This window comes from Mesoplodon mirus, assembly GCF_964341445.2.
Source record: "Mesoplodon mirus genome assembly, chromosome: 2".
NCBI classification, from domain to species: Eukaryota; Metazoa; Chordata; class Mammalia; order Artiodactyla; family Ziphiidae; genus Mesoplodon; species Mesoplodon mirus.
In genome coordinates this window covers 161,439,447-161,583,625 of record NC_138977.1, presented here as the reverse complement: position 1 = coordinate 161,583,625, position 144,179 = coordinate 161,439,447, and the positions used below count along the sequence as shown (strand labels likewise).

Here is a 144,179-nt window from a genome sequence, read left to right as displayed (position 1 = left end):
CCACTCCAAATATGCAAAAAGATAGGACCCTTTCTAGAAATGTAGGAACAAGAATATCAGGCAGATAAAGTTAAAGACCAAGATTGTGTCTATCAAGGGCTCAGATGGTGGGCATTACCCCACCCACCCCAAAAGACCTGTATACAGAAGTCAAAACAACATGGTTTGCAAAAGACTCTTTAGAGCATCAGAGCACACACCCTGGGTTAGATTTTGTCAGTAAGAGGTGGTAGAAAAAAAAAAACTCATCTCTTTTGTCTTAACCATGGGAGTTTCAAGTGAAAGAGAGAATGGCCTCATTAAAAATAATGGGAGGTGAAGGAGAAAGTGGAAGTTTAGAGGACAGATTCCAATCTTTCCTTTCCAAATAGCACACATGGTTGCAGTGCCACTTAATTCCAGCAAGAAAACAAGGCGATGAACCTCCACTCGCTGCCTGGGCAGCAGGAAGCCCCTCCTAGATGGGGCTGTTTCTCTTCCTAACACTGTGATGCCTTCAATTCCAGCTTGCAAATGATGTCTGAAAACCAGCATCTTGGGGTACAGGGTAATGAGTGGGTGCTGTGGAGGCACCAACACAAACTATAGTATGTTCCCCTGATTTGGAGGTGATAACACCCTAACTCCACCTCTAGGACCATCTTCTCCCATCAAACGTAGCTCAGGGTCATGTATAGGAAGCAGCTCTTTGCTGGGACGGACTAGCCCAGTGGACACCTTTTAGAAAATGCTCCAGCAAGAATGTGCAAGGGACACTCTTCTGCTTTAGCTCTGCCAACCCTAGAAGGGTTCAATCTTAGCCTCAGTCAATAACAAGGATAATGGAGGACAAGGTGATTTCACATCCACTAAAGAGCATGACCTGAAGGTCAGTCATCACTTCCACTTACATCCAAGGTCCAGTACATAGCTAAGTGACAACAGCTAACTAAAATGAGACATGGAAATCATCTTTGTTCAGACTGAGTCACGAGGAACTCAGGTGGGCCTGTCAGATAAGCTACAGGCAGAATACAAGCTCCTTCTCTATGGCCCCTCCTCAGGACAGTGACCTGTAAGGTCTGCTCTTGGATCAGGCAGCACAGGTCAGGTTACCTCCCAAGTACAAACCCAACTGGCAACAAAGCACCCAATGGCCCGCCCTCCCATCTTCCAGTCATGGCCAATTTTTAAAGGTTTCATTCAAAAGATACTCTAAGATTTAGGGAGAGGGGTGTAAGCCCCACACCCTCCTCAATGGGGGAGAGGAGCGCTTGAGGGAAGAAGAGAACAGGTGTCCTCACCAGTCCTACTTCTCCCCAAAAGCCAGTTTCCTTCTTCTAAACTATGACATTTTCATGCAAGTTAGTTTGGGGGCAGGCAAGATAGCTATGGACAAGGGAGAATTACAGGAACAACTTTCAGCAAGTATCTAAACAGCACACCATTCCTCAAATTCTATTCCGTGGAAGCTCCTAAGACAGAAGAAATATCACCATGGTCCCTGTACACAACCAAAAAAGGCAACCCTACAAACACCCGATTTTATCCAGGTAACATCTATTTCAGACTTCTGATCTCCAGAACTGTTAAATAGAACTGGTTTTGATTTAAGCCAAAATTTGGTCATTTGTTACAGGAGCAATTAGAAATTAATATAGTACTGTTCGAAATTCTTACTTCAGTTTTTGTATTCAGGGAAATGCAGTGCTAACTCACTGGGATTTACTTTATATTTCAAATAATAGGACTTATAACTATTCTTTCCTTGGCAGCACTGATCAACCGACAATAGTTATAAAAATAGCAATTTATCCCTCCTTTGGTACTGAAAAGATTATGAACAATGTTCATTTAATTTAAACTCCTAATGTAGAAGCAGAAATGCCTTTGAAGACTTTGATTATTAAAGCTTATCCAAGAAAAAGTAAATATGGAATATCCAGATCTCCTATGAAAAAATTAAGTATACATTTAAAACCTTCCCACAAGTATTCTCTGGGCCCAGATAACTCCCTTCCTGTATTCTCCATGAGATCAGACAGAAATATACCAATCACATGAAAATTACACCAGGTAAAAGAAAGAAGTCAATCTCTCCAAACAGCTCTTTTCCCTGACAAGCAAGTGGGTTGATGCATATGCTGGTCCCCTTCTCAACTTCTCTAGCAAGTTGTTTCTGAAAACCAGCTTTGTACCTTCTCTACCTTCCCTTTGGAGAGTCATCCTAAGGCCCCCTGGTTATCTCAGAGAAACATCACCATACAAAACCTATGTGGACTGAAATGAAGAAAAAAAAAACCTCTCCCTTCACAGGGGCCTCCACATGCAGGGTGGAAGTATATATTTTCAGGCTTTTGGGTTCAGGGTTTCCTCCATGGTCTTGACATGTGATTTGAAAACCTATGAACCTACATTCTCTGTCAGAGTCACTACAACCAATGGAAAAGAAATGCACAGATGGAAGAGTCTATCATCTGAGGGTTCCACCACTTTAAGATGCTGAACTTAGAGCACTAGTCTTCATTGCACTGCCGTGGGGTCCTCCTTCCAACGTTTATCATCTTGGTACTAACAGTCCAGGTACGTCAGCCTTGGGGGCAAGACTGGATAAGCCCAGCCTCCCGGTACATACTGCCAATGTAATTAGCATGGACTTGTCCAGGAAGAAATTAAAACTAAACTCTCTTTTTCAACATCCAGAAAGTAAGACCCTCGCCTGGTCAATCTCAAGTACTCTGGAAGGGAAGAACCCTATTTCCGAGAAGTACAGAAGAAGAGAATCAGGCAGAAAAGTTGAAGATGTCCTAGGCTGTGACATGGGAGGATTGGCAGGATGAGGGTCAAACAAAACCTTCATAGACACCTGTGGGAAAGTCAAAGCCTTAGCAGCCTTCACCTTGGTCCATCAGCACAGTGTCTAAACCACTGTGACACTGGGTTAGACACTGTAGAGAAGGCAGCAGGACAAGAGTTTCAAACACACCTCACTCCTGTTTCTGATTCAATCCTGGAGTTTCAAAAGAAAAGGCAGCACTTCTCAGGCCAGGCTTGATTAGAATTCATGGTACTAAATATAATTCCCAGAGTTGGAGTTTAAGTACTTCCCTCCACCAAAAAAAAGTAAAAAAAGAAATTCTACCAATAAAATTTATGCTATTAAAAAAACCCAAATGGATCATATTTAAGAGAGAAGTAGACATTTCTTAGAAGCTCAAGTTCTGAAAAGGGTCATTTACCAAACTTAAGGGTAATAGAACAGTTAGATAGTACTGTCCCCTAAGTGATAGGAATATAACAAATTGTGTACCATTAGAAATGCAGTAATTGACATATTAAAATATTCATACAGGAATGGAAACCTAAAATCTCAGTATCCACTTCACTATGATACAGGAAAGAGATATTGTAGATGTTTGTCATGGAATGTTTCTTAGAAAATTCATTATATCCAAGCCAGATTGAATTTTAGATAAAACAAGAACACAGTGTTATGTCATGGATGGAAAAGAATATTTATAAAGACAAACAAAACCACTTACAGGATCCAATGAAAGTAAATGAATCTCCAGTAATCACAATTCTGAGGTATTTGATTCCGGCAGACATCACTGAGAGGCGATGTTGGGACAAAGCATAAATGAGATTAGAGGTCTATAAAGAATATCTTCTCAGGAGAGGGAAAAAGACACCATAATAAGAGTATGAATGTCAGAGACATGAGCTATGGAATCGGAATAGCCTTGCTTCATGTGGACTGAGGTTTGGCGTTCTTCTTGAGTGGTAAGCGTGGCAGAGACTGGTGACATCCTCTAGACCCTTTCTTTGAGCACGACACAGCAGTGAGATGATATTTTAGATGCAAGGAGACATTATATTTTGGAGATACACAAACAAAAATCTCTCTTACCTTTCCTGGCAAGCTGGGAGCTCTTTCTCCTGAATGTGGCTCTTCTTAGACCACCTTTGAGCCACCATTTATTCCACGTGTGTGACCAGTGGCTGAAAGACAATATATCCTGGGTCACATGAGAAAAAGTGCTCTGTGGGGACCATGCACACAATAATAGGTCCCTGATCTGGGTGTTAAGGACATCATCTTCAACCTCTGTCATCCTCTTCCCCGTTCAAATGCAGCTCAGGGCTATGAATGGGAGAATAGATCTTTGCTGGGATGTCTTAGTCAAATGGACATCTCTTAGAAAACCCATCAGTGAGAATAGTCACAGCACATTCCTATGCTTCTGCCATTCCTAGACAGAGTCACTTCTAGCCTAGTCAGTAAGGAGGACACCAGAAGGAGGAGAAAATACAACGTTCTTTTAAAAGAATCTTGAAGATCAGAGAAGTTTGCTCAATCCCATGACCAGACACTCTTTACATGACCCCAGCTAACTGAGTACAACAGGGACTTAAACTTCATACAAGGTGACTCATGAGGAATGTACATGATGACCCTCTAAGTTATAGAAGTAGTCCTGCTTTACTGTGACACTCTATCTAGGACAGCTTGATGTACAGCTGTCTTCTCAATTAGGTAGCATAGGGAAGTTTAGAAAAAAGAGGCTCAACACAAATCCGCTGAGGATAAACCACCACTCCACTGTCATCTTTCCACTGAAACATACCTTTTTAAAAAGTTTCATTCTGGGACTTCCTTGGTGGTGCAGTGGTTAAGAATCCGCCTGCCAATGCAGGGGACACGGATTCGATCCCTGGTCCAGAAAGATCCCACATGCTGTGGAACAACTAAGCCCATGCACCACAACTACTGAGCCTACGCTCTAGACCCCACGAGCCATAACTACTGAGCCCGCATGTCACAACTACTGAAGCCCATGCACCTAGAGCCCGTGCTCCACAGCAGGAGAAGCCACCGCAATGAGGAGCCTGCTCACTGCAACAAAGAGTAGCCCCAGCTCGCTGCAACTAGAGAAAGCCCACGCCCAGCAACAAAGACCCAACGCAGCCAAAAATAAAATAAATAAATTTATTAAAAAAACCCAATATGTACTATGTGAATACAATTTTAAAAAATAAATAAAAAGTTTCATTCTAAGCTAGTCTGCTAGGATTTGGGGGTAAGGAATATATCTCTATATTCCAGTTTGGTGAAGATTGCTCTGGATACATAAAATAGGAAGTACTTCTCTTCGATACTGTCTTCTAAAGTTACAACTTATTCTCCAACTCAACATTACTTTCACTCAAATTTGGACATGGTGGGGGTGGGTGGTGATCATCATAAGGTATCTTATTCAGGAAAGAATCCTAGAAAGAATTCAGCTCTTCATGGTAAACAACCTAGACTACACACATAAAATTCTCCATATTTTATTTATGGGGATCCTTGTGGGACAGAGGGAACAATGCCAGGGTCATACCTATAATAGAACAGCCACATCAAAATGGAAGAGAAAATGTATGGTTTAGCATTGGTGCTAAACTCTTGCTTTATGAACGGTTGAAGTCAGCATGATGTCCTCCTTATTCTAGATGATGGGAAGAAATGGAAAAAACTCAAGTCCCATTGGAGAATAATGTTCTGAAATGGTTGTAATGGAAATTAACCACATCATGAGTAATTTTTCAAAATAGTGGATCTCCTGTAACTGATGACATATCCCAAAAAAAGAACAGGGTCTAAGTTCTGGAATTCCACATGTGAGCCCATGAGACTATCCAGCATGAGTTGATGTCATCTTGTTTATCTAAGCCAAGGGGAAATTAACTTTCTATAGTGTTTCAAAATATAAAGTTGATCAGTCTTCTGTCTCAACCAGTAGAAATAAGGACCAAGGTCTTAAAGGCCAGAAGTCATTATACTACATCAAAGTAAACAGAATGTAGTTATGGACTCAGCTGCCTGAGAGACAGCAGGAAAATTAGATTTTTTCAGGTTGACTCTGGGAACTCATGGGCCCCTTCAAGACAAGTCATGGGAACACAGGATCCTCTCTGCAACCCCCTCCTCACATCAACTACCTACATATCCTTCATCTGGATCAGGCAGTACAGAGCAGGTTAGTTAAAAAGGACGCCTGAGCAGAAGTCCACCCAGGGAACAAAGAACCCACATAGTGGCCATCAGATGTACGGGGAAGGATATAGCCCCATTTTTCACTGTGTGGTTATTACACTCATCTAGAGCAGGAATTGCAGAAGATGGTATTTGTAAGGAGCCCAGAGAGATATTTACCTTTCTCTTCGTCTACCTTATATTCATGCAAGATAGGAGGTGGGATGAAGTGAGAGAGTGGCATTGACATACATACACTACCAAATGTAAAACAGATAGCTAGTGGGAAGCAGCTGCATAGCACAGGGAGATCAGCTTGGTGCTTTGTGACCACCTAGAGGGGTGGGATAGGGAGGGTGGGAGGGAGACGCAAGAGGGAGGGGATATGGAGATATATGTATATGTATAGCTGATTCACTTTGTTATACAGCAGAAATTAATCCACCATTGTAAAGCAATTATACTCCAATAAAGATGTTAAAAAAAAAAAGATAGGAGGTAGAGTAGTCATCATAAGCTCTTTGACAAAGGAATTCTAAGACCAACCAACCAACCAGGAACTAAAAGCAACAAAATTCTCCATATAATTTATGGAGGACCCTAATGAAACAATGTTGATGTCGCCAAAATACATTCAACATTAAAGAGTGAAGGCAGATGAGGAGGAGCAGCTATATCCACATGAGGAGGAAAAATCACTAGTACTAACTTGTCATTATATGAGGGGTTGAATCCCAGTGAAGGGCTCCTTGTGCCATTATAATCGCAAACACGAAGGCAGCGCCACCCAGCTCACTCTGCACATCAACAGCTCTGGGCTCCTGGGGTAGGTTAAACAGAGCAAGGTTTTAGGGAAGGGTGCTAGGTTCTGTTGTTCTATAGCAAAGTACCACCTACTTAGTGGCTAAAACCAACACTCATTCATTATATCACTGTTTCTGGAGCTCAGACACCTGGGCACAGCTTAACTGGGATTTCCTCAGGGTCTCACAAGAGGCAAACAAAGTTCATAGCTGGACTGCATTCCCATATGGAAGATTGATTAGGCAAGAGTCCACTTCCAGATCCTTCAGTTATTGGTAGAATTATTTCCTTGTGACTGTCACATTGATCAAAGCCACAAGGGGGAGAGTCTGCTCATACTGGAACCTCTTCCCTCAGGGAAGACTTAGGATCTCTTTAAAGAACTTAATTAGGTCAGGCCCACTAAGTATAATCTCCCTTTTGACAGCAAATACAATACTACTGATCTTAGACCCCAGTTACATTCGCAAAATTCCATCAAACATGCCATACAAGATAATCTAATTATGGTCATTTTCCCTGCTAAGAAGATCTTTACTTAGCCCGTGACAGTGGTGAAAATCACATTTTCTGCTACCCAAGGGGAAAAAAAAAAAAGGCACAGGATATGTGATGTAAGAATGTTGTGACTCAGTCCACAGGACAGAAAATTGAGGCAGACAGAAACTTAGAAGTGACCCAGCTGAATTAACTATTGCACTCCCAAAGGAATCACGTCGGCAAAGTCAAAGTGTGCCCATCTGGGCTATACAGTCTTTATAGCTGAAGGGTGTTGAAAGCTATGTTCAACAAGCCCACACACCCAGATAGTTTACCTGAAGAAACTGCTTCAATTTAACCTTGATGAGCAAGAGTTCAAACACTGTGGCATCAAATGGAAAAAGCAACAGCACAAAATTCAGCAATGGCTGTCATCAGAAGCAGACTATTTCAGTGGGGGAGGAAAGATTGCCTTGCCCAAAAGGCCACCAACATTTGCCCCATGTGTTCTTGAATTCCCGATGCCTTAGGACCCCAATATACCTGAGTATACTGGTACCTAAAGGGAACAGTGCCTCTATTTGGAATTTGTCATGGGATAGCCAGTGGACATGTCTGGGGCTCTCTGTACCTTGATGGGTCTCCATTTCCTGAGACATAGGGTTGCACAAGTCAACTTACACCTTCCCCAGGGAAGATGATCCCAGCATCCTAGGTAGTCTCTCTCCCCCAGTGTCCCACCTGATAGGTGGTACCAATCTTCAGTTTAGCTTCTGATCTAGCTATGTGCATCCTGACAAAGAACTGTGCTCAACAGAATGACACTTACAAACATCTTAAATGGGTAGACTTGAGACAAAGCAGACCAGAGCTCAAGGATTACACTTTTGCCATAAGAAAAAAAAGTTTCCCTCACCCCTCCTCCTCAGACTGACCTCGGTATAGAAGTCAAAGCAATAACAGCTACAAGAACTCCCCGTAGCATGTAAGCACAGGGTCTAGTGAGGCCAGGTCCCAAATCATGGTCTCCCTTCTGACTGAACCATAGGGGCTTCAAATGGGAAGATCATAAAGCCTCATTAGACATAATGGGAGCCACCAGAGAAGGTGGAATGTCATAGGACAAGTTACATTCTTTCAAACTAGCATAAGTTGTTCAGATACCATTTACTTAGTGTCAGCAAGACAACAAGGCAGGGGCTTCCCTTGTGGCACAGTGGTTAAGAATCCGCGTGCCAATACAGGTGACACGGGTTTGAGCCCTGGTCTGGGAAGATCCCACATGCCATGGAGCAACTAAGCCCGTGAGCCACAACTACAGAGCCTGCGCTCTAGAACCCATGAGCCACAACTACTGAGCCCATGAACCACAACTACTGAAGCCCGTGTGCCTAGAGCCCATGCTCCGCAACAAGAGAAGCCACTGCAATGAGAAGTCCGCGCACTGCAACGAAGAGTAACCCCCACTCGCCGCAACTAGAGAAAGCCCGCCCACAGCAACGAAGACCCAACGCAGCCAAAAATAAATAAATTAAATAAATTAACTTTAAAAAAAAAAAGAAAACAAGGCAATGCCAACTCCATTTCCTGTGTGGGCAGACAAAATTCTTTCTCCCAGAGGTGGCTATTTTGCAATTAATGCTGAGTCACCTTCAATATTAACTTGCTGCTGGTGCCAGAAAACCATGTATCTCAGGAAACAAAGTCAGTGGGTGTTTGGAGGGATGACCATGGACACTGTATGTTTGCCTGATCTGCATATGACAAGCACCCTACTCCACCTGAGAAACACCTTCCATCAAATGTAGGTTAGGGCCATGATAAGAAGCAGCTCTTTGCTGGGACTTTCTAACCCAGTACACATCACTTAGAAAAATGCACCAGGAAGAGAAGTCAGGGGACACTCCACTGCCTTTGCTTTGCTATTCCTAGAGGATTCACTCTTGGCCTCAGTCAGTAGCAAGGCTAATGGAGCAGAGGAAGCCATACCCTTTTAAAGGGCATGATCCCAAAGGTCAGACATCACTTCCCCTCTCACCCAATGGTCAGTATGTAGTTATGTGACTCTAGCTAATTGAAATAAACCAGGTAAATCATCTTATTTGACTATGAAGGAACACATGTGCCTGTGTAAGGTAAGCTACAGGAATATAAGCTCTTTCCCAGTGGCCCCTCTCCTGGACAGCTACTTGTAAAGTCTTCTCCTGGATCAGGCAGCACAAAACAGATTAGATAAAGAGGCTTCCAAGATAGAACTCCAACTGATAACAAAGCACACTCTGCCCATCCCACCTTCCAGACACACCCCATTTTTAAAGGTTTCACTCAAAAGTAGTCTCCTATAACTGGGGGGAAAGAGAGTAAGCCCCACTCCCTCTTCAGTGGAGGAGAATAGTGCTTGAGAGAGGAGGAAAGCAGGTCTCTTCACCGATGCTGCCCCTCCCCCAAAGCCAGTTTCTTCTTCCTAAGTTAATGTATTTTCATGAAAGTTAGTCGGTGGGATGAGGGTGGGATGTCAAAAAATATATGACCAAGGGAAAATTCTGAACGACTTTCAGCAAACAGTGAAAATCTCAAGGCTTAAAATTTCCAGATCCTATTCAGCGAAGCTTCCTATCAAGGACAGGAGGAACATCAAAGTCCCTTCCTTAATAAAGAGCAGGAAGGATGCAAAAATAAAGAGCAAGTGAGGAGGGCACTAAATCAAAACAAGGATAATGTGGTTGAGCACTAGTGAAAACTGCTCCTTGTATGAGCAATTAAGGTGGAGATGAGACTTCCTGGAAGAGGAAATTATTACTCCCTGAAAGATACTGTTTGAGATGTTGGTACAGAGGACACAAGGACATCCTTGTCATTCTACGGGAGAGAATGTGCCTCCACCTGACGGCACATCCCAAGAAGGGTAAATGGCTAAAATCCTGGGTGGGCCCAGGGGTTCCTCCAGCACAAGTGGTGTCATCTTACTGCTCCCACAGACCCACTCCTCCTGGCCACGGGGTCCCCAGATGCTCAGTGTCTGGAAAAACAAAGACAGTGCTGTCATCCCAACAGTTAACAGGAAGAGGATCTCCCATGCTGAATTCCTGATTGTGCTGATTAAGAGATGAGGATTGTGTGTTTGAGAGATGCCTCAGAACTCTTTTAAAGATTTTTTCATCTTTAAATGATGTAGTCATTTTTTCTATTTTTCTGGGTGTTTCCCACAGTAATTGACAGTCTTGTTGCAGGTAAGAGCCTCAGTCACCCAGCATAAGCATTTCAGGAGGCCACTCCTAGGGATGTGGGTTCATGATGACTTGAGGGATTGGAAATGAGCCCCCTGCTCCCTTACCTTCCTGCTCTAGACACTGCCCCAACACCACGGACAGCTTTGCATGGAGGAACAGAACTCCTGTCTTCTACCAGCATTCTTCAGGAATGGTGGGTGTGTATCAGGACAGGGTGCTCTGTGACCTTGTTTTCAGCACACCTGTGGAGGACAGCACCACACGGGTGCCCAGAGTCTACCAGATGACCCTGTTGTGCTATGTGTCAGGTTCTGTCCTAAAGCTTTCCCCAAAGTCTTCTGAGAGAGCTCAGCTCAAAGCACAAAGTCCTTGACAAATGTGCAGGGATGGAATTACCTCAACCAATGGGGTGGATGGAGTTGGTGGGTGAATCCTTGGACTCCTGTCCTTCCAGGGAGGACATCCTGTGATGCATTTTATGTGGTTCTGCAGAGGGGCCCCATTGCAAATGTGACACAGGAAGAGGTAATAGCTCAATGCCATTCCCATTAGTGGCTGATCTCCCCATCCAGTCTCACATTCACTTCTCCGACCTGTGGGCTACCTGGGAAAACATCCAAATAAAGTATCTGACTGAAGTCTATGTCTATTCAGTATTAAGAGATCCAAACTAAGACATTCAGTTCTCCCTTTCTATTTCAAAAATGAGAACTGTTCCCTATTCTTTCATCGACATGAGTGATGGGGATAGAGAGTCAGGAGGAAGAGAAATGATAGAAATAAAGTTCAAGGCAAGTGATGAAAGAAGACATCACATGAACTTGGAATCACAGGAAAGAGCAAAACTAACTTTAACTTCCCCTACCTGTCTGAAACTACCTGGAACCATCTCTCAACCAGACCTGACATTATCACTCTAACTCTGAGCCACTTTCCACTCCATCTGTGTGACTGGTGTTGAAGCCTATAGAACTTGGAGCAAATGGGAATTGCATGCACTGGAGGGACCAACAGACATACCCACTGTCTGGCCTTTGATCTGGAGGTTTCAGTCATTGACTTCCAGGAAACTCTTCCCCCTTCAAATGCAGCTTAGGACCACAAATGCAAAATTAGTCTTTTTGGGGACGTCTCAGCACACTGATACCTCTTAGAAAATACAGCAGCAAGAACACTCCAGGCACACCCCTCTCATTTCTCTCTGCTAATTCTATTGGTGGTCACTCTGGCCTCAGTACTGAAGACATTCAAGAGGGAGGCAGGACCACCATCTTTTAAAAGGTAGGATGTTGAAGGTCAGGCATAAGTCCTGGTCATGTAGTATGGATTAATTACCTGATCCCAGCTAAGGAGGTACAGCAGGGAAAGCATGGTCACTCTGGTTGACCCCAGAGGAACAAACATTATACTGCAAGATGAGTTATGGGGATATGGACTCTTCTAAGATCCCCTCTTCAGACCAGTTCTCTCCAGTCTTCTCCTAGATCAGGCAACATAGGACAGATTAATAAAGGTGGCCAAAGCAGAAATTCGACTGATAAAAGACTCCATGTATCTGTCAGATTTAGGGAAGGAACATACCCTCATTTCCACATCAGAGGAAGATGTGTCCTTTATAAAAGAGGAATTTGGTTACCTCAGAGAAACAGCCTTTTATAAAGAGACAATTCATTCTCAGCTCACTTACATCATACTCGTGCAAGTGCAGGGGAAGGACAGTGGTGTTTATATCTCTGATCAAGGAAGAATTCTAAGAAGAAACATCCTCATGGCACTATAAGACCTTAACACCAAACACTTCCTCATGGACATTATCAGACCTAAATTTTTCATATTCTATTAGTGCAGGATCATAATGAGAAAGGAGAAAAGTCACAAAGATACCTCAAATAAAAATAACAGAAAAAGTAAAGCAGCTACATCAAAAGGACAAGAAAAAATGTATAGGGACTTCCCTGGTGTCCAGTGGTTAAGGTTCCGTGCTTACACTCCATGGGGCTGGGTTCAATCCCTGGTCAGGGAACTAAGATCCCGCATGCCATGAGGCCAAAAGAAAAAAAAAAAATGTATGTTATCACTGGTGCTAACTTTGGTGGTTGAGATCCCAGTGAGGACCTCCCTTCAACAATCTGTGAGGATTTAGGAAAAAGAAACTAAGTCACATGACAGATTAATGCTTTGTGATGTGCTGGGAAATAATCACACCTGGGGTGATTCATCAAAGGGCTTGATAATCAACATCCAATGGCAGGTGCCAGAAAGTGTGCAGTGTACATATTGAGGTCCCAACTTTGGTCCCATGGGATTATCTAGGAAAGCAGCTATCATCTCACTGCTCCAAATACACCCATATATACTGAGCACGTCAATCTCTAGATACTCAGTCTGATTATACCACGGTAATGTCACATATCTGTGAGCATTTTCTAAACCTGTATTTTTGCCACTATAATTGACAGACTATCTTTCTTCAGCAAAAGAAGATTTTGCTGAAAAGTCAGTCAGCTGTGTATGAGTGTTTCCAGAGACCCTCCTAGGGATGTGAGTTAGTGATGAAATATAGGAACTGGGAATGAGATTTCTGCTCCCTCATCTTCCTGATGAAAGACCAACAGTCTTTCACCTCAGCTTTGGACAGAGACTCAGGAGCTCTTATCTTCCACTGACACATGTTTCAGAGTGCAAGTATGGGTGTTAAAACTTCCAGTCCATTTTGACTCTAAGGCTATCTTCACCTTACACAAGAGAGAATTAACTTTCCATCCCGTATGTGACACAACATCAAGGTGACCAGTCACCAGCAGTAGGATCCAGGAACACTAGACAAATGATGACAAAGATAAAGTAGAACGTGTGATGCTACAGTGAAAGTCTCAGCATGCCCCATCCATATCAAGTAATGATAAGCTGACAGCAAAGGCCAGTACAACAGAATTGAAGCATCTTACTAGGAACCAGTCTGATGTTCACTGAACAGAGCTATCACATGCCCAGACTATGCCACAAGGCCCAGCATTGAAGAATTCTCAAACAGGCTTATAACTCTGTCATCTAAGACATGAGGAAAATTTCAGGATACACACCAAGAGTATATTACAAACTCAAATCTGTTCCCATGAAATCATTAACTAGAACTCCCATCCAGCTAAACTTCTAGGCTGAACTGATCTGGCCCCTTCTGTAACGGGAGTCGTGACACAGCACTTTAGACTCACAGTGGTCTCATCCCTGAGGATCAAGTAGACTCTCAGTTCACTGGTTTGTTTCTCAGCAGCTTTAGTGCCAGAGGAACTAAGATGCAGGATTCTTTGTATTTCAGGGGGCCAGTGAGGTTGTTGCATCATACAGGCTTGTTGGTGAACAGAGCTACCAGGAGAGGCAAACCCTTCACCCTACCTATTGACAGACAGCATGTTCTTTATGAAAAACAGTCTCAGCATTGTTCATTTTCCTTTTATCATAGTTGTTCCTTAGGAACTCAGAAAAGCATCACCAAGATAAACCAGAAAGGGGCAAATGCCCAAAAGTTATGACAAAAAGCTGCTTCTCCCACCCAAAAAAATGTCTCTGGCTTATGGTTTAGGGATAAAGGTTAGTTATTCCCAGCAGTGTGAGACTGTGGGACTGTGATGGTTTCAGCATCCTGACCATGTCTCCCAGACGAGCCTTAGTTGCACACAAAAGAAGGTACAGTGTTGTCCTTGATGAGCACTGTCTCCCATCTCCCTGGGACATTCTTATTACTGTTGGTGCCAAAGCCTTTCAGAAAAAAAAGTTAGAGGGCATCTAACTCCAACCTGCTAGCATTTAGGTTTTTGCTTCCTCTGGGGAAATTTCAAGGAGCAGCACCTGAGACATCTCAGCTTCAGAGGACAACCAGGTACAGTACAAAATATCAGTCAACCCAGGTGGACATATGTAAGTCAGAAAACAAGTGCTCAGGAAGAAGAGTCATCACAAGAACTCAAAGATCCAAGAAAGTACCTAAAGGACACTGTATTCTAAAGAATACTGAACCTATATTCTATTAAAAGATTAATAGATTTAAAAATTGATGTATAGAGTCAATATCCTCAAAGACACAGGGATGGATATTAGCCAAAAAGTATATAAACAAAATACAGATGGAAATATTCAGCATAAATATAGTACTGTGTAAAGATATGGGATCAATAGTAGAATATATATGGTTGATGATCAAATGAAGGAACTTGGAAAAGGCATCAGGAAAAACAGCTGAAGTGTGGAAGACAAAGGGACAAAACGTTTTCATATCACTCGCTCAAACACCCTCTCTCCAGGGGCTGCCAGACTGCAATGGGACAGAACGTTCATGCGTTTGTGTTCAGGATCCCATCCATGGCCATAAACTGTGGTTTAATGCACCTAGGTCTCCTGAGCACCTGTTGTGCTCAGACAGCTCATCTGACCAAGTCATAGCAAACTTCCTTAGGAACAGCAGGAGGTAATGGACAGTTCTCTATATCATATATTTAGAAAATATAGTTCTATCATTAGAAAATGTCATCCTTATTAATGGGAATGCATATTTAGATCTAGATTCTAATGAGAAGTCAGGACAAAGTGTGGAATGAAACCATGCTTAAATATTAGCATTTCTAAAAACTAAAAAGGAGACTTTGAATATCCAGGGTTGAATTCATGATGGAGTCCATCTTGGAGCATGGAGGATCACACAGACTATTACGGAAACCCGAGAATAGCTCTTTTCTTCTAAAGTCATTAATGCAGAAGAGCCACGGGACTGGGTTTACAGATGGAACCCATCCATTTTTAGGGAAGGAGGTAAAAGGGAAACACACCCAATCTCAACAATGAGGAGGGTCCTATGGTTCCTGATGAAGGAAGGTACCTGCCAAATGATGTGTCTGAAGGCCAGCAAGCCACAGACATTGTCCCTGCATCAGAGGAAAGCATCAGGCAAGGAGTTTTCCTAACTGGTCAAGTCCATCAATTCACCTGAACCAACTCAGCCCCCCACCAACAGGGAAAGTCAGGGATGGTTCCATTAAGAGGACATACCTGTGTCCTGGGAACCAGGGGTAAAAAGTGAGGAACATGAAAACTCAACACCAAGGAAAAAAATACTTCAAATTTGTATTGCTGGAAAATACCAATAAAATAGTTAATCCTAAAATGATTTTCCTAAAGTGATTTTTTTAAAAGACCACATGAAACATACTTTCAATCTTCACTCAGATGGTATAGAGAGAAAGAATGCTAGGACCATACAAGGAAGACTCTAAGGCCATATCCTCCTAAAATTGTAACCACTGAGATTTTGACCCTCTAAAGAATAGGCTGAGCATTTAAAGAATATGTCCACGGAGGTGTCAGCAATGGTGAATTATAGTTCACACAAGGAAGCTGGAAAATGGACTTTTGAAATGCTTTCTCCCATCAAGGATTGTTGAGTCAGATCTGAAATCCTACAAGTGTTGTAGCATCAAGAGGATAGGGAATCTTTGAAGCTGAAATTTTTGGAAGCAGCACCTTCATCACCGCTTGGGTTGTCACTGCCCTAAATGAAGAAATGCAGAGATAATTCTGTCTTGAGACAGAATGTCTTCATTTTCACTCACCTCCCCTTTCTCCAAAGAGGCCCTCATAATGCAAATTAGAGGGTGGTTCAGTTCCTTAGAAATTTGTGTCCTGGGTCCCCCTCCAGGGCACCAGGCACGTGATACAAGCACCTATGGTCCTTGCTACTCTTGGGCAGCTCACTTGCACTTTCTGAGGTTGTGACAGACTACATAAGTGTAGCCAGATGCTACTGAAAAGTTCCAACTATATGTTATGCTGTAGGAAATACACTGTCTGAATGCTTATCATCTTTCTCAATTGAATTGCAGATGCTGATCTATATATGACTGAGAAATCAGGGCTGATTTATCAAATGATGTAGAACCAAAATATATGATCAGATTAATGGCTATAGTGAGGACTAAAGAAAAGCAGGAATATCCAGTGTTAGGTTTACTGATTGAGTCACTCCTGAAACACAGCTGACTCTGGGGAGGATTAGGAAACCCTAAAACATCTCACTTTCTCATCTAAGATAAGGCATTACTCAAAGAAAACTATAGGGTAAAGTTCTGGGGTAGAATTATCAAAACACAGCTATACTTCTTCCAGAGAAGGCAGCACAGGAGGAACTGTCCAATCACAAAAGGTGAGAATTGGTATGAGATTGTTGTCTGGAGGCCAGGAGAACTGTTTGAGTATCAAAGAATACCACCAAACAAAAATTTTGCTAGTTTTACACTCAACCCATGTGGACCATCCTTCAACAGGATGGCAGTCGGGTACACATTCTAGGTGATCTCGTTCCTCTAAATGTTTTCAGTCACAGTAACAAAACCAATGCAGAAATGAAACTCACAGACCAAGGAAGGTTGTCACATAAACGTACTACTACATTAGGATACTAGTCCTATACCAAGGAAGAGAGCGCACTGCCAGGGCATCAACTTTCAATTACTGAAAAGCCAATTCTTAGAGCTCAGGGGTTATGAACCTTGGGGACAGACTTGTGTGATCCAGACCCATGATAAATACTACCCTGTAATCAACAACCAGTGACCATGTCTAGAAATATATTGGAGCTAAACTCTCTTCCAGGGCATCAAAAAAGTGAAAAACCTCACCTGGACTTTCACAAATACTCTTGGATGGAAAGGAGCTCTTCTGAAACAACAAGAACAAGAGGTTCAAGCAGACAAGTGTTAAAGGATGGCCAAGACTGTGTCCAGCAGGGCTGGCAGGATGACAACCACACCCCAAAATAAAACCTGGGTGAGCAGTCAAAGCAAAATAGTTATGGGAGGCTTCATCTTGGTCAGTCAGCACAGTCATCAGTCCAAGTCTGCCCGCAGGTGAGACAATGCAGGCAGTGCAGCAGCAGAAGGGTTTCAAACCCATCTCACACGTCCTTCTGATTCAGTCCTAGGAGGTTAAATGGAAAGCAGCAACTCCTAGTACAGTCTTCACTAGAATGCTTGGAGCTGCAGGAGGAAGTGCAATGTCACAGTGTGGAATAGACTCTTCCCTCCACAGACGAGTAATATTTGCCCATATTCAAGTGACTGACATTTCTTAGAAGCTCAAGGAGTGCGGACAAGATTCACTAACAAAAAGGATATCATTGATCATAAACAAATACTCCTAAGTGAATAGGAATATAATGAAGTGTATTCCTGGAAGGAGAAGAGGGTGTCCATAGAGCTAAGTGTACACCATTAGAAATGTAGTCACTGATATATGAAAAGACAACCCACAGAATGGGAGAAAATATTTGCAAATGAAACAACTGAAAAAGGATTGATCTCCAAAATGTACAAGCAGCTCATGCAGCTCAATATCAAAAAAAAACAAAAAACCCAATCCAAAAATGGGCAGAAGACCTAAATAGACATTTCTCCAAAGAAGATATAGAGCTTGCCAACAAATACATGAAAGAATGCTCAACATCATTAATCATTAGAGAAATGCAAATCAAAACTACAATGAGATATCATCTCACACCGGTCAGAATGGCCATCATCAAAAAATCTACAAACAAAATTGCTGGAGAGGGTGTGGAGAAAAGGGAACCCTCTTGCACTGTTGTTGGGAATGTAAATTGATACAGCCACTATGGAGAACAGTATGGAGGTAACTTAAAAAACTAAAAATAGAACTACCATATGACCCAGGAACCCACTACTGGGCATACACCCTGAGAAAACCATAATTCAAAAAGAGTCATGTACCACAATGTTCATTGCAGCTCTATTTACAATAGCCAGGACATGGAAGCAACCTAAATGTCCATCGACAGATGAATGGATAAAGAAGATGTGGCACATATATATAATGGAATATTACTCAGCCATAAAAAGAAACAAAATTGAGATATTTGTAGTGAGGTGGATGGACCTAGAGTCTGTCATACAGAGTGAAGTAAGTCAGAAAGAGAAAAACAAATACTGTATGCTAACACATATCTATGGAATCTAAAAAAAAAAAGAGGTTCTGAAGAACCTAGGGGCAGGACAGGAATAAAGACGCAGCCGTAGATAATGCACTTGAGGACATGGGGAGGGGGAAGGGTAAACTGGGACGAAGTGAAAGAGTGGCATGGACATATATACACTACCAAATGTAAAACAGATAGCTAGTGGGAAGCAGCCGCATAGCAGAGGGATATCAGTTCCGTGCTTTGTTACCACCTAGGGAGGTGGGATAGGGAGGGTGGGAGGGAGACGCAAGAGGGAGGAGGTATGGGGGTATATGTATACGTATAGTTGATTCACTTTGTTATAAAGCAGAAGCTAACACACCATTGTAAAGCAACTATACTCCAATAAAGATGTTTTAAAAAAAGAATGTATATACATATGTATAACTGAATCACTTTGCTGTAGAGCAGAAATTAACACAACATTGTAAATCAACTATACTTCATAAAAAACTTTAAAAAATAAATAAAAATTATTTTGTTTACTAAATAAAAAAATAAGAATGTAATGAATTTTATACTATTAGAAAAGTAGTAACTGACATTAAAATATTCACACATGAATGGAAACCTTAAACTTCAGCAATCAATCCACTGAAATGTAGAAAGGAAATCTATGGAAGAAATCTACAGTATCAATTTTTAGAAAACATTACATTCAAGTCAGATTGAATTTTAGATAACAGTGATACATTCTTGGAGGGAAAAGAAATATATTTGGAAAGAAAAGAAAATTACCCATAGAAGTAGAATGAAAGCAAATGAATCACCAGTAATCAGAATTCTAAGGTATTTGATTCTGGCAGACAACTGAGAGGCAAGATGGGGACAATTCTGAATGAGAAGAGGAATCTATAAGGAATCTCTTCTCAGTAGATGAAAAAGACACCATCACAAGAAGGTGAATGTCAGATATAAGCAATGGAACTGGAATAGACTTGCTGTACTAGGACTAGTCTGTACTTTTCCTGCTTAGTGGAAACATTTCCATTCTTCTGGAATAGGTGGATATGTCTGCAGAGGCTGGTGTACTGTGACATCCTATAGAATTTTTGTTTAACACAGTACAGCAGTGAGATATTTTACTTTAAAGGAGACATTACGTCTAAAATTTAAGATTTACAGGAAAGAAGCAAGGCAAATCTCCCTACCTTTCTCGGCACACCTAGAGCCTTCTCTCCTGCTGTGGCTATTCTCAGGCTAACTCAGAGCCACTATCCACTCCACCTTGTGGCCAGTGGCTGACGACGATCCATCCTGGGTCCTATGAGAATGAGTGTTCCGTAGGGACAGACAGATACATTCAATGACAGGTCCCTGATCTGCTATTAAGGACAATCTTCTACCTCTGGAACTGTCTTCTCCCTTCGAATGTAATTTATGGGAGAGTAGATCTTTGCTGGGATGTCTTAGTCAAATGGACATCTCTCAGAAAACCCACCAGCAGGAATGTTCAAGACACACTCCTCTACTTTTGCTCCACCATTGCTATAAGGGATCACACATATTGCCTGGTCAGTAAGGAGGACATTGGATGAGAGAGGTGAGACCATTAAAGGAATAAAATCTTCATAATGGAGGTCAACAATTAGATGAAGAAAATTCAAATGTTAAGAAAGAAACAGAGAAAATTAAAAGAAATATTTCAAGAATACTCTGAAAAATAAAGGGCATGAGTATTCAACACCAAGGGAAAAAAATACTTCCAATTTGTGTTGCTATGAAATTTTAGAATACCAAGAATAAGAGAAAAGTTAATGCCAAAATAAGGGAAAAGACCACATGAAACATACTTTCAATCTTCAGACAATAGTACAGAAAGATGGCTAGGACCATGCCAAAAAGACTCTAAGGCTATATCCTCCTAAAAAAATAACCCCCTGAGATTTTTACCCTCTAAAGAACATTGTTGAGCATGTAAAAAACATATCCACTGAGATGCTGGCAATGGTAAATGATTCTTTACTCAAAGCAGTAACAAGGAAAATTGACTTTTGAAATGCTTTTCTCCACCAAGGTTTCCTGAGACAGATCTGAAGTTCTGCAGGTAACTGAGCATCAAGAGAGGGAAGTCTTGGGCTTCCCTGGTGGCTCAGTGGTTGAGAGTCCGCCTGCCGATGCAGGGGACACGGGTTCGTGCCCTGGTCCGGGAAGATCCCACATGCCGCGGAGCGGCTGGGCCCGTGAGCCATGGCTACTGAGCCTGCGCGTCCGGAGCCTGTGCTCCTCAATGGGAGAAGCCACAGCAGTGAGAGGCCCGCGTACTGCAAAAAAAATAAAATAAAATAATAATAATAATAATAATCAGCTGTTGTGAGAGCTGAAAAGGAATATATCCAGTGTTGCATTCCTCATCTAGTCAATCTTGATTCACACTGGACCACTCAGAATCACAAAAACCTGAAAACTATTTTCTCTTCTGAAACATTAGTCAAGAAGAACCACAGGACTGGGCTTATTGGTGGAACAATTTCTGATGGAAAACACCCATTCTTGAGAAGGCAGTACAAGGGGAAATTGCCCCATCAAGAAAAATAAGCAGGGCGTCCCTGGTGGCGCAGTGGTTGAGAATCTGCCTGCCAATGAACGGCACACGGGTTCCAGCCTTGGTCTGGGAAGATCCCACATGCCGCGGAGCAATTAGGCCCGTGAGCCACAATTACTGAGCCTGCTCATCTGGAGCCTGTGCTCCGCAACAAGAGAGGCCGCGATAGTGAGAGGTCCGCTCACCGTGATGAAGAGTGGCCCCCCCTTGCTGCAACTAGAGAAAGCCCTTGCACAGAAACGAAGACCCAACACAGCCAAAAATAAATAAAAAATAAAGGAATTCCCTTAAAAAAAAAAAAAGAAAAAGAAGCAGTGTCTGTGGGCCCTGGGGAAGGCAGGCATCTGCCACATGACTTGTCTGGGGGCCATGAGGCTGCATTGTTCCTGCCTCACAGGAAAGGGTCAGGCAAGCATTTTCCCTAAGTGGATAAATCCTTCAATTCATCTTCAGTCAATTCACCCTGATAAGAAATGTCAGGGCTGGTTCCATTAAGAGGACACAGGTGTGTCACAACTGCCTGGCAACCTAAGATGACCAGGGCAGAGGGGGAAATGCTATCTTTCCAGAGGTATGATCTACCAGGGGCTTAGCCCTGCACACAGTGTGGACATTGCCGACCCCTGAGCCTCAACCCTTCACCACCCTGCAGAGAGCCCATGGCACAGAGTAAGACCGAGATCTGGACTCACACGTGTGGTACAGGGAGGTCACCTGAGTGACCCAGGCTCACAGTAAATCCTGCCCTGGTCATCAGTATCCCTGTGGGCAAAATGGACTGCTCTCTCCCCCAGAACAGACAGGTGGTAAGAAACCCCACCTGGACCATCTGAACCATCTAAATACTCTGGCTTGGAGATGACTCTCGTATAGGCACCAAAGACTAGGAGTTTCTGGAAGACATGGGTCAATGAAGGACCTAGGCTTTGACCCCCATCATTCCAGCCCCTGCTGGGCAAACACCACATAGCTGAGGGAGAAGCCAGAGCCCAGCACACTTGGCCGAAGCTTCCTCTAGAAGCAGCACAGGGTCTGGTCCATCCAGGCCTAGGCCTGCCAGGGACTGCCAGCAGGAGAAGGAGTTCAACACATCTCCTTTTTCCTTCTCATGCAATCTTAGGAGTTTTAAGTGGGGGAGTGTGGGAAGGCAACGTGACCAGACTAGGTTCACTAGAATTAATGGGAGCTGAGGAAGGTAGACTGTCAGGAGAGAAGAAATTCTTCTCATTAAAAAAGCATCAATTGTTCCAATTCAAATGAGATGTAGACATTTCTTAGAATCTCAAAACTGAAAATACTTAAGAAAACTAAATATTAATGAAATAAAGATTTTAGATCACATTCCCCCCTGAACGGTAGAGGTATATAGCAATGAAATGCAAGAGTTGATGTATAAAAGTATTTACATGAATGTGGAAATCTAGACCTGCTGATCTCCATCACATGCCAACAAGGAAATCAGTTCTCGAATATTTACAATATGTATCTTAGAATGATTCATAATTTGTAAGGGAGATCTGCAATGAGGTAGATTTAGTTGTACATCCTTAGTATACTCTCATCTGTTTGTGGAAGAGAATGAGTCACCCTTGAATACAATGAAATTTTGTAAATTTGGGGCATCCTAAGATATTAAATACAGGCAGACATTGTGGGAGGCTGAGATGGGAACAAAGCTAAATGGGATCTAAGGAGGTATAAAAAGGATTTCCCAGGGCTTCCCTGGTGGCGCAGTGGTTGACAGTCCGCCTGCCGATGCAGGGGACACGGGTTCATGCCCCGGTCCAGGAAAATCCCACATGCCGCGGAGCGGCTTGGCCCGTGAGCCATGGCCACTGAGCCTGCGCATCCGGAGCCTGTGCTCCGCAACGGGAGAGGCCACAGCGGTGAGAGGCCCGCGTACCGCAAAAAAAAAAAAAAAAAAAAAAAGATTTCCCAGAAGAGGGAAAAGTCTCCATCGCAGGAAGATAAAACAGGGAGCACCTTGCTGTAAGCAGCCCTGAACTAGTCCCTCTTCTGCTAAAAGGGAAATCCAGGAGGTTGGCATCCCCTGGAAGGATTGGGCTGCCCAGTGCCACACCCTGACCCTCTCTGTCCCCTTGTTTTCATACAGAATCACATCTCAGAAGCGCAGGGGAACAGATGGCTCGGGGAAGGGAGTAACTGCAAAGAACACGGCAGATAGTGGGTAAATGGCCAGACTCTTGACCCCAGGAGGCACAATTATGAGAAGCATTCCACATGGCACCTCGCGGGTTCCAAGTGGGGTTGAGTACCAGTCACCTGTATAGGTGACCAACTTAATAACAACCCCTTCAGAGCCTACTACCTTCAGCTGGTCTCAGGTTTCCCCCTCCTCTGGGATTCCTGGGGATCACTTCCAAATAAACTACCATAAAGTTGATAACAGCACGCCCCAAGGTTGTTAACATCCTAATCCTGGGAACCTGGAAACACATTATGTTACATGGCAAGAGGGAGTTAGTCAGAAGAGGAAATTAATTTTGCTAATCAGCTGACCTTAAACCAAGGAAATTATCCTGGATTATGCACCATGGGCCCAATGTATTCACAAGAGTGAAATAAGGTGAGTGAGAGTCAGATTTCAATATTCACTGCCAACTCTGAAGTTGAAAGAGGGTCAAGAATCTGAAGATGAAAGAAGAGGCCGCAAGCCAGCAACTTCTGGGGGCCTCTAGAAAGCGGATAAGGCAGGGAAACAAACTGTCCCCTGCCACCACCAAAAAAGATGCAAACCTGCCAATACCTTGACTTTACCCAAGAGAGGCCCGTGTCAAACTCTTGATCTTCAGAATTCTAAGATAAAATTTGTCTTCACTTAGGCCCCTAACCCAGTGGTCATTTAGTTACACAAGCAATAGGAAGTTAATACAGTGCCTGTCCAACATTGGTATTTCAGGTTCTATGTTCAAAGGAATCCGTACTAGCTCACTAAAGTTTATTTCAAATATTTGAAAGCCTCATAGCAACATATCTTCCTAGCATCCCAACCTACAAATGAAGGTATGAAGAGTGTTCAATTTGAGTCTTTCAAGGCATTTATACCTATGCATTTGACATTTAAATTATTAAAACTTATATACAATAAATATCAAATATTCAGTATTTCTATGAAAGGAACTAAATACACAATTGAAACCCTCCCCAAAAGAATTATGTGGGCCCAGATAACTTCCTTGTAGGATTCTACTACCAGTTCATCTAGAAACACACCACTCATGTAACAAATTATTCACAAGAATAGAAAAAGACAAATTCCTCTAAAGGGCTCTCTTCCCTGACAACTAAGTACATTGTCTAATACTTCTGGTCTATTTCTCTACTTCCCCCACAAAGAGAATGAGAGAGGACTTGCCTTTCAGAGTGAACCACAAGGTACCTGCTTCACAGGAGCTATGAATCATCAGAGCTTCCAGAAGAGGTGATAAGTTTCTTACTGTGCCCTGAAAAACAGCCCTGAGTCTTCGCTGTCCTCTCCTAGGGCAGCCGTGGTCCAGGCTCCCTAACTACCTCCTCAAAGACACCTTGAAATCACAACCAAAAAGTGGAAGCCCCGGAAAGCAAAACTGGCAGCTGTTTGCCCATCATGGAAGGTACCACCAGCTCACACTTAGAATCCTGGGCTGTCTGGCTGTGGGGCAAACACTGGGGTGATAGGATCAACTCCGAAACCTGCTCCTTGGAACACTGAAGCCTTCCTGCCCAGAGAAGGTGCTAGTGGTAACCAAGATCAGTACTGTCCCAGACTTTTTGGGACACATTTCAGTTGGTACCAAAGACATCAAAGAAAGGCAGAAGTTTCCACTCTGTGCTTCCTGTATTCAGACCTTCACTTCCTCTGGGTGAATTCCCCAAATGCAGCACCCACGTGACCACTCTCAGAAAATGCCAGAGCTGATTTAAGTCTGTCACCTCCAAGAATGACCTCTGCCCCTCACAAGGTGAGCTGTGCCTAGGAGAGTCCATGATCTGCTCCACAATCCAGGGGTCACATAAGGATGGGGGTCATGGACCACCCTGCTAAAACTGACAAGACAGCTGTTCCTTGTCCAAACATAGAAGAGTTTGGCTCCAGGACTGTCCACATGCAGTTGCTTCCCCAGACCAGAGAGAATAAAGGTCAGAGGTGGGTTGGGGGCAGGATGACAGTGCAGGCAGCCTGTGACAAGTGGACTTCATATTTCAGTCTCTGGAACTAGGCTGCTGAGTAGTTTGCAAGGTCCAGGTTAAGCAATGATCCTGCACAAGTGTGGCACCTTGATGAAAATACTAAAGTGAAACTTGAAGTGCCTCTCACTGCAGAGCTGCTCACTGGGCTGGGCAGTGACTTTCAGGATTCCAAAGGATGCTCCCGTCACGTGACTCCAAGCATCCACCCACCCCTTGGGAGGTTCTAGCATGTGTTGCCATGGCTTAGTGAATGAGGGCATTCTTCAGATCCACAGGACTGTCATGACTTATATGTAGTATGGTATTGGAGCTGTAATATCTCAACTCTTCTGAAGGGAGATGCTTGCTTTTAAGTATTTTAAGTGACTGCTGACCACTGGGGCCTCCAAAGAACCGTCTGGAAATGATTAATGTCCAAGCTAGAAAAACTCTCAGAGGAGAATGTTCTTAGATGATGATGGGACAGATTTACACCTCTCACCTGGAGTTGCTGCCTCTTTCACCAGATAAAGCAGGACTCAGGAATCTTCTTTGACAGCATCTGGTTACCATGCAATTCCTCCCTGGGTAGCAGCTTATGCTCTGGAGCTGGGTTCTCTGAGGGCTATTGTTGAGGCAGCTGCAGTGCTCTTGGTGGTGCTGACCAGCTGCTGCTGACCCATCATTTCCCTGCATAGAGCCCACACTGCAGGACCGTCTGCAAATAGAACCCCGAATATACAACTCAGCATCCTCCATGCAAGTCAGGCGGAAACTCAATAGTTCTCTTGACTATATGCAAGAGAAGGGCATTTGATTGGACTTAAGGTGAAGTGCACAGTGAAAGATGCTCAAGGCCCCCTACTTTGGCAAAGCCTAGTTCTGTATAAAATTCTTATACATTGGATGAGATTGGTAATTCTTGTGGCCATAAAAGCAGCATTTGAGCCCCATCAGGAAAGATATCAAGACTGGACACTAAGCTGGGAATATCAGGTCAGATTTAGCGCTCAGCCCAGGAATCAGAGCCCCATGTGCCATGCCCATAAGAAGGTCCTCCTCAGTGTACCAAGGTATGCAATTCCGAGAGCCACACACAGGGGTTGCACTCGTGTTCTGGGTCAGGAGAGTCCAGGGGACCAAGCTCAATGAGCTCAACTACATTGTGCAGATAAGGGCTGAGAGGCAATTACCCCAGAGGACCCATCAGTCAGACCCGAAAGTCTCACACATTTCTGAGCATCAAGAGAGGAAAGACTTGAGTCTGGATTTGAGGGAAACAGCATTTTAATAATCCCTTGGGTTGTCGCTGTCCTGAATGATTATATAAGGAAAGCAGAAACAAGTTAATATGACAGTGCTTTCGTTTTGAACCCTCACATGTCCCTGCCAAGATTTAAGATAAATGCTCAAGAGCTTCTCACATTTGAGTTGTAGGGTCCCCTCCATGGCACTGGGCAGGGGGCCTGCTGTGCATTGGGCAGCTCATCTGATCCTCTGGGTTAGAGAGAACTTTGTGAGAGTTGCAGGTGGTCAGTTGCTTGGAAAGTAATTTATAACTATCAGCATAAAGTATCATCCTTATTAGTTTGCAGATTTTGATCCAAATTCACTTGTAAATCACGGTTGCTTTATCCTCACTGGACCTAGGAATACATGTCAGGTTCTTGGCTACTGTGAGAACAAAAAATGGGAAAGAAATGAAATATCTTTCATTTCTGTGTTTCTGATCTAGTCACTCCTGAAACATACCAGATGCCTCCAGGATCAGAAAACCTTTAACAAAAAAATCTCTCCTGAAATAATGCAAGCTGCTACTACTCAAGAGAGGTACAACTGATTTTCAGATGGAGGCACTTTAATGAGGAACCCATCTGCTCATCTAGAAAACACTACAAGACAAAAATGCCTGCTCATTAAGTTGCGTGGGCACCTAGCACCATCACATGGCACATAACTTCTGGTGGCCAATAGGCTACAGAATCTGTTTCTGCACAAGAACATCAAGCAATGAGCATTCCTAGCTTGACATTCACTCAGCAGTCCCTCAACCCACTCACTGCATTAAAGAATGTCAGAGCCAGGGTTCCATAGGGGGCACATACCTGTACCAAGTCCTCCAGGCGATTGGATTGCAGCTTCACCTGAGATTAGCTGAGGGGCTGGAGAACAGCCTGATCCATTGGGAGAAAACTCAGACTCAAATCAATGGGTTCCTGACTTCAGGCCTTCACCACAAAGGGAAGAAAACCAAACACCCTGAGTCTGAGAGCCAGAGGTGTGGGAGTTAACACTGATGACACAACCACACACCCAGGTTAGGTTCTGCCAAGGACTGCAAGCAAGAGAAGGGACTTAAGAACATGTTTTTCTCTTCCCTGATTCAGCCATGAGTGTTTTCAGAGGCTAATCACAAACTTGAAAGACTGGAAGGAGATATTCATAGGGTACTTTGAAAAGCTCCAGAATATTTCTGGGACTTCAGAAGGCCACACACAGGTACATGGCTGTGCACATACCCAGGAAAGACCTAATAAAGCCCTAATCTCCTACTTCTTGCCAACCTTGAGACTCTCACAGTAGAGAGTAAAGGTTAAGGTAGAGTTACAACTGCCAGATAATTAAAGGTGTGTCTCACATACACAGCACTTCATCCACAACTGGAAGACTTATTGGTCCAAAACGTTTAAGGAACTAGCTGTTTTAATTGTTAAGTGATTAAGGTAACTGAGCAGAGAGTTCAGTGGCTTACCAATTAAGCCACTGAATTATGACCTTGCAGAATTACTCAGAAAAGTCACTAAACAATCAGCAACAACAAAGCCTGGATTAGAGGAATCTAATCTCCAGAGTTGCCAGTAATGTCCATAGTTGCCCATTTTAAATATCCAATTTAACAACAAATTGAGGCATGCCAAAAAACAAAACAAACAGGCCCATACACCGGGAAAAATTCAAATCAGTAGACACTGTCCCTGAGGAAACTTAGATGTTCTACTTACTGTAAAAGAAACTTAAATCACCTATTTTAAATACATTCAAAAAGTAAAGGAAATCATATGTAAAACTGAAGTATGAGAACAATGTCTCATCAAGTAGAAAATATCAATAGAAGTTTTTAAAGAATCATATGGAAATTCTGGAGTTGAAAGATGCAAAAACAAGTTCACTTGAAAAGCTCAATTGCAGATTCATTCTTCCACCAGCCCATATCTACTAACTTGGAGATGAGTTGATTGAGATTAGTCTGAACAGAAAGAAACTAACAGAGCCTCAGACATCTGTGAATATCAGCATCAAGCATACCAACATGAACATAATGGTAGTCCAAGAAGGAGAGGATAGAGAGAAAAGAGCAGAAAAAATATTCGAAGAAATGGCTGTAAACCTCCCAAACTGATCAAACCTTTGACACATCCAAGAAGCTCAATGAACTCCAAAGTAGGATAAACTCACAACTAGACACATCACAGGCCAACTGCTGAAAGAACATTGAAAGTATCAAGAGAAAAGCAGCTCATCACATACAAAGGAGCCTCAATAAGATTAATGGCTGATTTCTCAGACACCATGGAGACCAGAAGGCATTAGAAGCTCATTGAAAATGTTGAAGGAAAATGACTTTCATGAATTCCTTACCCAATGACACTATCCTTCAAACATAAATTAATACACTTCCAGATGAACAAAAGCTGAAGTGACAATCCCTTCTCTTGTCCCACTTTCCCATCCTTGACTAGACCAGTTGTGTTACAAAACAGGGTAATTCTAGAGCCCACATTTTCCCAATAATGGCTTCTTTTCAGACTCACAGCATGGGATAACTTAGCTCTCAAATTGATCATCCCCTCAATCTCTAGTTTATTCTTTCACAGAAAGGAATGCCAGAGAAACTGAGAGGAATGAACATGAACTCAAGCAGGCTGGACTGTCTCTGCTGACCATTCCTGCAGGAGAGGAGGCATAGTTATTCTCCTCTCAAGAGAGGTGCTAGTTGTGGTAGACAACGTGGTGTGGAAAACTGTTTCATTTGCACGCCCCTTCCTTATGATCCTTTCAAGTAAGAGAGAGACACTTAAGCACTTTGGCACTTGCTCTAAGTAGTCAGACATCTGAGTCAATACACAAGAAGAGATTCGGTTTTAGTTGACTCTATTTAGAGTGCCTGCACTTGGTCCTGATGCAATCGAAGTGAAAAAAAAAGGGACGTTTTTCTGTCCAGGCAAATTGAAAAAACAGGATTACAGTGAGCAAGACTGAGGGTCATTTGTAGAAAAGCTTCATAACTAAAAAGTTCTTTTGGATGTGGCTCCTCTCTTGTATGGGACCATCAAGTTCCTCCTTGCTCAAAGTCTGACTGCTTCGTGTAGTTGGACTGCTCACTCCCATAGAGCAGATGAAGAAATAACAGGGCAAACCCAACAAAGCACCTCCCTGTTTGGAAATCCTCAGTGGAATTTGGTCATTAAACATATTTGAGTCTCAGAGGAGTGCACACGCACAGAGCTGCTTCCACTGACCCCCAGACCTGTGAGGACTAGAACAAAGAGTTCCCGTTGTAGACCCCTGAGGTTTGGGTGCTGGCTGACAAGATTCTCTCACAGACAGCTTTTGAGTCATTCAGCACTGCTGCATGGAGTTGTGGTTCATCTTCAAGTACTAGTTTCTCCCTGGAAGGATGGGTTTAAAGGAAGTCAGGTGGGCACCCAAAACAAACAACTCCTGGACAAGACAGCCTGGCACAGAAGCCCTCTGGACTTTACTGCCAAACTTCATATTCTCTAGAAACCAGGTGGGAGCCTACAGCATTCTTTCACCTATGTATCCAGGATGGAATTGGCAGCTAAACAGACAAGTTTTACACAGAAATGGATTCTTCTGAAAAACATGACCATTTTAGTTTTTCATTTTGTACATCCACTTAAAGTATTTATTCTGGGAATAAACGAGGATTATTGGTCATATAACACTGACTATCAAGCTTTGTTTTTCATGTAAATAGTTACCTGTTGTTTTAGTTACTTAGAAGACTGGTGGATTTCCCAAGATGACATCCAGGATGGTAAGGTTTTTCCTCAATAAAGTAGGAGGCTTTCACTTGAAAATGCTACTCTGAGGATCTACTATTGGATAAGTGATAGGTTCCACTAGGCATTTTCGCTGGTTTTCTTTCTATGAGAGAAAAAAAGAAATAAACTTGCTGAAAAATGCATCACTTTGTAGAAACAAAGGATTACACTTGAATACAAGTGAGCTGTCTAACTTGACCCTCCCCAGGGACTCTACAGCCAGGGTTGAATTCATGAGCACGGTCCTGGAATACAAAGGCAGATGAGATAACTCTTCTCTCCCCACCAACATACACAACCTGGAGCAGTGATAGGCTGAGAAGTGTCTGTAGATGTACCCTCAAGTTTTGAGATTCTACCAGAAGATTATGACCAGCTGCAACTTCCCATGAGAGGCAGGAGGAGATAGCAAAACTCTCAGCATAAGGTAATAAAATTTCCATAGTAAATAGTGCAGTGCAGCTGATTCTGTTAATTTTGTTAATACCACACAACATTTGGTTGTGAACTTAGTTTTACCTTTGGGCAAGACAAGAGAGTAAGACACATTCCAGAGTAGAACAAAGAACACCTGGGATGCAGTAACTAGGCCACACTCCAGTGTCAGCCAAATGATTGAGAAAGGTGGAGTTGACCATATCTGACTTCAAGAGAAAACTCTCCTTCTGGTAAATGTCTTTCCCTATTGTTCCTAGAAGATTCCTGTATGTATTATGGGTCACCCTACCCTTGAAGGGCCCCACCCTGTTATCAAGGTTTTCCCTCCTTTCCTCCCAAGTATTTGGTATAATTAACATGCAATATTATTTTCAGATGTACAGCATAATAATTCAATATTCGTATGTATTGTGAAATGATCACAGTAAGTCTAGTTAACACCGGTCACTATATATAGTTACAGAATTTTTTTCTTGTGATAACTTTACAGTTTACTCTTAGCAACTTTCAAATATGTAATAAAGTATGAAGTATAGTTGCCATGCTGTACATTACATCCTCACATCTTATTTGATAACTGGAAGTTTGTACCTTTTGTCTTTCTTCAGCCATTCTGCCTATACCATACCTCGCCTTTAGCAAAACACCCATCTGTTTTTTTAAGATTTCAGATATAAGTGAGATCATATGGTATTTTTGTTGCCCAAATTGTAGTTCCCAGGGCTCCAAATAAAACTCTCTGTTTTTTGCAGACTTGAATCTGATTGTTAGAAGCAGGAACCAAAGTGACTCACTTCTACCTCCAGAGCAGCCCCAAATGGGAATAATTCCCCTATAAGAGTCCCTTGGACTCTGTCATTTCTTTGTGATTTGGGTCATGACTTACTCATGGTCCCAGACTCCCATTTTGGCAGAGGTACTAAATGCCTTTACTTGGGTATCCTCTGTTGCAGGCTTTATCTGGAAAGGGAATCCTTCATTGTGGTAAGTACTCCCTTATGGGGAGTTTGGTTTCTAAGGGCACTGCCAAAGGGCAACTGCTGTGCAGAAGTCACTCATCTTAGGTTTAAAACCTACAGGCCCTCCTCTTGTAAATTTGTTGCTTTGGATTTAAATCACCTATGACAACTTGAAACTGTTTGCCCACTTTCGGCTCATTTGAGACTTTTAAATGAGTTTATTTGCATGTTCAATTGGAGAAAAGGTTTAGAACAGGACAAAAAGAATGCAAATCATATTTCAACTGGTATTTTCAGGCCTCCAAACATAATAGTGAATCCACTATTGCTTCTCTCAGAGAAACCAACTCGCAATGATCTCAAAGGATTTCCAAATTGGAAAAATCCTCTGAGGCTTCTGAGAGCTCTCTCTCCTTGGCTTCCTCTGCTTCTTCCTTTTCCTCTCAGTGTCCATCACAAGGCTCTCCTCCTTGCTGTCCATCTGTCTCTGAACTTTTTATAACACTGAGATTGACCCCCCCCTACAGAAGGCTAGTCATATTGCCCTCCTGTAATGACAGCCCCTTTTAAAGCCAGGTCCAGTGAGGATGGCCCCAAAACAATCACATACACCCCTTGGACTAAGGCAGAATTATATGCTAAGGACTTCCCAATGTTGAAGAGGATTCCATTGAGTTTGCCAGACAATTTGGCCTCCTCCCTGAAACATATCAGCCTGGCTATTCAGATTTATATCATTAGACAGAACCTCACACACAAGCAGATATATTAAAGAACGGATGGAATATGTTGATTGGAAAGATCTTACTGGTGATATTTCTAGAGTAGGCACAGGGGGACAAGCAGATGTTCAAACGTTGGCTAATAATCTCCACAAATTCCCATTCTATTTCTTAGTCATAATGACTGGCATGTTATTCAAAAATGCATCAACAGCCTGATGAAAGAGTCTATGATCATTACAGCGATTTTGAAAAAATTTTCAAATTTCTGACACTAAGGACCTGACAGATAATGCTGCCAGTTTATTTAACACTGTCAATTTATTTAACTCTAACATTACAGCAGGATTACAAGATGAATTCCTATCTTGATTTCCACTCAGTTTTCCCTCAAACCACTGACCACACTAAGGAATGTCAGAGTCCAGGTTCCATAAAGAGGACAAGCCGTGACAAGTTCTCCAGGCAACCTGGTTTGCAGCTCCAGGTTCAGCTGAGAGTCTGGAGAACAGCCTGACACATTGGGAGAAAACTCAGACTCACATCAATGTGTTCCTGACTTCAGCCCTTCAGCACACCAAAGGGAAGAAACCCAAACACCCTGAGTCTGAGAGCCAGAGGTGTGGGAGGTGACCCTGATGAGCCAGGCCAAAATAAACATTGTGCATGTAATCAACATCCATTGGGTCTTGCCTGGGGTAAGAGATACAAAAACACTCTTCCATAGAAGCAAGAAGGTCAAAAACCTCACCTGGATGATCTCAAGTACTCTGGGAAGAGAAGGAACTTTGAGATCAAAGGATCAGGATTGTCAGGATGATAAGAATGAAAGGAGGACCTAGGCTTACCCAGTAGGGGCTTGGATGATGAGGGTCCCAACCTGCCCCTCCCTCACCCATATGCATACATCCCTGTAGGCAAAAGTCCAATTAAAATTATTTGAAACATTACCGTTAGAGAGTCAGGAGAGAATCAGGTTCAACCACACTCCTGGATTAGATTCTGCCAAGGACCGCAAGCAGAAGAGGGTTTTAAGAACATGTTGCTCTTTTCTCACTGATTCAACCCTGTTTTCAGTGGGAAGAAAGCACACAAGAAACCAGGTATCACTACAGAGGATGAGAGTTGAAAGAGTTGGAAGAATGTTAGAAGAATTACACTCTTCCCACCAAAAAAAGCAGAAAATGCTCAAATCAAATAAATACTGTTCTAGAACCCAGAGAGAAGGATATTGTTCAAATAATAAATTTAAAAAGTTAAATTCTCAGATTATATTTCTCCCCATGAACTAAGAAAGTGAGGTGTGTACCACCAGTTGACATTAAACTAATCATGCAGGTCTAGAAACCTAATACATGAGCAGCCATTTTATCCCAATGAAAAAAAAATGAGTTGTAGATTTCTTTCAACATATGACTTACAAAATCTCATCATCTAAGGCAGATCTAATTAGAGATCATTAAACAATGCACATGCATCTTATAGCAGATTTAAAACACATGAGACTTAAGTAAAACAATACTTAGAGTCCAGTGAAAGTAAAATATTATCCCATTATCAGAGTTCTGAGACATTTTTTGTCAGGTACTACTGGGAAGTAGAAATGGAGGCAGTACTTAATCTGAAGAATCTATTTGTAGGAGAGGAAAAGCCACCGTCATAAAAAGATGGATGTTGGGACTTCAGCTATGGAATCATCATAGCCTTACTCCATAGGTACAGAGCCCATCCCTCTTTCTCTGAAAGGAAAGCCTAAGAGGTTTGACATTCTTCTGGGATGAATGAGTGGCAGAGGCTAGGCATGATCCATGCCACATTCTTTGTGCCCACTTGTTTTGGGCACAGCCTGGAGGACAGCAACATGCCTGCTGCCTGCAACCCACTGCGAGCTCCTGATTCAATCTGTTTTTCAGCCCTTTCAAAGTCTCAGAGTGATGCTCAGCGTCAGGCATACTGCACATTCCCCATTTCAAGCAGCCCTGATGGGTGCTCCGTTGATAGGAGCTGCAAAAAGTCATCATTGAGACAGCTCCCAACTGAGTAAGACTCGTTTTGCAGCTCTGATTTCTGAGGAAGAATGGAATTCAGAATCAAAATGAGGAGCCACTTTCAACCTCAGACATCTCATCTCATGGTGCTGAAGAGCAACTTCAACCCCTTGTGATGCCAACTGTCCAAGCTCTGATCTGCCTCCCTCTGTGGGTTAGCCAGAGCACAGAGCACCTCAGAAGCACAGCGATCTTATCACTGAGGACCAAGAGCAAGTACTATGTCCACTGGTTACATTCTCAGTGGAAGCATTTCTGGCTCATAATTGTGCCTCACTTAAGTTAAGCTCAGCACATGGTACTATGGTGGCAGGAATAGTTTCAGAGCTGTCTGCTCCGTAGATCTTGGATTGGTCCCCCACCTTCTCAGAGAAGGTGTTGATGTCCACAATCTGAGGCACTGTCCCCAGCCTGTCTGGAACAACCTTACTTCTGCCAAAAGCATCCATTTAAAGAATTGCAGAGGATACCTAGTTACAAACTTTCTGCATTCAGTCCTTTGCTTCCTCCATGTGAATGTACGATGCTACCCCTTGAGACATCACAGCCTCCTCAGAGCAGAGAGCCAAGTGTTTCAGAACCCTGAGGAGAAGACAGTGCCCTGAGGCAACAGTCAATATTCCCCATGTAATCTAGTTCCAGTGATAATTGTCTGGGGCAAGTTGAAGAGCTAACTTTTCCAGGTGGCAACTGTATAATGAGAAACATCACCTTGAGCATCCCAAGTACTCTAGGACGGAAAAGAACCCCTTATTGAGACAAAGGAATAGAGATGTCAAGTAGGCAAGAGCAAAACATCCACAAGGCTCTATCCAGTATGGTCTCATGATGTGCAACACACAATCCCTACACACAGAGACCTGCGATCAGAAGTCAAAGCAAAATAGTTTTGTAAGAATTTTCCCCAATAATGTGAGCACAGTGGAATAAGCACTTCCAGAATGGTAGAGTAAGGATCTCTAAAGATCTTCCTACATAAAAGCAGTGAGCAAAATGACAAAACTGTCAGTTAATTTTTCCAGTATTCTGGAAGTTAACCAGATGCTTGCAACAATCCAAAGTGTTTATTCCAGAAAAAAATGTACCTAATAATTACTAAGAACAGTGAGCTTTTTGGCATTCTAACTTGTCTTTTTCCAGTCTTCTCTCCAATTCCACAGTAGACTTGAAAACCAACAGCCTCACAACCATTGTAACTGCAAAAAATGTCAGCCTATCAGCCTTTGTAGGGGCAAATTGAGTCTGGATCTTCATAATAATCCCTTGCCCTGAAATTAGGACAATTTGACCTGTCTAGCACTACCCAGTAAAAGCCCTATTCTGAGATTGGCTTTAGTTGACCTTACTTAGAGGTGGATCACTGAAAAGAGTACTATTCCCAATGTTCTTATCAAAAAAAAATTTTTGACCCATCTGGTAATGCTACATCTGTGTTAAGAGATAAGAGGATGATAGGGGAAAAAAAGAAAAAAAAACTTGGAAAGAAAGGAAGGAGATGTTCATATGGGCTTTGAAAAAAGCTCCAGCATTATTTCTGGGACTTCAGAAAGCCACATATAGGTGCATAGCTGTGCACACACCAAAAAAAGATCCAAGAAATCCCTAATCTCTTACTTCTTGCTGACCTTGAGGCTCTCACAGTGGAGAGTAAAGGCTAAGGCAGAGTTACAACTGCCAGATAATTAAAGTTGTGCCCCACATACACAGCATTTCATCCACGACTGGAAGACTTGTTGGTCCAAAGCATTTAAGGAAACAGCTGTCAATCGTTAGATGATTAAGATAACAGTTAAATGGCTGAACATGCAGAATTAAGATCTTGCATAATCAGTCAGAAAAGCCAGGAAAACAAACCCTGGGGGTAAAGGAATCTGATCTCCAGATCTGTCCATCATTTAAAATATCCAATTTAACAAAATTGAGGCATACAAATAAATATTCTCATACACAGGGGAAAATTTAGTCAGTAGACACTGTCCTGAGGAAATCCAGGTTTGTAATTACCATAAAAAAAAACTTAAGTGAGTTATTTTAAATACTTTCAAAGAGGTAAAAGAAATCATATGTAAAGGAACATGAGAACAAATGTCATATCAATTAGAGAAAGTCAATAGAAATGATTTTTAATGAACTATATAAATTCTGGTGTTGAAAAGTATAACAAATTCACTTTTGGGACACAATAGCAGGCATGAGCTGGTAGAAGAATGAATCAGCAAACTTGAAGATAGGTTGATCGAGGTTATAGTCTGGGAAAATAAGAAATTAACAGAGCCTCAGACACTTATGAATATAAGCATCGAGTATTCCAGCATATACATAATGGTAGTCCAAGAAGGAGAGAAGAATATTTGAAGAAATGGCTGTAAACTTCCCAAGATGACCAAACATTTGACACAACCAAGAAGTTCAATCACCTCCAAAACTGGATAAACTTGATCTACAGGTAGACTCATCATAGTCCACCTGTTTAAAGACAGAACCTTGAAAAGAGCAAGAGGAGAGCAGTGCTTCTCCTACAAGGGAGCCTCTATAAGATTAATAACCTATATCTCAGAGATCATAACCTTGAAAAGAGCAAGAGAAGAGCAGTGCTTCTCCTACAAGGGAGCCTCTATAAGATTAACAACCTATTTCTCAGAGATCATAGATACAAGAGGGCACTAGAACCACATGTCCAAAATGCTGAAAAAGATTTTCAAACAAAAATTCTTTACACAATGAAACTATCCTTCAGAAATGGATTATCACTTCCAGATAAACAAAAACAGATAACTGAGGTGAAATCTCTTCTCTTATCCCACTTTCCATCCTTGACTAGACCAGTTGTGGTACAAAACCAGACAGAACCCACATTTTCCCTATAATGGCTTCTTTTCAGACTCACAGCCTGGGATAACTTGGCCCTTGAATTGATGGTCCCCTCAATCAATCTCTAGTTTATTCCTTCACAGAAAGAACGTCAGAGAAACTGAAAGGAATAAATATGAACTCGAGCAGGCTGGAACGGCTCAGCTGACCATTCCTGCAGGAAGGGAGGCATAGTTATTCTCCCAAGGTAGGAGCAACCTGTGGTAGATGAGGGGGTGTGGAAACTGTGTCACTGGCAAGCCCCTTCCTTATGATCCCTTAAGTAAGAGGGAACCACTTAAACACATTGGCACTTGCTTTAAGTTGCCAGGCATCTGTCCCTGGGTTAATATACAAGAAGAGATTGGATTTCAGTTCACTCTAAATAGAGTACCTGACCTGGTCCTGATGCAACCGAAAGTGGAAAAGAGGGAATGTTTTCCTGTCCAGGCAAATTGCAAAAACAACATTGCAGTGAGCAAGATCGAGGGTTATTTCTAGAAAAGGTTCATAACTACATAGTTCTTTTGGATGTGGCTCCTCTCTTGTATGGTGCCATCAAGTTCCTCCTTGCTCAAATCTGACTGCTTTGTGTAGTTGGACTGCTCACTCCCATAGAGCAGATGAAGAAATAACAGGGCAAACCCAACAAAGCACCTCCCTGTTTGGAAATCCTCAGTGGAACTTGACCATTAAACATACTTGGGTCTCAGAGGAGCGCACATGCACAGAACTGCTCCCACCAACCTCCAGACCTGTGAGGATGAGAACGGACAGTCTGTTGTAGAGCCCTGAGGTTTGGGTATTGTTTGCTAACTGGCTCAGAAGCTGTCCATGAGAGAATCTTGTCATCCAGCACTGCCTCGTGGAGTTGTGGTTCCTCCTGAAGTACTAGTTTCTCCCAGGAAAGACTGGTTTAATTTCCACAGTAAATAGTGCAGTGTGGACCATTGCGTGTTAACACCACTCAACGTTAGGTTGTGAACTTCGCTTTTACCTTCAGGCAAGACAAGAGTGGGAGACATTCCAGAGTAGAACAAAAACCACCCTGGGATGCAGTAATTAGGCCACCCTCCAAGTGTCAGCCAAATGATTGAGAAAGGTAGAGTGGACCATTTCTGACTTCAAGAGAAAACCCTCCTTCTGGTAAATGTGTTTCTCTATTGTCCCTAGAAGGTTCCTGTGTGTATCATCAGTCACCCCATCCTTGAAAAGCTCCCCCTGTGGTCAAGGTTTAACCTTTCTTCCTGTCTTTCCTTCCTGTGTACTGTGGTATTAATAATGTACAATGTTATAGTTTCAGATGTACAGCATAATGATTCAATATGAGTGTTGTGAAATAATCATTATAATTCATCTAGTCACTATACATAGTTACAAAATTTTCTTGTGATGGTGACTAAGGTTTACTCTTTTAGTAACTTTCAAGTATGCAATACAGTATTAAGTACAGTTGTCATGCTGTACATTGCATCCTCATGACTTATAACTCCAAGTTTGTACCTCGACTTTCTTCAGCTGTTTTGCCTACACTTACCCCTGACCCTCACTGCTGGCAAAACACCCATCTGTTCTCTATGAACTTTTTTTTTCTTTTTAAGATTCCACATATAATGAGATCATCTGGTATTTGTGTCTCCTGTAGTTCCTAAGGCTCCAAAAAATCTTTGTTCTTTGAAGACTTGATCCTGCTTATCAAGGCACATTTTGATGAGTGCCTCGATTCTGACTGTTTGGCTCCCGCTTCTGACACCACCAAGTCTAAGTGACTCACCTCTACCTCCAAGGGCTGCCCCAGACACAAGTGAGGTACCTACAACAGTCCCTTTTGCTCCATCATTTCCTTGGTGGCTTTGGGTCATAGGGGTAGGTCATCTTGGTCCAAGCCTCCCATTTTGGTTAAGGTTCTAAGCCTTCATTTGGGTGACCTCTGTTGCTGAGTTTATCTGGAAAGGGAATCCTTCATCTTCGAGAGTACTCAGTTACAGGGAGTTTGGTTTCTAAGGGCACTGCTTATGGGCAGCTGCCGTCCAGGACTCTGGCTCATCTTATGTTTACAACTTACAGGCCCTCCTCTTCTCAATTTGTTGCTTTGGACTAAGATCACCCATGACAACTTGAAACTGTTGGCCCACTTGCTGCTCATTTGAGATTCCTAAGAGAGTTTATTTGCACGCTCATTTGGGAAAAAAAGCTACAGAACACCACAAGAAGAATGCAAGGTATATTTCAGCAGGAATTTTGAGGGCTCCAAACAAAATAGTGAATCTACTATTGCTTCCCTCAGAGAAACTAACTCAATTATCTCAAAGGATTTGCAAATTAGAAAAATCCTCTAAGGCTTCTGAGAGCCCTCCCTCCCTGCCTCCCTCTGCTCCTTGCTGTTCCTCTCAGTCTCCACCACAAGGCTCTCCTTGTTATCCGTCTTCCTGAACTTCCTTTGATAACACCGAAATTGATCCCACACAGAAGGCTAGCCACATCGCCCTCCAGTAATGACTGCCCCATTTAAAGCCAGGTCCAGTGAGGATGGCACCAAAACAATCATATACCCCTTGGACTAAGGCAGAATTACTTGTATTGCTAAGGACTTCCCAATATTAAGAGGATTCCATTGACTGTCCAAGACAATCTGATCTCCTCACTGAAACATATCAGCCTGCCTACTCGGATTTATATCAACTAATACATCTGCTTGTGGGAGAGCTTATGTCTAAAGTAGGGATGGAAGCTATTGACTGGAAAGATCCTACTGATGATTTTTTTAGAGTGGGCACAAGGGGACAAGCAGATGTTTAAAAGTTGGCTAAAGATCTCCACAAATTCTCAACTATTTCCTAAGTCTGTTGACTGGTGTGTTATTCAACAATGCATGAGCCTGATGAAAGTGTCTGGTTACGGCTATTTTGAAAAATCCAAAACTCTGGCGGTTCCATCTGTCAGGTCCTTAATGTCAGTCTATTTAACTCTACCTTTACAAGAGGGTTAAAAGATACTTTAAGTACCTTAGTTAAACAACATTCCTTAACATGAGTTATTCTGAGACCTCGTGAATGTGCTACTCTAGTTGCACAGCTTTCTCAGGCTGTTGCCCAAAAATCTAAAGAGAAAGCTACCAGAGCCATGGATTCTCAGATCCAAGTGGCTCAACTCAAACTTTCAGCTGAAATAATTGTCCACCAAACCAAAATTTGAAGGCTTTCTTGGTACTCCTAAGGATGTATGCCATTATTGCAAGAAACCAGGATACTTTAAGACAGCTTTCATTTGATAGAAGAATTAGCATGGCGGGGGGGACTTCAAGATGGGGGAAGAATAAGACATGGACATCACCTTCCTCTCCACAAATATATCAAAATTACACCTACATGTGGAACAACTCCTACAGAACACCTACTGAATGCTGGCAGAAGACCTCAGATGTCCCAAAAGGCAAGAAAATCCCCACATACCTGGGTAGGGCAAAAGAAAAAAGAAAAAACAGAGACAAAAGAATAGGGACAGGACTTACACCTCTGGAAGAGAGCTGTGAAGGAGAAAAAGTTTCCACACACTAGGAAGCCCCTTCACTGGCAGAGATGGGGGTTGGTGAGGAGGAAGCTTCAGAGCCACGGAGGAGAGCACAGCAACAGGGGTGCAGAGGGCAAAGCAGAGAGATTCTCGCACAGAGGATCAGTGCCAACCAGCATTCACAAGCCCGAGAGGCTTGTCTGCTCACCCGCCAGGATGGGTGAGGGCTGGGAGCTGAGGCTCGGTCTTCGGAGGTCAGATCCCAGGGAGAGGACTGGGGTTGGCTAAGTGAACAAAAGCTGAAGGGGGCTAGTACACAACAGCTAGCTGGGAGGGAGTCCAGTAAAAGCTCTGGACCTACCTAAGAGGCAAGAGACCATTGTTTCAGGGTGCAAAAGGAGAGGGGATTCCTTCCCTGTCTACCCACAGAGGGCAGAACACTGCCTAAATGTGTTCCAGAGATGGGCGTGAGCCATGGCTATCAGCTCAGACACCAGAGATGGGCATGAAACCCTAATGCTGCTGCTGCAGCCCCCAAGAATCCTGTGTGCAAACACAGGTCGTTACCCATACCCACCCCGGGAGCCTGTGCAGCCCACCACTGCCAGGGTCCCGTGATCCAGGGACAAATTCCCCGGGAAAACACATGGCACACTTCAGGCTCTTGCAACGTTACTCCAGCCTCTGCTGCCACAGGCTCGCCCTGCATTCCAATTATAACTACCATAACCCTCCCTCCCCATGGCATGAGTGAGCCTGAGCCCCCAAATCAACCACTGCTTTAAACCCATCCTGTCTGGGTGGGAACAGAAGCTTGAGGGCAACCTACATGCAGAGGTCGGGCCAAAACCAAAGCTGAACCCCAGGAGCTGTGTGAACAAAGAAGAGAAAGGGAAGTTTCTCTGTGCAGCCCCAGGAGCAGCAGATTAAATCCCCACAATGAACTTGATGTACCCTGAATCTGTGGAATACCTGAATACACAGTGAATCAACCCAAAATTGAGGCGGTGGACTTTGGCACCAACTTTAGACTTGGGGTTTGCTGTCTGTGACTGATTTGTTTCTGATTTTTGTTTATATTAGTATAGTTTTTGGCGTTTGTTATCACTGGTGGATTTGTTAATTGGTTTGGGTGCCCTTTTTTTTTTTACTACTTTTTTATTTTAATTATTTTATTATTTTTTATTTTAATTCTCTTCTTTTTCTTTTCTTTATATTTATCTATTTTTTATTTTTTTTATTTCTTTCTTTTTTTCTCCCTTTTCTTCTGAGCCACATGGCTGACAGGGTCTTGGCACTCCAGCCTGGTGTCAGGCCTGAGCCTCTGAGGTGGGAGAGCTGAGTTCAGGACACTGGACCACCAGAGACCTCCCAGGCCCATGAAATACCAGTCGGTGAGAGCTCTCCAAGAGATCTCCATCTCAACACTAAGACCCAGCTCCACCCAACAACCAGCAAGCTCCAGTGCTAGAAGCCCCGTGCCAAACAGCTAGCAAGACAGGAACACAACCCCACCCATTAGCAGAGAGGCTGCCTAAAATCATACTCAGTTCACAGACACCCCAAAACACACCACCAGACGCACCCCTGCCCACCAGAAAGACAAGATCCAGCCCCACCCACCAGAACACAGACACCAGTACCCTCCACAACCCACTGAACCAACCTTACCCAATGGGGGCAGACACCAAAAACAACAGGGACTACAAAACTGAAGCCTGTGAAAAGGAGACCCCAAACACAGTAAGTTAAGCAAAATGAGAAGACAGAAATATGCAGCAGATGAAGGAGAAAGGTAAAAACCCACCAGACCAAACAAATGAAGAGGAAACAGGCAGTCTACCTGAAAGAAAATTCAGAGTAATGATAGTAAAGATGATCCAAAATCTTGGAAATAGAATGGAGAAAATAAAAGAAACATTTAACAAGGACCTAGAAAAACTAAAGAGCAAACAACAATGAACAACACAATAAATGAAATTAAAAATTCCCTACAAGGAATCAAGAGCAGAATAACTGAGGTAGAAGAATGGATAGGTGACCTGGAAGATGAAAGAGTGGAAATAACTACTGCAGAGCAGAATAAAGAAAAAAGAATGAAGGACAGTCTCAGAGACCTCTGAGACAACATTAAATGCACCAACATTTGAATTATAGGGGTCCCAGAAGAAGAAAAGAAAAAAAAAAGGGTCTGAGAAAATATTTGAAGATATTATAGTTGAAAACTTCCCTAACATGAAAAAAGAAATAGCCAATCAAGTCCAGGAAGTGCAGAGAGTCCCACAAAGGATAAATCCAAGGAGAAACATGCCAAGACATATATTAATCAAACTATCAAAAATTAAATACAAAGAAAAAATATTAAAAGCAGCAAGGGAAAAGCAACAAATAACATACAAGGGAATCCCCATAAGGTTAACAGCTGATCTTTCAGCAGAAACTTTGCAAGCCAGAAGGGACTGGCAGGACATATTTAAATGGATGAAAGGGGAAAACCTAAAACCAAGATTACTCTACCAGCAAGGATCTCATTCAGACTTGATGGAGAAATTAAAACGTTTACAGACAAGCAAAAGTTAAGAGAATTCAGCACCACCAAACCAGCTTTACAACAAATGCTAAAGGAACCTCTCTAGGCAGGAAATACAAGAGAAGGAAAAGACCTACAAAGGCAAACCCAAAACAATTAAGAAAATGGTAATAGGAAATACATATCAATAATTACCTTAAATGTAAATGGATTAAATGCTCCAACCAAAAGACATAGACTGGCTTAATGGACAGAAAAACAAGACCTGTATATATGCTGTCTACAAGAGACCCACTTCACACCTAGGGACATATACAGACTGAAAGTGAGGGGATGGAAAAAGCTATGCCATGCAAATGGAAATCAAAAGAAAGCTGGAGTAGCAATTCTCATAACAGACAAAATTGACTTTAAAATAAAGACTATTACAAGAGACACAGAAGGACACTACATAATGATCAAGGGATCGATCCAAGAAGATATAACAATTGTAAATATTTATGCGCTCAACATAGGAGCACCTCAGTACATAAGACAAATGCTAACAGCCATAAAAGGGGAAATCTACAGTAACACAATCATAGTAGGGGACTTTAACACCCCACTTTCACCAATGGACAGATCATCCAAAATGAAAATAAAGAAACACAAGTGTTAAATGATACATTAAACATGATGGACTTAATTGATATGTATAGGACATTCCATCCAAAAATAACAGAATACACTTTCTTCTCAAGTGCTCATGGAACATTCTCCAGGATAGATCATATCTTGGGTCACAAATCAAGCCTTGGTAAATTAAAGAAAATTGAAATCGTATCAAGTATCTTTTCTGACCACAACACTATGAAACTAGATATCAATTACAGGGGAAAAAAACTGTAAAAAATACAAACATATGGAGGTGAAACAATATGCTACTAAATAACCAAGAGAACGCTGAAGAAGTCAAAATCAAAAAATACCTAGAAACAAATGACAATGAAAACACAATGATCCAAAACCTATAGGATGCAGCAAAAGCAGTTCTAAGAGGGAAATTTACAGCAATACAATCCTACCTCAAGAAACAAGAAACATCTCAAATAAACAACCTAACCTTATACCTAAAGCAATTAAAGACAGAAAAACAAAAACAAAAACAAAAACCCAGGTTAGCATAAGGAAAGAAATCATAAAAATCAGATCAGAAATGAATGAAACAGAAATGAAGGAAACAATAGCAAAGATCAATAAAACTAAAAGCGGGTTCTTTGAGAAGATAAACAAAATTGATAAACCATTAGCCAGACTCATCAAGAAAAAATGGGAGAAGACTCAGGTCAACAGAATTAGAGATGAAAAAGCAGAAGTAACAACTGACAGTGCAGAAATACAAAGACTCATGAGAAATTACTACAAGCAACTATATGCCAATAAAATGGACAACCTGGAAGATATGGACAAATTCTTAGAAAAGTACAACCTTCCAAGACTGTTTTCTATTCCTGGTACAAACAGACCAATCACAAGCACTGAAACTGAGACTGTGATTAAAAATCTTCCAACAAACAAAAGCTCAGGACCAGATGGCTTCACAGGTGAATTCTATCAAACATTTAGAGAAGAGCTAACACCTATCTTTCTCAAACTCTTCCAAAATATAGCAGAGGGAAGAAGACTCCCAAACTCATTCTATGAGGCCACCATCACCTTGATACCAAAACCAGACAAAGGTGTCACAGAAAAAGAAAACTACAGACCAATATCACTGATGAACATAGATGCAAAAATCCTCAACAAAATACTAGCAAGCAGAATCCAACAGCACATTAAAAGGATCATACACCATGATCAAGTGGGGTTTATCCCAGGAATGCAAGGATTCTTCAATATATGCAAATCAATGTGATACACCATATTAACAAACTGAAGGATAAAAACCATAAGATCATCTCAATACACGCAGAAAAAGCTTTCAAGAAAATTCAACACCAATTTATGATAAAAACTCTCCAGAAAGCAGGCATAGAGGGAAATTACCTCAACATAATAAAGGTCATATATGACAAACCCACAGCCAACATCATTCTCAATGGTGAGAAACTGAAACCATTTTCTCTAAAATCAGGAAGAAGACAAGGATGCCCACTCTCACCACTATTATTCAACATAGTTTTGTAAGTTTTAGCCACAGCAATCAGAAGAAAAAGAAACAAAAGGAATCCAAATTGGAAAAGAAGTAAAGCTGTCACTGTTTGCAGATGACATGACACTATACATAAAGAATCCTAAAGATGCTACCAGAAAACTACTAGAGCTAATCAATTCATTTGGTTAAGTAGCAGGATACAAAATTAATGCACAGAAATCTCGTGCATTCCTATACATTAATGATGAAAAATCTGAAAGAGAAATTAAGGAAACACTCCCATTCACCACTGCAACAGAAAGAAGAAAATATGTCGGAATAAAGTTTCCTAAGAAGACAGAAGACCTGTATGCAGAAAACTAAGAAACTGATCAAAGAAATTAAAAATGATACAAACAGATGGAGAGATATACCATGTTCTTGGATTGGAAGAATCAACATTGTGAAAATGACTCTACTACCCAAAGCAATCTACAGATTCAATGCAATCCCAATCAAAATACCAATGGCACTTTTCACAGAAGTAAAACAAAAAATTTCACAATTTGTATGGAAACACAAAAGACCCTGAATAGCCAAAGCTATCTTGAGAAAGAAAAATGCAGCTGGAGGAATCAGGGTCCCAGACTTCAGACCATACTACAAAGCTACCGTAATCAAGACAGTATGGTACTGGCAGAAAAACAGAAATATAGGTCAATGGAACAGGATAAAAAGCCCAGAGATAAACCCACACACATATGATCACCTTATCTTTTATAAAGGAGGCAAGAATATACAATGGAGGAAAGAGAGCCTCTTCCATAAGTGGTGCTGGGAAAACTGGACAGCTACATGTAAAAGAATGAAATTAGAACACTTCCTAACACCATACACAAAAATAAAGTCAAAATGGATTAAGGACCTTAATGTAAGGGCAAACACTATGAAAACTCTTAGAAGAAAACATAGAAAAAATAGTCTTTGGCATAAATCACAGCAAGATCCTTTTTGACCCACCTCCTAGAGAAATGGAAATAAAAGCAAAAATATACAAATGGGACCTAAGGAAACTTAAAAGCTTTTGCACAGCAAAGGAAAACATAAACAAGACAAAAAGATAACCCTCAGAATGGGAGAAAATATTTGCAAATGAAGCAAATCACAAAGGATTAATCTCCAAAATATACAAGCATTTCATGCAGCTCAATATCAAAAAATAAAAAACAACCCAATACAAAAATGGGCAGAAGACCTAAAAAAAGTTTCCCAAAGAAGATATACAGATTGCCAACAAACACATGAAAGGATGCTCAACGTCACTAATCATTAGAGAAATGCAAATCAAAACTACAGTGAGGTACCACCTCACACCGGTCAGAATGGCCATCATCGAAAAATCTATAAACAGTAAATGCTGGAAAGGGTGTGGAGAAAAGGGAACCTTCTTGCACTGTTGGTGGGAATGTAAACTGATGCAGTCACTATGGAGAATAATATTGAGGTTCCTTAAAAAACTAAAAATAGAACATCCATACGACCCAGCAATTCCACTACTGGGCATATACCCTGAGAAAACCATACTTCAAAAAGAGTCATGGATTGCACTGGACTTCCGGGTAAGATGGCGGAAGAGTAAGACGCAGAGATCACCTTCCTCCCCACGGATACACCAGAAATACAGCTACACGTGGAACAACTCCTACAGAACACCTACTGAATGCTGGCAGAAGACCCCAGACCTCCCAAAAGGCAAGAAACTCCCCACATACCTGGGTAGGGCAAAGCGGAGAGATTCCCGCACAGAGGATCGGTGCCGAGCGGCACTCACCAGCCCGAGAGGCTTTGTCTGCTCGCCCGCCAGGGTGGGTGGCGCTGGAAGCTGAGGCTCGGGCTTCGGTCAGAGAGCAGGGAGAGGACTGGGGCTGGCGGCGAGAACTCAGCCTGAAGGGGGCTAATGTGCCACAGCTAGCCGGCAGGGAGTCCGGGAAAACTCTGGAGCTGCCGAAGAGGCAAGAGACTTTTTCTTCCCTCTTGGTTTCCTGGTGCGCGAGGAGAGGGGATTAAGAGCGCTGCTTAAAGGGGCTCCACAGACGGGCGCAAGTCACGACTGAAAGCGCGGAGCTCAGTGACGGGCGCGGGACGCTGGGGCTGCTGCTGCCGCCGCCAAGAAGCCTGTGTGCGAGCGCAGGTCACTGTCCACACCGCCCTTCCGGGAGCCTGTGCAGCCCGCCACTGCCGGGGTCCCGGGATCCAGGGGCGGCTTCCCTGGGAGAACGCACGGCGCTCCTCGGGCTGGTGCAACGTCACGCCGAACTCTGCCGCTGCAGGCTCGCCCCGCACTCCGTGCCCCTCCCTCCTGCCCGGCCTGAGTGAGCCAGAGTCCCCGAAGAGGCTGCTCCTTTAACCCTGTCCTGTCTGAGCGAAGAACAGACGCCCTCCGGCGACCTACACGCAGAGGCGGGGCCAAATCCAAAGCTGAGACCCAGGAGCTGTGAGAACAAAGAAGAGAAAGGGAAACCTCTCCCAGCAGCCTCAGAAGCAGCGGATTAAAGCTCCACAATCAACTTGATGTACCCTGCATCTGTGGAATACATGAATAGACAACACATCATCCCAACTTGAGGAGCCAGGAGTCAGTGCTGTGCCTCTGAGGTGGGAGAGCCAACTTCAGGACACTGGTCCACAAGAGACCTCCCAGCTCCACATAATATCAAACGGCAAAAATCTTCCAGAGATCTCCATCTCAACACCAGCACCCAGCTTCACTCAACGACCAGCAAGCTACAGTGCTGGACACCCTATGCCAAACAACTAGCAAGACAGGAACACAACGCCACCCATTAGCAGAGAGGTGGCCTAAAATCATAAAAAGTCCGCAGACACCCCAAAACACACCACCAGACGTGGACCTGCCCACCAGAAAGACAAGATCCAGCCTCATCCACCAGAGCACAGGCACTAGTACCCTCCACCAGGAAGCCTACACAACCCACTAAACCAACCTTAGCCACTGGGGACAGACACCAAAAACAACGGGAACTACGAACCTGCAGCCTGCAAAAAGGAGACCCCAAACACAGTAACATAAGCAAAATGAGAAGACAGAAAAACACACAGCAGGAGAAGGAGCAAGATAAAAACCCACCAGACCTAACAAATGAAGAGGTAATAGGCAGTCTACCTGAAAAAGAATTCAGAATAATGATGGTAAAGATGATCCAAGATTCTATTTCCCAGATCCAAAATCTTGGAAATAGAATAGACAAAATGCAAGAAACAGTTAACAAGGACCTAGAAGAACTAAAGATGAATCAAGCATCGATTAAAAACACAATAAATGAAATGAAAAATACTCTAGATGGGATCAATAGCAGAATAACTGAGGCAGAAGAACAGATAAGTGAGGTGGAAGATAAAATAGTGGAAATAACTGCTGCAGAGCAAAATAAAGAAAAAAGAATGAAAAGAACAGAGGAGAGTCTCAGAGACCTCTGGGACAACATTAAACGCACCAACATTCGAATTATAGGGGTTCCAGAAGAAGAAGAGAAAAAGAAAGGGACTGAGAAAATATTTGAAGAGATTATAGTTGAAAACTTCCCTAATATGGGAAAGGAAATAGTTAATCAAGTCCAGGAGGCACAGAGAGTCCCATACAGAATAAATCCAAGGAGAAATACGCCAAGACACATATTAATCAAACTGTCAAAAATTAAACACAAAGAAATCATATTAAAAGCAGCAAGGCAAAAACAACAAATAACACACAAGGGAATCCCCATTAGGATAACAGCTGATCTCTCAGCAGAAACTCTACAAGCCAGAAGGGAGTGGCAGGACATAATTAAAGTGATGAAGGAGAAAAACCTGCAACCAAGATTACTCTACCCAGCAAGGATCTCATTCAGATTTGATGGAGAAATTAAAACGTTTACAGACAAGCAAAAGCTGAGAGAGTTCAGCACCACCAAACCAGCTTTACAACAAATGCTAAAGGAACTTCTCTAGGCAAGAAACACAACAGAAGGAAAAGACCTACAATAACGAACCCAAAACAATTAAGAAAATGGGAACAGGAACATACATATCAATAATTACCTTAAATGTAAATGGACTAAATGCTCCCACCAAAAGACACAGATTGGCTGAATGGATACAAAAACAAGACCCATATATATGCTGTCTACAAGAGACCCACTTCAGACCTAGAGACACATACAGACTGAAAGTAAGGGGATGGAAAAAGATATTCCATGCAAATGGAAACCAAAAGAAAGCTGGAGTAGCAATTCTCATATCAGACAAAATAGACTTTAAAGTAAAGACTACTAGAAGAGACAAAGAAGGACACTACATAATGATCAAGGGATCGATCCAAGAAGAAGATATAACAATTGTAAATATTTATGCACCAAACATAGGAGCACCTCAATACATAAGGCAAATACTAACAGCCATAAAAGGAGAAATCGACAGTAACACACTCATAGTAGGGGACTTTAACACCCCACTTTCACCAATGGACAGATCATCCAAAATGAAAATAAATAAGGAAACACAAGCTTTAAATGATACATTAAACAAGATGGACTTAATTGATATTTATAGGACATTCCATCCAAAAACAACAGAATACACATTTTTCTCAAGTGCTCATGGAACATTCTCCAGGATAGATCATATCTTGGGTCACAAATCAAGCCTTGGTAAATTTAAGAAAATTGAAATTGTATCAAGTATCTTTTCCGACCACAATGCTATGAGACTAGATATCAATTACAGGAAAAGAGCTGTAAAAAATACAAACACATGGAGGCTAAACAATACACTACTTAATAACGAAGTAATAACTGAAGAAATCAAAGAGGAAATTAAAAAATACCTAGAAACAAATGACAATGGAGACACGACGACCCAAAACCTATGGGATGCAGCAAAAGCAGTTCTAAGAGGGAAGTTTATAGCAATACAATCCCACCTTAAGAAACAGGAAACATCTCGAATAAACAACCTAACCTTGCACCTAAAGCAATTAGAGAAAGAAGAACAAAAACATCCCAAAGTTAGCAGAAGGAAAGAAATCATAAAAATCAGATCAGAAATAAATGAAAAAGAAATGAAGGAAATGATAGCAAAGATCAATCAAACTAAAAGCTGGTTCTTTGAGAAGATAAACAAAATTGATAAACCATTAGCCAGACTCATCAAGAAAAAAAGGGAGAAGACTCAAATCAATAGAATTCGAAATGAAAAAGGAGAAGTAACAACTGACACTGCAGAAATACAAAAGATCATGAGAGATTACTATAAGCAACTCTATGCCAATAAAATGGACAACCTGGAAGAAATGGACAAATTCTTAGAAATGCACAACCTGCCAAGACTGAATCAGGAAGAAATAGAAAATATGAACAGACCAATCACAAGCACTGAAATTGAGACTGTGATAAAAAATCTTCCAACAAACAAAAGCCCAGGACCAGATGGCTTCACAGGCGAATTCTATCAAGCATTTAGAGAAGAGCTAACACCTATCCTTCTGAAACTCTTCCAAAATACAGCAGAGGGAGGAACACTCCCAAACTCATTCTACGAGGCCACCATCACCTTGATACCAAAACCAGGCAAAGATGTCACAAAGAAAGAAAACTACAGGCCAATATCACTGATGAACATAGATGCAAAAATCCTCAACAAAATACTAGCAAACAGAATCCAACAGCACATTAAAAGGATCATACACCATGATCAAGTGGGGTTTATTCCAGGAATGCAAGGATTCTTCAATATACGCAAATCAATCAACGTGATACACCATATTAACAAATTGAAGGAGAAAAACCATATGATCATCTCAATAGATGCAGAGAAAGCTTTCGACAAAATTCAACACCCATTTATGATAAAAACCCTGCAGAAAGTAGGCATAGAGGGAACTTTCCTCAACATAATAAAGGCCATATATGACAAACCCACAGCCAACATCGTCCTCAATGGTGAAAAACTGAAACCATTTCCACTAAGATCAGGAACAAGACAAGGCTGCCCACTCTCACCACTCTTATTCAACCTAGTTTTGGAAGTTTTAGCCACAGCAATCAGAGAAGAAAAGGAAATAAAAGGAATCCAAATCGGAAAAGAAGAAGTAAAGCTGTCACTGTTTGCAGATGACATGATACTATACATAGAGAATCCTAAAGATGCTACCAGAAAACTACTAGAGTTAATCAATGAATTTGGTCAAGTTGCAGGATACAAAATTAATGCACAGAAATCTCTGGCATTCCTGTATACTAATGATGAAAAACCTGAAAGTGAAATCAAGGAAACACTCCCATTTACCATTGCAACAAAAAGAATAAAATATCTAGGAATAAACCTACCTAAGGAGACAAAAGACCTGTATGCAGAAAATTATAAGACACTGATGAAAGAAATTAAAGATGATACAAATAGATGGAGAGATGTACCATGTTCTTGGATTGGAAGAATCAACATTGTGAAAATGACTCTACTACCCAAAGCAATCTACAGATTCAATGCAATCCCTATCAAACTACCACTGGCATTTTTCACAGAACTAGAACAAAAAATTTCACAATTTGTATGGAAACACAAAAGACCCCGAATAGCCAAAGCAATCTTGAGAACGAAAAATGGAGCTGGAGGAATCAGGCTCCCTGACTTCAGACTATACTACAAAGCTACAGTAATCAAGACAGTATGGTACTGGCACAAAAACAGAAAGATAGATCAATGGAACAGGATAGAAAGCCCAGAGTTAAACCCACGGACATATGGTCACCTTATCTTTGATAAAGGAGGCAGGAATGTACAGTGGAGAAAGGACAGTCTCTTCAATAAGTGGTGCTGGGAAAACTGGATAGGGACATGTAAAAGTATGAGATTAGATCACTCCCTAACACCATACACAAAAATAAGCTCAAAATGGATTAAAGACCTAAATGTAAGGCCAGACACTATCAAACTCTTAGAGGAACACATAGGCAGAACACTCTATGACATAAATCACAGCAAGATCCTTTTGGACCCACATCCTAGAGAAATGGAAATAAAGACAAAAATAAACACATGGGACCTAATGAAACTTAAAAGCTTTTGCACAGCAAAGGAAACCATAAACAAGACCAAAAGACAACCCTCAGAATGGGAGAAAATAGTTGCAAATGAAGCAACTGACAAAGGATTAATCTCCAAAATTTATAAGCAGCTCATGCAGCTCAATAACAAAAAAACAAACAACCCAATCCACAAATGGGCAGAAGACCTAAATAGACATTTCTCCACAGAAGATATACAGACTGCCAACAAACACATGAAAGGATGCTCAACATCTTTACTCATTAGAGAAATGCAAATCAAAACTACAATGAGATATCATCTCACACCAGTCAGAATGGCCATCATCAAAAAATCTAGAAACAATAAATGCTGGAGAGGGTGTGGAAAAAAGGGAACACTCTTGCACTGCTGGTGGGAATGTGAATTGGTACAGCCACTATGGAGAACGGTATGGAGGTTCCTTAAAAAACTACAAATAGAACTACCATATGACCCAGCAATCCCACTACTGGGCATATACCCTGAGAAAACCATAATTCAAAAAGAGACATGTACCAAAATGTTCATAGCAGCCCTATTTACAATAGCCTGGAGATGGAAACAACCTAAGTGTCCATCATCGGATGAATGGATAAAGAAGATGTGGCACATATATACAATGGAATATTACTCAGCCATAAAAAGAAATGAAATTGAGCTATTTGTAATGAGGTGGATGGACCTAGAGTCTGTCATACAGAGTGAAGTAAGTCAGAAAGAGAAAGACAAATACTGTATGCTGACACATATATATGGAATTTAAGAAAAAAAATGTCATGAAGAACCTAGGGGTAAGACAGGAATAAAGACACAGACCTACTAGAGAATGGACTTGAGGATATGGGGAGGGGGAAGGGTAAGCTGTGACAAAGTGAAAGAGTGGCATGGACATATATACACTACCAAACGTAAGGTAGATAGCTAGTGGGAAGCAGCCGCATAGCACAGGGAGATCAGCTTGGTGCCTTGTGACCGCCTGGAGGGGTGGGATAGGGAGGCTGGGAGGGAGACGCAAAAGGGAGGGGATATGGAAACATATGTATATGTATAACTGATTAAATTTGTTATAAGGCAAAAAATTAAAAAAAAGAAAAAAAAAGAAACTAACACACCATTGTAAAGCAATTATACTCCAATAAAGATGTTAAAAATAAATAAATAAATAAAATAAAAAAAAATACTATACAGAGTTCTGAGGTTAGAAGGTAGAATGATTAATTGCTTTTTGCAAGCAGGAGGGCATAGGAGGAGAGGCAGATAGGGATGGAAGCTCCGCCTGTGTTATGAAACAAAGGGTTAAGGGGAAAGAGAATGGAGCAACTGATTCTGCTTGACAGAGATTTTATGGAAGGCTAAAGACTCACCAATGATTAAGATTTCACCAAGATACAAAGAAAATTCATCCCGGGAAGAAGAAACAGCACGAGTAAATAGTTCTGAGACTTGAATAAAATACACTATACACTTGTAAGATGTCAACAAAAAAAGTTCAGTCTGAAAGGAATACAATTGTTTTTTCTAATTTCTCCCCTTAAGTAATCAAAGTCTTTGTGCTAGTGCCTTCTTGCTGGATCAATGTAATAAGCAACCCTGGAAACAATTTCCCATGCTGAATGCCACTTTTGACTATCCCTTTACTTCTAAGAAACCATTCTGTGTGGTTGAACCAGAGTAAGTTTTCATTCAAATATAGCCAAGCCACTCCTTCCTTGTCTCCCCTCTCATTATACTTCATCACATTATTAGCTCAGTGAGTGAGCCTGACTAGTCTAAAGAGAGTCACATTCCCTTTGCCAACTATGAGCTTAGAAATCTGAATATGATGCAATTCTAGCCAATGATAAATGAGGAGGTGGTTGCTAGAGACTTCTAAAAAGGTTCCTCTTCAGTCTTTACAGCAAGTGATAGCCATTCTCTTCTTCGCCATCTGAGTGTTAATGAGGAATCAAGTAGTTATACCAAATGGCACCTGGAATCCATCTTACAATTATTTGGGGAGCTAGCTGGAGGATAAAGCAGATATTTTGAGTGATAGAGCAAAGAGAAACAAACTCTGCCTATTGTGGTTTCCTTGATAACATTGTTAGGTTACTGAATCAACCAACCGTAAAGCCTGCCCTATCTCTGGACTAGATCAATTGGGTTAACACATCTAATAATTATAATAATAAATATATCATTTTAACTTCAAAAAAAAAAAAAAAAAAGCAGCAAGGCAAAAACAACAAATAACACACAAGGGAATCCCCATCAGGATAACAGCTGATCTCTCAGCAGAAACTCTACAAGCCAGAAGGGAGTGGCAGGACATAATTAAAGTGATGAAAGAGAAAAACCTGCAACCAAGATTACTCTACCCAGCAAGGATCTCATTCAGATTTGATGGAGAAATTAAAACGTTTACAGACAAGCAAAAGCTGAGAGAGTTCAGCACCACCAAACCAGCTTTACAACAAATGCTAAAGGAACTTCTCTAGGCAAGAAACACAACAGAAGGAAAAGACCTATAATAACGAACCCAAAACAATTAAGAAAATGGGAATAGGAACATACATATCGATAATTACCTTAAATGTAAATGGACTAAATGCTCCCACCAAAAGACACAGATTGGCTGAATGGATACAAAAACAAGACCCAGATATATGCTGTCTACAAGAGACCCACTTCAGAGCTAGAGACACATACAGACTGAAAGTAAGGGGATGGAAAAAGATATTCCATGCAAATGGAAACCAAAAGAAAGCTGGAGTAGCAATTCTCATATCAGACAAAATAGACTTTAAAATAAAGACTACTAGAAGAGACAAAGAAGGACACTACATAATGATCAAGGGATCGATCCAAGAAGAAGATATAACAATTGTAAATATTTATGCACCAAACATAGGAGCACCTCAATACATAAGGCAAATACTAACAGCCATAAAAGGAGAAATCGACAGTAACACAATCATAGTAGGGGACTTTAACACCCCACTTTCACCAATGGACAGATCTTCCAAAATGAAAATAAATAAGGAAACACAAGCTTTAAATGATACAATAAACAAGATGGACTTAATTGATATTTATAGGACATTCCATCCAAAAACAACAGAATACACATTTTTCTCAAGTGCTCATGGAACATTCTCCAGGATAGATCATATCTTGGGTCACAAATCAAGCCTTGGTAAATTTAAGAAAATTGAAATTGTATCAAGTATCTTTTCCGACCACAATGCTATGAGACTAGATATCAATTACAGGAAAAGAGCTGTAAAAAATACAAACACATGGAGGCTAAACAATACACTACTTAATAACGAAGTGATAACTGAAGAAATCAAAGAGGAAATTAAAAAATACCTAGAAACAAATGACAATGGAGACACGACGACCCAAAACCTATGGGATGCAGCAAAAGCAGTTCTAAGAGGGAAGTTTATAGCAATACAATCCCACCTTAAGAAACAGGAAACATCTCGAATAAACAACCTAACCTTGCACCTAAAGCAATTAGAGAAAGAAGAACAAAAACATCCCAAAGTTAGCAGAAGGAAAGAAATCATAAAACTCAGATCAGAAATAAATGAAAAAGAAATGAAGGAAACGATAGCAAAGATCAATAAAACTAAAAGCTGGTTCTTTGAGAAGATAAACAAAATTGATAAACCATTAGCCAGACTCATCAAGAAAAGAAGGGAGAAGACTCAAATCAATAGAATTAGAAATGAAAAAGGAGAAGTAACAACTGACACTGCAGAAATACAAAAGATCATGAGAGATTACTATAAGCAACTCTATGCCCATAAAATGGACAACCTGGAAGAGATGGACAAATTCTTAGAAATGCACAACCTGCCAAGACTGACTCAGGAAGAAATAGAAAATATGAATAGACCAATCACAAGCACTGAAATTGAAACTGTGATTAAAAATCTTCCATCAAACAAAAGCCCAGGACCAGATGGCTTCACAGGTGAATTCTATCAAACATTTAGAGAAGAGCTAACACCCATCCTTCTCAAACTCTTCCAAACAATATCAGAGGAAGGAACACTCCCAAACTCATTCTACGAGGCCACCATCACCTTGATACCAAAACCAGGCAAGGATGTCACAAAGAAAGAAAACTACAGGCCAATATCACTGATGAACATAGATGCAAAAATCCTCAACAAAATACTAGCAAACAGAATCCAACAGCACATTAAAAGGATCATACACCATGATCAAGTGGGGTTTATTCCAGGAATGCAAGGATTCTTCAATATACGCAAATCAATCAATGTGATACACCATATTAACAAGTTGAAGGAGAAAAACCATATGATCATCTCAATAGATGCAGAGAAAGCTTTCGACAAAATTCAACACCCATTTATGATAAAAACCCTGCAGAAAGTAGGCATAGAGGGAACTTTCCTCAACATAATAAAGGCCATATATGACAAACCCACAGCCAACATTGTCCTCAATGGTGAAAAACTGAAACCATTTCCACTAAGATCAGGAACAAGACAAGGCTGCCCACTCTCACCACTCTTATTCAACCTAGTTTTGGAAGTTTTAGCCACAGCAATCAGAGAAGAAAAGGAAATAAAAGGAATCCAAATTGGAAAAGAAGAAGTAAAGCTGTCACTGTTTGCAGATGACATGATACTATACATAGAGAATCCTAAAGATGCTACCAAAAAACTACTAGAGCTAATCAATGAATTTGGTAAAGTAGCAGGATACAAAATTAATGTACAGAAATCTCTGGCATTCCTGTACACTAATGATGAAAAATCTGAAAATGAAATCAAGAAAACACTCCCATTTACCATTGCAACAAAAAGAATAAAATATCTAGGAATAAACCTACCTAAGGAGACAAAAGACCTGTTTGCAGAAAATTATAAGACACTGATGAAAGAAATTAAAGATGATACAAATAGATGGAGAGATATACCATGCTCCTGGATTGGAAGAATCAATATTGTGAAAATGACTCTACTACCCAAAGCAATCTACAGGTTCAATGCAATCCCTATCAAACTACCACTGGCATTTTTCACAGAACTAGAACAAAACATTTCAAAATTTGTTTGGAAAAACAAAAGACCCCGAATAGCCAAAGCAATCTTGAGAACGAAAAACGGAGCTGGAGGAATCAGGCTCCCTGACTTCAGACTATACTACAAAGCTACAGTAATCAAGACAGCGTGGTACTGGCATAAAAACAGAAAGATAGATCAGTGGATCAGGATAGAAAGCCCAGAGATAAACCCACGCACATATGGCCAACTTATCTTTGATAAAGGAGGCAGGAATGTACAGTGGAGAAAGGACAGCCTCTTCAATAAGTGGTGCTGGGAAAACTGGACAGGGACATGTAAAAGTTTGAGATTAGATCATTCCCTAACACCATACACAAAAATAAGCTCAAAATGGATTAAAGACCTAAATGTAAGGCCAGACACTATCAAACTCTTAGAGGAAAACATAGGTAGAACACTCTATGACATAAATCACAGCAAGATCCTTTTTGACCCACCTCCTAGAGAAATGGAAATAAAAACAAAGATAAACACATGGGACCTAATGAAACTTCAAAGCTTTTGCACAGCAAAGGAAACCATAAACAAGACCAAAAGACAACCCTCAGAATGGGAGAAAATAGTTGCAAATGAAGCAACTGACAAAGGATTAATCTCCAAAATTTATAAACAGCTCATGCAGCTCAATATCAAAAAAACAAACAACCCAATCCAAAAATGGGCAGAAGACTTAAATAGGCATTTCTCCAAAGAAGATATACAGACTGCCAACAAACACATGAAAGAATGCTCAACATCATTAATCATTAGAGAAATGCAAATCAAAACTACAATGAGATATCATCTCACACCAGTCAGAATGGCCATCATCAAGAAATCTAGAAACAATAAATGCTGGAGAGGGTGTGGAGAAAAGGGAACACTCTTGCACTGCTGGTGGGAATGTGAATTGGTACAGCCACTATGGAGAACAGTATGGAGGTTCCTTAAAAAACTAAAAATAGAACTACCATATGACCCAGCAATCCCACTACTAGGCATATACCCTGAGAAAACCATAATTCAAAAAGAGACATGTACCAAAATGTTCATTGCAGCTCTATTCACAATAGCCCGGAGCTGGAAACAACCTAAGTGTCCATCATCGGATGAATGGATAAAGAAGATGTGGCACATATATACAATGGAATATTACTCAGCCATAAAAAGAAACGAAACTGAGCTATTTGTAATGAGGTGGATAGACCTAGAGTCTGTCATACAGAGTGAAGTAAGTCAGAAAGAGAAAGACAAATACCGTATGCTAACACATATATACGGAATTTAAAAAAAAAAAAACGTCATGAAGGACCTAGGGGTAAAGCGGGAATAAAGACACAGACCTACTTGAGAATGGACTTGTGGATATGGGGAGGGGGAAGGGTAAGCTGTGACAAAGCGAAAGAGAGGCATGGACATATATACACTACCAAACGTAAGGTAAATAGATAGTGGAAAGCAGCCGCAGAGCAAAGGGAGATCAGCTCGGTGCTTTGTGACTGCCTGGAGGGGTGGGATGGGGAGGGTGGGAGGGAGGGAGATGCATGAGGGAAGGGATGTGGGAACAGATGTATATGTATGACTGATTCACTTTGTTATAAAGCAGAAACTAATAAAAAGAAAAAAAAATCCAAAAAAAAAAAAAAAAAGAGTCATGTACCACAATGTTCATTACAACTCTATTTACAATAGCCAGGACATGGAAGCAATCTAAGTGTCCTGCAACAGATGAATGGATAAAGAAGATGTGGCATATACATACAATGGAATATTACTCAGACATAAAAAGAAATGAAATTGAGTTATTTGTGGTGAGGTGGATGGACCTAGAGGCTGCCATACAGAGTGAAGTAAGTCAGAAAGGAAAACAAATACCGTATGCTAACACATATATATGGAATCTAAAAAAAAAAAGGTTCTGAAGAACCTAGCAGCAGGACAGGAATAAAGGCGCAGATGTAGGGAATGGACTGAGGACACAGGAAGGGGGAAGGTAAGCTGGGACGAAGTGAGAGAGTAGCACTGACATATATACACTACCAAATGCAAAATAGATAGCTAGTGGGAAGCAGCTGCATCCCACAGGGAGATCAGCTCGGTGTTCTGTGACCACCAGAGGGGTGGGATGGAGACACAGGAGGGAGGGAGGGGATATATGTATATATAGCTGATTCACTTTGTTATACAGCGGAAACTAACACAACATTATAAAGCAATTATATTCCAATAAAGATGTTAAAAAAAAGAATTAGCACATAAAGGACAGAAAATATCAAAAGCTTCAGTTTTTTAAAATGCAGGTAAAGTATTTAGACATGTGATATTCAAACAGGGTGCTACTATTAGACCCTAACTGCATTGGAGGTATCCTGTCTTTCTCGCCCTGAAACCAAGATATAATTAAAAGGACTTTTAGGATGATCAGGATACTGTAGAATTTAGATTCCTAATTTCTTTATTATGACTCAGTCTTTATACAGCGTCTTTAAGGCTGAACAAGCAGAGCCTTTAGAGTGGACCGAGGAATCTGAAACTGCATTTGAAAGGATCAAGGATAGCCTCCATGACCCCCCTGCTTTAGGGCATCCCAATTATAAATTGCCTTTCTTCTTTGTACATGAAAGAAGGAAACACTGGGAGTCTTAGCGCAATGACATGGACAGAGACCTGTTGGATATTACAGTCAACAGGTAGATCCAGCAGCCAAAGAGCTGCCTCCCTGTATGCAAGCAACTGCTGCCACAGCAAACATATTACAGGCTGTTGAGAAAATTGTCATGGGCTCCCCACTGACAGTATGCATTCTCCATTCAGCCAGTGGCCTACTTAATCTCACAGTCAGAGTCTACCAGCAGACCAACCTCTTACAAAATCCTTTTGCTGTCCTCTCCAAATGTAATTACTGCTCACTGCAACACTTTGAGTCCTGCTACTTTTCTCCCTCTTCCATACAAGGGAACTCTTTATGACTGCTTGACATTGACCAGTCAGTTGCTAACTCCTCATAGATTTACAGAAGACACCCCTGGATAATACAGAAATAATCTGGTTTACTGATGGGTCATATCTAAAGAACGGAACTGGACATACAGCTGGATATGCTACAGTATCTTTAACTGAAACTATAGAAGCTAAACCCTTATTGGAGGCCACTTCTGTCCAGGAAGCAGAGCTTTTTGCTCTAGCTGAGTTTGCTTTTTAGCCAAAGACAAAACAACAAACATACATACTGATAGTATATATGCCTTTGGTGTAGTTCATGATTTTGGTGTGCTCTGGAAACAAAGGTTTCTTGACCTCTTCTGGGCAGAAGATTTAAAACATGTTTTAAAGAGATATGGGAACATATGTATATGTATAACTGATTCACTTTGTTATAAAGCAGAATCTAACACCATTGTAAAGCAATTGTACTCCAATAAAGATGCTAAAAAAATAAATAAATAAATAATAAGTCATCAGAAACCTTAAAAAAAAAAAAAAAACCTTATGGATTCCATCCTGAGGCCTAAATCTTTGCCTATTTTAAAAACTTCTGGGCATTCTCTGGCAAACATAGAGGAAAGCAAAGGAGATCCCTTGGTGGCTGCTGCTAAGTCGGCCGTCCTCCAGATTCCTGGTAGAATTAGCCCTAACTCCATTGCCTCTGAAGATTTTTGGAGTCATAAAAGATAAACATATGGTGGCTCAACAGTTGGCTACCCAACATGACAAAGAAAAATGGGTAAAAGAAAGTTGCAGGTTTGATTCTAAGAGGAGGCTATGGATTCAGTCCTAATGGCCAACCTGTTCTCACTGATTGCCTAGAAGAACAAATCTTGAATCACACACAGAAATTAACTCATTGGAACACTGATAACAGGTATCTTAAGGAAAAACAATACGACTGGAAGCCATCCCCAAAGGTGGCCTCCTGAGTATCAGAGATGTCAAATTTATTCAAAATATAACCTAGAAGAGTCTATTCATACATCTATGGGACATTTTTCTCTCCCCTCAGGACCCTTGGAGATATGGCAAGTGGACTTCAGTTGTTTCCCTCTCAAGGGTTTAAATATATTCGGTAGTGATTTTAGTATGTTCTCTCACTGTGTGGAAGCATTTCCATGTTGCAGAGTTACAGCCATGGCAGTTAGTAAAGTGCCATTAGAAAAAATTATCCCAACTTGGGGAATTCCCTACGAACTATGTAGAGACAGAGGCTCCCACTTTACAGGACAAATTTTAGTCTGTAACATTTGGCCAATTATGCAACGTTTTCACTGAGCTTACCTTCCCCAGTACTCTGGATTGGTAGAACACATCGATGAAATAATTAAACCTCAGCTGGCAAAATTAGTTGACTCATGTAGGCTGCCTTTGTCCAAAGTACTACCTTTGGTTTTGCTTAATCTAAGATCTACTCCCTCAGAAGAAAATAGACTGTTTTGCTTTGAAATGGTTACTAGCAGGATCCATGTGAATAGATGAAGGAAGGAATATATGAAGCTACTATGATTAAAGGAGATCTCACCTACTGCCAAGAATTAACTAAAGCCCTGAAATTAATACAAAGCTTGTAGAGCAACTTTCCATAGTACACTTCCTCAAAAGAAGAGGAAATGAAGCAAATGCCAAGCTGTAGGAACTACACTGAGGAAATCCAAGGAGGGAGAGAGTTGGCTTCAGTGGGAGAACCATCCTGTCCTTTCTCTGAAATTTTCTCCCATATTTCTGAGCTCATGAGAAAAATACCTAAGCATCCAGCTCTCCATCCATGAAGGCCCCATGGAGAAGAGCTACAAGATGCCCTCAGGTGTTCCTTGAGGGACCTAGCTCATTGACTCAACCAGGAGACACTCTGTTCCCCAAGGAAAATATAGCTGTGTCTGGAGACATTTGTCATGATAGACAAATGCTGCTCAACATCCTACAATGCACAGGACAGCCTCCCACAACAAAGAACCAGCCAGCCAGAAACATCCATACAAATGACGTTAGAAAGGCCTGACCTAGTCAGCTGCCTTTGAGACTAAGTCCAAATAATATGAAGTCTTTCAATGCTGCACAGCACAGGTAAAACCTTCAAGAGTTCTAAGACTCTTTACACTGAAGCAGCACACAAGGATAAAGCTCCACCTTGGCTGGTGAAAGCTTGTTCTTCAGAGACAAGATGAGCCACCTTCCACTTATTTCCTCAAAGTTTGCCAGAAGACCTCTCCCCTCTATCATGCACTGTTGCCCCAAGGGCTTGCACAAAGACAGTGAAGGTTAACAGAGTTGAAGGTTGCTCTATTTCCCTCTGGGGACACAATACAGTTGCCACACTGTGACATCTTGAAAGCTATGACTGGAGACCAACCTGCCTGTCATTCTTTGCACTGGAGGCCAGGTCTGGTGTGTTGGGTACAGGACTCAAACCCCAGGACTCTTCTCTGTGGTCCTGCCCAGGTGCCCTTTGCTAAGCTTTGTCTTCACTTTCTGCATTCTTTCCACAAAACAGCAGACCAACACAGACAAGAGGCCCACAGGTGTGAACTCAGAATAAACTTCAATAGACCAAGGCATCCATGAAATACAGAGATCTTAACTTCAATGGCAATTGACAACTAAGATAGTTCTATTTCTTTGTACAAGATAACGTTAAGAAAACACTGGGTCCTGACACTTTGGTGGGAGAAGCCCCTGGGGCCTACACAATTGATGTCGTCTTAATGCTGCAGAGAGCTGCATTCAACGGCTGGAGGTGACCCTAATGGAACTTCATTGATCAACATAGAGGTCACCAGACCCTTGGCACAGATGAGCCACATACATAGAATCAAGCTAAAATATCCCTCCCATGTCTAATAAGGTTCAGATACTTCTAACTCTTCTGAAGCTTAAAGAACATGATCTCAAAGCTGCAAACAGCCAAGTCCCTTACCATAGAGGAAGCTAAGAAAATTACGTACATCAAGTAAAGATGATTGGAGGTCAAAGTTCAACCTGACTAGGTGACTTTCCCTCTAGAACAACAAGAGGCCCAGGGTGAAGTGAGCCATCGTCCTTTGTCTGCCTATGTGACTTTATTTTTGGGTTCAACATGAAAGGGGAAGATAAATAGACGTATTATGAAATATCAGGGTAACAGAGATCCTCAGAAGAGGGAGGGTAGAGACAGCAACCTTACAGCAATTCATGGGAGGGACTGTGAAACACTCAATCTTTCAAGGATAAGGGTATGTTTCCCTGTTTTCCATAAAGAGCCACCCAGCTCTATGTTCCATGGTTCTGGACCCTGGGACCCCATCACCATGAATGCTATCATGTCTCTCTATGAAGGATCTGCTCAACTTTTTACACTCAGACCATCTGGGGGCAGGCTGCGCCCCAGTATATGGTGAACCATATATCAGTCTTTGCTTAGACCCCTCAGCCCAGGGCAATCTACCCTTGATGCTAGTTCCAGATGTGTCTCCAGAGATGTGTTCTAGATCCCCTGATGGTCACCCAGTTCTTTTATCATGTATCGTACTCCTGGATTTCATCTGCTGAATACTGAATCAGCCCACCACCCAGTCTTCTGAGGTTCCCTAGAACAGTCTTGACTATGAACCTTCTGGGAACAGACTTACGAGAGCATCAGACAATGTTCAGTTTGGAGCCAATGGAGAGCAGGAGAAGACATGAACGATGCAGCACAGGCTTGCATGGAAGAAGAAAGTCCATCCTGAGGGGACACAACCTCTGAGCTCTGCAGGAGGGTGCTCTAAGGAAAAACCTGAATAGACCCTATGGTCTGATTTCAAGAACCCCCTCATGGAGAACAAGGAAAATCTTTCTTCTACCTTGAGTACCACAAACACCTAGAACAGAGCCATAGGCAGAGATGACTTTCAGTCAAATATTTGGGCAAGAAATGTAAAAGGAACCATAACATTATCTAAAGGCACCCTTCACCCTGGCAAAGTCCTCCTAGCAATCCCAAGACATCTCCAATCTTTATCACTGAGAAGATGCATCCTAGTAAAATAACCTGGATGCCAGAAGATCCATCACCTGCTTTTCCAGTAACATCTACCGATAAAGCCCAGTCACCACTCTACCCTCTCCCATCAGCCACTCTGGCCTACTGCTTCTAACCAGAGTACAGAATAGATGTATACCTCTGGGCCACCTCCAGGAGGCTTGTTAAGATACTTCTTGACACCAAGCACAGAAACCCCTGACATTAACAAGGACAATGAGAACCAAGTTGTAGCCATCTGTCTATACAGAGAGACCACTTAATTAGAATTGGGTACATTCTCATATCTAGATTCACAACTGAAGGCCACTAAGCTCTGTTAAGGCTATGGACAGGTCTTCAGCACTGACGGTTTTGGGGTGAGGCCATGATCCGACTTTCCAGCTATGTTAGCATTCTCCCAAATTACCCAGACTTTCCTCATTAAGTGAAGGTAGTTAAGTATCCAAGAAACAAACTATACTTCTTTTCAAACTACTTATGGTTAAGACAGGAGTTCTGGATGATTCTTCTGGATGAGATGCTGTAGGCAGAGTAAACTTTTCACCAAAAGTTGACCACTAGCTAGTATCAGATAGTCCCCGGGAGGAAGTGACATTCCTGGTGAGCGGTGGTGTGTTCCTGGGATTTGGTCAATCCACCCTGTTCATCTGATATAATCAATTTGTGTGTGGCAATGGGTGAGGTGTCGCACAGAGCTACAGAGAGTCCCCAAATAAAGACTTGGAGCCTAGCAAGAAGATTGGGGGGTGTCTCTAGAAATGGGATAAAGGACCCAAAACCACGCAAAGGCCCTTGATATCACTGTTTCAGTACAACCACTTCTATTGATTTTGTCTGCTTCTTATGCCAATCAGAAGGGATTCATCCAGATTTGCTTCCAACCCTGCAGTTCATCCTCTGAACTTTCCTTGAAGGACCTGTGGCCCTGGAATTGAGACTCACAGACCTAATGGGATGTAAAAGGATATTTCACTAGATGAGGATAGCCCCAGGACAAAAAGATCTGCCAAGATCTGCTTATTTCCAGATGGGCACACGATACACATCCTTCCTGAGATGTCTGCAGTGCTGCACCACTGATAATCCCTGCACTGGAAGTGCCAAGACGCTCATCCCCCTCTGGGAATGGCTCTTACTCCAATGAGAACTGCCTCAACCAAGACTCTGCCCCTTCCCTGGGGGAAGTCACATTCCCGGGCTGCTCTGAGGTATCCAGAGGTCCAGCCATGTTGCTCAGTTCAGGGCAACTCTGGAGGGCCATTCTTGCTCCAGAACTCCTCATGGGGCTGGTTGAAACTTCTATTGAGGATACACAGTTGAACTTCTCCTTCTGCCCTATCTTGCTGTCTTTACTTCCTTTCCAGTGCTGTTCCCAAGTGTATTCCCTATAAACCTAATGCATGTGAGTCATCATCAAGGAGTCTTTTCTAGGGAAGCCAAACCCAGACACTTGACTTTTCACATGTCCGTTTTTTAATCTTTAAATTTTTAGGTCACATAGGAAATTAAACTTTTGCTGCTTAATGAGTAAACCATCATCAGCCCCCTGGGTTTACTACTGCACAGTGATGATACCGTTATTTGGAACTAAAGATTCTGCTTGGCTTATGATATACAAACCAAATTGAGAAAATTGAGGACTGCCCACAGCCTCCCTAGCAGACACGCAATCTCACTGTGTGCCTCTTTTCATATTGCAGGATTGGTGCTCTTTTAATCTGTCCACTAAGTCTAAAGCATGTTCCAAAACTTGACAGTTCTTTGATCTTCATTGTTAGCCTAAGTTGATAAGTAGTTTTTCCTGAGGACCCAGGAAGGCTTGGGGAATTGGGGAGAAAGTTCTCTGTAGACATGACGTTCTCCTTCTCCAACTGTGGTAGGTAGAGGAGAAATGAAGGAGGGAGGCAGAGAGCCATCATTTACTGGATCATACTGGTGATGGAGAGAGGATGGTCCAGAACTTTCTTTGGTCCTTTGAGGAAGACAATAAGGCAGCTGGCAACCACCACTAAAGCCTGTAGGACTGAAGTATCCCTCTCTTGTTCTCTAGTAAGCTCTTTAGAATGATAAAAGCTCCAGTGTATGTGTATTACCAACTGGGAATGGATCTCTCAATATCCTTCAAGCCATAAATTTGCTATGGTCCTTCACCAAGTTACTTCTTAGAGCACTTAAAGGAGAGAGGAGCCATGGAGTTCTGAAGCACCTCCCTGCTCAGAAATCCCAGGGGAAAAGTTCAAAATCCTGTGATCCAAGACCTCACAAGTGTCTCCTTGTACAAACTCCAGTCATTATGGCATGTGCCACTCCATTATATTTTGTGTATGAATGGCAATAAGCATAGACCTATCAATAATCACTTTAAATGTCAATGGACTAAATGTTTCAATCAAAAGGCAGAGGGTGGACGCTTGGATAAAAAAGAAGACCCATCTACATGCTGCTTACAGGAGACTCACTTCAGAGCTAAAGACAGATTGAAAGTGAGGGGATGGAAAAAGATTTCCTGCAAATGGAAATGACAAGAAAGCAGAGGTAGCGATACTCAGACAAAATAGACTTTTAAAGTATATAACAAAAGACAAAGAAGGGCACTACATAATGATAAACGCATCAATACAAGAGGATAACTCATTAACATAGGCACCTAACAGATACACAAATGGGCCTTCTTCCCATAACCCAGAGAGGTCCTCTCAGGCTATTCAACGTGGGCAGGAAACAAGGTTTTCAGCAATCGGACTGGGGTGAGGAATGTTTCACTTCCATAGGGCAGTCCAGATACCTGCCCAAGGGATGTACTTCATCTCAGTCATGGACAGGGATGCCTTCCTCCACATTAAGTCTGCACTGAACACAAGTCAATTAGGAACCAAATAGCAACCCAGAACTTTTCTGGCAGTGTGAATCCACCCAAGTGAAGGAAATGATGTCATTTCATAAGACAACGGGTCAGCCGTCAAAGGTCTGCTTGATGTGAGTGCAGAGGCTGAGTCCAGCCATCTCCCTCACATTTGCCAGGGCATATGTCAGCTTTCACAATGCAAATCCCATCCTGAAAACACAGTCTGACACGTGACTCTGTTGCAGTGCTTTATGTAAAGGATGTATGTTTAAATTCAGTTTGGAATGAGATGTACCTCTGGCTACAAAATGGTCCCAGCTATCCAAGTTCCAAGCGTTCAAAGGCTCCACCCTAGGCTATTTACATTTATGCATGTCATTATCCCCTAAAAACTTATTGGAGGCTACATGATTGTCTTTCAGCGTCATGATAGCAGGCAACCTCACAGATGATTTGAAAAGCTTCTTGAACCAAAGGGAAGGAGTAGAATTTTTAACTGACAAATAACAGACTGTATTATTCAAGGTGATGGTCTAGGACGGTAAGACGTTGACATGGAATGAAGTCATCTTTAGGCCACTTAGGCACAGAGGAAGATGGGGAAACTCAGGTACTATCTTCACAGCTGCTTCAATGCTTGCCCCAGCAAGAAAATTCCAGAAGCCCATAGGCTTCATTTAGAGACACTTCAAACAGATTTCAGTACCCAGCTGCCTGGTAACAGGGTGTCATCTCCAGGGGGCACTGTTACCATATTAATTGCTCTGCAGCTCAGAAGGGCTGGATTCTAGATGCAGCTCAGTCACTGAGCAGGAACCAAATTGAGAATTTTAGTCTCTGAAGGACGTCAAATGTGGCAAGATGTTATGGTGCCAGTTTTTAATGGAGAAATTTGTACAACATTTTCCTGTATCCAGGGACAGATCATGAAAGAATAAGGAAAACCAAAGACACCTGAAGTGTACTAATTCCCTGCAAGTGTCACACAGGCTCAGAAGTACCCCCTGGTTGTCAGTAACAGGCTAACTGCCTATAGGAGTGACAGGCCTTGTGCTTCATTACCACAATCACTCAAGCAAGGTTTACAGAGCCATGTGTTTCCCAGTGTAGACTCCTTATCTAGATTCTCATTCCTTGGAGATGAGCTACCTGGATGCCATCCCATAAACAGGAGGCCTAGCCTTTTCAAGGAAAAAGACACTGAACACGAGGATTCTCTAAGGTTGAAGCCATAGCCAAAGACACCCAAGAGGTGACAACCTCTAATCTTCAATTCTCTACAAATAAAATTTAGAGAACAGAACAAAAATGGTTGTCAGTCCTTTTAAGCCATTCTAAGACCCCAAAAAAAGCCCACTGGGCTGTACTTAATACTCAAACTTCATTAGAACAATTATTATCATGTATTTGCCAACACTCATTTTGGTCATGGGACATTTTATCCAATGATACATCTGTTTACACATAGCCTGGCCTGTTGTCAAAATAGAGGCCAACCAAGGTATCTCCTCCCCTCCACCCCCAGCTCTGCAGAGAGTCTGAAGTTTCAACTCCCTTGAACAGACTTTTCAAGCCCAGCTCCCAGCACCCGAGATCTGCCAGCACTCAGGGTTACAATCCTTTGCCCAGACACACCCACCTCACACTGGCCCCTGGGCTTGGTCTAGGAAATTCCAGGACATTTGTTCAACTCAAAGGTAATACCATGTCTCCAAATATAGGAATTGCTGATGAACAGCTGTCCCAAACACAAGCCCTTTTCCTCATCCAGCCCAGCCAGGACCTGTACTTCATGGTTAAAAATGAAGCAGGAAGAGAAATTCTCTCTTTTCCTGAAGAGATAAGTCCACAAACCTTCCATGAAAGAATCCTTCCTTCCCTCCTTTCCTTTAAAGGAGTCTTTCTACTGGCGTCATAGCTCCCTTCACGCAAATGTCAGGCAACACTAATGCTCAGGTAAACTGAAGAGATACCCAGTAGCTTATGAAGATGGCACCACCACATCTGACTTGTGGACCATACTGATACCATCCAGGCTTCCATGTTTCCACATGGATTAGAAATAGTCAGTGAGCATTACATCAGTGAGCATTACAACACAAGAATCTAACCAGAGGCAGATCCAGAAAAGCACAGCCTGGAGCCATTCAAGACACCCAGGGATCGAGTCAACTCCAGGTACCTCCTCATGGCAAACTGATAGTCACTCTTCAAATAACCTCACCACCACATCAGGTCTCTAAAAAGTGTGAAGGCTGATGCTCTTTTGATGTAAAGAAAATGTGTCTTGTATTCTAAACCTCCCCAGACAGAGGACAGATCTTTGTGAACATGACCTTTATTCTATCTGCTACAGTCTGAGGACAAATGTGTGAATAGAGCTATAGTCAATGGTTTCATTGGCAACTACTTCACTTATGGTTAAAGAAAAAGAAAGAAAAATTCAAGCAAGGTGTAAAGACCTCGAGTCAGGCACAGCTTCTTGGCTTGGAAAAGTAGGTGATTACACCTTGATACATAGTGAGCAGCTCACTGAACCTAGGCCTTAGGACCTTTTCCTGCCCAGGCCCTACTCCACCCACCCCCACACTGGCTTGACAGTAAGGCAGTTTGCACCTAGAGTACCCACTGGCAGAAGGATCTGCTTCTCTGAAGTTAATTTTCTCACAACTTGAGAGGGGGTTGGATGTAGGGCTGATTACCACCTAAAGACGCCACAGGAGTCAGGCAGCTCTTGCTGACAACCCCACCCTATGGTGGTCCCTACGGCATCCATTTTACTATGATCTCCCATACCTGGGGCAATAATTAAGGTCCAGTGAGCAGGTCACTGTTTTGCATTTCTATCCATCCCGTGTCTTGGGCTGGAACCCCAGTTCTCCTAAAGAAACCTGGATTTCTAGATTAAGAACACGTCCGTGACAATTAGTGTCCTGCCTCAAAAGAACTGGAACTGGTCCTCCAGGACTCATGTTTGGAAGACAATCAGAAAGGTCCTGGAATATGGAACAGAGCGGTGCTTTGGAGAACTTCAGTAATGAGACCAGAAAGGCTTCCCAGCACAGAAGAACTTTGACCACTGGTTCAAGATGACCAACCAGAGGACTTCTTTTGTGTGCCTACTCCCTTGGCTGGTAAGAATAGAAGTCACCCTGCCTTTGGTCAGAGGTCTTTGTGATTCCTTGTCTCAATGAGACATTCGGAGTCCCAAGACAGATGACAGTGAACTATCACAGCTGTCATGGAGGTATGATCTTTATTAGTAAAAAGCACTACTTCTGGCATTTAGCATGCATCTCCTGATCTAGTGAATACATTATTCAATCCTCAGTGAAGAGAGTATCAATTTGCTTTCTCATGGGAACATCAGCACTATACATTCATAGCCTCATCCTAGAGTTATGTCAACTTTCCTACTCTCTACAATAAAATCTACAGAAATCTTGATTATATTGGCATTCCAGATTATGTTGGGGAGAGCGGGCAAGATGGGCGAGTAGGAAGACCCTGAGCTCACCTCTTCTCAAGAGCACCCCAAAATGACATCTGCAAGAAGACCATCAATGAAAAAGACTGGAACCTATATTGGCATTCCACAGAAGATCCTGCTGGTCTAGTTTATTCCTGACATTGTTTTGTTAGAATTGAAGACCTATGTGCCAGAATGTGGTAGGTAAACCTACAAAGATTCAGGGCCTGCCACATCACTGCTGCTATTAAGTGTCTAGGGCATGCAGGACATCACTTCCTACTTCCAAATTAAAGGACAATTTACTGCACCTTTTATCTCCTACCATGAAGGAACTGTAACTTCAAAATTGGTAGGCCTCTTTGGATTGTAAAGACAGCATATGTCACACTTGGGAATAGTGCCCCTAACCATTTTTCAGTGGGCTCCAAAATCTGCCAGTTTTGAGTACCTCTGGTCTGGCCATTCAAAATACAATCTGACAGATCTCAGTGTTAGCCACACCCATGGTAGGAATAGATGCAAGTTCCTGCAGAACTCAACAGGAATCTTCATTATATTGACTTTCCACAAAAGGTCTTTCTGATCCACCTTATCATTGGTGTTATATTGTTAGACCTGGAAATCAGAAGTATCAAGTACTCCGGAACACACCTATGGCCAGAATGTGAGAGGTAACAGCAGACGCCTAAGGTTGCAGAATAAGTTCATACATTTGCCCATAGAAAACTTAACTTGGAAATTGGCTCCAAGTATAATACTGAGACTTAATAGAGACTGAATTCCTAGCCATGAAGCATCAAGTATGGGTTTAGAACTTCCCATGATGAGCTGGACACTGTAAGACTTAAAAGCATAAGGTCCAATGGGCACCAGTGCTACACAGGTAATAGTGAATTTGTGAAAGTCCCAAGCAAATCTAAGGTCACATTTAAGTTACAAGAACAAATGACTCCATGCCCCCATCATCCCCTATCTCTGTTGCACTTATACCTCTCAGCTCACACCTGTGGCCCCATGAAGAAATCCCTGTGACAAGGAGAGAAAAGTAAAGCCCTGGTTCGTAGACAGATTCATTCAATAAGAAACAATGAATTGTTAATGGATGGCTGCAATCTCATGACTCCTTAGAGGATACCCTAAGGAATATTGAGGGAGAATTCTCCCAGTGGGCATAAGTTCAATCAGTACACTTGATCATTTCTTATGAAATGAGGGGGTCTAAGATGGTATTCAGAATCCCATGCATTAGCAAATGGGTTGGCTGGCTGCTCAGTGCCCTGAAAGCATAAAGATTAGAAGATTAGAGACAAGGAGGTCTGGGGAAGAGGCATGTAGAAGGACCTACGGGAATAGGCACAAGGCATAAGTTGTTTGTTTGTTTGTTTGTTTGTTTAAATCAAAAGGCAGTGCCTACCAGATCATTCATCACAGAAGATGTACTCAGTAAGTGGACAGGATGACTTGTCCAGAAGTCAGCCGGTTTCTGTGCTCAGCCCCCTAGTTGCTTTGCAAAAAAGTCTACCCATTTCATGGGTCAATATCATGGCTCCCTCTCAAAGCCAATCTAGCTACTGCCATTGTTTTAAAGCTGGCCTGTCAGCAACAGAAACAGATGTTAAACTTCCATACAGTGCCACCCAGCCTCTTGTTGGCAAGGTGATTACATCTGACCTCTCCCCTCCTGAGAGAAGCATCCATCCTTCTGTGATAATTATTCTGGATTTGAATTTGCCTTCCATGCCCTGGCACTTCCATGCACAGTGCCTGTGTTAGCACCATTAGGGGCTTCCAGAATACCTAACTTACTGCAGAAATGCCCATATTAAGTCACCTGGAACAAGCAATCCATCTTACAGAGACACATGATTACAGAAACCTTGATTTTATCATATATTAACAAGAAGCTGCCAGACCAGCATGTCATTGAAATGCCCTCTTACGTGTCCAGGTAAAGAACCAGTTTGATGATGAACTGCAGAGACGGTGTGTTCTGTAAGAAACCCACCACACAGATCTCCATTTAGGGAAGGACGTGCTGCTTGGTATGGAGCACAGCCAGCAAGAGCCTCCAGCTAGCTGTCAGTCCCCCAAGGGCAGCCCACATCCAGGGGCCAAGTGAGCCAGGAGTAGAAGTCCCAGCCTTATCAGTCTGGTGTGGGATGACTAACAGAAGATGCCTGCCATGGCACTCTCCACCTGGTTCTTGGTCCATCTTCCATCCCAGTCTGACTTCTGCCTAGACCTTCCTTTGCCCCTCTGATCAACATTATATACTCCAAACCCTTGCGTTCCTAAGTCAGCATCTCAGAGTATCCTTTCCAGGAAACTCAACCGCACAACCACCATGAAATATCAGTAGCAGTAGACTCAACGTGGTCCAATGGGTGTAAGGAATCATACTGGTGATTCCCGCTTTCATAGTCCACCTGAGTTTGCTAACAATTCAAGACAGGAACTGCAACTTGAAAGCATCATGCTCATCACAATGGTGTTGGTGTACTTTGCTAGCAAACTAGCGGCCATTAAATGATGCCGTGTCTCCAAGAGCTAGAATATAGGTCTGGGAACCAAGGAGTGGAATTAAGTTTCTCCCTTGTCTTAACACCCAGTGACCCAATTGGGAAATTTGTGCTTTCCATCCCTACAAGTTAAGTTCAGCAGGTCTAGAGGTCCTAGATCTAGATGCTTATACCAAGGGACACAAACAGTGCTCTTTTGCCAGTAGACTATCAAGATTTTCTGCTACATGAGAGGAAAGGGGAAAATGATTCATTGGAATGTTGCTTGGTTCTTCCACACCCAATGTTAAGCATAAATAAGCAATTGCAGCAAACATGGCCTGATAAGGTCACCAGGGGTTCAGACCTCTTAGAAGTGAAGGTCTTGGGCACTCACCAAAATAAGCAACTTAAACCAATGGAAGTGTTGGCATCTATGGTTGAGAGTAGAAGGAGATAAATATTACATCTTATAATGATGGTCCTTATAGACAACCTGCAGCAGTGATTGAAGATCTGGGTGCTCATAGCTGCCCATCACAGGTAGACATAGAGGTATACCACACAGCTCTCTTCTCGAAAGCGCTTGCTGTCCATCTGTGAGGAGCATGGCTACCCAATAGCCTCCAGCTGTTAGCCCACATTCTTAGGGTGGCTCCAAGCCAACGATGGAGGGAGCCTAGCCATTTCCATCCAGTGTGGGATTCCTCAAACTGGTCCTCTGCTCCAGAGCTCCCTGTGGGACTGGCAGAAAATGTCAGGGACACATTATGGTCTGGCAGCTCCCTCTGCATAATCCTGCCTCTTCCCCTTTTACACAGATGTTATCCCCCAGTAAATCTTCGGCAGTCCTAATTCTCTTGGCATATGCTTCCCAGAGGATAACAGTACAACCACTGTAAAGCATCAGCAGCAGTCTACTCAACATGGTCCAAAGGGTAGGAAGAATCAGGAATGTGATGCTTTCTCCCAGTCCACCCAAGTTCACCAGCAGCTTCGGGAGACCTCTCCAGCACATCCATGGCTTCCCCACCTCAATGCCCGCATGTGTTTGCCTGACTACTTTCTTTGGTACTACGGGAGCTCGCTCTGCCACAAAGTGGAAACTACAAGGGAGTTAATGTTCTTGAGGGTGCCCACTCCCCAGCTAATGAAGGAGAGATAGTCACTGAGTGACTGTCAACCACCCCATCACATAGGGGTGTTACCAGATGAGCATTACACAGTACCATATATCAGAGGCTCCCCAGCAGGATTGAACCCCAGAGGCCCATAGAAGTAAACCCACTTTAACACAACCTTGACATTCTCCTTCCCCAGTCCTGCTTTCCTCACTCTCACTTATGCTTCCTGGGATCACCTACCACCCGTATCCTTGTCTCAGAGTCTGCTCTCTGAGAAAGGCAAACTAAAAAGTCTGAATTTTGTGAGATTACAGTCAGATTGAGCCCAAAATTCAGTGACACTCTGTTAGGAATGAAGGTTTGTGTCCCCCCTTCCCACCCCAATTCACATATTGAAACGCTAATTCCAGTGTGAAGGCATTAGGAGGTGGGGCCTTGGGAGGTAATTAGGTTTAGATGAGGTCATATAGGTGGGGCCCCCATGATGGGATTAGTGTCCTTCTAAGTGGGAGGAGACTGGAGTTCCTTTGCCTTCTACCTTAGGAAACAAGAGAGTCATCTGCAAGCCAGGAGGAGAGCTCTCACCAGGAAGCCAATCTCCTGGCACTTTAATCTTGGGCTTCCCAGCATTTTCATCCCTTTAGACCCAGCAGGTCTCTAGCTTTTCAAACTTCCCTTGCCTCCACCTGATCCCAAAAGGCTGCAGTGCTTCAGCTACACTCTCCCCAGTAGTGTTTCCAGATTCACATCTCTGCTTCTCTGGAAGAAGTCTGGCTCTCAGTGAAGGTGGCCACTGAACAGGGGTGGAGATTGCACTGATGGAGAATGCAGCCTCACCCTCCCTGGCACTGAGCAGAGGTGTGTGTGTGCCTGTCCCCAAGCCCTTCCTGTTCCTCCCTGAGTCTGATCCGGGAGGCTCCAGGAGTCCTGAAGGATCTCTGTCCGTCTGATATCTAGCCAGGCCTGGCCTATGGAATCTCGACCTGGGAGCCTGGGGCTGGGCTCTCACTCCTGGTTCTAGTGTCAACAGAAATCCTCTTTCTAGAGGAAGCAGTTTACTGGCAAGTTAAACCATAAGCTTAAGAAATTTCTCTCAACAGTAGAGGAAGTCTGGATAGATTTAGATTTTCCTGAAAGCCTAGCTATTGAAATGTAGTTGTGGACCACTGGGTGTGTTACCAACGTGCGATATATGTAAAGTATGTTTCAATAAACACTTTAGGCTTTGCTAGAATCACTACAAATACTTGCTGGATATCTATATGTGAGTCATGAAGTTAGAATTTTATGGTTTACCCCTGTACCTTGAATACTCAAAAATCAAAGATTTAGATTCAAAGTAAAACACGGTAACTGCTACCTCAGATTACTGTGATTTGTCATGTTAGGCTTTTTGAATTTGTAGAAAAAGCCTAACTGCTTCTTATATCCTTTAACAATTTCTGGTGCCTTCGTCAAGTTCAATTTTAAAATCATGGTTCAAAGGGAAGTTTCAGGCTTTATATTAATATTTTAGATAAGAATTTCTCATTACAGATGAAAACTTATACCTGAGGCCACATGAGTAACATCACGAGGTGTTCACAATCTACAGGATTCTAAAGAAATGAGCTTACCTGCTTAGTACAGGACACTGGGCGAGCCAGATCCCAGGCTGTCCGGCAGGAATGGAATCAATTACCCTTCAAAAGGTAGGTGAGCTTGGTATAGGGGGAGGCAAGTCACACAGGATCAAGATTCCTGGAAGGAAAATGGGGCAAGAGCAAAGATGTTTAGGCGGAGGAAAGATTCCGCACTGATATCCTCAAAACCCATTCTTTTTTTTTTTTTAATTAATTTATTTATTTTTGGCTGTGCTAGGTCTTCGTTTCTGTGCGAGGGCTTTCTCTAGTTGTGACAAGCGGGGGCCACTCTTCATCGCAGTGCGCGGGCCTCTCACTGTCACGGCCTCTCTTGCTGGCTCCAGATGCGCAGGCTCAGTAGTTGTGGCTCACGGGCCCAGTTGCTCCGCGGCATGTGGGATCCTGTAAGACCAGGGCTCGAACCCATGTGCCCTGCATTGGCAGGCAGATTCTCAACCACTGTGCCACCAGGGAAGCCCCAAAACCCATTCTTGAGTCCCCAGAGTTTCCCGCCTGGCTGCTGGCTGAGGGGAGTCCTTTGGCACCACCTGGTGGCCTCAGGGCATCACAGCAGCAGACATGGAGAGCAGAAGCCTGTGGAAGCTTGACATTCTGGTCTCCCAAGCCCACCCTGGGAGATGCTATGCTCCCTAAGAATATCAGACCTTGACCTAGACAACCGAAATCTTGGAACACCCTTAAAACCTACTCAGCACTAGGGTAGGCCTGGGCACATCTTTTCTCTAGCTGCATCTTCTCTGCTGGCCCTGCATCAGGCTCAGGGCTGGGCTAGCCCTGGCTAGGCTCACTACATGACCTCCTGGCCAGAGAGCACCAGAACACAGACCCCTAAGGAGCTCCCAACCACGTCCAACTTGAAGCAGCTGGCTGAGCCAGAGATGCTGTTCACAGGCAGCAAGACGTGCTAAGATGAGACAAGCCCATCTCTGGAGAAGCTGGAAATGCGTTCTCTTTAACATGAAGGCACCCAGTCACATCAAGCTAAGCAGGGCTTGGGAGAAGTCCTCTCCCAGATCCAACCTGCAGGTGGAGTGGTCCTGGTGACCAGGGCCTGACATTAACGTCCCTGTTTAGATGGTTTCTGTGCTCACTGTTTATGACCTATGAGTGACATGCGTCACCTGCTTGTCACAGTCAACATCCCACGACCACCTCTAATACACCCGACAGTCTTAACTGCCTCAGGTGAGGCTTGGAGAGCATTTAATCAAGAACAAATTGCACGGAGTCAAGGAGATGGTTCTGCGTACATATTACACTATGCTCACTGTGTATGTTTATGTCTAAGTATGTTCCTAATAAGAGATCTTAAAATTCACTTTGTCAGGCTTCCTGGTGGTGCAGTGGTTAAGAATCCGCCTGTCAATGCAGGGGACATGGGTTCGAGCCCTGGTCTGGAATAAAATTATTTTAAAATTTATATTTAAAATTTCTCCTTTATTTATTTTAAAAATTCACTTTGTCATGCAATAACCAGAGGGAATAAAGTAATTGCTATGGTTCATTCCTTTCCTTAGCAGTAATGTGTGCAGAACAAAGGGTCAGAAATATGGGGGCAGAGCAGCATTTATACTTTCCATTCCAAGTCATGGACGAGGACAGTCTAGTTTGAAAGCCCATAACCCTGCCCAAGTTGACAAAGCTGACAGGTATTTTCCAAGGATGGCTTCAGTGTATATTTTGAAACTATAATATACCCACAGTACAAGAACAGCAAAAGTGAATTGCCTAACGAGCCAGTTAAGGTGGTGATTTTGTCAAATCCACTCACTGCCATCTGGCAGAAGTGATACATTTCAAAGCTTCACAGACAAAAACCATGATCCTTAATATAAAGCCCTTGTTATATACAGGTAAGTCAAAGGGCTTCATGAAAATGTTTACTCTTCAATCACAATTTATACTATTGGGGTCGCTCGTGCCTTCTGAAATGGCCAACGCTCTGTCTATGGAGTATGCCTCTATATATAAACATTTTCACTTAAAAAAAACAATTTACACTATTGGAAGCTCAGAAAGTCAGGCCACATATCACAGATGACCCTGAAGAACTTGGTTAACCTGCAGATTGCTTTTATAGCCCTACCCACCTATACCTCCCCAAAGCTGCATCATGGCCCAGCCCCCCGCAGTGCCGGCACTTGACTACCAAATGGAGACCAGTAGGGGACACATGTGACAAGTTCTGGCCACTCTGACAGCCTCCTCCCCTCTGTGAGAGCAAGGAGCTCAATCCTCTCTTCAGTCTCTTGGCCAACAGCTCCCTCTGGCCAGAGCCCCTCAGCACAAGGACCGGCACCCCCTTCTCTGCAGGCCCACAGACTACATTTCAGAAGCAGGAATTATTCTAGGAGAGTGAACTCAGACTCAACAGGGATGGTAACTCCTTGGAGATTCTCTGGGCTCTGAGAGGCACAAGCCCAGGGGTTATAAGGATGCCCCATGTTTAGTGCTGGGGTAGAGAGGGCAAGCTGTCGGGCAGTGCATATCCTCCCCATTCTGCACGGCCACTCGAGTGGGCACACTGGCCCCCTTCAGATGAACACACAGCTTGTTCTTGAGGTTGACCTTCAAAGAAAGGGCTTGGGACATCCAACCTCTCCTTACCAGCAGGTGCCCCAGACGGTTGTACCAAGTTATCAAAAATGCCTCCATGGCCCCCACAGCCCTTTCTGGGTACTTCTCTCACCAGGAAAGACAGGTCCAGCCACAGAAGACCATCCAGGACCCCCACACTCAGTCACTCCAGGGCAGGTAGGTGGTGGAGGGCAGGAGACCACACACCAGGATAGCTTCACAGGTATACCTTATCTATGTGCTCCACTTCACTGCATTTCCCTTTTCGTTTTTAAACAAATTGCAGGTTTGTGGCAACCCTGCATCAAGCAAGTATCAGCACCATTTTTCCAACAACATGTGTTCACTGCATGTCTGTCACAATGTGATTCTCCCAATATTTCGAACTTCATTACTGTATTTGGTACGGTGATCTCTGATCAGTGATCTCTGATGTTGCTATTATAATTGTTTGGGGGCACCATGAACTGCACCCATATAACTGTGTCCTGACGGCTCTACCAACTGGCCACTCCACCATATGTTCCCCTCTCTTTGTGCCTCTGAATTTCCTGAGATACAACAGCATTGAAATTAGGCCAATGAATAAACTCTTAGAAGCCATTGTAGGGTTAAATGAAAGGAAGAGTCACATGTCTCACTTTAAATCGAAAGCTAGAATGATTAAGCTTAGTGAGGAAGGCAGGTCAAAAGCTGGGAGAGGCCGAAAGCTAGGTCTCTCGTGCCAAACAGTTAGCCAAGTTGTGAATGCAAAGGAAAAGTTTTTGAAGGAAACTGAAAGTGCTTCTCCAGTGAACACAAACGCACAAAGAAAGTTCAACAGCCTTATTGCTGACATGGAGAAAGGTTTACTGCTCTGGATAGAAGAGCAAACCAGCCACAACATTCCCTTAATCCAGAGCCTAATCCAGAGCAAGGCCCTAACTCTTTTCAATATGAAGTCAGGGAGGTGAGGAAGATGCAAAAGTTTGAACCAACAGGCAGAGGTTGGTTCAGGAGGTTTAAGGAAAGAAACCATCTTCCCTAACTCAGAAGTGCAAGAGGAAGTAACAACTGATGATGTAGAAGCTGCAGCAAGTTATCCAAAAGATCTAGCTAAGATCACTAATGTAGGTGGCTACACTAAACAGATTTTTTTAATGCAGAAAAAACAGCCTCATATTAGAGAATCTCATAGCTGAAGAGAAGTCAACGCCTGGCTTCAAAGCTTTAAGACAGGCTGACTCTTGTTCAGTACTCATGCAGCTGGGGAATAAGTTGAAGCCAGTGTTCATTTATGATTTCAAAAATCGTAGGCCCTGGGGCTTCCCTGGTGGCGCAGTGGTTGAGAGTCCGCCTGCCAATGCAGGGGACACGAGTTCGTGCCCCGGTCCAGGAAGATCCCACATGCCGGGGAACAGCTAGGCCCATGAGCTATGGCCACTGAGCCTGCGCATCTGGGGCATGTGCTCCACAACGGGAGAGGCCACAACAGTGAGAGGCCCACGTACAGCAAAAAAAAAAAAAAAAATCCTAGGCACTTTATTATTCTAAATGGACTCTGCCTGTGCTCTGTAAATGGCACATAGCCTGAATGACAGCATATTTTGTTAACATGGTTTCCTGAATATTTTAACTGTTGAGACCTACTGCTCAGAAAAAGATTCCTTTCGAAGTATTATTGCCCATTGACAATACACCTGGTCACCCAAGAGCTCTGATGGAGATGTAAGAGATTTATGTCGTTTTCATGCCTGCTAACAACATGCATTCTGCAGCCATGGATCAAGAAGTCATTTTGACTTTCAAGTCTCATTATTTTAAAAACATTTCATAAGGCTATAGCTGCCATAAGGAGTGATTCCTCTGAATCTGGGCAAAGTACATGAGCTTTCTGGAAAGGATTCGCCATTCTAGATGCCATGAAGAACATTTGTCATTCGTGGGAAGAGGTCGAATAAACATTCAAAGGAATTTGGAAGAAGTCGATTCCAACACTCATGGGTGACTGAGGGGTTCAAGACTTCAGCAGAGGAAGTAACTATGGAGGTGATAGAACTAGCAAGAGAACTAGAGTGAGGTGGAGCCTGAAGATGTGACCAAATTGCTGCGGTCTATAACACTTTAACGGATGAGGAGTTGCTTCTTAGAGAAGACAAAGGATCTACCTGGTGAAGATGCCATGAAGACTACTGAAATGACAAACGATTTAGAATGTAACAGCAACTTAGTCAATAAAAGCAGCAGCAGCAGCAGAGTTTCAGAGGATTGACTCAAGTTTTGAAAGTTCTATGGGTAAAATGTCAAACAGCATTTCATGCTACAGAGAAATCGTGAAAGAGAGTCAACGTGGCAGGCTTTATTGTCATCTTATTGAGACATTGCCACAGCTACCACCCAACTTTCAGCAATCACCACCCTGATAAGTCAATGGTCATCAACATCGAGGTGAGCCTCCCCACCAGCAAGAAGGTGATTACTCACTGAAGATTCAGGTGGTGGTTACCAATTTTTAGCAATAAGGAAGTTAATGTACATGCTATTGCACAGTTAATAGACTACAGTGTAGTCTAAACAACATTTATCTGCATTGGGAAACCAAAAAACGTGTGACACTGATATTTGCTTTTTTTGTGGTGGTCTGGAACTGAACCTGCATATCTCCAGGTATGTCTATAATGCATAGAACTGGCCCCCTTCCAGGATTCCTGTAAGGATGTAAACTTTTAATGGCCAGTCAGTCCAAAGAACTTCTGAAAGCATGATAAAAACTGTCCAGTCTTGATTCTGAAAGATGGGATTAAAACTAATATTTCTATTTTTACTCATCACTAGACAAACCCTCTACCCCCAGGTATCGAGGACAAGGCCTGGAAAGATCCCCCAAAATCAAAGGATAAGCATCATGGTGAACCACTCAAGGCTCAAGACTGGCTGCCTAAGGAAAGTCAGGCATGTTCCTAAGTGTTGCAGAGTATAGCAGGAAATCTTGTGAGGCAGAAACAAGATGCTATTGAAGAGCTGCAACATGGTTTCTATTTTCTGCCATTGGATAAGGAGTCACTGGCTTCAAAATCTGCAACTACTTAACAGGGAAGATCTTCATATAACAATTCATTGTGAAAAGGACTGAGCTTTCAGTTCTGTTGACTCTTAACAACCAATGATCCACAAGTGTCCTTGAAGAAAGAATCTTGACCCCCTGAATGGATGGCTGGGCTTCCTCTTCCAGAGGTTAACGTAGCAGATATGACCTTCCTAGATGTTCAGTTTCAAGTATGAAACTACAAGGAGTTGATTTTGTCACCTGTGGGGGGTCTTATTCCAAAAGGACCTTAGGACCTTATGTCTTCTACATAGAAGCACCTCCAGAACCAGTTCATTGTTTGACAGTTCGTCAAAGTGCTAAGCACAGAATTACCATTTGACCTAGTCATTCCTGTTAAACACTCAAAAGAACTGAAAACATGGATTTCAGCAGTTACCTGTACACCAGTATTGACTGCAACATTCACAAGAGCCAAGATGTGGAAACTCCATTATCCATCAACAAGTGAAGCGAAATAAAACTTGGTATATCCAGGCAATGGATTGTTATTCAGACCCAAGAAAGGACTGAATTTCTGACACATTGTACAACGTGGATGGAATTTGAAGTTATTTAGAATTGTTGTAGTTGTTCAGTCAGGGACGAAAATGAATCCAACACACGAGATGTATGTGTTAAAGCACAGTGGTAGAGGGCTGCAGCTCGCTCAGGCAAAACAGCAAAGCCCTCAGTCCACTATGGCACATTTATTTAAGCTTTATCTAATACAAAAAGGTTCTTTTTAGCACAGGCTGTGTCGTCCTTGAACATCTAAGCAATGCACCTCCTTACTTTCTTATGTTCCCAATTATACCAAGGACATGCGTGGATCTGTGCCCAGAGCAATCAGTACTGCTTGCAGTCCTGAAACATTCTCACGCACCCAGCTTCTTAGGTGAGCCGACTCTTGGGTCACGTCTTTTCCCATGTCCACAGTTACACTGCTACATTAATAAATAAGCCAGACAAAAGGACAAATGCTTTGTGATCAAATGACATGAAATAGAGAATAAGCAAGTTAATTAATAGATTAGAAGTTGCCAAGGGCTGGAGATGGGGGGAATGGGAGTCATTGCTTAATAGTTGCAGAGTTTTTGTAGAGTGCTGAACAAGTTTTCAAATTACCCTAACAATATTGTACAACCATCACTAATGATTGCCACCGATTGCATACTGATTGTAATGATTGTATACCGTATGCTTAAGATAGTTCAAGTGGCAAATTTTATGTTGTAGGTATTTTATCACAAAAGATGTTTTGGGGAAAAAAACAGCTCACCTACTTCAGGAAGAGATAGCTATAGGCTCAGCTGTTATAGACAATGTTTCTATGCCCCTAAAGTTCATATGTTGAACTCCTAACCCTCAGTGTGATGGTATTTGGAGGTGGGGGGCTCTGAGAGTATTAGGCTTAGATGGGGTCACGAAGGTAAAGCCCCATGATGGGGCCAGTGTCCTTTTACTGCGAGGAAGAGACCAGAGTGAAGAATCAAAGAATCAAAAGGAAACTCCAAGCATCCTTAACAGATGAATAGAAACGAAGGGCGATACATGTATGCCAGGTCTCTTTCAGCCATTAGAAAGGAGTAACGTTGACACATGTAACAAATGTGGATAAACCTCAAAGATTCTAAATGAAGCAGACACAAGGACACGATGTGGCCTTATTCCACTTGTACCAGAGCGCCCTGAGGAGTTTCCCCAGCTGTGTGGCTCTTTCGCATGCCTTGAAGCCACACATCTCACCATGAGGACATAAACCCAGGAGCCCATGAGGAAGCAGCCAGGACCCAGACACCTAGAAAGCGCCATCTGGTGACAATTCAGAAGGCATCTCCCTATAAAACCAAGGGTAGCCATCAGCTAGAGCCATTGAACTGTAACTTGCTTCATCATCGGTAAGATGCCCTCACTGGTCAACTCGCTTTGTTTACCAAAACGTGCATATCCTCCCAGCATCACGTAGTCTAAAGTTAGAAGACCCCTTCACCACCCCTATAGATAGTATCTGACATAGGATTCAAGATGTTAGTGTACAAGTTGTTTTCCAAGAACTTGGAGTCAGCTGTTGTCTAGTTCCAGCCGCAGCAGTTAAGACTGGTTAAGAACATCGACCCTCCAAATGGGCATGTGCGAGTGTCCGAAGGATGGCCTTTTGACATCAAAGGGCCAAAAACTCCCTCAGCTCCTACTGCCATTTTCCAAACATGCATCCCATGAAGAAGCCTGTAGCTTAGCTGCACCTGTGCAGCACAATGACTACCTCACCTTTTCCTTATTTCCAATCACCATTCCCCACGCTCCCCAGGCCACCCTGCTTCTTTGTCCCATAAATACACTGAGCCCCTCCCCACTGGGGAGGTGGGTTAGAGATTCATCCTGTCTCCTTGCTTGGCTTCCTCATGGACAAACCCTTCCTCTGCTATAAGTCTCTGCATCTCAGCGTTTGGCTTGCGGGGCTTCGGGCTAAGGATCCCAGTTCGGTAACACCCGTGCATCAGGCCTGAGTCCACATTTGAAGACTCTTCCCCTTATTCTCAGTAACCCAGACATCCTTCCCTCCACCTCCACTTAAAGGGGCAACAGTTGCCACAAGAAGCACCTGGACATGCGAAAGCTGAGGGAACAGGACCCTTGAGAAACATGCCCCTTACAGACAGGAGGCAGTCGTTTCTGGCACCCAGGGGTCACAAGACAGACCCCATGTGGCCAGTGAGTCCTGTCCAACCAGGGGCTTAGTGAAACCACACCCCACCTCCTCATGCAGCAGCACGGGCTCAGTCCTGCCTGAACACCTCAGGTTAGGCTGCACCAAACTTTTGGCGGGAGAGGAAGGAGCTAAGGAAAGCCTGCTTCCCTGTCCTTAGTGAGCTCACAAGAGAGGCAGCAGATAAGGCCCAGTGTGATCCCAAAGCAACAGAACCTACGGAACATCTGAGCCAGATCACATAAGAGGCAACATCCAAGCACTCAACACCCCTGGGAGGCTCCAGGGAAACTTCATGCTGAGCACCAGAAACACTGCTGTTATCAGCACATCGTCCCTGCCTTCAGGGAGCTTGCAGTCTGGCAGAGACTATAGCTGAGAAGGCACAACTTTGACATCAGGTGACAAGTAGCAGCAAGTCCTGCAAGTTCACCATAATGGCATCCGAGCACAGTGGGGCACCGACTCCAGGGAGGGAGGGTCCCACTTCCACTGGTACCCTTACAGAAGCACTCCCCTGGATCCTGGCTGCAGTCCACACTGTCTGCCAGCCTCTCTTCCCATCATGGCTCTAGGACACCACCCTCAGTGCTTCTGCAGATTTGCTTAGTACACAAACCTGGCAAAAGAAAGTAGAAATAATTCTGAAAGACTAAAACCAAGGTATATCATTAAGTACCATGCAAATGGCAACTAAGAGGCAGAGGCATTCAGTGACGTTATCAGACTTCCAGATTATGGCCTTGACTCCTGTCACCAAGTTCCCTCTCCCAAGGCAGGCGTTCTCTGCCTCCTGGTGTTTGTAGCCTTTTATGGTGGGTAGGAAAAGCCAGACCTCCCACACGCATCTGCCCCAGAAGCTCTCCCAGCACAGCGAACTGCTTCTCACACATCTCGCGGGAAGAGGCCAACCCAGCCTGGACCACGAGGAATGTCCATTTTGAGGTCCCCAACATCCGCCCAGGGCAAAATTCCTAGGTTTAAAAAGAGATTCTTCAGTTTAGGAAGTCCTTTGTCTTGCTCTGACCTCAAGCTCCAAGGTACCTCTCACTCGTAAAGACACATGTGGGAAGAACTCCACGTCCACTGGAGCGACTGCCCCCCAAACCACCTGCCATAATCATCCCCAGCACCACCACCCTAAGCAGATAGCCAAAGTCCCCCGTAAGTCTGGACTGCCATGCACCAGGGCATCAGACCTTACCAAAAATCTCTTGAATTTCTTGTCCCCGATCTTTTTTTCTAGGCGGTCCAGGAAGCCCATTCGGACTGTAGCCTGTCCTGGGCCCCAGGGTTTAGCCATCAGAACTTTGCAGGCGGCAGGTGTGGCCACCCTGCTTGGCGTGTTCAGAGGCTGAGCTGTGTGCCATTGGGGGTGCTGAGTGCCCAGCAGAGGACACAGCTCGTCCTCTTTCCAGGAGTCTGAACCTTGGACATTCTGTCCTGGGATAAGGTTCCCAAACATACGCACGTGAGAAAATGAAGGGCTGGAGAGGCCATTCCTAGGTCTTCTCCCGCATTTCAGCCAGTTACCATGAAGTCAGCAGCATCCTACAATGTTCACCTACATCCCCTTCCTTCTGTTTAAGGGGAAACACGGCAATTCCATTACAGCCAAAGAAACTCAGTATCCGTTTATTGAATCTTCAACTACACCAACCCACGACGCAAACCCCAGCACGGGCTCACAGCTCTCTCCCTGTGGTGTCCTTTCCCAGCTGTTAGCACCAACTCCAGGGCCCCTGTGCCCACCTGCCTCAAAAGTCAGGACATTCTCTGCTTCTGCAAGGTGGTCAAGGTTTTAAAATCAGATTATGTTGCTTGGCAGCTCCAGACGTGTTTTCTGGGTGGGGCCTGTGAAGCCGTAGCTTGGTTTTAGCTCAGGGCTGTCATTCCCATAGGGAGGACATGGCCCAGGGCCTACCTGGACCCTCAGATTCCAGGCTCCAGGATCAGGAGGGAGCCACTTGCAAAGGGACTTACTGGGAGGGGCAGCTGGCACCCTTTTGCCCATCTCAGCCAGTTGACCCAAGTCTCCCAGGATTGGGTCTCTGATCCGCCCCATCACACCACTGTCCACATTCAGGCACTGCCAGTGGGAAGGACTGGGGGGCCCACCTCATCTGGGGGAGGTCCCATGATGCGGGACCACAAGAGGTAAAGCCAACCTCTGCAGCTTTACCCTCACAATGGAGGATTTTTAAAAGGAGGCATTTGTTCTTATAGTTCTTTTGGATTTAACTTCATCTGAGCCCATCACAACCTGGTAGCATCCAGATCCCCACAGCCAGCCTCATTTCTCACTATCTCACCTACCCGTAATTTATTGTGCGTGCAATTCGGTAGCCAACATCAAGTCATATTTGGAAAGAGGACACCAACAGACCAGCTAACGAGACATCTCATGACTCAACAGGAAAGTTGGAGCAGCATCTGCCAGTTTCCAGGCCAGCCTTGTGTCTGTCTCTATAGCCCTCCCAGGCCATCTCCACCCAGAAGGGAGGTTTTTTCATCAGCAGCACCAGAGCATTAGCATGACAGATGGCCAGCAGAGAATTGACCAAGGCACAGAAGTGCAATTTCAGCAAAGATCAGGATGAGGCAGTCCCATCGAGGTGCCAGCAGCACAAGGTGCTGTCCCCACAAAAGTCAGATTCCTGGCCACGAAGACTTCAGACCAATTCACGTAGAACCCATCTTTATTTTCTATCTTAAACTCAATGTCTTCAGTATAATCTACTGAAGAATAGATACTGTGACCTGAATGTTAGGATTCGTGGCCCACCTAAATGGGCCATGCCTGGGGTTGTGGAGGATCGACATTTCTGATCATTAAAATTTAATAGGAGTTTCATCACTGTCTTGCAAAAAAATCTCCATGCTGAATCAGACCAACTTATCTACAGCAAACAAGAGCGAAACATTAAACCCCAGTGAGGTTTGTGCAGCAGGATTCACACTAACTGAAAGGCTGAAGGTACCTCCACATGGATTCCCTTTGCCCTCCAGTGAGGCTTTGGACACATATGAAAGGAGAGGACTCATTATGTTTAGTGAGTGGATGAGGTTTTTCTCCAGTGTGAGCCAATTTTTCCCCAAAGGATGTGGCAAGATGGGAACCAACAGGATTATTCTCCAAGGTGGATAATCACATGTATCCTAAAGGATAAGCATCCAAGGTGCTCCCACATTTACTGCGTTTGGAGAGTCACTCCCATGGGACCACTAGCCCCACATTCCCTATAGTCCTGGTGTTTTCTGGGGTGTGCTTTGGGACGAGTGCTCACTGAAGGCTGTTCACATGGATGACTTTCAGGGAATTTCTCCAATGACAGTTACTCCATCTCCTATGGGATAAGGAACCACTGAATCCGAGTTACTGCATGAATTTGTAGGGTCTTTGTCCAAATAGGATTGAAACTGGAGCGGGAATCATATACCCAGACCAAGACTCCATCCCCCAGCTCAGGCATCTGTATGCTAACAAAAGATCCAGCAAGGCTCTGTTTTCTTTGAATTCCACAGCCAGGCCCCCATAGCCTATTGGTTCTTACCACCAGCCTAGCAACCCCTGCATGACAGGCAGGGTCTGAAGAAGCTTAGCACATGCAGGGTATAAACACCTGCTACTCTGAGATTAATAGTTTGTTTCAGTGGGATCCTGAGACAACTGAGTCAGCTCCCCAGCTACTCAGGACAGGGAACAGTCAAATCCTGGGCCAGGGAGGCCAAGACTTGAGGGTGGAGCCTCTATGCTCCTGATGTGCTCATCTGCTCTGGCTCGCAGAGAGCCGGCTCTGAAAGTCAGCCAGTGATGCATCCCTGAGCAGGTTTTTCTGGCTGAATTCTAAGCTCAGGGGTCTATTTCACTAGGATCACCCTCTGGAGGGCTCTGTAGAGCTCACTATGCCACACTCCTTCCATCCCACACCTTCTTAATAAGTCTGAGTTTTCCTACTGAGCACGGCCCCAGCAAGAAGGGGCCAACCAAAGGCATCACGGAGACTCATTCAGTACATGACAGCCAGCTGGGCTCCTTTCTGGGTCACAAGCTCTGGTGCTGTGTCCTCCTGTCACTACCTGCTTTCAAGCCTCTTTAGACCCCGACAAGGAAAATCTGCTCAAATCCTGAGCTCTGCTTAGACTGAGGTTGCAGAAAAGTGTGCCTCAAGTGAGTCAGATTAAACTCCTTTTCTGTTTTAAACCCAGATGGAGCCTAGCACATCAGGACACTAGTCAAGGCCACATTTGATACTCCAGCTGTTCTGAGTCCACACATCCATGCAGGTTAAAGCCAGTCATAGCCATAAGAGCTGCTAAACTTCAGCCAGCACGCTCACAGAGTCGTCCTCTGGCATACGCAGCCCCCGTCTACGCCAAGGAGCATCCAGAGCAGCGAACACCAGCAGCCCCTCACAGGCACACCAGGAAGCTCATTCTTTTTTTTTTTTCTGCGGTACGCGGGCCTCTCACCACCGTGGCCTCTCCCGTTGCGGAGCACAGGCTCCGGACGCGCAGGCTCAGTGGCCATGGCTCACAGGCCCAGCCGCTCCGCGGCATGTGGGATCCTCCCGGACCGGGGCACAAACCCGTGTCCCCTGCATCGGCAGGCGGACCCCCAACCACTGCGCCACCAGGGAAGCCCCAGAAGCTCATTCTTACAGGCTGGCCTCCAGCTTCACCTGGATCATGAAAACAATGCCCTTGGTGAGAAGTTAATGCCATACCAGCCCAGAGTCTGAGACAAGTTCTCCCCACAGAGCTTTACCATCACAAAAGGGGCTCATCTATGTGTCGTTAGTTCCTTCAGGGCACTGCCTTCTAGAAACCTCAAGGGCAAGGAAATGAAGGTTGGATTTGGGCACCAAAGCTCCACCCCACATACAGGAGGCCTGGATTGGGTGAGTTTACAGGAGGAGAAGTGTGCTGCAGGACCCAGTGCAGTCACGGATCCAGCACCAAGAAAGCCAGAGCCAGAAGCCAGGGCCTGGAAGACCGTGACAGGCACTCAGGCAGGAGTCTGGTGAGGTTTCCCTGCCAAAAAGCCTCAAAAGATTTGCCTCAATTTGCATACTGTGACCCCTAAAGTGATGCTGTGCTCCAAAGCCATTTCCCCTAAGAGGTCTTCACAGGTCATAAGAGGTAGGGAGCTGCCCTCCCTCATCTGAATTCAGACTCTTCCATTGGTTACAGACTATCTTCCTGTTATCTCCCCACGAGTAATACAATCTCATTTGCAGGATAAAACCCTTGCCAGTGCAGTTTGTCTCCAGCACCAGACCGACCGTAGCAGTCCTTACACAGCCTAGCAGAATCAGCCATTTAGCCGATTTATCTTGGGCACACAGCACAGTGTCTGGAACATAGTAAAAACTTAATAGATGTGTAGTCAGTGTTGATTTTGCCACACGCCTGGAGAGTAATTCTACAGATTACAATGCACCGTTATCTACTATCTGCTCGAAGTCTCAAAATACTATTCTACCACTTATAGAAGTTGGATAGACAGTTGGCAAGGCAAGGCAGGCAAGCAGCTAGAAATATCCTATGACAGAGTACATCCGTGAGGCCGAGACTCGTTTGTACGTTCCATCCAATAAAGGATCATCTGAAACAGTCTAGCTTCCTGTCCACAGGGCCAGATTCAAGCTTGGGTACCTTGATTCTTTTGAGTTAACCTGGAATTGAACATAGACAAAACCAAACCTACCTAAACTGAGTTGTGTGCACAGCTGCTGATTATCAAGAATTGCTGTCTCATTTAAATGTCTTACTTGCTGTCATGTCAGTGATCTAATTTGCCGTGGGAATGAAAGTATTTTTACGGCCAAGGTACCCACCCCCTTAGTGTGGAGCTCACTTATCGACACTGAAAGTCTTATGTGCTATCCCAGCACTATGAACTCAGCCAATTCCCTTTACACTGAGCATAACTTAACTCATCATCATTAACGAGTCAGCCATAGAAGGAACTGGTTGATTTGCTACCTAATCAGATGTAGCTTTATGGGAAATAATTTTGGGACTCTACATCCTCTAGGGTTAAAGACAGTTCTTTCTGTCCAGGTTGAGTTGTTAGATAGCTGTGCCTTCTAAATTTAGATGTTTGTATCAAGTGGGAACAATGCAAGACAGAAGGTACTCGTTTTTTCTCAGGACCATGTCCCAGGGCCCACCTCAGGGCACTCAAGGAGAACTGGTTCTACTAGCTGCCGGTAGTTGTCATGACACAGCCAAAGACCACTGCCCAGCAGAGTGCGCCCAACCATGCTCTTACCCTGAAAAGTCTTCATCTATTGGTGTTATGACCATGGACACACATGTACATCTCCCCCACATCCATAGCTGGGACTCTTCCATGGACCTGAGGAACTAAATCTTTCAACAGTTGTGGGAGATTTAGCTGCATGACATCATCTACTCCATGAAAATTATGGTCCAACTGCAACTCTAAGAATGTCACTATATGTTTAACATGCAGTATGTTTTAGAAGTTAGTTTTAAGCACTACCAAAAGATACCAGACTACCCGCAAGCTGTTCTACTCCTCACACGGCAGGGCCCCTGGAAGCCCAAGCTTACAACTGCAAAGCATGTTGTCAGATCATCTGCTTGGTGGCCTAGCTTTTAAGTGACTAGATCACCTACCACCCAACTGCCCAAGCCAGAAGTCGGCCATCACTGGGCTCCTTTCCTCACCCTGAAATTCCATTGCCTACACATCTTTATCTACTTCCTGTCCCCATCACACACCCCACACACTGTAAGTTTCAATTAAGGTCACTTCTCTCAGAAGATATTCCAACACCTTAGGAAAGTGAGGAACCTCATGCCCCATGTCTCTGTAGCACCTCCAGCTACAGAGATGACACCCAAGATGCTATTCTTCCAAGTTATGTACTTCCAACAACTGTATCTGAGCAAGGTTATGCTTCTTCCCCATGAGGAGCTCAAGTTTTCAAAGGGATAGAAAGTATTCCAGGGCCTAGTGCACACTAGGTTTTCTATTTGTGTCTAACTTTTCAACGCCCATCATTAATGCAATGGATATTTCAACTAACAAACATGATCCCGTGAGTTGACACAGGCCAAAATTTTTTGGAAACATCCTTTAAGTATGTTTTCTTAATTCCACCCACGATCAAGGGTGATACTCAATATTTTGACACTAGACAGTGGAGTGGTTGGGGGGTGGGGAACCCAAGGGAGGGTTGAAATAAACTTCCTGTGAACCAATCCTGAACTATCATGACAAAGTAAACTGACATCCATCCAATGGCTGACTCCACGGTTACTTTGCCTAGGAATAAGCACTTACAATTTCCAAGTTTTAGACGTTCACAGTGGTGTTCCTGGGAACATTTCTCTTGATTCCACCACTCCTGGAATTAAACGACCTCTTCCCATTGGTTTCTAGTGGTGCAGTAATTGAGAGTCACTTCAACACCCATAGCACATCAGGCAGACACCGGGTGCATATGGCTGACTTGCAGAAGTCATGCTGCCTGACCTACATAGTCTCAGTCCTCCAGGAGCAAGCCTCCCAAGGACCCACGGTCATCCTCCCCAGCATGTCTAAAGCCTCCAACTGTGGCCAACACTGCAGCATCCTCCAGTCTTGGGAATTTCAAGGGGACACAGATGTGCCAACCTCCTGAGAAACGACAACTACAGCCCAAAGACTCATAGAGCTTAAATGGTATGGACATGCCAGGGGAGACCGCGAGCCTCTTGAAATTACACCCAGATGCCAACCACTCCCAGACATACACTAGCGGTGCTGCCTAACGCACTAACTTTGGAGATAAATAAGCCGAGGCTCTGACACCAGCCTCACCCTCTGCAATCTCCCTTTGGAACTACCAACTTAAAGTTCATGTTGTCTGCATACAGAGGCCCGTACTATCCAGTCCCAACAATTCCATCAGTAGAGACTGGAGCCCACACGACCAGGGACAAGGAGTGTGGGCCTTCTCCAAGCCCAGACTCAAGCTGGGGGCATCGAGGCAGAGCTGTCTTGGGCCGCAGACACCACCCTCCCTCTGCCCTTGGAAGCAGAAGTACTTCATGGTCACGCCAGCCAGGCTGAGGAGTTTGGCCTCCTTACATCTTACAGGCAGACTAGAGAAACGACCAATATATGTGAAGCAGGTTTGGAGATGGCCAGCAGTGATGCCCCAAGGAGTCAGAGGCACCGGCCTGGAGTAGGTGTTGGCAGAAGCCAGGATGAATTTCTAGAATGCTTCGGCAGTCCGAGATCCTCAGTTATTTGGGGCAGGGGTTGGAGCCACTTCTGCAGAATCGGGACTTGAAGACACCCTGCACTCAGTTATAGAGACTCAGAATTTTTCCACGCCTGCAGTGGCCAGGGAGAATGACCCAAGTGCTGACCAGACTAGAGTGCAAGGACACACCTGGGAAGCTTTCTGCAGAAAGCGAAGCCCCCTTGACTCAAGGCTCCATGTCATCACCAAGGGCACCAGCACGACTCTCAGACCAGACACCCCACAGTAACACAGGATGCCAAGAGATCCTGCAGCCAAGTGCCTGCTTCCTGGGTGCCACCCGGACAGAACAGTGCCCAGAGCCCAGCATCACCACCGACCACACAGCCAGCCAGAGACTGTTGGGTCATCTTCTGGCATCAGGATTGAGAGGCAGAAGCACTTTGATTCTGAATATTTGCCCCAAAAGGGCAAACCTTTTCAAATGAAGTGTAATTGATGTCATCCTTGAACTTGCCTGAAAGAGCTACTGGATTCTACCATTTCCTGGGACACGATCGAGTAAGTTGCCTATTCAAGAACACAACTAAGGCTGACAAGTGTTGGTCTGTCCAGTTTAGCCCTTTCTCATGTGCTTAGGACAACAGCTTGGGCTCTGGAGAAAGCAGACCCAAGTTTGAATCCTGGTTGTGCCCCTTGCTTTTGAACTTGGGCCAAGTCATAACCTGAGCCAAGAGCATGCAAAAAAAACCAGTACCTGACTCACAGAAAGTGAGTGCAAGGGCAGAAGTCTGTTGTTCCAGAAAGGGAACCAGGGAGGCTGGGGTGAGGACAGGACTCCGTCACCTGTCCTCAGGGCACTTCACCCACCATGCTGAGTCTCAGGCAGCAGCGGAAAGGCAAGTGGGGCTGTGTTAGTTGTATGACTCATGGGAGTCCTTTGTGCAAAAGCAAAGGGGAGCAGGGGAATGGAGTGACTGCTGCCCTGTGGGGAGGAGTGAGTGAAGTACTTAGGCCCAAGTCTCTGAAACCAGGTGTGTAGGGCTCCTCTCCTGGATCTTAGAAGGATCAGATAATGGAGGTTGTTGTCTACGAGGTGATGGCTTAAAGAAATGAGGATAGGTCAGTAACTTGAGTAAAGAAGATATATCCCCTGAGCTATGTTTATTAAATCTAGGCCGAAGCTATGCAGTGCTACAAAGTTCTCAAAAGTACATCCACTGGACATAACCTCAAAGGGGAAAGTTTTGTATGCAAGATTCCATAGCTTGCAAGGAATTGCAAACTCTTACAGAACTAGTTAGAGGTGTTAGATACCTATTTGCAAAGCCCAGAGCCCTGCCAGCCTGTGAAATACTGTTTCTTGTCTTCAACTGAGCAGCCCAAGGAGGGACCCAGTAACAAGCTCACACACAGGGTTGGAGGTAAGAATTACTTCTTGTTCTTGCCTTGGAAGAACTTACAGAGGTTAACACTCATAGGTTTATATAGGCGGGTCAGGGCTTTGCATTATTTATCCTCTGACAAAGGTGTGGAGGACAAAAGCAGAGCTTTTGCTGTCATGGCCCTCAGTAGTTCTCCCTTCTAGGAGGGCAGCCCCATGCCCCGCCCCAGGTTTCCAGGACACAAGGTGGGTACCATGTAGCTAAGTTTGCCCCGTGCGCCTTCACCACCCCAGTTCATAGCTAATTGGACTATGGTTGTGAAACTGAAGACTAGATCCATTAAACTGTAACTTGCTTGAATAAGTTGTAACTTGCCTTTACTCATCAAGCTTGCTGTAATTGTTCTTGCAAATTGCATCCCCTCCAAGCTTCACTGAGCCTAGATTTATCAAGAGATTCCTTTAACTGCCCCATATAGATAACAGCTGACACATGGGTCAGTAATAGTGAAGAGTTGCCTAAGTGTTTTTCAGGAACTTGGAGCTAGTTCTGGCCCAGCTCAAACCAGTCAAGACCACTGACAATTCAACTGGGCCTGCGTGAGTGTCTGAAGGATGACCTTTTGCCATCACAGGGCCAAAAACACCCTCAGATCATGTTAATGTTGCCATTTTCTGAACACGAGTCCCGTGAACCATGCAACTCAGATACATGTGCAGAGCAGCGATTACCTCTTTTCCTGCCTCCAATCACCTTCCGCTGCGTCTCCAACCTCCCTATACTTTTCACCCATAAGTAGGCCAGGCCCCTCACCTTCAGGGAGCCAGATCTGAGGTTCGTTCTCCCGTCTTCTCTCACTTGGGGGCCTCCTGAATAAGCCTTTTCTCAGCTACAAACCTCAGCGTCTCAGCATTTGGCTTGCTGTACTCATCAGGCGAATGAAACTGGTTCAGCAACAGAGGGACCCTTGATCCAACCTGGGCTCAATTATCAGGGAAACTGGAAGTGAGGGTCTGCTTGTGAAGCAGATTGAAGGTGATGGCAGTAAGACTGGCTTAAGGTAGGAGAGACAGAGGTGATCGCTTCCAGGGACATTTTATAGAGATGCTTCTTGAGTGTGGCTTACCTGAGCTTGTTTACACATTACAGAGAAGGACCCAGGAAAAAATAAGATTCCTAGAGGAGCAGGGCTAGTAATGGGGAGGTTACCCTAGTGCACAGTACATCCCGACATCCCCTTCCAAGAGGTGGGCTAGTCCAACCCTGAGCTCCTCGAGGGAGCAGTGCCCACCCTGCTCCCTGTTCCTCATTGCAGCACTCGGCATGGAGTCCTTTTGCACGGGCCCAGCACACTCGAACAGGAAGGAGATCCCTTTCCTCAGAGCCTGACGTGAGAACACCAGTGTTGAAAGTGAGCAAGCAGAAGTTCAGAACCTGTCCAGCTGCTCCTTTGTTTCTCCCCAAAGCTCTGTATAGACTCCCAATTTATGGAGGAGGCAACACGGGCTGAGGCAGATTCCCTTAGGGCCGCACATCCTGAGCCCTCGTTTTCACTACAAAGCAGTTGGCAGAACCAAAGGGGGCAAAGGTAAAGCCTCTTCACACACACATCTAGAGCCAGACTAAGGGTTTCCTCCGAGTTACCCAATTCAGGTAACTGCAACCAGTTTCCCCAAAGCCAGCCTAGGAGTTTTCCTGGAGAAAGACTTAAGGAGTTGCCCCAAAGTGGAGGTTTTTAAGAGACACTATTTTACGTACTTTGGAATTCAGTGCAAAGTCATGTGATGCTCTTGTGGCTCATTCTCTCCAGGATGAGAATCAGCAGCTTCCTTTAGCTTGTCTGGTAGGCCTTTCACTAAGGATTGGAAAAACATGGTCCCTGTTCTCAAGATGTTTACAGCAGGGGTAAGCAAGCTGGATTAATCCAGCAGGCCCAGCAACAAATGTTAAATGCTGCTTACATACAGTTTAAGAATTCAGTTGAATGGACTCTGGCCTTAAACTGGGGTGTCAGGGAAGGCCCGGAAACAGGTGCAGTAGCCCCAAGGCAGGCGCTGTGCCAGTGGCAGAGCTGAAAGACTCAGTGAAAGAGCAGCTTGAGAGCCAGGCTAGATCCGATTTGGTGAAGGATTGAATGTGAGGGTGAGAATGGGTGGGTGAGGTTTCTGACCAGTGCAGCTAGAGAGATGGGGTCACTGGTCACTGCAGGAAGGGACCCCCCCAAAGGAGTCCCATCTCATTCGCTTTGGTTTGGTCCTAGGCGCCTTCTCTGGGACATTCCCGAGGAGCCAGAAGGCAGTTTCAGAAGTGAGGGTTTCAGAAGTGGCTGGACAGACACAGCACTGAGTCACCAGAGTACAGTAGTTTCAGGGTCCCCACTGGAGGCCAAGGTCACATTGTTAGGTGGTTGTATTAAAGGCGTAGGTGAGGAGTAGGAGAAACCGAGGAGAGCTGGAAACACAGCTAGCCACAGCTCAAGTATCAGAGCCCTTACAGCTGAAACCACCAGACCAGGATCACCCCAGAGAAGAGCACCCCGCACCCCTCTTCCTTCCAACTGCCGCAACTCCCTGCCAAGTCACACTGTCTGCGACTTATGTTTTATAAAGGCCAGCATCCCCACCGCACCCAAACTTTTCTCAAGCTCCCAGACCAACCTAATTTACTTGTAAGCTAAAAGAGCCATAGAGCCTAGCATCCTGCCAGGGGTTTGGAACTTAATTCTAAGTAAGTTTGCTTTATAATCTCATTTTCACCGAGTCCAATGAGGCTTTACCCACATGCATAAGGGCTTGAGGCTGAGGCCTCAGTTTTACTTTCAAGTCAGTCCTTGCATTACATAGATGCCCTAGGGATGAACTTAAGTTATCACACCTGCTCTTAACCCAGTCCCAATAAGGTTAATAATTAAATCCTGGTTTCTCAGAATAATTAATTACAGCTCCCACCTGTAGAACACTTGTTTTTCATTTCTGCTTTAGAAATCTCACCCTTATGTACAAAGACACAACATTTCTAGGGTCCTTCAATTCACAAAACTACCTTCCCATCTACCCTGTGCCAGGGACACACTCCCAACAGGAACAGGGAACGGAGTATCAGGAATGCACTTGCAAGGGCTGGAAGGTTGCACTTCAAAATAAGGTGCTCAGGGTAGGGGACTTCCACTGAAAAAAGTGACGCGAGCAGAGCATTTAAGTACTTTTCAGAGTAATTCCAGGTAGCGAACAGAGGTGGGGGGGGACCCCGTAGGTGCAAGAGCAAGCCTGGGGCATTCCTGGGGTACCAAGGAAGCTGGGGTGCTGCAGAAAGCAAGCAAGGGGGAGCAGAGCTGAAGGCAAAGGAGAGTAAGATGGAGTCTCATGGAACCCATCACACAGGGCCCAGTAGGCCACGTTAATCCCTTTGGCTTGAATTTTGAGATTCCAAGCACCTACAAGTTTTAAGCTGAGGAACAGATTTCATTTTCAATTTTGAAACCAACAGGCTGCAGTCGGGAGAGCAGACCAAGGTGAAGGTCGGGGAGCAAAAGCCAAGAGACCAGACAAGGAAACACCTGCGTTAACCCAGGTACGACTTCAGGGCTCTACAGACCAATTAAGTGGAAGCCGCAGAAAATGAACCTGGATGCAGTTTGAAAATAGAGCGAACAGGATTTCCCAGTGGATGAGATAAAGTCAAGGATGACCCCGAGGTTTTCTAGTTTGGGCTTCAGGCCCTTTAACATATTCTCACATTTACCCTCCCCTCTCCCAATTCCGATGGAAAGACAGTAGCCCCCAGCCCCTGCTGAAAGGTGAGGTTCAAGGTATTAATAACACCTCAGAATCCTTGCTTCTCCCCTCGCAACGAGCCGCTGCCTCGCTCTTACAAGTGGAAGCTCCCTTTCCCTTCTGCTTTCTTCATTAGAAAATAAGCCCTAGTTTTCTTCGAACCTACATCCCCTTTGCTCTATGGCTTCCTAGCTTTCTAAAAGGGAGTTTTGAGAGAGCTCGGCCCTGCAAGGTACATCCCTAAAGTTCCTCCTGCCAGCTGCTTTTTTCGAGGAAGGGCGACTCCCAGTTAGTCTCGCTTTAAAAAGAAAGCAAGAAAAAGCACTCTCCTACGTTTGCAAAACCCAAGCTGGCGCCTCACAGCTTCTGCAAACAGCAGGCGTCCACCCGGCCGGAAGGCTGGCGGCTCGGGAACGCCCGCTACGCAAACACAGGCAGGAAAAAGGCTTTCCCGGAGCGCTCCGCTGCTTTCAGCGCCCGCAAAACTTCAGCAAGAAGCAACGTCGAGTACCCCCAACCTTCCGCCCACCCTTCCCCAGCGACCCCCACCCTCACAAACCTCGCCCACCAGTTCCCAAGAGCAGTCTGACGCCCAGGGCGGCTGGCCCCGCCTTTTCTCAGGGCCGAGAGTGACGTCACTTCCGGGGGCGGGGAGCCCTGGGCGGGGCCCGCGCGGGGGGAGGGGCGCGGCCAGGTCCGCGCAGGCTCGCCGGGGCCGCTGCCTCCGAGCTGAGCGCTTGACTATATATGGTCAAAGCTGGGGGCGAGCCGCGCGCGGGGCCGCGCTTCCGGGTTCGGCGCGTACTCAGCGGCAGCGCGCAGGGCAGGGCGCGAGCCGGCCTCGGAGACCCGGCCTCGGACCGCCCCCTCCGCGCACTGCACGCCCGGCGCCGCCTTTCGGCCCCTGTCCCCGGCTCGGCCTCGGCCCCGTCTGATTCTCGGCGCGCGCGGCCCCGGAGGCTCTCGGCGAGCGCTGCGCGGTAACAAGTGGGCAAGGATGCCATACGAGATCAGTAAGTGCCGCGGCCCGGTGCCCCCGGGATGGGCTCCGGCCCTGCCTGGCCCCCTCGGCTATCGACGGGGCGCGAGGAGCGGGCGGCCTGGAGGGGTCCCCGGAGCGCGGGGGAGGGGTGCGGGCGCAAGCCGGTGAGCGACCCGCCGCCCTCGGGGGTGCCGCGCGGCGATCCCCGGCCAGGGGGACGCCCCAAAGTTGGCGATGCGGTCGGAGCCCCGCGGAGCCCCCGCATCCCTGAAGGGCCTGGTGGAGAGCGCGGACCAGGAAGTCGCGCCGTCCTCTGCGCTCCTTCAAAGTGGCGACCGCCCCTCCGGGTGGAGGCAACAGGTGACCGGCTGAGACCGGCCCAGGGCCCTTCTCCTTTTCCCCCTCCCCTCCCCTCCCCTGCTTTCTGTCCTCAGCCCGGCGGGGGGCCGAGGCAGGAGCTGCCCCTCATGTGCCCTGCTGCGTTTGTGTCTCTGCAGAGAAGGTGTTCGCCAGCCTCCCCCAGGTGGAGAGGGGTGTCTCCAAAATCATCGGCGGCGACCCCAGGGGCAACAATTTTCTTTACACCAATGGAAAGTGCGTCATCCTAAGGAACATCGACGTGAGTACCTACCCGCTTCCCCCCACCAGGCGCTAGTTCCTTACCTGAGCGCAGCTCCTGGGTGAATTCTTCCCCTTCCACCACCTCACCGGCCGCCCAGCGGCCTGGGGAGAGGACGCCACGCCCCCTCAGCCTTGGGAAGACACCTCGGAAACCCAGGAAGACAGCTTCAAATTTATACAGGCCCAATTCTCTTTCTTCGTGGGGAAGCTGAGGCTCAGATTAGTTCAGTTCAAGAGAAGAAGGGTTCGAGGGGTGGGACCTTGACCTTGGGGTGGTTGGTGACTTGGCCTCTCTGAGTCCCAGTTTTCTCATCTGTAAAATGTAGGTGATGAGATGAGGCTCCCCTCCACTTCCCTCGGCTGCCTGGGCCCCCTGAGTGAGACGCTACATCCCTCCAGCCCAGCATGCCTGGCAGACACCCAACACTGGTTAAATGGCACTCGTGTTTAATTATTTCATATCCAGGGTCCCCCAGTGTGGCAGAGCCCAGACTCACAGCCAGGCCTCTGCATTTCAGCCTGATCTTCCACCTACAAATCTGAGCCCCAGTGCAAAATCAGGAACCAGTGTTTTCCCATGAATCATCTGCATGGGCATCCTGTACCCAGGCTGAGAATGCTTCTAGAGCCCACTCCTTGGGAAATCCTGGAGATTTTCCATTACTGCTCTGTAATCATTGAAATGACCCAGTCTGCTGGTCAGTCTCCCGGCTGCTAGGACGGCACGCGGAAATCTTTCTTCTGCCTGCGTCAGCTGAGTGGTGGGGTGGGATATGGAAGCCAGAGGTACCAACATGACCATTTGGGGGTGTATGGGGGGTTCTCTTGAGCTTGGGGTGGGGGCTTGTGCACAGTTTGTAGGTGGGTGATTTTGATTGGCAATGCCCCCAAGGGATGTCAACTTAAATTCACATGTGTTGTGCATGATTACCCTTGGGGGGTTGGAACTGTCGCTTTTGAGATGCCCGTGTTCTCAGGAACCTCAGGGCTGGCTGAGGGAATGAAGGGGCTCTGTGGGCCTTGGTTTCCTTGTCTGTGAGAGGAGAGGCCCCCTGTGTGGAATGAGGTGCTTCTGGCTCTGCCCCCATCTCTGTTCAAGCCAAGCAGTCTGCTGGGAGTCAGAGCTCCATTTGGCAGTTTCTCCCTTGCCCAGGATGGCTGGGCACCTCACTGGAAGGGGGTGGGTGGGTGTGAATGTGCCTTGAAGGTGCTAACCGCTCCTCTTCTAGATACAGATTCCTAGAAAGTGGATCCCGCCTTGCTCAGAACTGAGGGAAACATTACCAAGGACTTAGATCATAAAGATCTGGAGGTCTCCAGAGAGGTCCTGAGATATTGAGAAAATAAAAGTTGAGATGGCCCTTAGTAGATAGATACTCACTTGTAGTTTGTCAAGTAAAATGGGCGAAAGCATTCTCAGGGATACAGTACAGTGGAATGAATGCTTGGGTTTGTCCCTAACAAGGCACACACACATCATGGCAGGCTACACTCACTTCCAGATGGGAGACCTCACATGAAGACATACTGTGTGTCTGGTACCATGAAAGGTTCTTAATCTTCAGCATCTCCTTTATACCCTACCCGCCCCCCCGCCGCAGTAGACCCATTGCTTAGAACTGGGGTCAGGCTCAGCAAGGTGAAGGTAGCCAGTAACGGGAGCTGCTTCCAGTGGAGGAGCTGTTTACAGTCACAGACAAGCACCCTCTTTGCAGGAGGCATTCCCTGACTTGTGGAACCCATTCTGCTTGTTCTTCTGAGCTTTTTATTCTTATCAATACTCCAGAGTTTACTGTTCTCTTTTGAGGGTGCATCTGCTTTCCTTTCCTATCTATTTGTAAGTTTCTACAGGGCCAGGACAGCATTGGGATGCTGATGTGTTGCTTCCTCTCTGTTCTGGACATACATCAGGCATTTAGGCTTTTGTTCAATGGGGGTGGACCACTGGTACTTGAGTAAAGGGGGGTACATTTTTAATTAGGGCAGAGTACCCCTGGGAAAAAGACATGAATCTAATGAACATTCCGGAAATAGGAAGGAAGGTGATCTGGTTGGAATACAGGCTCAGAGTAGAGAAGAGACATGAAAGGGAGGAGGGGACCAGATCGTGGAATGTCCAACAGATGTCTGATTGGCAGCTCATACTTAATGTGCCCAAACCATATTTGGGTTTCCCATGTGTCTGTCCCTAGAACAGCGATGCCACTCCCCAGCTGGTCAGGCCCCAACCTTGGACTTCTCCTTGGTTCCCCCTTCAATGCCATATTTAGTTCTTCAGTTAATCCTATTGACTCTACATTCAAAGACTTCAGAATCTGACAGAACTACTCATCCAAGCTACCATGCTCTCTCGCCTGGATTGCAAAAACAAAAGGCTAACCTGGTCTTCCACCCTGGCCCTCCTCTAGTCTGCTCTCAGCACCACGGCTGGGCCAGTTATATTAAAATATGAGATCAAGTTGCTCCTTTGCTCTCCCCGACCCACCGAGGCTGATAGGGCCTTGCTGTCCAGTCTTGCACCTTTGATCTCACCTCACTGCTCACCTTCTCCTGCTGGCTCCAGGCACCCTGGCTTCTGTGCTCTCCCTGGAGCACGCTCCATATGGGTCTCAGGACACGGGCATTGTTGTGCCCTTTGTCTGGATATTCTTTCTTCAAATAGCTGCATGGCTCACTCCCTGTCTTGCTTTATGTTTCTGTTGAGATGTTGCCATGTGGCAGGGGCCCCTCCTAAATAGGGCTCCCATCCTGGCCTTCTCTGCCCTTTGGTGCTAATGGTGCATGGGGAGCCAGCCAGTGAGCAGCCACCCTAACCTGCTATGTCCTGGCCTAGCACAGTACCTGGCATGTAGTAGGTGCTCAGTAAGTCATTTATTGATTGAAAGGCCTTGAGAGCCAGGCTGTGTCGTGGAGATAATAGGTAGCCACTAAAGGTTTCACTGCATGGAAGTAAGAAAGACTTAGCCTGGTTCAGGCTGCTGGACCTAAATTGTGTGGCATCCACCTTTATTAACACCAAGCAGGTATCAGACCCTTGCTGACCTTCCACTTGGAGCCACGGCTGTCATGCACTTTATTTCCTTAAAAGTTGTTTTGTGAACCCAGCATAACGGCACTTCTTAAGCTGGTAGAAAACAGTGTTTCTTATCTATTTTCTTTCAACACATCCCGATTGCCACACCTTGGAGAGGAAATTCTCCACAGTTAAAAGCATGCAGTGATGTGGCCGTTCAGAAAGGAGTATTCCAGAAGGAGGGAACCTGATACACTCTTAACTCTAGGGCTGCATCACCTAGATGTAGTCTGGGAAGGTTCCTCCCAGTGTCTATGAAGGAGCCTCTTCATATTCTGAACTGCCCAGGATCACTTCCCTGTAAAACAGCTTTGGCAAGTGAGCCTCCCGGCAGAGGCCCCTCTACTGCCAGAAGCAGCCAGCAGGTTTGCTGCAAGGGCAAGTTTGGGGCTGGCTTTTTAAAATAGCCAGTCCCTAAATTCCAGAACGAATATATACATTTTATATATGTGTATACACACACACACACACACATATATGTGTGTATACATACACGTGTGTGTGTGTGTATATATTTGGAAAAAATGATTTATATAAAGTTAAACTCCAGGGAGCACAATGTCTGTAGCAGTTTGACGTTGCTCTGCTTCCAGTCACAGGATCAGTGGCCTCATCTCCTTGAACAGAGTCTAGACCAGGTTGGGAGATGTTGAACTTGAGTGCTGAGTTTCACGCAGGATGATCTGCTGCCAGTCATGTGCAGAAGGGCCACTTGTGCGTCCCCTTCAGGTGGGGGAGAAGGACTGACCTCGTCCCTTCTGTCCCATTGCACGTGCCTGCGAGTCCCTGCCGCGTGCCCAGGATGGCCGCCGGCCCCGCGGGGAGCGCAGACACAGAAGCCCTGCCTGCGCAGAGCTCGCTGCCTTGGGTGGGAGTGAAACGGGCCCCCCGGTGACAGGAGGAAATAGCGTGTTTGATTACGGCCTGGACAGAAAGCCAGCAGGCAGCACACGTGTGGGGTCAAGGGCAAGGAGAGCACTGAGGAAGCTGGGGCTCCGAGAAGGCGCCAGAGCTGAGTGGAGCCCGAGTGGTGGGGACGTGCCTCACTGGCTCCCAGGCCAGTGACCCTCAGGTGCTTTGGATGTGACATCAGTGTCACCCCCTCCCCTGCCCATTGCCAGTCGTGGTGCGGCCCCCCATGTGTCAGCTGGCTCTGGGTGGGCGCTTCCATTTCGCTCCCCACCACCCTTCCCCCTCCATCTCCTTTACTTGAGCCCGAGTTAATCCTGTTACAAGTATTTCTAAGCACCTGCTTTGTAGTGACGCCCATGCCTAGTTCTGGAGACACCCCAGCAAAAGCATGTCCTCATGGAGCTTACAGTCTCCCAGGGAAACCGACACTCAGACGGGACTGATGCTGAGAGGAGGAGACGTGCCGTGAGGACTTCTGAGCAGCTGGGAGCCCGGGGAGGGACCAGTCAGTGGAGAGGGGGTAGCTAGAGGGCCCCGCACAGGTTGTGGAGTTTTGTGGCTGGAGCACTGGGGTTGGGGGGGACGACAGGCAGGCAGGAGAGGGTGCGGGGCTCTGGTGCTGGGGGCCGGGAGGCTCTGAGACAGCCCGGCCCTGACCGGAGGCCACCAGAACCATGAAAAGTTTCAGCAGATAAGCAGTGCGGTAGAGAACTGGTTCTGTATCTAAGATGTGAGGCGGGAGGGAGACCGGTTAGGAATCTGCTCAAAGATTAAGGCATCATCAGCTGGTTCATCCGATCCTCGATCCTGGGTCTTGGCGTTGCCCACACACATTCCATCTTGCCGAGCCCTGCCCGCAGCCACAGTGCCTAAGATTAAATCAGTGGTTCTCAGTGAAGCGGTTTCGCCCCCGCTTCCACCCTGCTAAGGGATACTTGGCAATGTCTGAAGACATTTTTGTGCTACTGGTATCTAGTGGGTAGAGGCCAGGGTGTTCCCAAACATCCCACAATGCACAGGGCTGTCCTGCAGCCCAAAGTGTCAGCAGAGGTGATTGGAGAACCCCAGTAGGTAACATTCTAACGCACCAGGTTAGCGCTTTAAAAGAAGTGTGTCCTAAGTGCTTTGGGAACAAGAGGGAAGGACCAGCTGTGCCACAGAGCTGCAGGGAAGGCTTCTGGAGAAAGGGCACTTTTGAGTTGGGTTTTGGAGGGTGAGTAAGAGTTCTCCAGGAAGGGCATTGAGACAGCAGAGATGGGGGGAGTCTAGACAGGGAGTACAAGTGCATGGAGGTTGGAAGAAGTGGTGAATCAGACCCGGGCCCTGCCCTCTGGAAAGCTTTGTGGGTATAAGAATGGCATGTAGTCCAAGGTAGAAAGTACTAAGGGCAATGGAGAGGGAGGTTAGGGAAGGTAGTGTGAGCTTTCTGGGCTGGGAGAGATATTTCCAGCTTGGAGCATCAGAGAAGGCTTCTCGGAGGAGGTAACCTTTGCCTGAGGTTAAAAGATAATTAGGAGAAGGTTATCTGGGACCGGGAAGTAGGGAAGATATTCCAGACTGAGGCAGATAAAGGGAAGAGTGTCACAGCTAGTGATCTGATAGAGGAGGGACAAGGGCGGAATGGGAAATGGACTTTGGACCGTAGGTCCAGACGTATGGCTACGTTCCTCTGGGTGAGAGGGAGCCTTGAAGGTTGAGCAGGGCAGGCTGATTGCCCTGTGTGTGAAGTCACTGGTTCACTGCTGGACCCTGGGCCAGCCCAGAGGAGGTGCAGGTGTGGGGAGTTCTTCGGAGGAGTGAATGTACAATGCTTGGTGTGTTCTCACCACCCTCTGAGGCACTGTGATCAGGCTGAGCCTCTGGGTTCGGACCTGCAGGTCTGGAAGCGCAGAGGTTTGTGGAGCTGCCTGGCAGCCGGGTCGCTCTGTAGTCATTCGAGTTGAGCCCTTATCGCCAGTGAGCAGAGGGCCCTGCAAGTTGTGTTTGCTGCACAGGTCCCACCACCAGCGCCTGCTTTTAGGAACTGGCTGTGTTTAGAAAGCCAGTGCTCTGGAAACTTAATCCTCCTGAAGGTCGTGCTCACTTTGCCTGGTTTGGAGGAGGCCCAGGTCCTTCTCTGGAGGCCTCCGCAGCGCTATGTCCCGCAGCTTCCGTGGTTGGGCAGCCTCCCCGATCCCTGACCTGTCCATTGGGTTCACGGGGGGCCCGGTGTGCCGTGGCAAGCCGCCATGCACCGTGGCCGGAGCCACCCCTTAACCTTACCTGTAAAGTGCGGTGGTGACCTTTGACCTCAGCACCTGAGCCTCAGGACAAAGGAATGTGAGAGAGCCTTGAGGGGCTCTTTTAGTGACTTCCCACCCTGTGTTGTGGAAAGGTGTTGAGGGGGAGATTGCTTAGCTTGCTGCTGGTGGGGGGCTCCGCGCACAGGTGGGAGGTGGGAGTGGCCTCCTCCTCCAAGGCACCTACACTGCTGGGCCCTGGACCAGCCCTCTGCAATGATGTGATCGGAGTTGGGACGTGGAGAGCCTGGCGGATCAATGGAAGGCAGATCCGAGCGGTTCTAATTGGGGTCAGTTCGAACGACATTGTCAGGATATTGTCCTGGTCCCAGGAGGGGCAGGAAGAACTGGATGGAGTCTGGCTGGGGTGGAAAGACAAGGTGGGGTTGAGAGCTGTGGCAGAAGATGGGACAGGGCTGGGGCAGGCCTGCGGGGTGCGGGGGTCACAGGTAGCGGGCAGGGCAGGGACAGTCCCAGGGTAGAGGGTGAGGGGCAGGGCTGGGGTGAGCCTGGGGTCTCAGTGAGATGACAGGAGGTTTTCACGGGCTCTGCCTGCCTCTGCCCACATCTGCTAGGGACCCACGGGCCTCAAATGCCAGGGCTTCCTCCTGGTTTCTGCCTGAAGTCCCTTGTCCCCTGATGGGGGCAGGGCAGGAAGGAAGTCCCAGGGGAGGGGCACCCCAGCCTCTCACCCTCTGGCAGGGCAGAAAATCCAGCCCCGCTCTGAAGGCCTCCCTGCGGCTCCTGGAGTTGGCTTCCTTCCCTTCCTCTCTCATTCCCCGTTCCCAAGTGCTTCCCCAGATAAACTGCACAGCCCGAATCCTGTTCTCCCTGGAGACCGCGGAGGGGGGAGGGGAAGAACTGCTGCCCGCCCTGAGGGTCTGAGTCCTGACCCTGCTGGTCTGCGATGAGCCTGGCCTGCAGTGGACACGTAGGGCACAGGGAGGCATCATCTTCGGCTCAAGCAGCCGGCCTCCCTGTGTGCAGAGCAGCAGGGAGGGGTTGCTGCTGGTCGGATGCATTCTGTTCTTTATGTTCAGCCTGGAGAACTTGCCCCCAGTCGTGTTGGGAATACGGACGAGGTGCTGTCGCATCCAGCCCAGAGCCTGCCAGGAGGCCGAGCCTGCTGGGGATGACCCTGGGGTTTCACGCACCCTGACCATTTGGGGGAGGACTTTTAGGGGCAGAACTTCCTCCCAGAGCGGCTGCTTACTCGTCGTCCACCAGCCACCCACTCACCCTCTGAGGGCAGTGCCAGGCTGTACATCCAGCGTGGGCATTGCCTTCGGGGGGATGGCTTTCCCATCCGTAGTGCCCACGTGTGGGTGTGAGAGTCCTCGGTCAGCCTCGAAATGGACAACTGAACAAGAGCCTTTGTGGCGGCCTGGCCACAGACCGCTTTTGCCAGCTTCTCTGTGAGGGAAGTTGTCTCCGTTAGAATGTTCAGGTACAAAGGACTAACCTGGGCAGGGACAGGTTGGGTTAGACGGACGTTTAATGGATCCTGGGGGTCATCATTTTATTGAGGTGTAATTTAGGTACAATAAAATCCATCCGTTTTAAGTGCACAACTTGAGTTTTGACAAATTGATACTGTCCCATCACTACTACCATGATCATGGTACAGAACGTTCCAGTTACTCCCAGAAGTGCCCTCTTGCCCCACGCCCTCTGTCGGCCTCTCCACCCTCCCCCCAGGCCCTGGCAGCCCCGACCTGCTTTCTGTCACTGTGAGCTTACCTTTCCTAGACTTTGATCAGAAAGGAACCATGCAGTGTGTTCTGTTTTGCGTCAGGCTTTGTCACTTAGCGTAGGCTTTCGAGGCTCCTTCCTGTGGTTGAGGGTATTTAGCAGTTTGTTGCTCTCTGTTGGCCAAGTCGTATTCCGCTGGATGAACAGTGCGGTTTGCTTCTCCAGGCACCTGCGGGTGGATGTTTGGGTTGTTCCCCCTTGGGGGCTGTCACGAACCTTCAACCATGTGTGTCTTCTCGTGGACATGCACTTTTCTCTTGGACAAATACCTAGGAGTGCGATGGCTGCGTTTTTGTATAAGTGTATCTTTATAAATACACGCTGAACTATTTTCTGGCTGTATTATTTTGCATTCCCACCAGCAATATATAAGCATTCCAGACTGTACCCCACCCATCCTTGCCAACATTGGTGACATCAGTCTTAATTTATTGACTCTAGTGAGTATGTCATGGTTTCTCATTGTAGTTCTGATTTGCATTTCCCAAAAGGCTAACGACATTGAGCGCTTTTTCATGTGCCTGTTTGCCATTCAGAATATCTTTGGATACCTGATATATTTCTAATTTCATTAAACAAATGTTTATTCTGCAATGGATTAATTTATGAACCACATACATACTGTATCATATGATGCTAAGTGTTAAGTGCTGGGGGAAAAGGACTATGTAAACTTTTTCCCCCAAAAAAACACTTATTGAGCATCTGTTATTTGCCAACTGCTGTGATGGCTAAAGAGATAAATGCACATGAAGCAGGTCAAAGAAACATTGGAGGAGAGGGGCAAGAAGGCCAGGGACTGGTATGTGTCATAACTGCCTTAGGGACGTGTGAACTGCTTTGGAAGCACAGGAGAGAGAAGCACAGGAGGCTACACGCAGATTTCTCCTCAGTTAGGCCTGATAATTGGGTGTTAGCAGGCAGGGAGAGGTGTTGCTGGCGAGGGCACGGCATTTACGGAGACAGGGGGCTTACAGGAAAGGCAGGAGTTTGGTTGCCAGGGCTAGAACTTAGGGGGCGCTCCTCCGGGCTTACTCTGGTGGGATGGAGGCAGGGGGGATCCCGCGGCCGGGAGGCTGAGAAGAGTCCAGGCCTCTGACCTTGTCGAGGGGCATAAGGAGGGGGTGAGGGGGGAGACAACGGGGTGGTCGTAAGAGGTGGTGTCAGTTGGGGGTCAGGTTAGGCGTGCCTGCAGCAGCTTCCCTGGGACCCGATGTGTCCACAGCCTGTGGGAAGCTGCCTCTTTTCCACGGGCACTTGGCTGGCGGAAAGCTGTCAGCGGGTATCAGGGATTAGACGGCTCCATCTTTCTTCCCTCCTGGGAGAAGGCTCAGCTGTGGAGACAGATGGAGAGCATCTCAGCACGTGCTCCAGGTTTGCTGAGAAGCCTTGGTTGTGTGTGCAGGGGTGGAGGGAGTGCCGTGATCTACTTGAGTAAATTCTACGTTGAAACCTTACTGCTGAGTAGCAAAGATGCTCCTGGTCCCAGATGCTGGCCCTGTTCTTACTGCAGAGTCCAGCCAGCCTTGGATTTGTGCCACAAAAGGCAGTTTCCCAAACGAGGGATTTGGACGAGGAGAGGCTCCTGGCTGCCTGCCCCCCTCTGTTGCCACACCTTCAGGCCAGAGGCTCTGGTTCAGGTCAGACACTGCCTGGCAGCCTGTGGTAGAGTTGGTTCTGAACAGGGGAGACCCGCTTTGAGGGAACTGGACTCAGAGAAGGCAGCAGCAGCCGGCAGCTCCCCAAAGTGGGAGAAAAGGAGAGTCATAGGTTTTTTTCTAATTTTTTCTAAGTTTCTAATGAAACTTGCATTTCCTGTATATATTTCACAAATACATATTTGCTTGTACTTTGGCAAGGAAGGAAAAGCAGACAAAGGAAAGAAAATCACCTCAAATTTTATAAAAGAGTTAAAAACTACCTAGAATTCTATCACCCAGGCAGGTAAGTATACTTCTGGAATTTTTTTTTTTTTTTTTTTTTTTTTTTTTGCTGTACGTGGGCCTCTCACTGTTGTGGCCTCTCCCGTTGCGGAGCACAGGCTCCGGACACGCAGGCTCAGCGGCCATGGCTCATGAGCCCAGCCGCTCCGCGGCACGTGGGATCTTCCCGGACCGGGGCACGAACCCGTGTCCCCTGCATCAGCAGGCGGACTCTCAACCACCGCGCCACCAGGGAAGCCCCTTCTGGGATTTTTTTATGGAGGTTTTGACTTCAGTATTTGTGTGTGTGTATGCGGTGGTGGAGGGGTGTTATTTTCCCACCCAAATCCATTAATCTGGAGAGCGGAAAGCAGTTTGCCTGCTTCTTGGTTCCCTGTGTTCATTCTGGTCTCCTCCCTGCAGAACCCAGCCATTGCTGACATCTACACGGAGCACGCCCACCAGGTGGTGGTGGCCAAGTACGCGCCCAGCGGATTCTACATCGCCTCTGGAGGTACCTGTCTGTCCTCGCGCATGGCTCCTTGGCCCATGTGGTGTGCCTCGCCTCCCCCCAGTCCTGGGGCCAAGCTGGGCGCCTGGCTTGGGAGGGTGGGGGGTGGAGGAGGCAGGGAGGAAGAGGGAAGACCCTCAAGGAGCGTGGGGATGGCAGGTGGGGCGAACGTGATGAGTTTCAGTTGGGGCTGACAAGGAAAGTGTAAGCCAGCAAAAAGCCCCTTTCCAGAACTCTAGCTGGCCGTGTTCCAGCTGGTTCCAACTCGGAGGTCAGTGGAGATGCTCATGTGAGGTTGGCTGGAGGCCTCTGCGGGCAGCTGTACCGTGATGTATTGGAGCCCTTTGTGTGTGTGTGTGTGTGTGTTTCTGACTTGTAGCTTTGTCTCATGTCACCTTTTGCTGTTCCGTTCCCTGTACCGAGCATACCGCCAGCTTCAGGCACGCACTTGTTCCATTGGTGGTCAGGCCCTTGGCTCCATCCCGCCGGGGTTTTGTGTGGCTCAGTGGGAGGCTGGGCAAGAGGAGGGACATGAGCCCATCACACTGTAGGATGCTGTATTCACCCGATTCTTCGAGGTTGGTCTTTTACTATTTACAGATGAGAAAGGGAGGCACACAAGTTAGCATGGCTTACCACGAGTCTCCCATTCGTTCATTCATACACTCAGCAGATGTTGGCTGTCTTGCCTGTGTCCAGCCTGGTCTCAGGCCCCATGAAGAGCCAGGTGGATGAGCTGATGTGGGCCTTGTCAGCCTCCCTGGAGAGTGACAGAAATGAGCAAATTGCTGAAGGAACTAACGGCCAGTGGGGGAGGGCCGGGATCATACACCCCGCAGGCCGTTTGTCTTCAGTGCCCTCACTCCCTGCATGGCAGGCAGTGCAGGCCTGTCCCTGAAGGGGTCACCCCTTCCTAGCTGTGCAGCCTTCCTTAAATAACTTACCTTCCTGGGCCTTAATTTTCTCTTCTGTAAACTGGGACTGTTAGTTCCTACCAGATCGGTTCGGGCAGGACCCAGTGCAGCAATTCATGTGCAATGCCTGGGGCAGCCCTGGCACTGGTGGGCACCACAGGGGACCGTGGTGTCTATCACTGAATGCCCGGACACACCAGGGTGACAGGCGTGCTGGCTGGCGGCTAATGCTGGCCACCCGGGGTTGTGTGTGAAGGGTTCGGCCAGGAGCTGGCACAAAGTGGTCACTTCATGATTTTTATGTTTAGACCTACTCTGACTCCATCTGTAAAACTTGCTCTAATTTATATCCTACGATTTACTCTAGCCCTGTGATTTCCCCGCCCCCCACCCCTGCCTGCCAGCAAAACTCCCCTTCATTTAAAGCGCCATGATTTGGGCCTGGTGCCTTTTAAAACCGTGTCTTCTCAGGAGAGAAGTGTGGTTGGCATAGCTTCCCTGGCTGCTCTTTGAGCTGTGGCCCGGCTGCTGAATCACTCATGAGCCCAGGCCTGCCCTCCAGTCCCCAGGCAAGTAGTTTAACCAGACAGGAATCACGGTCTTCAAATGCTGGTGCAGAGACCGTTGCAAAGGACAGTCCACAGAAGTAAAGGCTCCATCTGACGTTTTCCTCTCGTACAAGCGCCCTGACTTAGTGGGGGAAGTGAGGGAGGTTGGGCTGCAGGCAGGCGTGGGCGGTGTGTTTTATGTTTCTAGCGAGCTGGCCCTTTGAATGGAACAAAGACCACAAAACATTTACTGCAGAGATTAGGGCTCTGGGCTAAACGGCTGCCCGGGGTGGGGCTGGGGTCCCTGAGGGCAGGGGTCCCCGTACCTCAGGAACCCTGCAGTCACTCCTAGACCGGTTTCCAGCCTCAGATCTGCGAGTCTTTAGATCCCTGTAAGTCTGGCTGGTCCACGTTCTGCAAAATGATCAAACCTTCTGGAAGGCCCATGGGAGGAGCCCATGCCAGGGGCTGGACCTCCAGCTCTGAATGAGACGGCAGTCTGTGCCCTGGGGGACCCTGGGTCCTCTGTGATGGTTCTCAGGGCAGAGCCATTCCGGGGCCTGATTTCCCTTTCTAGGGGATCTTCCCAGGCTGTGGGGTAGAGGCTGTCCTGGATAGGGTTCTCCGTGCCCTGAGAAGGATGTGAGGGTTGCTTAGGTGCGGCACGTGGGAGGAGAGACCAGGCGGCAGAGCCAGAGCAGGTGTGAGCAGAGGCCGCCTCCGCCGCTGCTGCCCCAGCAGTGCTGGTGTGCGTTCCACACCAAGGCGGGGTAGGGGGCAGGCTCACCACAAACGGTCATTACCGGATGCAGCTTATTGTCTGGGAGGAGAACTGTTCCCAGTGATGCAAGGAGGCCTTGTCGGAGGGAGGGAGCCCCTTCCCCACTGTCACCGTCTGTCCCCTTGCACTGCGGTGCTTTTCTCCGTAGTCCTGTAAGTGCGTGGACGTGTGTGTGTGTGTGTGTGCGCGCGCGCGCGCGCGTGCCAGCAGATGCCTGGTCTGTGCTGCGCCCCCAGCACCTGGCACAGGGCCTGGTACCCAGGTGCACCTGGTCAGGGCCGCCCTCAACGGATGGGGCCTGAGCGCCTGGTCTCCAAGCCCCGCTGTTTCCAGCCCCAGCTGCTTCTGAAAAGAATCAAATGCATGAGTTGGGCCCATCAGAAGAGGCTGATGGTCTGGGCAGGGAGACAGTGGGAGAATGACTAGGATGCCTGGCCTGGAGGGGGGTTGAGCTGAGGGAGGTACAAGCGGGTTGCCCGTTGAGTTCAAGGGGTGGAGAGCTGAATTCAAGGGGTGGAGAGCGGCTCCCTGCTGTCTAGGGGTGGGGAGGGGAACGGGCTCGGCCTTGTGCCTGCAGACGCTGTGTTCTCCATGACTCCATGTAGCGCCCTGGGCTGACCTGAGCACGGGGACCACACAGCCTGGCGTGTGCGTGAATGTGAGCACGCGCGTGAGTGTGTGTTTCCTTCCTGTACACACAGTGCTCCTTTTCCGGCTCCAGCCTCTGCCCCTTCCTTTTCTTTCCCCGTTGGCCCATTTGTTTAGTCAAGGGACTTAACTGGCTCCGGTCAGCCTTGGAGCTCGCCTCGGGCAGCGTGCCAGGCAGTCTGGCTGGACCTCATCCAGAGACCAGGGCCCCCGGGACCTGCTCATTAGTGCTGTTCACAGGGAGGCCAGCATCTCATCTGTGCCACGGCGGACGTGAGCCCCGTGTGCTTGCCCACGGGGAGGGGTCTCCAGTGGCTTCTGCAGAGCCTTAGTTAATTCACTGACAGTGAGAACTAACTCTAACTCGTTACAAGTGTCTGCGGTGTCCTAGGGCCTAGTCTAAGGCTTTATACGTGTTGACTCATATTATCGTCATAGAAGCCTTCTGGTGGCATGTTATCCCTCCTCTTGTGGGCGCGGTTGTAGGTGGTGTTTTAGGCCTACAGAGCCGTGTGGGGCAGGGGCCGTGTCTGCAGCCGACACCCACCCTCGACTGGACCCGAACAGAAGTTGAAAGCTGTTCCCACTGGAACAGTCTGTAGACCTTGCGTTCAGTGCTGAAGTGGCCAGGGGTCCTGGATACAACTCGAGCTTACATGCTGGGGGGAATTGGCCCAGACCTACATGGGGCTGAGGTCTTAGCCTCAAGAGTTGGTTTAAAATGCTCCACTTTTCCTTCTTATTTGGGAAGTCAGTGCTCAGTTGGGAAGGGGATGTGTCGGGGTTGGTGCTGGGAACGTGGTGATGGGATGGTGGTGGGGAGAGAAGGGGGTGTTACTTTATCACCCATCCGCTGCAAATGCTGCAGTGAGAACAGGCCTGGCGTCAAGTTCTGCCTCTAGCAAGACTCCTTCCAGCACCCACCTGCGTGTCTTCCAAGAGGGTCTCCCTCATGGCTCAGCCATGAGTGGTGGGATGGTGCCTCGCTCTACCGAGTAGGGGCTGCCGATTGCCTGAGGCGGGGAAGGAGCTCGGAGGGGGATGGGGCCCCCGTGCGGGACCCAGGATGCCCCAGGATGCCCAGCTGCACACCCAGCAGTGCCCTCGTTTGTACTGGTGACCGCAGCCCCTGCACGGGAGATGCAGTGTCCCTAGGACTGCCGTGTTTTACAAATGAAGATCTTTAGCTCCTGAGTGTTAAGGAAGTGACCCGGGGCCTGTATGCCAGTTAGGTAACCCTCCAAGGAAAGGAATGCAGTCATTTCCCAAGCTGCTTCCTGGGCGGCGGGGAGCGGGGGGGGGGGGTGCCACCGTGCGTCCCTGGGCTTCCTGTCACCCATGCAGGGCTTGAGATGCCTGTGATGCCTGGAGAACTGCAGAGACCCCCTGTTGGTCCTCCCGGAGGCAGCAGGCTCCGACTGACGGTGGCTGGGTGGTGGTCATCTGATGAACACACGCGCCTTCTCCCAGCTACGCCCGGCCAGCTCCAAAACCCTGGGTGGTGCTGGGCGGCCATGCCTTGTGCCCACGTGGCCCTGGCACAGTGGTGAACGTGGCTCTCGCCGCCCCGTTGTGTCCGCAGATGTATCTGGGAAGCTGAGGATCTGGGATACCACGCAGAAGGAGCACCTCTTGAAGTATGAGTATCAGCCTTTCGCTGGGAAGATCAAGGACATTGCTTGGACGGAAGACAGTAAGAGGATCGCAGTGGTCGGGGAAGGAAGGGAGAAGTGAGTCTGGCCTCGACCCCTCCTGCCTGTGTCCCTTGCTCTGCTTCCTTTCCCGCACGCCCCCGGTGGGAGGGGTGCGGTGACGTCGCTGCAGCTTGGACGGGTGTGTGTTGAGTCCTGTGGGTGCTGGGCTTCCTTCTGGGTGGGCTTCGGCAGCGCACAATGGAAAACCACACGTAACCACGGGGAACCCCCAGCGTTTGTCTCCGGGCCCAGGCGCCTTCTCTGATCTGACGTCCTTGGCCCTTCCCCTCCCAGAACCCCAGCTGTCCTGCCCACGTTCCAGGCAGCAGGAAGCAGGAAAGGGAGCAGGTGAAAGCGACGCAGCTCCTAAGAGTGCTATTGCGGTCCCTCCCAGCAGCAATGCCACGACCACCCCTGCCGAGAGTGAGGCTGGTTGTGTTCCCTAGTTGGGCACACCCCATGGCCACCTTACTGAGGAGGGGGCGACAGGACGCTGGGTGAGCGGCCCTGGGGGGCTGCTGCACTCACGGGGCCGGTGACCAGCAGGGTCAGTACCGCAACCCAGGTGTCTTATTCTGAGTGCAGTCAGGGTTCCCTCCCCGGCACCTCTGCTGCCCTCAATCACTTGTACTTGGCAGACACTTATCTTTGTTTCCCTTACCTAGAGGCTCCTCGTAATGTGTGTTCTGATAGGTGTTCATTCTTCCATAGCTTTTCTTCAAGTCATTCCTGTTGGTCTTAATTCCTTTTTCATTCGGTCACAAATGGTAACCCAAACAGTACATTTTCGTTGACTATTGACTGCTGGTTGACAGTAAGGCAGCATCTCCGTTCTAGCAGGGGATGGTAACCGATGTGTCTCCTGGTCCCCAGCCCAACCCCAAACCCTGCCCCCATCCACTGCCCCACCCCCCACCCCTTATTAAAACTGCTGTGAAACTGATGAAGCCTCGAGCTGTTCCCTGGCAGGTGCTTTTAAGGCACCTTCATGTGGGAGGCTCCTTGGGTCTGGGCCATAAGACACAGACATGTAGTCCCTTCCCAGAGGCACTTGGGACTGCTTCTGCTTGTTTTCCTATCCTTCAGACAGATCCTGGGTGCCGTCAGTGTTGGCTCTTTTGGGGAGCGTGTATGAAGCACAGTTGTGAGCAGGGCCGCCCTGCCAGCACCACTGCCCTCTGACTGCTGGGAACACAACTGCCCGTGGAACACAACTGTCCCAGGACTGACTTTTCTCTCCTGTGACTCCCCTCCTGGGTAAAGGTTCGGAGCCGTCTTCCTGTGGGACAGCGGCTCTTCTGTGGGCGAGATCACGGGACACAACAAAGTCATCAACAGCGTGGACATCAAGCAGAGCCGGCCATACCGCCTGGTGACCGGCAGTGACGACAACTGCGCTGCATTCTTTGAGGGGCCACCATTCAAGTTCAAGTTCACAATTGGCGTGAGTGGGCTTCTCCGGAGGGTGGTTTTTCGGTGAACTTTATGGTTTGTATGTGAAGCCAGTGGAGTCTAGACCTGCTAGATGCTGATGGCAGAAGGTCACGGGCGCACAACATTAATGCCAGGATGGGGCGGGGGTCGCCCTGGGATGATGGGTGTATTTCTGGGTGGGGGCAGGCACAACTCTGATGCTGTGAGGCCAGGCGAGCATCCTGGCCCGGAGGTGCCTTGTTAGAAAGGGGAGCCCAGGCCCAGCAGCAGCCTGCCCTCTAGTTGTACCAGCTTGAGATCCACTGAGCCACCAGAGTGGCAGAGGAGGTGGGCTTCCAGGGATGTCTGGTTTTGTCCCCTCCTGCACCTCCCCGGGAGAGATGATGAGGGCAGGGTCACACCTGTAAAGTGACACAGGGTGAGCAGAGTTAGGAGCTTTGCCTGCGGGTATGTGCTCTAAACGCCCCAGTGGAGTGACACAGGTTTTGGGTATAAATGGCTCGGGGCCTCAGTCCCAGCTCTGCACGTGCTCCCTGACTGAGGCAAGTGCCTGAACCCTCGAAGCCTCACCTTTCCCGTCTGCAAGATGGCCATGGAGACATGGACGTGAGAGCATTTTAGCCATGGATTTGATCTGTGCATAGGGCCCGCAGGCCCAGAGCGGCCCACGATGCTTGTTTCCTGACATGGGGTCTGAGGCTGGAGCACAGAGGAAGGGCGCCTGGCAGGGGGTGGCCCTCAGGCCGGTGTCAGGGTAGCCATGGTTCTGAACCTGCCCTCCCAGTTTGTCTTGTGAAAACACTGGAAAGGCAGCCAGCACCAGTGGTGGAGGTGGAAGTCAGCGCGGAGGATGCGCGGTGCTTTACGGCCAGCTCTTTCCTCTGGAGGTGGCTGGGCTGGGGTTGGCCGAGGCCTGGGGACGTGTCTCGAATGTTACTGGCTGGCTGAGGAGTCCTGTTAACTTTGATGACAATGCAGTGAAGCACGAAGAGCAGGCAGGGCGTGGCCGGGAAGGCGGTGACGGTCCTCAGCGGGTCCCCAGGGGAGGGTCCCTGGGGACAAGACTCGGGCCATGGGCAGCATGACCAGACACAGGTAGGTCTCGGCTCGGGTGCAGAGGCGCTCTCCAGGTTACCTGTTTGTAGTGAAATGGGGTTGGATTCATCCCGGGGCCACCGAGTGGGGCCTGGCTGGCTTCTGTGCCCTGCAGGGCAGGCAGCCTGGAGTCCCTCCCGACACCCCACATCTCCCAGAGGCTGGCTCTGGGGCTGCTGCTCATGGGGAGGTGGTGGCACTGTGTTGGAGGCCATGGTTCAAGGTTGGTGTGTCTTAAGTGGGATAAAGTACCCTGGGACACCGGTGAGTCAGGCTGAGTCAAGTAACTGGGCTTCCTGCACGCCGCCCAGGGGAGGAGGGAGGGGAGGTTTCCTTGGCAGCGAGAGGCCGTCCCAGCTCGTACCCGTGAAGTAGCCCCTCTCCCCACGCCCGCCACACATGTTCTGTTTGGCTTCACGTGGCCATAATCTGGGCTGTGGATGGGCGGGGCTCCTTTCCCTGTCCCCACCCCCGCAGAAGGATTCATTTCTTCTTTGCAGATGCGGGTTAAACCCTGCACGGGGCAGTTCGGTGGCGGGTGAGTGGAGCCAGGATTCGAGTCCAGAGTTGGCCCAAATCTGTGCCCCTCACCACCCTGCCAGGCTTCCCCGTGTGCTCACTTGGGGACTTGGCCAAACGTTCTTCCTCTTTCTGTTTTCCTTTCTAACTTGAGAGCCCTGCCCTCACCCTGTGGCCCTGGCAGGCACCTGTCTCCAGGGTGGGCACACAGCTCGTCCCCAGGTCTTCCTGGGTAAGGACCTAGCGAGAGATCAGAAGGGGCTGTGGACCAAGAATGGGGGACATGGGGTGGCAGCCCAGTGCTGCAGGTGGTGGCTCTGCGGCTCTCCAGCTGGCCGTGCCTCTGGGCCCCCGGGAAACAAGGTGAAGATGGCCCTCCTCCACTGGCCCTGCAGAGCTGTGGGGACGACAGGCGAGATGCTGGTGGACGTCTCAGTGTCCATGAGGAATTGTTGGGTTTCTTTCTGCTGGAAAGGACTAACAGGCTCATTTGGCCTCAAGCAGGAAGGACAGGAGGACACTCGGGTCCCCCACACCCACCTGAAAAGCCTTGTAAGGCGCTGACAACTTGAGATCAGCCTGTGACTTTTCCATGTACCCGCCCTAGGCCCTCACGGCCGCAGAGTAAAGCTGTAGCATGCAGGGCTGCCCTTCTGTCCCGTTCCAGCTCCTGCCACCTTCCTCTTGACCTTGTTCAGGACCACGGGGTAAGGGGTGGTTATGTGAGGAGCACAGAGGGGTCGAGTTCAAATTGCTGCCTCACAAAGGATTAAGTGGTGTTCCGAATTTCAGTACAGGCCAGAGCAACTCCAAGGAGGCTCAGCCCCGCATGGAAGGAAAACAGTATTGCAGACACATAGGGTGGCCACGTGGAGCAAGTCAGGCCACCCGTCCACCCTGCTGGCCTGAGTGCAGGGGTCCAGTTGCTTTTCCTTCTTGTTCATGAGTTCATTAGCTTAAACCAGCTTCTCGTGTTGGCAGAGTGAGAGTGCAGACGAAGCTGGTTCATGGCCCAGCTTTAGCCGGACTGCCCTGGTTCCCGCCTGGTCCTCTGTCCTCGTTTACCTGAACCTGAAATGGGCTGAGAGGCTGTAGGAACACCAGGTGGAAGACGCTTTCCCCTGGAATTGGCCCCAGCCCACCTGGGGCAGTGACTCCAGGGTCACAGGGGACCGGCTGTGGGACAGAGGCCATGGACAGCACGGTCTCCACCTCTGGTGTCCTGTGCGCAGGGATTTAGGTTCCCCTCTGAGGCCCTAAGGGTGGCCTGAAAAGAAGTGGGCAGGTGGACCTTGCCTCTCCCATGGAGGCTTCTTCCTGCTGAGTGCATTCCTGTGATAGACACGTCTGGATGTGTAGTAACAGGCCCCACTAAGCGTCTCTGGCTCACCTGTGTGACTGTGCACCTGGCCCACTATGGCATTGGGTGAATTTCTATGCCTCTCCAGCCTCTGTGTCTTCCTCTGTCGGGTGAGCAGGTTGGCTGCCCAGGTGACCGCAGACACTCCTGGAGCGGGCGCCTCTGAGGGCTGTGTCCACAGTACATGGGATAGTGTGTGTCTGATGAAATGATTGCTCAGAGCAACAAGGGTCAGGACCCATATTTGCCCTGGGCCTGCTTGTCCGTCTGTGACCATGTGATCTGGACTGGAAACTACCTGCCGCATCTCCCCAAGCCTCTGAGAGCAGGTCACCCAACCGCACCTGGCGGCGAAGGGGACGCCTGGCCTTCCCTCCTCTGCGCGGGTGGGCTGTGCACCCTGTCACCTGTGTGTCTCACATGTCACCTAACGGGGAGTTACACTTCCTTCTAGGAATCTCTGTCTCTGCTATTATTACAAGTATCACCTTCCTAGACAAGTAAAATTTGAGTTCTAAAATGCAAGGTTTTCAGGTTGTTTTTTTCCTGTTCCCTGTGTCCTTACAACAGGGCAGAAAGGGTCAGTCTCCTTCCCGGTGAACTCCTGAGCCGATGGCAGGGAGTGACCCGGCAAAGCTCTGTGGATGGTCAGTGGCCCAAAGAGGATTAGAAGGAACCTTTCATCCCTTCATCAGGTCCCCTTTGTCCAGGGGAAAGTGGTAACTGGGCAGGCAGATCTGTGCTGGGTGACGGGAAAGGCAGGGCGAGGGATGTGGTGCTGCCCTTCCAGGCACTTTACAGGAGGACCTCGCAGAGAGAACAGGGAGCCCGGTTTGGGAGGGTGCGGTGGCCTGAAGGAAGGCGAGGCAGCGTTCCAGGTCAGGGTGGACACCCACTTTTGGAGTGCAGACCGTGGAGGCACATGCTGCTCCCAGTAAGGCAGCGGGTGGTGGGCACGGGCGTCTGAACTGCTTGTCCCTCCACGAGCCTGTGACAAGGGAGCGCGGCAGGTGGGCACAGGGCATTTCAGCGTGAGGGTAGGAGTCCTGCTGCAGGACACAGCTGAGGCTGGTGGAGCCGGGAGGGCTCCCAGGGACACCTGAGCTGACGGGCTGGTCAGGCCGTGGCGCCCAGTGGCGCTGCATCCCTGCCAGTGACGTGGACTTGGGTGCATTACCTAATGATTGCTAATTGCTCCCATCTCAGGTTTCTCAGTCGTGGGGGGAGGGGTAATGACAGGGTCGGGGAGGTAATGATGGGGGGACAGGTGATAACAGGGTTGGGGGGTGATTACGGTGGGGAGGTTCCCACCAGAGCTCCGCTTGGCTGTGACTGAGGCCGGGCGGGACAGCCCCACCCCCAGAGGTGGCCGCATGGAGTGGCGCTGTGCCTGCGGAGTGGTGCTGCCCCTCCAGGACGGTTAGCAGGGATGATGGGGGCCAGGAGCCCAGCCCAGTCGTCTGAACCCCACCCATGATATTTCCCCAAGCCCGTTCCTTCCTGGTCCTCCGGCCTCCCCTCCCTGTGGACCGGGCTATTTTTAGCCCTCATTTTTTTGGTTAATGGGCTGCTCACTGTTCCTCCCTTTAAATGGGCTATTTCAGGAGCAGACATCAGTCTCCTGCTCATTTGGGCTCTTGGCTCAAGTTGCAAGAAAACCTGACAGGGAGAACTTTCTAAAGCCGCAGCGCCCAGTCCCCAGGGTGGGCGTCTGCCCTGTCCAGTCTGAACCCCGGGAGCCCGTGTTGTTCTGGGCCTGGGGAAGGGCACCCTGCCCCTGGTGGGGAGACGGACGACAGACGCGTCCACACGCGTGACATCCCCTGTAGCACCAGGGGCACAGAGGGGGGCAGGCGGTCGGAAGGGGGGACAGTGGCGTAAGCAGGGTGGCTCTGGCCTGGTGTCTGTGCTGCCCCGCTGCGGCACCCTGACCCCTGAGCTGGGTGTGTGGGGGGACGGTCCTATTTTCTCAGGGAACCACTGTGCCTGGAGTTTGACGAGTTGGAACTGCAGCGTAGCCGAGGGTCCCTCTGGTTCATGGCGTGTTCTTCACGCCGCCCACCGCAGCCCCCCTTCGGCCCCATGGTCTGCTCCACCCAGGGGAGCTCTCGGCATCCCGGTTCTCGGGGGGTCTGGCCAGGGCTCGGTCTGTCCCAGGGAGCCGGCCCCAGCCTCCTCCCCCCGGAGCAGCAGGGCCAGGTCAGCCAGTAGAGGTCAGGACAAGAGGACCAGACGTTTGGGCAGTTGTGTAGGAGGTTCTGTCACTTAAGAGCTTTGCCTTTGACCTCCTCCAGGAGGAGCTGTGTCTGCCTGTCTGTCCTCCCCTTCCCACAGGGTGGTCCTGGGGGGATTGGGAGAGGCCTGGGGGCTTTGTCTCAGCAGCCCTCCCACCGCGGGCTCTGAACCACCCGAGGGACAGAGGGCCCCAGGCCCTGGCTGTGCAGCTGGCTCCCCGCCCGGCCTGCCTGCCTCCTGGCCAGGGCCCGGGGCCAGCTTGCTCCCGTAGAGAGCTCTGGACAGGAAACCGAAGACCTAGGCTCTCAGAACCCAGCCTCTCCAGGCCGGGGCTGTCTCCTGTGGAAGGAAGAGTGCCCGAGGTTCCCCAGGGCCCCTCGAGGTGGTAGGATGATGGGTGAGTGACAGTCATGGGGGAAGAACAGTCAGAGGGCCTGAGAGATCCCAGTTTGGAAAGATCATTGCTTTTGTTGTGTTGCGCGCCTCCTGGGAAATGGCCATCCTCCAGCTCAGAACACAAACCTTAGAGCAGGAAAGCTCGGCCACAGAAGCAGGATAGGTGTACCCGAGAAACCAAGAAGGCGAAACAGGCCTTGGCCGTGGGGGGGATAACCCAGGCTCTGCCTCCATCTTCACGTGGTCTCCCTGTGCCTGCACCAAGTCCAAATCTCCCTCTTCCCATAGGGACACCAGTGGTGTTGGATCAGGGCTCACGCTAAGGCCCTCATCTCTCCTTGAGTACACCTATAAAGACCCTGTTTCCAATAAGGTCACATTGACGGGTACTGGGATGTCAACCTACCTTTTCAGGACACAAGTCAACCCGTAACGTTACACAGTCAAACACATGCAGCTCCTACCACCCCAGCAGCTCCTGTTTTAAAATTGTTGGTGGTTTACCTTGGTGGGTGCAGGTGATGCACTTTGAGTTGAATTGCTTTTCCTGCAGGTTGGGCGTCCATGGCTGCAGGGGCAGTTAACCCCGCATACCTTCAGGAGAGTTGATAGCTAACGCTTCTTGCGTGCTTGCAGGTGGGGTGGGAGAGCAGCCAGGCTTTGCATGGGTGGCTGGTGGGGTTTTCAGAGGATCATTCTCTGATGCAGACCCTTCTTGACTGAGGAAAGAATGAGTTCATTTACTTATTCAGGTAACGGAATCACCCCTGGAGATCACGTCTCCTCAGTCACTCAGACTCTTGTTCCCACAAAGGTCATCACCACTGTTTAATTTCTTTAAAACCTCAGTTCGTTCAGCAAATGCCTGCTGAGCACCTGCTGTGTGCCGGGCCCGGGTCAGGCCCTGGGGGCTCGGGGATGAGGCCTCACGGTCCCGGCCTCATAAGCATAAGGGTTCCGGCCTTGAGCCCCCTTCCAGGGCTGGAGGGTGGGTGGGGGGCGTTTCTGTCTGTGGAGCTCAGGGAGCACATCACAGCGGAGGGAGGCCTTCCAGGCAGAGATGCACCCAGCCACGGCAGGTGGGCTGGGACTCAGGCTGAGCTCTAAAGTCTTCCGTGGACCGGCATCCACACGCGTGGTGGTTGTGGACCGCGTGGTGCATAGAGAGCTTTCCTGAACTGCCTGTCACCGGATAACTGTCCCACTTCCTGCAGGACCACAGCCGCTTCGTCAACTGTGTGCGGTTCTCTCCTGATGGGAACAGATTTGCCACCGCCGGGGCCGACGGTCAGGTAAGGGCTGCGGGTCCTGGAGGGAGGGGTTCGTCTCTTGGTCTTCTGCGATGGTTCAGAACAGGCCGACTTAGTAAAGCTGGTCTCGATGTACAGCTCCCTCCTTCCCCCTCCTGGGATGCAGCTCAGTTAAGGGGCTCTGTCCTCAAAGCATGGTAGGCCCATCTCTCCATCTCTCTCCTTTTAAAGGAGCTCGAAACTCATCTGTTTTTAGATTCTTTGTTGTAAGAGCCACAGTCTTGGTGCCACCCTCTTTTTTTTTTTTTTTTGCGGTACGTGGGCCTCTCTCACTGTTGTGGCCTCTCCCGTTGCGGAGCACAGGCTCCGGACGCGCAGGCTCAGTGGCCATGGCTCACGGGCCCAGCCGCTCTGCGGCATGTGGGATCTTCCCAGACCGGGGCATGAACCCGTGTCCCCTGCATCGGCAGGTGGACTCTCAACCACTGCGCCACCAGGGAAGCCCGATGCCACCCTCTTGATGGTGGAGCAGGGATGAGGAGGTCATTTAGCATGCCGGCTGCTGGGCCTTCACACACGCACGCCTGATCCTCACCTATTTGTGTTTCCTGAAAGATCTACATCTATGACGGGAAGACGGGGGAGAAAGTGTGTGCACTGGGAGGAAGCAAGGCTCACGACGGCGGTATTTATGCTGTAAGTATGGGTCCGTGTTCACTACTTGGTCTGTGGTTGTGGTCGGGCCGTGTCTACGTTTATTATCATCTGTACACACGTGTTAAAGTTGGAAGCTTGAGACGGGGGGTTAGAAGTAGGGGCAGTGGCAGAGACCTTCAGGGTCACGTGGGACACGGTGACGTGGCCTGGAGAGGCCAGTGGCCAGGATGCTCGTCCTGTCCTTGCCCTGGTGTGTCCCACCACCTTCTGGGCCGTCCTCCCTGCTCAGAAATGGGGGCTGTGGACAAGCTGCTGTCTGAGTCTCTTGCCCCTCTGGAATGCTTGACCCATGACCACCGTTTGTTTGAGTAGATCAGCTGGAGTCCCGATAGCACCCACTTGCTTTCTGCTTCCGGAGACAAAACCTCTAAAATTTGGGACATCAGTGTGAACTCTGTTGTCAACACGTTTACCATGGGCTCCAACGTTCTGGACCAGCAGCTGGGCTGCTTGTGGCAGAAGGACCACCTCCTCAGCATCTCCCTGTCCGGCTACATCAATTACCTGGACAAAAACAACCCCAGCAAACCTCTGCGGGTCATCAAGGTACGGCCAGGCTGTGGAGCTGCTGTGTGTGCAGGGGCTGGCCGGAGGGGAGGTGGGCGCCTGGCCAGACGTAGGGAAACTGCGGTGAGGTGAGGCCCAGTAGAATGGCAGGATGCTGGTTGCTTTGGGGATGTGAGTTTAGCAGAGGTGGGAGGCCAGATCCCACGTTCCCCTTGAGCCTACCGTGAAGCTGGATGCTCGGGGCCTGGGGTTCAGGGCAGCAGCCCGTTCCCCTGCTGTCAGGGTTGTTTGTCTCAAGGGGATCAGCCTCCCCCGGTTAGGAGGCCACTGGCTGTGTCCACTCGTGAGGCAGGACCAGGAAGATGCTGAAACCCAAGATGGGGCACGTCGTGGGGCACCACCGCAGACATGGGTAGCCAGCAGGCGTTAGAGCTGGGCCTTGACAGTGTGCGGGGTTTGAACGTGGGAATGGGTGTGGGCAGGCACTTGTCCTCTGTGGTTAGAGCAGGCATGAGGGAGTGGTGGGGAGTGAGAGGAAATGGACTTGGACGAGTCGGTGGAGCCCGAGGTGCAGAGGCCCGAGGTTTGGGCAGCAGGGAGTGATTAGAGGGCTGGGAGGACCCCGTTCCTGCCTCCCGTCCTCGTCACCCAGGACGGCTCACTCAAGGTCGGCTGATCACCAGGGTCTGCCCTGAGTGTCCCCTCCAGTGGGGACCATTCCTTGCCCCTCCGTCAGCCCTGGAATTTTTGGCCTCTCAGGAAATCGCAGCCAGACTAGAAGCTCCTGTGTCCTGGGGCCCTGCTTGGGCACTGCCCATTGCAGACCTGCTTCTGCTGGAGGGTGGGCTGCGGTGGGAACTCGGGGTCGGCCTCGCCTGCTCTGTCACCCTGGATGAGCTGTGCCCTCAAGGAAGGGGTTTCCATAGCCCAGCTCCACGCTGCACCCTGTCCTGGCAGCTGAGCCTCCTGGGGCCAAACCCCAGTGCTTCCTCACACCCTGCTCACTCAGCTGCTTCAGGGCTCTGCAGACAGGCTCTGGGAGACGGCTGGGCCCTGTGGGGTTGGTGTTGGCCAGCCTGGGACTGGGCCAGCTGCCCGGCCCTGCAGTGCTTTGTACATCCCATCCCACAGTCTCTGAGGTCGTGGCCCTTGTGGACTCGGTGTACAGATGACCTTGCCCAAAGGAAGGGGCCGAGCCTGGCTGTCTGCCCCCTTAACCCTGTGTGAATAGCTCGTGAGGCCCAGGTGGGCTCGGTGCCTGCTGCACCCCATTCAGGTGGGGTGTTGCTGACGGGAAGGGGTGATCCAGAGCAATAGCTGCTTCGGCCCTCAGTGCTGGCCCTGCACCCTCTGCTTCCACAAAGGTTTATCTGACTTGGCCCTGAGGATGGGGCCACTGGGGCCACTTGCTCCACAGGCTTCCAGCCCAGTGTGATGAGTGTAAAGTGAAGGTGTGTACATCCTGGCACAGAGCCCAGGGGAGCTGGGAGGGGCCCCCGGCGCAGTCACTTCTCTGGGCCTCCATGCGATGGGGAGAAATTGCTGGAGAGAGTCAAGCGTTACCGTCTACCTACTTCCTCTTCCCAAAAGAGCAGCTTCCCGTAAGCCGCCCTGATGCTGGGCTCAGGTGGCTGTCCCAGGCATCGCCGCATGTCTCCTGGCGCCCTGGGAGTGATGGAGGCCTGGGCCTGACTGCTCCCGCTGATGTCACTGTCGCCGACAGCACAGGCACTACCAGCCAGGCTCCTGTCCACGCCCCTCCCAGGTCAGCTCAGGAACCTCGTGGGCGTTTACAGAGAAAACATCCCAGCCCTCCTGCCGCACATATATGAGTCCTGAGCAGTGTTTGGTGCTAATGTCGGGCTGTGAGTGAGCCCAGTAACAAGCTGGAGTTAGAAGAATGTAGTTAGAATAGCGGTTCTCAGCCCCAGCGCACGTTCAGATCACCTGGGAGCCTCCACAAAGGGCTTGATGCCTCTGTACGGGCCCAGTGGGATGTGGTCAGAGACCAAGACCGTGGGGACAGCTCTTAGGTGCCGCTACTTTTAAGACGTACCCAGTGACCCTGCAGCTCAAGCTTGAAGGCGCATCAGTCACCTGAGCCAGCCTGCTTGTTAGAACACGGTTGGTGGGCAGCACCCCGGCGCTCGGAGGTTTCATCTGTGGGACGCTTGAGAGCTCCATTTCTCACAAGTTCCCGGCGAGGCTGCTGCCCTAGGTGGGGGCCATGCACAAGTCGCCAGCCGTCTTGTTGAGTGCAGGTTCTCAGTCTCCAGGCTGCATGGGGCGACACTCCCAGTGAGGCCAGCACTGGTCTGAGGACCATGCTTTTTAAGTAGCAGGGCCAGTGGGTTGCTGTTCTGTTCACTGGTTCTCCCGTCTCTGAGAACTGTGTGTGCCTTTCTCGGAAGATACACACCACACCGTGCAACAGTCAGCAAAGCTCAGAGGGACCCGCCTGCCTCTGGTGCTGGGAAAGAACTATGATTAGACCAAACCTCCGGGTTGTTTCCATCCAAGGAGCAGTTACAGGGGAGGTTAAGTGCCTTTCTTGAAGGAGACAACTGGTTGTAAATGAGTGATCTGGGCCCACCATGTTGCCGGTCGGGGGAATTGTGGGGCCCCAGCCCTGGGACAGCCTCGGGGGGAAGGGGAGAGCTGGGAAAGAAGAAACCTCACGAGCCAGGGGCTGGAGCTGGAGCCGCGAGCTGTGCTTCTGGGTAGAGGACGAACCGTTCGCAGCACCCGGGACCCCCTGGCCTCCGAGTGGCCTGGGGGTCCCCCTGCCTGTTTCTGCAAGGGTTGGTCCCTCCCAAGACTACTCCCCGCTACTGCTGCTTCCCCCCGGGTAGGGGCTCACCCTCTGTGGCCGTTTCCTCCTTGTGTGGGGAGGGAGGGTGACCGGGTGCTCTGTTTGGGCTTCCACTAGACCCCCGTCCTCCACCCAGGTCGGGTTGAGTGCCTTGGTGGGGAGGCCCGAATGTCGAGGGTTTGAAGGGTTTGTCAGGTGGTCGCTCAGCTTGGGGCTGTTTCGGGCCCACCGGGGCTGTGGCGTTGAGGGCTCTGCCTCCCCTCCCAGGGGCTTAGCCGGTGGAGAGCATTTGACAAGCACAGGCAGGATGGCATGTCCTGAGCTCACCCCGCCGCCTGTCTCCTCCGCAGGGCCACAGCAAATCCATCCAGTGCCTGACGGTGCATAAAAACGGCGGCAAGTCTTACATCTACTCTGGGAGCCACGACGGACACATTAATATCCTTTGACTCACAGCGCTGGCTGGCTCTGGGGCCCCTGTCAGGAGAGTCGGGAGTTTCCTGTTCCCACGGTGCCAGAGGCGAGGCCAGCCGGCTGGCAGCCACAGGGCTCCTCTGAGCGGTCTTGGCTGCTGGGAGGTGCCGTTTCTGTACTCGGGGCCTCCAGCTCCAGGCCGCGGCCTTGACCTGACGGGTCACGTTGTGCGGCCTTGAATGGTTGCCGAACCTCCCTGAACTTGAGCTGCTTCTCCCCGTTTGTGACCTGGTGTCGGCCTCTTCCCTCTCACGAGCAGCAGCAGAATCAACGTGTGTTAGAATCCAAAAGGACTTAGAGCCTTTTGGGAGAGTCCCCTTATTTTAAAAATGGGGAAAGTGTAGCTCAGATGCCTCAAGTGCCTTCCCCAACGTTGCACCGCTTGGCGACGGCTGAGCTGGGCGGGAACCGAACCCCCGCTCCCCGGTGAGGGGCTTTGCAGTCCCTCTGAGACGTTCCCGGCAGCTCTTCCAACCACCTCCTCCCAGGATGGCGAGCGTGGGAGGGATCGTCTGAGGGGCCCGCCTCAGTGTGTGTGTCGTGGCTGCAAGAGAGGCCTGCCCTCGTGCAGCCTGGCTCCTGGTCCGTGGCTGCCCTGCCCACTGGAGGGGCTGTTCCAGACCCCCTGCTTCTCCCACCTCCGCAGACCCGCCTGGTCTGTAGGGTTTCCTCCCTGGGAAGGTCTCCCTCAGCCCCGAGGGAGGAGGGCAGAGACGTCACCCTCCACCCCGCCATACGTAAGGAGATGGTACAGCGGAGGGTCTTGCCCAGCGTCCCCCCTCCTGGAGCCGCCCCTTCCTCCCCACTCATGCCCCGCCCCGATGTCTATGCACCGTAACGTTAGCCCCCTGCGGTATCGATGGCTGGCGGTCCCTTCACAGGACCGTGTCAGGAGTGGAATACACACGCAGCTTCCTAAGGGAACAGTCTTCGGTGCAAATGAGACTCTCATTTGTTGATGTAAAAAGAGAATCTCGTAACTTAAAACACCTCACACCTGAGCCCCTCAAGCCGACAGTCCACACGCTGGCCCCGCCCAGGTGGGTCAGCCCCAGGCCCATTTACCTGGTGGCACCTAGGTGGCCATCAGGTGAGCCATGGGGCACAGCCAGCCCCCTGCTGAGGGCCGTGGGCTGGACAGCAGGCTAGAAAGAGCCGGGGGAGGGGGGCTGTGTTTTGGCGCAGTTACGCAGGGTCCCAGGGAAAGGTAGCTTCCTTCCGAGCCCGCTCTCGGAGGGAGGCGCTGTGCTGTTCCATTGTTCCAGGGCAGCGCAGTCCCGTGATCTGCCTGGTTCCTGTCCTGAAGACGGGCGGACTGTGTCTAACTGGGTGTGTGGGGTTGTAAATGGCCTACTGGCCCTCTCCCCAGAACGTCTGCTGCCTGAAATTCAGAGTTGGACGTGTGCAAGGAGTCCCCCTCAGGCCCAGGACGAGGGCCTGGCTGCAGCCTCCCTGGGGGGCTCGCGCCGTGCCCTGGACGTCAGGCTCTTCCTTAACCCCTGTTCCACATTACTGGGATTCAGAGACGGGGGAGAACGACTCCTTCGCCGGGAAGGGCCACACGAACCAGGTGTCCAGGATGACCGTGGACGAGTGCGGGCAGCTGGTGAGCTGCAGCATGGACGACACGGTGCGGTACACTAACCTCATGCTGCGGGACTACAGGTGAGAGCTGCCCGGGGCCCGTGCGCGCCCCGCCCTGAGCATGTCCCCGGTGAAGCCCTCGGCGGGGCCAGGCTGCTGCCCTGAGCCTCGGCTCACGAGAGGACCCGGGGCAGAGCCACGGCCTGGTCCCCCGGTCGCAGGGGCCCATTCACTGAGCCTTGGGGACGCCACACTTGCCAGTTACGTGGAATTTTTCTCCATTCACCATTTTCAAGAAGTTCTTTGCGTGTGCAACTTTTTCTAGTTTGTGTTTTCATCGTTTTAACCAAAAGTCAAGGTAACACAATTTTCACCCATGAAAAGTACCAGGTTTTTTTTTTTTTTTTTTAATTGCCCTGCAGAGGAGACTGGTTATGACTGCGGGCGGGTGGGGTCAGAGCTCAGTTTTGTCTGTACCCGGGGAATGCGGGGGTCTCTAACTGGTGGACGTGGGCAGAAGCCAGGACAGGGCAGCTAGGGGGGCGGCACTTGGCACCGATGCGTAGGAACAGGGAGTGATCCCTTCACTTCCTCTCGCCACCCCCTTCCCCCTGGTCCCAGCCCCCATCGTGACTCCTCATCTCTCCCAGAGGCTGAGAGTCTTCCCTTACCACTTCCTGTGTTTTAGCAAAGCCTCGTGCAGTAGAGATCAAGGTGGAATTGCCTTGAGTCACCCGAGCGCTGTGGTCCTGCAGTGAGTGTGTATTTACACCCGCCCTGTGCCCCTGGAGACTGAAATAACGACTTCCTCCTTTCCACAGCGGACAGGGAGTCGTGAAACTGGACATCCAGCCGAAGTGCGTGGCTGTCGGCCCTGGGGGCTATACCGTGGTCGTGTGCATCAGTCAGGTACGGCTCCCAGCCGGGTTCGGTTCAGGCTGACACTGCGCAGTGTCTGGTCCCCACGTCCCCTCTCACGCGCATTCAACCCCATTTCTACTGAGCCCCGTTTGCGTGTGCTGAGGGCTTCCCACGTGTTCGCTGAATCCCCAGGAGTCCTATCGGTCAGGCATGGCGTCATCCCCACCTTACAGGTGAGGAAACCGAGGCACAAAGAGTAAGTTGCCCAAAGTCTGCATCTGGCAAAGGGCTGAGCTGGGATTTGAACCCGGGCAGCCTGGTGAGAGCCTGTGCTTGAGGGTCACACGCCCTGCACATCCCTCGCCCGTGAGGCCCACGAGAGGCATGGCCCAGGCAGCTGTGTCCATTCACATTCGAATCCCAGCCCTGCAGCATTGGGGTGGTGTGGCTTCGGGCATTTTCCTCACCCTCTCTGAGCTTTAGTTTTCTCATCCCTCGCAGCTCACAGAGAGGATTATGAGGAAGTATGTGTGGGGCTCCTTGTACCATCTCCATGAGCAAGGAGGCTGATAGTGACCATGACTCCCTGTGGCCACGTGATGGGCGGGTGGCATAGAGGGCCGCTCCCCAGCATTGTGGGGTCTGGCGTTCAGCCCCGCAGCCTGGGTGCTCATTCAAGGCGGTAAGGTCTCTACACGCCGTCTCCTGGAATTTCTGGAACGAAGCACCCTTGACTGAGACCTAAGCCTGACCCACTTTATCCATTATCCTGCTCTGCAGCAGACGCCATCTGTCAGCGGGCTGGGCATCCCAGCATGCAGATCAGAGGAGGCAGGTGTGACGGAGCCCCCGCCCACTGGCACAAGTGACAGACCCACCGCCGAAAGCTGTCATTCAGATCCGCCACCCCTCCTCCGTTCTGGGAGCTTCAGTGCTTTGGGGAGAGTGGATTCCTGTGTGTCCTAGATAACACGAACCTCCTCCTGTCAAGCAGTTATTGCAGACAGCCTGGCCAGTCAGCAGGGGCACAAGAGGAATCAAGGGCCGTGAGCGCCTTAGCAAGTGGGGGAAAGACTGGACGAGGACCTTCTAGAAGGACGGGCGGGAAGGCTGCCGCTCCATGGAGGGGGCTCCCCCAGCCTCGTGTCTGAGCACCTGGCCTGTAGGTGAGAGGTGAGACCTTGGGCTCTGCGGCCTGGCTCGGCCTCCCCAACTGGCCTCAGATTCCTGTCTGGAGCTGCAGTCGGGACAGGCTGTGGCCTCTGAGGCTCACGCTGGGCTCATGTGGGGAAGTTCAGGGAAGAGCCGCCTGGGGCTCTGCTCGGGAGGGGCTGGCAAGTGCAGGGTCCAACCCCCAGGTTCCAAGGAGTCCAGGGCCCACGGGGTCAGGTGTGACGATTGTCCTGTGATGTACTGTCTCTGCCCTGGTTCTCTAGGGCATCCTGACCTGAACTCCCCATGGCTGGTCATAGGGTCCACACAATGTCCTGGAGGGGCCTGCGATTTTAGGTCAGGGAACAGCCACGTTCAAGTGTTGCCTCTGAGGCATATTTGGGCCAGTGCCCTCAGCCTTTCCCTGTCAGGTGTAGGTGGGTAAGTGCGCTTCCGGAGTCGGGCAGATGATGCAGGTGAATGTTTCTCAAGGTGCGTTTTCTGTAGCAAATTTTAGGGAGGGTGCTGCTGCCCACCCGCCTGGTGCTTCTTTGCCTCCCCTACCCGACAGCACAGCCCACAACGCACCCCGAGGGCGGGGAGGGGCCTGCTTGCCCTTGGGACAGCTGGTGGCTTGAGCAGGGATGCGATGGGGTGAAGCCAGAGCTGTCACAGAGAGAGGCTACCCTGTTGGGGACGGTCCAGTGAATTAGAACCAGGAGAGGGTAGCGAGGGGCGAGAGGGGGTGAGGATGGTGGAGGGTCACCGTGCCAGGCGGCCTTGGGCTGTGCGCCAGAGGGCGGAAGGCACACTGTGGCTGCCAGGGCGGGGCTTTGGGACCCCACGGCCCTGTGAGCTGCGGGGCTTGCATCTCATCTGCTCCTATATACCGGGAGGTGACCCTGCCATCCCAGGGATGGACACACCACGCTTAGTGAGGCGCGTGGCTCCCACACGGTGGGCTGTAGCTGCTGTTTTGTTTGCCTTTGCTAGGCCCGGTGTTTAATCTGAGCCCTGAATTCCGTCTCCGTGACGTCTAGGCACTGCTGGGTTCTTACCCCTGCGAGGCCGAGGTTCAGTTCAGTTCATGAGCCAGTGTGTGTGACCCATCCCGTCCCCTCCACCCCGCCAACCCCCAGCAGCAGGGGGCTGAGCCAGGCCACCAGGGCACCTCAGTGAGGCCTGCACACCCAGGCGCTCAGCCCTGTCTGCGGACCGTGTGCTGCCCTGTCAAGTAGGAGGGAGCCAAGGCAGGTGCTGGTGGGGATGGGGCAAGGGGGCGGTGCACTGGGTGCCTCCAGGCCACTTCGCCGTGAGCCGTCTGTCCTGTCCTCCCTTCCCTGCCGGGGCTGAGGGCTAGCGGAGAGCCTTGCAGCGCTGTTGCCTACCTGCTATAGTCAGCACCTGGGTTCGCTCCCAGCAGGTGGGGCGCCAGTCCTATGTCCCCGGGCTGTGGGGACTCATGCACTGACATCATCAGTTTCTTCACACACCACGGGTCAAGGTCACAAAGGGTGTTTTTTGGACCCGAGAAGCCAAAACTTGGAAGTCTAGCCTGTCCTGTTCATTTCCCGTGTCAGCTTATAGCTTCACCACTTCCGAGGACTGCGTCCTCTTGAACCAGTGAGAACTCAGCTCAGCAAAGATCATTTATTACACTCGACGTAGAGTTGGAGGAGCTAAAGTTCAGGCGTCAGATGGCTTTCGACGAAGCCCGTGCGGGTGGCGATAACAGCACCATTCATATTGACAGATTAGGGAGAAACACCACAGGGCTGGGGCCGGTCCCACTTAGTGTGGCTGGAGCCCCGGCCTGGCCCCCAAAAGGTTGAAGATGGAGCCCAGCCCGGGCCTGGGCCGTCTGTCCCGGGGCCTCTCTCTAACGGCTGCCTGTGTGTTTCCCAGATCGTCCTGCTGAAGGATCAGAGGAAGTGCTTCAGCATCGACAGCCCCGGCTATGAGCCCGAGGTGGTGGCTGTGCACCCGGGTGGCGAGACGGTGGCCATCGGGGGTGCGGTAAGGCCCTGTCCCCACGCCCTCCGCCCTGGGGTATGTGGCCGGGCTGGGGGTGCCGTGAGCTGTGTGGGTGCCGGGCTGCCTCGGCAGGAGGGATGGCGGCGGGAACCAGCTGGGGTGCCTCCTGCCGCCCAAGTGAGAGCCTCCCTGGGCTGCCCTGCAAGGCCACCCTCCCCCCAGGCTGCCAGCCCTGGTGACACAGCAGCCTCCCGGGAGACCAAGGGTCCTGGGCAGTGAGGTGGGCTCTGCTGGGGTGCGGGCCCAGGGCAGGGATGCCTTGGCCTGGGGAGCTCGTGGATGCAGCACGTGGAAAAGGAGTTGCGTCCCGAGCCGGCTCGCTGGGCTCAGGGAGGCGACAGGAGATTCTTCACACCCGTGAAGTGGAGTGCCAGCCTGAGGGTTTCAGTTCCCCTTGAGTCTGACTTCCTGTTGCCCGCATCCTGGTGGCTCCTCTGGCCCCTGCTCTTTCCCCTCATTTCCTGGCCCCTGAGGAGAGGTGCCTGGACCCTACGAGGGTGGGGCGTTTGCTAGGAGCCGGGCTCGACAGAGCAGGGAGAGGAGCCAGGTGCCTGAGGGCATCTGCCGGGTGTGGGGTACAGGGCACAGGGCAGATGGCTCTGGCCGAGGACAGTCGGGGCAGATGAGGGGCCCTTGTTGGAGAGCTAACTCGTGTACAGGTACTTCTCAGAGCTTGGCCTGTGGATGCCTGCGCTGAAAACTTACTGGAGTTTTTGTGGAAAAGGCAGACTCGTGAGCCCCCAAACACGCAGAATCACAATTGGGGGGTTCTGCATTTTAATATAATTTTAATGTAATAATTAGACTTATTTTAATGTAACTCTGCCCGCTGTGCCTTTACAACCACGAGAGCTGCCGCAGGGTTGTAGGAGTTGCCCTATGGTGCCAGGGGGACAAAGGAGCAGCTCTTCTTGCACAGGAGCCAGCATGTGGGCAGGTGGCCGAGCCGGGGCAGTTGTTAGGGGGAAAGGCGCTGCTTCTTACTGATGCCCTGGTGCCTCCCTCCAAAAAGAAGGGCGTCGGGGGAGTGTGTGTGTGTGTGTGCGCGCACGCACGCGCGTGCACGCACTCACGTGTCGGGAGTGACCCACTGCCTCTCTGTCCTCCCACAGGATGGGAACGTCCGCCTATACTCCATCCTGGGCAGCACGCTGAAGGACGAGGGCAAGCTCCTGGAGGCCAAGGGCCCTGTGACGGACCTGGCGTATTCCCACGACGGCGCCTTCCTCGCCGTGTGCGACGCCAGCAAAGTGGTCACGGTCTTCAGCACCGCTGACGGCTACTCGGTGAGTGCGCAGGCCCCCTCCCTGTCTCCACACTGGGCAGTGCAGACGGCTGGAGGGGGCCGTGGCCTCTCTCCCCTGTCGTCACCGACCGGGCGGGTGCCCAGGACACGCAGCTTCGTTGCTCCTAGAGCGTGAATTACGTGGGAAAAGGACTTTCCCTGCTGTCCAGCAGTTTGTGGGCCCGAGACAGAACAGCTACCAAAAAGTTAGGGGCCTGGGCGGCAGCAAAGCTACTATGAAATCAGGCTGGTTGGCTCACCTGGGTGGCCTGGTTCAGTGACTTCTGGAACCTTATTTTTCTCCTCTGTCAAAAGGCTTAGGCTAGATTTTTTTTTTCCCCCTTGAATCTCATTGCTGCTTCAAGTCCTATAAAGTGTGAGCCCTGGTTGTCCGGATGTGGCCTTGCACTCAGGGGCAGGGGGATTCCCTAGCGGTGGATGGGTGAGAGAGAGGACCCAGTTGCCAAGGCCATGGAAGCTCATCCCGCTCTGAGCAGGACAGCCAAGGACACTGTCGTGTGAGGTGTGAGAGTTCCCATGTGTCACCGGCCAATCCTGTTGGGCAGTGTTAGTCGCATTTCACAAACAAGACTGCACTCTGGAGGGATTCGGTCACCCGCTGGGTGTGACTGGACCACAGGGCATGGGGCAGATGGAGGGTCCTCCAGTCCCTCCCATGGAGTCAGACTGGCCCCTTCCCCCCAACCTCCAACACTTAGGATGGTTTTGAAATCTACAGCAGAGTCAAAAGAATTTTCCACCTAGATTCTACCATTACCATTTTACTATGTCACGTTATCCATTTAGTAATCTAATTTTTTAGTGCATTTAAAGTAAATTACAGGCATCTGTATAATATATCAGCCTACGTATTATTAACTAGAGTTCAGTAGTTTTATCTTTGGCTGTAAAATTTACATAGAATGAAGGATGAGTGGGAACATAAGTATACACCAGCGCTGTGCGTATGCCTCCACCTGCACGTACGCCCACACCTCCATCAACATAAAGAACATGTCACATCCCAGGAGGTTCCCTTCCACCTCAGTATCACATTTATCAGATTTTGCGTTTATCACACTTTAAGCGATTTCATTTGCCTATAGCAAGCCTTGTTTACAGCGTGCTAAGTAATCTGCAGAGTAGAATCAACAAAAGATGGAAGAGGCAACCTTGAAAAAGATCATGGTTAATATAGGGATTAAGAACAAGATGGACTGCTCTGAAGTAAAAACGTTCCTAAAGCTTTAGTAGAAAGCGTTATTTTTGGTCATGTGGGCCGCCGGGTGAGACAGTGGCTCCAGGCTGGGACATGCGGTAGACACATGCTCCTGTAGACACGTCTGCCTGCCTGCAGGCCACACCCACCCCACCCAGGCTCCAGGGTGAGGGCGCGTGTCTGGGCAGCCCCCTCCCCTGTCCGCATATGCACAGAGCTCCGTCCAAGCCAGGCGAGACCTTCTCGCGCCTCCCATTTTTGCACTTCTGTCTCTCCCCTCCCTAGGCTGAGAGCTCTGTGCAGGCAAATAGGCACATCTGGCCCATGTGATAGATGCTACAAGGGCAGCCCTGGAGTCCCGGGTCCTGGGGGGCACGGTGGCTACTGTTTGATCTCGGGCTAACCCCTTTGCATGCCTTCAAGCAGTGGGCACCCTGGGGTTGTTACAAGGAGTCAGTGAGTTGGTGAGTGTTTCAGAAGCCAGGCACAGAGAAAGTGTTTCATGAGCACTGGCCCTCATGAAGGTTAGGTGACATGATGCCCACTCACTCTGGCCTGAACCCTGACCCACCACCTATTTTTAATCTACATCCAGGAGAACAACGTTTTCTATGGACACCACGCAAAGATCGTCTGCCTGGCCTGGTCTCCAGACAACGAGCACTTCGCCTCTGGCGGCATGGACATGATGGTGTATGTGTGGACCCTGAGTGACCCTGAGACCAGGGTCAAGATCCAAGGTGATTCACGCGCCCTCCTCGGCTCCCCAGGCGGCTCCGGAGAGGTGTCCCCAGGGCTCGAGGGTCCCTTCTGTGCTTCAGGGAGGTGGCCTCATGGAAGCCTGGCGCTCCAGCAAACATCAGCTCTGCTGGTCTGGGCAGAGGACACCCGTGTGCCCAGCATGAAAGCAGGTGGTCTCAGTACCTGGGACACACACTGAGTAAAAGGGGTTTCCTGGCATCTCCTTTGTCTTAGTCTGTTCGGGCCTCTGTCACAAGATACCCCAGACTAGGCAGCCACTAAAGCACAGAAGTCTACTGCTCACGGTTGCAGAGGCTGAAGTCGAGGATTGGGTGTCAGCTTGGCCGGGAAAGGGTCCTCTTCCAGGTCACAGACTTCTCTTCAAGTGTCCTCTCGTGGTGGAAGGGGCCTCTTGTATAAGAGCGCTCATCCCACTTGTGACCTAGGTAGGCTCCTCCCAAAGGCCCCACCTCCTACACCATCACCTTGGACGTTAGATTTCTAATTTAGGAATTCTGGGGGGACACAAACATTCAGACTCTAATACCTGCTTTCTCCCACCCACCCCACCCCCCTTCAATATAGACTCATAACTGGGTTCTCACTCTAGGACAGTAGTGTCCAATAGAAGTATAACAAGAACCACACGTGGACTTGACATTTTCCTAGCAGCCACATTTAAAACAGAAACAGGTGAAATTGTTAATAGTAAATTTTATTTAACTCAACATCTTTCCACATGTGGCAGTAGCTGACTTCAGGGGCTCTGTAGTCACATCTGGCTCATGGCCCTGGTAGGGACACTACTACCCATGCAGGGTGGATCTCAGATCTCCTGTTCCCGTGGCACCACGTCACATGGGCTCTGGTCCCTTTCCATCCATTCTTTACCTGGCAGGCAGCCTTTTGTCTTGAATGGAAGTGGGATCCTTTCCTATTCAAAAATTGTTCTGTGTCAGTTTGTTCTCTGTCCCACAGAGCTTTTTACCATGCCCAGCAGGGGGAGGGAGGGGACCAGCAAGCTGACCCCAAGTGGGTGGGAAGGCGGTTGGTCTAGGATGGAGGCTGGGACAGAGCAGACTCAGATGGGCCATCCTGGTCTCCACAGAAAGCAGCAGTTTTGTAGTAAGACTCGAGCAAGTTCAGAAGGCAGCAAGAGCTCACAGGGTAGAGGTGGAAAGTCCGGTCCTTATCTGGGCCGTGGGGTCACAGGTCACTGGACGTGCACTGGCCTGAGGTTGGGCTGTTGTGTGCACGGGTACCCCAGCCTTGTGTTTCTCAGCGTTTTAGTCCTCATCTCCCCATTTTAACACCACAGGTACACTGTGCACTGTTTGTGTATTGTCTGTACATTGTTGCTTTATGCATAGAAAGACTTGTTCACCCCCTGGGGGGAGGGGCAGTTTTGCCTCCGGGGGCGTTTGTGGTTGTCGGGACTGTGCTGGCCCTGGGAGCTGCAGCCAGGATCGCTGATCAGGGAGTGTCAGTGGTGGGGGTGCTGAGAACACCTGCTTCCCCTCCCATTACCCAGACGTTCCCCACTGAGAAGAGGAAAGGGGTCTGGTTGACCAGGATCCTGTTGGGTTTCTCGGTGGCGCTGTGGGTGATCTCGGCCCGGGTTTCCCATCTCCTGGTCTAGGTACCTGTGGGAGCAGAGCTCCTGGGTTTGGCTCAAAACGCGTGTTCTTTCTCCCCAGATGCCCACCGGCTCCACCACGTGAGCAGCCTGGCCTGGCTGGACGAGCACACGCTGGTCACGACCTCCCACGACGCCTCTGTCAAAGAGTGGACAATCGCCTACTGAGGAGCCCTCCTCGGACCAACCGAATCAGGGACTTGGGTTGAACGCAGCTCCACAGTCACTTCTCTCTGTGTCCCGCCCCCACCCCGCCCTGGGGGAGGGGCCTCACCTTGTGCCCGCCCTTAGCCCCGCCCCTGGGGAGGACCCTGCCTCCTCCCCGCCTGCCCGCTCGCAGGGTGATCCTGTCTGTACAAGTCCTTCTGAAAGCTTTAGACGGTGACAGTTTGCACATGGAAAATAAAGTGAGCACTTCAACCACGTGTGGCGCGTGACTCAAACCCACCGCCTGCCCGCACAGAACATTCCAGAGGCAGAGCCTCCAAAGCACACAGACCCGCCTGTGGCTCCGGGAGGTTGCATCCCCTCCCACTCCCCACCTGCGGGTCCTTCCTGGCCGGCAGGGCGGATGCTGTAGAGCAGGTGGCGCTCGTTCCGGGCCAGTGGGCGCACATGGAACCCGTGTTTCACTGTCAGTTTCTGTGCTTGATTTTGAGAATGGAATCGTGGGGTTTTTTTGTTTTTTTTTTTTAATGTATCTTAACTGATGTCTCTCAGTGTTTATGGCGCTGCCTCTAGGCTTTTAGATCCCTAGTTAGCAGGACGGGGAGGCATCCTGGTCACCGGTTCACTCTCGTGCTTTGATGTTTTCCTGTCTTTCTATCCCCCTCTGTTCCCAAGAGCGAAGATTAATTTAAAGGCAAAGATGGAGTCACTGTAAACTAACCTGTCCTCAATTACACCTTCCTTTTCTTTTCCAGTGCAGAAATTAAAATAAGTATAAAGCACAGTGATTTGGAGTTTCTTTGCGAATGTCGGAATCACTGGTAAAATGCTGGCTGAGAGCAGCCCCTCCCCCTTGCACTTGTGAAAACACTTTGAGCGCTTTAAGAGTTTAGATGGAGAAATAATTAAATACCTTTTCTCTTCATTGTGGGTCGCTGACTTTGTGTGACGGGGACACGTGGGGGCAGGGGACTGGGAAGCTGCTTGGAACCCCATGGCTTGGGTATCTCACCAGCCTGCAGCCTCGGGATGGTTCGGGAAGGCACGGGGACCTAGGGATCCCCTCCCATCCTGACTCCCCAATCACTGTGTGACCTGGGCCATCACACTTCTCTGCGCCTAAATTTGTTTGTGAACTGAAAGCACTGGACCAGGTGAGATGGATCCATCCTGCCTGATTCTCAAGTCCTGTGGCAGTTAGTGACTTTTCTGGTACTGCCTTCAAAAATAAGGAATAGTATGCATTCCGATGTTGAAAGAAACTAAATTCCCAAGCATTCAAATTAATAATGGTAAGACTGGGCTTCCCTGGTGGCGCAGTGGTTGAGAGTCCGCCTGCCGATGCAGGGGACACGGGTTCGTGCCCCGGTCCGGGAAGATCTCACATGCCGCGGAGCGGCTGGGCCCCTGAGCCATGGCCGCTGAGCCTGCGCGTCCGGAGCCTGTGCTCCGCAACGGGAGAGGCCACAACAGTGAGAGGCCCGCGTACCGCAAAAAAAAGAAAAAAAAAGTAAAGACTATCTTATTCTTGGCTAGAAAGAGTAACATCATAAGGATGTCTATAAATTTGCAGTCCCGATAAAAATTTTCCCCCTTCTGTTCTCTTACTGCCTCTACAGTTCATATATAACAAGAAACTAAAAATGGAAAATAAGTTGGGGCCACCACAGGACACAAAAGTTCAGGACTGTGCTTTGTGTCCTGTGTGTGTTTGGACTGGGGCCAGGTACCTTTCACATCAGTGGGGAAATAGCTATTCAATAAACGAGAAAACTGGGTAACAATCTGAAAAAGGATTACTTGTTTTGTCCTTATACCAGATGCAAGATCTAAAAGTAGATCCAAGTTTTGAAATTTAAATCATGGAGTTTAAGAGTGCTGGAAGAAAACATGCAACCTTGTATAGTCACACAAACCTGTTTCTAAAAATGACAAAAAAGGTCAAGGAGAAAATACTGGTACATTTGACTTTTTTTTTTTAATTTATTTATTTTTGGCTGCATTGGGTCTTCATTGCTGCACACAGGCTTTCTCTAGTTGCAGCAAGCGGGGCTACTCTTCATTGCTGTGCACAGGCTTCTCATTGCAGTGGCTTCTTTTGTTGCGGAGCACGGGCTCTAGGCACGCGGGCTTCAGTAGTTGTGGCTCGCGGGCTCTAGAGCACAGGCTCAGTAGTTGTGGTGCATGGGCTTTGTTGCTCCGCGGCGTGTGGGATCTTCCCGGACCAGAGATTGAACCCGTGTCCCCTGCGTTGGCAAGCAGTTTCTTAACCACTGCACCACCAGGGAAGTCCCTGACTTTAAATCTACATTGAAGGAGGAAAAAAAAACATAAAATGTTAAAATATGGCAAATGACACCAATACCTTCAACACATGCCAGACAAAAAGATACTAAGTATGTTTGATGCTTGGTGTAATTTTTTTAATGGGAATTATATGTTTACACATGGGAAAATTTTCCAAATATATGACCAGAAACTGTCAGAATAATGCATATAGACTGACCACAGTTATGAAAAAGACACTAGGATCAGAATTTAAAACAGTGTTGGGTGTCAAAGGCCCATGGGAGGGGTGAGGATGATGCTCACAAGCCAGCCCTAGGGCTGCCTCCCTCTCTCAGTCCCTTCACTCATAGAACTAGAGTTTTTTACAGCAGAACTTGAGTACACCCAACATGCCACTCATTTCAAGGGGGGAGGCATTTGTACTCAAAAACCTTAACAAGAAAACAATGTGGAAATAAGCCACTTCTCTGCCTTTGGAGAGAGAACGTAGCCTTTGTGAGCTAAAAGTTTGCCGGTGATCTGTGCTCACGGCCCAAGCCCCAGGTCACATTCCTTGTTTGGGGAGTGGGAGGCAGGAAAGCTGCACCCACAGGGGTGACCCAGCCGGGACCTGCCCTCGGGGCTCCACACAAGGCAGGGGTGATAGCTTTGTGCACCAGTGTCATTTCCTCACTGGTGCAGGCCAGCTCTGGTAGTCTGGGAGAGTTACGAGGATCCCAGGACCTTGTCAGGCTGATCAGCAATGCCTGGCAAGGACCCACACCTGGAGGGGGAGGCACACATCTATCCTGCTCAGTTTGCCAGCTCAGGGCTGAGCACAGACTTGTACTTGCCCTAGAGAGGCAATGTGGGGAGAAAGCTGAACTAAGTCAGCGATCTAGGATTCTGTCCCAGCTCTGCCATTTTATGGTGTGACCTCGGGGCAAGTCACCATCCTCTCCAAGCCTTCCTCTTTGTTGGTAAGATGAAGTTCAACTAGAAGAATGTTGACTCCTATGGGCCTCTTTGGGAGCACTGCCTTTCTTAAACAACCATGTAGATAACATGCATCTGAACAGTTTGGTCAGTTTTTGAACAGTGCGTCTTGTGTGCATCCCTGTGCTGAATATGAGGATGTGCTAGAATGGAGTTCCCTGCTACAAAGATTGTTTCCATGTTTACTGCTGACCACTGGGCACTGCATTAACATCACTGTATTGATCACCAAACCGACCAACTGTTGGGTATGAAAATACTTCTCCAAGTGATTCCTGTACTGGAAAAAGTATGTCTTGGGTCCTGCCTTATATGATTGTGCCCAGTGTGTGTGTGACCCTAAGCCTGTTACAGCTTCACGTCACCTACCTGGACCTCTGAGGCCTGGGTACCCCCTTGTGATATAAACCAGTGCAGTGACCTATGGTCTCTTGACAGTCTTGACAATTATTAGAGACCCCAAAGAGCTTTTGATTATGTGGATTATATGTATTGAAATATACTGGACTAGAAATTGAACACCAAGGAAAAAACCAGTTATTAATGTATGTATCTAAAATTAACAATTATAAACCCATTCCATGTTAGCACACCTTTAAGAAAAATAATTATATTTTCCAAAACCTAAAAATAAAAATAGTAGAAGAATGACATTGTTTTTTATTTTGGAAAATCTTTTTAAGGTCTGGCTTCCCCAATCTACAAAATACATCTTTTAGTTGAAGTCTATGAGGAAAACGTGGCCTTGCACTGATACACAGTTGGAAGAGGGACAAGTATTTGAATAGTGTTTTCAGAAAATTGCAGATATTCATCTTTGACACCATACCAAAACTCGACAAGTGGAAATTTCTTAACGGTTATCTTCAAGGTGGAATCTGAAACCATTGTCAATGAACTTTTTGTACTTTGTTATGTTAAAATCCACTCTGAATACATCTTTGATTCATGCATAATTTTGTAACATTCTTTAACTATTTGCAAAATACTGGTTCACGACTTACGCAGAGCTTTCCAATGTTAACACATTTTGTACAATATCAAAAAATCACATTTGTTCGGATCATCACCAGCCTCATCAGAAACATCATTAACTATTGGGAAGGAAGCTGTCCGGCTCACGGAACTTAAGAATTCCAAATGAATAACCTAGGTCCTTGGGTATGTCTGTTCCCTGGGGTGCTCCCATAATCTCCTGTCTTGTTGTCTTGGTTGAGGTCGAGTGGCTTCTGCATTTTGGTCTCACCTTCCAATAGGAAGAGGCACACAGGTGGTCTTTAGGGCCTGCGCACCCATAATTTCTACTCCCATTTTAGGGGGACACAGTCATCTGACTACACCTACCTGCAGGGACCGGGCTGGCTGGAGTCGGGGGTAGGGGCTGGGAAATGTAGCACCCCATGCCCAGCCACTCAGTGCCATCCCTGGATCTCCTCCCTGTTGGGCAGTTTCCTTCACTGTGTCCCACTACGTGATTTGGAGGAAGGAATGCTGGACCAGAAGTAAGGATGCCCAAATTCCAGGCTTTTCTCTCACGTATCAGCTGGGCAACTTTCACCTCAAACAAATCACCTCCCTGGGGCTTCCCTGGTGGCGCAGAGGTTGAGAGTCTGCCTGCCGATGCAGGGGACACAGGTTCGTGCCCCGGTCTGGGAAGATCCCACATGCCGTGGAGCGGCTGGGCCCGTGGGCCATGGCCACTGAGCCTGCGCGTCCGGAGCCTGTGCTCCGCAACGGGAGAGGCCACAGCAGTGAGAGGCCCGCATACCACAAAAAAAAAAAAAAAAAAAAAAATCACCTCCCTGGTTCTCAGTTTCTCCATTTGCTCATTCATTTCTTTATTCAAATAAAGTTGATGTTTTTTGAGCATTGTGTCTGGTACTGTGTTAGGGGCTGGGGGAAGAAAAGGATTAAGAAGAAGACTATCAACTACTACTATTTATTGGGGCTCTCGTAAAGGGCAGGCAATGTGCTATTCACCAGAGAAAATACAGAAGACCCAGTTACGTCTGAATCTCAGATAAGCAACACATCATTTTTTAATACAAGTATATCCCAAATATTGTGCGGACATACTCACACTAAACAAGTATTCATTGTCGAACTGAAATTTAAATGTAACTGGACATCCTGTACTTTTTTGCTAAGTAAGCATGTTGTTATTTTGCTTAATTCTCACAATAGTCCTATGTGGTGTGTGGGTGTTACCCCCACATAACAGATGCTGCAACCAAGAATTATCAGCTGGGTAATTTGGGTCAAATGATTGAACTCCTGCAGAGAGGAGAATATAAACTTGAATCGGATCTGCCTGGAAGTTCTTTGTTATGTGAGAGTGCAGAATCAAGACCAAAGAGTAGAAGACACAAGGAGACCAACTGCGGGTCTACAGTGGGATGGGCTGCCTTCGAAGCAGTGAGCTGCCTGTCCCTGTTTGTGTGCCGGAAATGGACGGCCGCTCAAAGGGTTAATTGAAGATACTTGAATGAAGGGCTATTTGGAGAGTTGTGAGTGGCGTTAAGGAGATCATGAAGGGGTGGTGAAGCACCCAGGAACTCACTCAGCAGGACGCTGGGCCTGAGGGTACATGGGGAAGCACTAGTACCAGTACACAAAGCGAGAGGCAGTCAAGAATAGGAGTGGGGCACTCTTGGTGCCTCCCATTGGCTAAACCCAACAGGAGCCAGAGGGCCTGGTTCCTCCCCTCCCCGGCTCTGTGACTGTCCCCCTTAGCAACTGCTTTCAGATGCTTGGATAGGACAGAGCAATCAGGAAGTAACAGGGGGCAGTCCTGTGCATGCCTCCATGAAACCAT

The 144,179-nt window shown here is 47.6% G+C and overlaps 1 protein-coding gene and 1 long non-coding RNA gene across 2 annotated transcripts; one reads left to right on the top strand and one right to left on the bottom strand.

Annotated features, from left to right (window-relative positions):
- Positions 1–25,755: 25,755 nt before the first annotated feature.
- LOC309792452 lies at positions 25,756–76,575 on the bottom strand. The gene is made up of 3 exons (XR_014291719.1): positions 76,224–76,575; positions 30,254–30,419; positions 25,756–25,965 (listed from the first exon to the last, which is right to left on the bottom strand). It is a non-coding gene; the product is annotated as an uncharacterized lncRNA (long non-coding RNA).
- Positions 76,576–98,769: 22,194 nt separating this feature from the next.
- On the top strand, positions 98,770–138,352 carry WDR1 (WD repeat domain 1). The gene is made up of 15 exons (XM_082611325.1): positions 98,770–98,997; positions 99,464–99,585; positions 109,949–110,039; positions 114,510–114,657; positions 115,885–116,065; positions 122,875–122,952; positions 123,526–123,606; positions 123,940–124,173; positions 127,297–127,386; positions 128,931–129,085; positions 129,826–129,913; positions 132,923–133,033; positions 134,164–134,337; positions 136,151–136,295; positions 137,994–138,352. The coding sequence occupies exons 1-15, from the start codon at positions 98,982–98,984 to the stop codon at positions 138,098–138,100; spliced, it is 1,821 nt and encodes a 606-aa protein (XP_082467451.1). The 5' UTR covers positions 98,770–98,981; the 3' UTR covers positions 138,101–138,352.
- Positions 138,353–144,179: the final 5,827 nt, after the last annotated feature.

Bases quoted from the DNA above. Each gene is read 5' to 3' on its own strand.
- WDR1 (XM_082611325.1), top strand. The intron at 122,953-123,525 runs GTAAGGGCTGCG...GTTTCCTGAAAG, and splicing joins CCGCCGGGGCCGACGGTCAG to ATCTACATCTATGACGGGAA. The intron at 127,387-128,930 runs ATCCTTTGACTC...CCTGTTCCACAT, and splicing joins GCCACGACGGACACATTAAT to TACTGGGATTCAGAGACGGG.